The following is a 144,179-nucleotide window of genomic DNA, read 5'->3' as shown; positions in this document are numbered from 1 at the left end:
GATAAATCTGACTTCATATTTAGTCATATTAAAAGCCCCACAATTACTAAAAATATAGGTGTAAAATAAAGGTGCAGAGAATGAAAAACACATTAATATCCAACACAGGATATATAACTATAACAATACATACTATCATAGAATTAAAAACAGGCCAGATTCACATTTTGTAATTTATCTTTTTGCTTTTTACTTTCAGTTGAAAGTCAATCCTAGATGTACAAAGTTTCTTAGAATTGATGAATTAGTACTTCAATCAGTGATTTAAAAAAAAAAGTACAGAAATCCTATTAATCATAAAATAGTGCATACATGAGGCAATTTTGGCTTGTTTGAGTTTCCTTCGTGAGTGTAAAAAGTAACCGTGCTGTACATTTCTTTAGAAAAATTATAAAATTATCTCAGCTCCACCAATTATGTGCTTTGATTATTACCACTTTGTTTTTTACATACAATTGTAAACTTCCACTTAAACCACAGCCTGTTTTTTGCCATAGGTATCATTAAACCTTGATAACAGGTAATCCATTGAATTAACAGGAGGATATTTATCGGATCCATCGCAGCATGAAATCATGGCTTCATCATCAGGGTGTACAAAGAAAGCCAAAGACTGGCGTGTGCTGGAGTCTCCTGCAGGGGGCAGCAACACCCTGTGAGCCTGAGGGGTCAATAATAGAGAAGAGTTCAACAGTGCAATAGAGTGCATTAGTGCATGACCACTTTTTCAGCGGAGTTGGTTCCAGAATTAATTTTTTTTCCCATAGGGAAAGTCTTGAACCAAACCAACCTTCTTCTGCGGCAGACAATAACACATTATGGTAAATATCCTCTTAATTTTTTTCTATACTTTATCTTGTGGCTTATTGTCAAGGGGTATATTAAATTGCCCGTCAATTATGTTGGATACATTTATTATGGTTTTGATTTTATTTCAAATAAATATTACAATTTGAGATTAACCTGATAAAGAAAATAACATTTGTTTGGCCAGACAAGGCCTGCCGTTGAAATGATGAATTAAATATATATTGAGGGAGACTGACTCGATTCCTTTATTCATGGTGCTTCATGGGAGTGAACATTATCTTCTGCAGAGCTCTATTTGTGTCATTTTCTGTACAGCATCATGGGTAATGTAGTTTTCCACCAAGAATTCCACTGTTAAACAATTATTTTAGAAATAAGAAAGTGAATAAGGTAAAGATTGCTTCAACAAAAGCATAAACCATCAATTAACTCACAACAGGTCTGTCTTTAAAAGTAGGCTAGCCAATTTTTCATAGTTATACTGTTATACTGGTTAAAACCTGTACCTGTACCACAGGGCTCTGTATTAGGTCCCCTTTTATTCACTATTTATATAAACAGTATGGGTCAAAATGTGTTAAATGCTAATCTTCATTTTCATGCTGATGATACTGTCATATATTGCAGTGCGTCAACTCTTGTACAAGCAATTGAATATTTGCAAAATGCGTTTATTGAAGTCCAAAACACCCTTATGCAGCTGAAATTAGTTTTAAATGGAGATAAGACCAAACTTATGTTGTTTACTAAATCTAGGACCAGGCCACAAAGCCTCCCTCCGATTGTCACTATGGGGGGAAGTGAAATAGAGGTTGTTAACTCCTATAAATACCTGGGTCTTTTGATTGATGACTCCCTGACTTTTAAACCACATGGGTTTTTATTTTTGAAATAAGTTGTGTTTTTCTTTTAATGTAAAAAAATGAATTGTGGCCACCACTTTCTTATCTGTTCTGGACTATGGTGATCTTTTATATATGCATACTTCTGCACAGAATTTTCATATGATTGACACAGCTTACCATGCTTCGTTGAGGTTCATTACAAATTGCAAAGCGCTGACTCACCACTGTGAGCTATTCTCTCGGGTTGGATGGCCTCCTCTAGTCACCCGAAGGCTATGTCATTGGTACACTTTCATATATAAGGCAATTCTTGGTCTGCTGCCAAGCTATCTATGTGTTCATATCATACAGAAAAGCAATGGGCGACACTTTTTGCGTTCTCAGGACTTTGTTATGCTCTCTGTGCCAAAGACTCGTACCGAAATGGGAAAGAAGGCATTTCTGTATTCTGCACCTTCAGCATGGAATACGTTGCAAAGGGACTTGAAACTCACTGAATTAATCTCGATAAACGCATTTAAATCCAAAATGAAAGACGTAGAGGCAGATGCCTTAATATGTAAATGTTTTTAGATCGTAAAAATGATTTAAAATGATTTTATGAAGTGTTAGTTTTAGTTTTCTGTGTTATTTGTCTGTACCTATGTGTTTGTATTTTTTTTTTTATATGCTGCTGCCTGTCTTGGCCAGGTCACCCTTGCAAAAGAGATTCTTGATCAATATGGGATTCTCCTGGTTAAATAAAGGTTTAAATAAAAAAATAATTTTTTAAAACCTGATAGCAACCAATAGACTTGGTGCAAATATTCAAACATGTACATATATCTTCTGTGGAATTTTTTTTCGAATGCAGTGATAGGATGTCCTACCTGCTTGTCAACATGTATTTCCAAACCTCAGCACACCCTGCTCGTGCAGACATCACAGGTCACCAGCGCGTTTCATGAGGCTATTCAGAGTTGTAGACAGACACCGAGCCCCACAAACTAACAGAGTTTTTGGAGGAGGCGTGGCTTTGGAGAAAGGAAGGTGGGATCTCATGCTTTCAAAGCTAGCTTGCTATTGCTAGCCATTCTGAAGTTGCCTACCCTACCTTTAAAGGTTTATAGTAGGGATGGAGAAATGAAACCTCTTAAATCGTTGAAGCTTGACTATAATTGTTTCGGGAAAAGATTTGAAGCATCAAGAGTGATGAAAACAGTGCCATCTTGTGGTAGGTAAAATGTATGGCAGCCATGAGCCGAGCAGCCAGTAGTGCAGCTCCGTTGTTTTATCCATTAAAGGAACACTCCACCGTTTTTTGAAATAGGGCTTATTCACCGTCTTTCCTATATTTAGATAGGTGGGCAAACGCATTTTTGTCTCAGTGCATGGATTGTTTTAGTTTGGCAACGCCGCCGATAGCTTAGCTTAGCATAATGAATGGAATCCTTTGTTGCAGATATTGACTTGGGACTATATTGGGGGGAAGCACAGGCGAAGCACTGCTACTTGGGCGCAGAGATATCACACAACACCTGAAATCCCCCAACTTCCGTCAACATACCAGCGTGAATAGTAGCCGGCTATTTTTCCTACAGTAGACATAGTGAATGGCGATGAATTTTGTGAGAGACGAAGAGGGTGACTTCTCAGACAGTCAAGATCCAGAACCATACCTCTATGAACCAGAGTTTTCAGAAGACGAGTTGCGTGCTTTGGAAATAGAACGACAGGGGGAGGAGGTTGCGATCGCTCAACAGCCTGAGGACGTGAGGATGAGAGTCAACACGAACTGGTGGTGAGTGTGATATCTCTGCGCCCAAGTAGCAGTGCTTCGCCTGTGCTTCCCCCCAATATAGTCCCAAGTCAATATCTGCATAGGAAATCGCCTAGTCTTAATCTGCATTGCTATTTGTACTCATTGTGAATACGCAGGCCACAAGAAGTAATTGGTTTTTTTTATAAATTTTTTTTTATCACTTTTACTCATGACATGCTAGCTGGCAACAAAGGATTCCATTCATTATGTTAAGCTAAGCTAGCGGTGGCGCTTCCAAACTAAAACAATGCATGCACTGAGACAAAACTGCGTTTGCCCACCTATCTAAATGTAGGAAAGACGGTGAATAAGCCCTATTTCAAAAAACGGTGGAGTGTTCCTTTAAGCACAAATAAAAGCCTGACAATGCTAAAGTTTTCTGATAATATAATTCCCATATTAAAGTGTGGCAATAAATTAAAGGTAACAATAATTATAATGATACCAAGAGAGTTGTTTGATGCAAGTAAATGGCAGCCATGGCTGCTCTAATTATTTTATGGTTTTTATACTGTACTTTTTTATACAATAACATAGGGTATAGGCATATATATATATAAATGACTTACTTCCTGCTCAGCTACTGTTCGGACGCTCTTGCTTACTGCTCCGCGTTTTGCTCTATCGCTTTTACATTTTATCTCCTATTTTTTCTATATTTTATTTCCTTTATTTTATTTCCTTTTATCACCTAATTTTAACTTCAGCAAATCAGCACAGTGCTCATACGACAAAGTTTGGATTACTACAAAAACTGAGAATTCTTTTACCCGACCAGCTTACATACCGGGAAAGGAAAACACAACTGCCTACAAGGATAAGAGAGAAAATGCCTCTTCTGGAATCTACTTGCTGCACCAACTGCCACAGACTTTTACAAAGGATTGCAGTTCTAGAAACAAAGTTACTTACGGGACCACCAAACCAGACGGAGCACACAACAGAGCTTCGTCATGGACACCCTCAGCATACCGGTGAGTCCCATGAAACTAGTACTCCTCGACAGGTAGAGAAACAAGCCGATCGACTTACTAATCGATGGCACAAACAGGGAGCTAAACCCAAAGGCACTCGAGACATCAGATTGTCACGAGCATCACATATTACCGCAGTAGCATCCTCTACCCCAGATACAGCTCTGACTAGGATTGCAAACACTGGTCTGCTACCACTGCCTATACATCTTGAGAACAGATTTGAAGTACTAATGAATGTAAATGAGGAATCCACAAATGTGATGAATGTGATCGAACACAGACTGAATAGGCCAGTAGCTAACACTGATGCTAACTGGCGCTCAAGGTCGAGCAGACAGCGGCACTCAGCTCAGAGCACAGCCGAGCCCAGGACTCTGATAGTGGGGGACTCCATAATCAGAAACATTAGCAGCAGGGATACAACTACATGCTGCCTTCCACAAGCAACAACTTCTGATATAAACAGGGAACTTCAGAACATTCTGATGAAACATAAGACTGCTAATCGACTCATCATACATGTGGGGAAGAATGATATTCATAAAGAGCAGTCAGAACTCCTTAAGAAGGATTTCAATAAACTTTTTGAAACACTTAAAAGACTGAAAGTTCAAACATTCATCAGTGGACCACTACCAGCAAGAGGAACAAACAGGTTTTCACGGTTGCTTGGGCTAAATACATGGCTGCAAAAAACCTGCAATATAAAAGCAGTGAACTTCATTGACAATTTCAATCTTTTCTGGAGTCAACGACAACTGTTTCATCGGGATGGCCATCACCCAAACAAACTTGGTTCAAGAGTGTTAAAGGACAATATCTACTTCTCCCTAAATCATCCTTCTGCGGTTTGTGCCAATCCACTCAATCTGAACGGCACACACACACCTGGACACAGTATGAATGACCACGGGACTTCACTTCAGCAGCAAAATGGACATGATAACACCACTCCGCCACAACAACCTCTGCTCACGGACACAATCTCAGCTGAGCCCTGCACACAGAGCTCACCACAGATAGCCATATCAGAACTGCTTGAAGATTCAGCACCCAAGGACGACTTCCTGGAAAACAGCCAGGGAAGCCAGGACAGCATATTACAGCCTCCTATAACACCAGAGCAACAGCCCCTTTCACCAGACACTCTCTCCCTCTCCCCTGCAACGCCACTACTGTGCTTCTCACAGAGAATGGAAGAACTGGTGCATGCTGGAACCAGACTATCCCACTCTTTTGCTGCAAGCCCCCAGATACCAACTAAAAAAAGACAGGCACCACTACCACCAAAGCCTGCGGGCCCAGCTCGCCCTCCCCCTCCTCCTGTGAGAGCTCTTCGGCCTCTGCCACAACGCCAGGGCCCACACCCTCCTCCTTCTGCTCGAGGTGAACCAAAAACAACTGCTCAAAGCTCTCAGTGATATGTGTCGGGTCCCCGTTTTGATAACAGTAACTTTCTCAAATGTTTACAAAACAAGCGGGAACCCAGTGTGCCTGTATCTTTCTCTATTGCTGTTCTATTACATGATAGAAAGTCTAAGGCCTTCAATAGCCGTACAGCAAACCCAACTAATCTGGTGCCTATTACACGTCAAACTAATATTGCTGTGGGGAAAAGTAAGTCTGTTAAGTTAGCTCTTTTAAACATTCGCTCACTTAAAAATAAATCACTTCTAGTCAACGACTTAATAACCACAAACAACCTGGATTTTATGCTTCTAAATGAAACCTGGCTAGAAGCCAGCTGCAGTGCAACAATCCTCAATGAAACAGCCCCTCCTAACTTTACTTTTATGAGTGTCTGCAGAGCTGTTAAGAGAGGTGGGGGTCTAGCTGCTCTTTTTAAAGATATCTATCAATGTAAGCAAATATCATTTGGGAATTACTTGTCTTTCGAATATCTGGGTATTGTGTTAAAAGGTGCTCCACGCATTTTACTTTTCATTATTTACAGGCCTCCAAAATACTCTCCAGCCTTTGCTGAGGACTTTACAGAACTGTTATCAACAATTACCTCAGAGTTTGACTGTTTTGCCATTGCTGGAGATTTTAACATCCATATAGATAATGCAGAAAATAATATGGCAAAAGAAATCAAAACTGTTTTAAAAACTTTTGATCTGACTCAGCATGTACATGGACCCACACACAATCGTGGACACACTTTAGATTTACTTATCAGTAAGGGTCTAAACATTTCATCGATTGTTATTAAGGATGTAGCACTGTCTGATCATTTCTGTATTTTCTTTGATATATTGATCTCTCCTGCCACTGAAGCCAGATCTGTGTCTGTCAAGAAGAGATGCTTAAATGAGAACACTAGTGTACTATTTATGAAGGCTATATCTTTAACACCAAGCATATCTGCTGACTCTGTTGATTTTCTCCTTGATTCTTTTAACTCAAAAGTTAAAGGTGTAATTGATGATATTGCTCCTGTGAAAGTCAGGAAGAAGAGTGGCAGACAAAAGGCACCTTGGAGAAACTCAACAGCAGTGCAAAATATGAAAAGACAATGCAGAAAAGCAGAGCGCATGTGGCGGAAGACAAAACTTGTAGTCCATTATAACATCTACAAAGACAGCCTTCATGCTTTCAATATGGAACTAGGCAAAGCTAGACAGACTTTCTTCTCAAATATTATAAACAGTAATTTAAACAACACACGCACTCTTTTTGCTACTGTAGAGAGACTGACAAACCCCCCAAGCCAGATTCCCAGTGAAATGCTCTCAGACAGCAAGTGCAGTGAGTTTGCTTCCTTCTTCTCTGACAAAATCAATAATATCAGAAAGGTGATCAGCACATCCTTTAATTGCGCTGGGGTCAGACAGATCAAACCACCTGAGAAAGTAGTTACTATGTCTGATTTCAAAGAAATTGATGGCAAAATTTTGGAAGAAACCGTACAGCACCTTAAAACATCAACCTGCGCTCTTGACACACTTCCCACATCTTTTTTCAAAAGTGTGTTAAACAGTTTAGAAGCAGATCTTCTAGAAGTGGTAAATGCTTCACTTCTCTCTGGGAGTTTTCCAAACTCCCTAAAAACTGCAGTTGTCAAGCCCCTCCTGAAAAAGAGCAATCTGGATAAGACCATATTAAGCAACTATAGACCAATCTCAAATCTTCCTTTCATAGGTAAGATCATTGAAAAAGTTGTCTTCAATCAGCTGAACAAATTCTTATGCTCGAATGGATACTTTGACAATTTTCAATCTGGTTTCCGACCGCACCACAGCACAGAGACAGCGCTCATAAAGATAATAAACGATATTCGCTTAAATACTGACTCAGGCAAATTATCAGTGCTGGTACTACTCGACCTCAGTGCTGCATTTGACACTGTCGATCACAACATACTTCTGGACAGGCTGGAAAACTGGGTGGGGCTTTCTGGGATAGTCCTAAATTGGTTCAGGTCATACTTAGATGGGAGAGGTTATTATGTGAGTATAGGAGACCATAAGTCTGAGTGGACATCCATGACATGCGGAGTCCCTCAAGGCTCAATTCTTGCGCCACTCCTGTTCAACCTGTATATGCTCCCAATGAGCCAAATAATGAGAAATAACCAAATTGCTTACCACAGCTATGCAGACGACACACAGCTCTACTTAGCCCTATCGCCCAACGATTATAGCCCCATTGACTCCCTGTGCCAATGCATTGATGAAGTCAACAGTTGGATGTGTCAAAACTTTCTTCAGTTAAACAAAGACAAAACTGAAGTCATTGCGTTTGGAAACAAAGATGAAGTTCTCAAGGTGAACGCATACCTTCACTCTAGGGGTCAAACAACCAAAAATCAAGTCAGGAATCTTGGAGTGACACTAGAGTCAGAGCTTAGTTTCAGTAGTCATGTCAAAGCAATAACTAAATCAGCATACTATCATCTGAAAAATATTGCAAGAATTAGATGCTTTGTTTCCAGACAAGACTTAGAGAAACTTGTGCATGCTTTCATCACCAGCAGGGTGGATTATTGTAATGGACTCCTCACTGGCCTTCCCAAAAAGACCATCAGACAGTTGCAGCTCATACAGAACGCTGCCGCCAGGATTCTGAGCAGAACCAGAAAATATGAACATATCACACCAGTCCTCAGGTCTTTACACTGGCTCCCAGTTAAACTTAGGATTGATTTTAAAGTATTATTACTGGTATATAAATCATTCAATGGCCTAGGACCTCAATACATTGCAGATATGCTCACTGAATATAAACCCAACAGATCACTCAGATCATTAGGATCATATCAGCTTGAAATACCAAGGGTTCACTCTAAGCATGGCGAGTCTGCTTTTAGCTATTATGCCAGCCGCAGCTGGAACCAGCTTCCAGAGGAGATCAGATGTGCTCCTACTGTAGTCACATTCAAATCCAGACTCAAAACACATCTGTTTAACTATGCATTTACTGAATGAGCACTGTGCCAATGTTCGTCCGACTGTTTGTACTGTATTTTATTTTTTATTTTTCTAAACTGTTTTAATTATTCTTATTTCTTTTTATTATTTTAATTTCTTCTATGTAAAGCACTTTGAATTGCCATTGTGTATGAAATGTGCTATATAAATAAACTTGCCTTGCCTTGCCTTGCCTAAATGGACTTGAACTTCCATAAACCCTTTTAGAGTAGTCTGGGTTCAAACATTACGACCACGCAAAATGAAGTATTCACGTGACTGGAAAGAAAGCGGGGCTTCGTTTTTTTCATTGAACAAGTGTTTTTCTGAAAACAATACGCGGTCCGCCACGGAGCTTCATGAGAAATTGTGCTGTGAATGCGATACATGCTTTGAAGCTTCAGTGTCATATGTAACATCACTAGTTTATAAATTACAGTCAAAAATAAATTTCCCTATGGAGAAAATGAATGGAGTTTTTTACTTCCGGAACCCGACTGTTTGACTCTATTAAATGAATTGCCTTATAAAGTAAAGAAACGTACCGCAGACACGTACACATCGCTGGTCCACCTTTGCATCAGGTCTGCTATGTTAATCAGAACTGTCCCAGGAATGCTTGGGGCGGAAACGTATTCACCAGCCCTGTTCAGAACCTGGAGAAAACACAGACATGCAGAGCCAAACATACTGTCACATGCATCCGTAATGATAGAGGACAACATTAAACATGGTCAAAATTTTTTTTTTCTTTTGTCCTCTATTGGTATTCACCTGCAGTCCACTCTCTGGGCTTTGGAAGAGCAGAGTGATGCTCCCATAATCCGAGTGTTCACCACAGCGCAGCTGATTTTCCTTCACACATGTGCTGTTCACCGGAGGGTAGTACAGAGACCGGAGTGTGGTTGCATTCACAGCACCTTAAAACAAACCACAGCATAAAGGTGTTTATGAGCCATTGACTCACTGGGAGGAAGAAGTAGTGCATACTTGTACTTACTTCCAATATGCTTATGTGTGTTGAGGAAGACTTCTGGTTCCAGATCCAACCCAAGAGCCATCAGTCGGAGCACTCGGAGAGAGAGATCCTTACAGCGCAGGAAAAATGATACATGGACATCTCGAAAATCATCTACTCCTTCTGAAGGCCAATTCTGAGCACATTGAGAGTAGAGGATGTGATGGATTTTTTAATTAATCATAACTAACATTTATTTTTCTTGCAGGAACAGCATTCATATGCTTTTGAATTTTAAATGTATGTTTCCCCTTTGGCGAAAACTCGTGACTTTGACTGTGTGAGTGTAAAAATAACAAATATGGGAAATGAAACTAGTCCGATGTCTAGGTTTGAAACCTTGTGATTATGAAGTAATCATTAACAGAGTTTGCTTCTACCCAGTAACAGAAGGGTTTGTCTATGAAGAACCAATCAAATTGTAGGGAAATCATGTTATGTATCATGTCATTTTCACCATGCTCCTATTCTATAAAAACTGTTGTATTCCTGTTTGCTGGTGGGATTCTCTCTGAAATTTGTCTGAGATCCTCCGGCCGTGCTTCTTCTTGGGGGAGATTCTCTGGAGAACTGCTCGAGAACTCTCCCGGCCGTGATTAAAACATTTAAAGGACATTTGCTGAAGTCTGTCTGTTATTATTGCTGCGCAGCAAGTTAGTTAAGGGAACAAGTTAGAGATAGGGGACGTCGACTGTAGACAAGACCCAGAGAAACTAACGTCGACTGTAGACGTTCGGGGACGTCGATTGTAGACGAGACCCAGGTAGACTTAGGTCAGGTGCGAAATAGGGGAAAAATCTACCACAAGGACTATAAAGTTTACAATCACAAATGTTAGGGTTATATTTTCTTAATGTTAATGCTAAATATATGTTTTCCTCCTATTTCATTTTTAATTTTTTTACCATCATGCTGTCCCTTCAGGGGCTTCATATGAAACGAACATACAAAACCAAAGCACCATATAGTAGGTAAAAGATGGTAAAAGAGTAGGCAAAAGGTATCGGGATGAACCACTTCTTCTGGCGAGATTCTGAAGTGTGCATACGATGGACCCTTTACTATCCCATGAGGCCACAGGAGAGGATTAGTGAATAGTAGTAAAGCAACGCTAGTAGGTCACATGACAATGACAACATGGCAAATGTAATACGTTCGGGATTACATTCTAAGACACATTCAAATTATACAGAACATACATTTTTAGAGGTTGCAAAAAAAGTGCATACCAATCTGTGTACTTGTGCACTATTCAATGCCGTTTTGTAGTATAACTAGTGCGGGTAGTGTGTTCACACTGAAAATTCCAAAAAGAAACGGTGGACCTTAAATATCCCAATGATGCACTTAAAGGGATAGTTCACCCAAAAATGAAAATTAGCCCATGATTTACTCACCCTCAAGTCATCCTAGGTGTATATGACTTTCTTCTTTCAGACGAATACAATCGGAGTTATATTAAATAATATCCTGGCTCTTCCAAGCTTTATAATGGGAGTGAATGGCTGGTGAAAATTTGAAGCCCAAAAAAGTGCATCTATCCCTTATAAAAGTAAAGGCCTTCTGAAGCGAAGCATATGCGTTTGTGTCAGGAAAATACCCATATTTAAAACTTTATAAACTATAATGACTGGCTTTCGACAGACGGCCGTATGCATCGATTTACGGTGAAAGAGTGACCCGTGACCCGACGTACAACGTAATGACGAATGTGGAAGCTCAGAGGAAAGAGCAATACAAAACACAGCTCGCAAATTAAACATTTTGAAGAGAAATGTTGGAGGATTTCATAGAAGAGGAGCTTCAGTTTGTTGATCAGCCCTGTTTGTTAAAACCGTGAGAGGCGTCTAAGCTTACGATACTCCTACATCCTACGTCATACACACGTCACGGGTTACTCTTGTGGCGCAAGTCGACTTGTGTAGTATGAATACAGTCGTCTGGCGGAAGCTAGTTATTTTAAATTATGGAGGTTTAAATATGGGTGTTTTTCTAACAAAAACCCATGGCTTCGCTTCAATATTTTTATAATGGATGGATGCACTTTTTTGGGCTTCAAATTTTCACCAGCCTTTCACTCCCATTATAAATCTTGGATTAGCCAGGACATTTTTTAATATAACTCTTATTGTATTTGTCTGAAAGAAGAATGTCATATACACCTAGGATGACTTGAATGTAAATAAATCATGGGATAATTTTCATCTTTAGGTGAACTATCCCTTTAAGTACTTAAATAAGTGCCTACTCAAGAGACTATTTGATTTCAGACACATATCCCACTTCTAAAAACCACAGCTTTTGTTGAACTTTTGACTCGAAAAATGTATAATTATAACCCATAAATGTGCACGATTGTCAACGTCATGCTACTGTTAAATTTTTTGAGAGACAGAAAGAAGAAGAGATAAGAAGAAATGGGTATTTAGGCCTACGTTATCCCCACTCAAAGATGTTATATTATACGCCTCCTTCAGATCACCGGGACGGCGAGGATTCAGACTGTGAAATGACAGGATTTAGAACCGTTAAAATCATTCTTGAGTTTTACAGTAGGCCTAATGCTTCTGAATGTAGAGAATGACGTGCCTTTCAGTTTCTACCGAAACCCAGCCATGGTTTACATTACATGAGAAACTTCCCCTGCTGAAAGGCTTCTTCATGTCTTCTGGCAAATAGAAGAACTTCTTTGAAACATGCATGACTTTTTCCACCTAAAACAGTGAACAGAGAAATAATAAAACAAAATAGAACTTCTCTTAAGTAACAAGAATGTTTAAAAAAAATCACAAACCTCTTCCTGATTTATTCCCGTGTTTTTCAGATAAACAAATCCCACCTCCGTAAAGGCCTTTCTCAATTCTTTACTTAACTTTTCCAAGTTAGCAACTGATACATTGGCCTTTCCCAGTTCGTAGACACTGAAATCCAAGACAGGTATACCCATTCTTTCCCTTGAGACAACAAAACTTGTTTTTAATCCGGAAGAAAGCGTGCTAGGGTTATTTTCGCTTCTTTGATCAAGCGAAGTCCATAGTTCGTATTGAGCAATGCAGGGAAATACAAATCCATCATATGATATGACACAAACATAGGGGAACAAAGATTGCTGAATACTGTTTTGTAGTGAGTGTGGCCCATTTTACAGATGGCAAATTAAAATGTATAGTGTCAGGCTGAGATAAACTTTCAAGGAAAAACATGAGGTCTTAACCATGGAAATACTAAATGGTAACAAAAAAAAAAAAAAAGTACAACTTTACTGGATGAAAAGAAACAAATCTAACAAAATCGGTATTGACTCTAAAATCCTTTATTCAAACATATTTTCTCATTTGGACTCACGAGAAACTTAAAAGACAAGCACAACTACATTTCAAGGTTAGTACATTTTAAAGTCCATTTATTTTATGTTTTCTTTCCAAATATATTTATAATTATTTACAATATCATTCAAAAGTTTAGGGTCAGTAAGATTTTTTATAAAGACAATACTTTTTGAAGCAAGTATTACTGGCTGCTGCAAATTAAGCTTTGCCATTACATTAATATATTACATTGTCAAAATATCGCCTATTAAAACAGAAAAGCATTTTACTGTTACATCATCATTTTCATACTATTTCACAATATTACTTTATTTTTTATCAAATTGGGGAGCATTAGAATCTTCTTTCAAAAGCATAGGCTAAATCTTACTGACCCCAAACTTTTAAATGAGCGTCTAAAACCAGCCTGATCTCATGCAAATGCGTCTCTATAACACACATTGTGTTTATCATGCAATTTATACACGAAAATGAATTTTTATACGCGAGCATGCCATTTTATTGCGTGTATACAGGTTTCTACTATCATCACTTGGGAATAAGGTTTCTACTATCATCACTTGGGAATGGAAGTAAGATCTCTAGTGTGTAATCAGACAGACTCAGACAATGCCTTCGAAAATGCTTTAATCACGGCCGGAAGAATCTGAGATCAATTTCAGAGAAAATCCCCCCCGACAAAAAGAGTCAGAAACAGTTTTCATAGAATATAGGAACATGAAAAATCATTACATCATTGTCCTCCAATATGATTGGTTCTTCATTATGTTTAATTCTCAGTTACTAGGTAAAAGCAAATCTGGATTTCTTGATTACTTCAGCTTGTTACTCAAGTCATGAGGTTATATATTTAGGCAGTTGACGTTTAGTTTTCAAAAATATAAAAATGTTAATCCTGTAAGTAAAATAAATGTTAGTTATGATTCATTAAAAATTCCTTTGCAATATTAATCTTGAAATACATATGGAAACAGAGCTTCCAGTGGAGGCCAAATGTTGCACAAACATAACCTCAAAGGATAAATCTCTCTTCATATTTAGTCATATTAAACGCCCCACAATTCAGCATTCTGTATATGGCACTTTCAATAATAAAAACTAGGTTTAAAAACTTCAAATATAAAAACAAATACAAAAAGGTGCAGAGAATAAAAAAACAGATTAACATTCAACACAGTATATCAATAACAATACCACTGTTTCAAGCGAATAGTCTGCTTTTTTCGTCACTCTCATATTACAAATTACACAACAATGCCAATCTGTCCTGTATTTAATTAAATGATAGGATTTTCACTTTAGCTTCAGTCGAATGTCAGTCCTAGATGTATACAGTTTCTTAAAATTTGGTTGGATGAATAACTACTGCAAGACCAGTGATTTATTTCAAGCTGTTTAACATGATTCATTATAGTATCATGGTTTCCAATTAAAAATCTAATAAACATATTTATTAAAATATACAAAAATCCAATTTATCACAAAATAGTGCATATATGAGGCAACTTTGGCCTTTTTTGAATTTACTCTATGATTTAAAGAGTAAGTAAATGTGCTTTTTTACTTATTTCAAAATCAATTAAATTATCTCAGCTCCAGCAATTATGTACTATGATTATTATAAGCACAACTTTTTTTAGTTTTTGCTGTTGTTTTTTTTGTTGTTTTTTACATACAATTGTAAACTTCCACTTAAACCACAGCCTGTTTTTTGCCATAGGTATCATTAAACCTTGATAAAAGGTAATCCACTGAATTAATAGGAGGATATTTATCGGATCCATCGAAGCATGAAATCATGGCTTCATCATCAGGGTGTACAAAGAAAGCCAAAGACTGGCGTGTGCTGGAGTCTCCTGCAGGGGGCAGCAACACCCTGTGAGCCTGAGGGGTCAATAATAGAGAAGAGTTAAAGCTACACTGTGTAATTTTTTTAGTTGATTCTTAGCAAAAAACACTTAGTTCTTTCAAAAATATATGTGCTCATTAATGTATATTTACTTCTTTCAAGTAATAAAGTATTCTCGTAAGTTTATAATCTGCCATTGAAAGTACATACGGGTGAGGGGTTCGAATGCCGGTCGCCATGTTGCCCCTCCATCTTGAAACTACATTAGCCAAAGAGGGACATACCTGTAAATTCAAGCTTCGCCTTTCGCGCTTTACACTCAGTGACACAGAGACGAATGCGAGGGGGAGATTACTCGCGACTGCCGGCAGATTTGAAAGATTGCTGATGGAGGATCACGCCTATTCTCGAGGACATGTAGCAGAGTCGCCAAGGAAGCGAAAGAGAGAATTAAAACGTCAATGCGACAGGCAAATCAGCAAGACCAAAGTCAATACTGGAGTAACTTTTCCCAGATGGAAAGAGCTCATGAGGAGTAAAGATTTTAAAACGGACACCGAAGTTGCCTGCTTTCTTCTCAACAGGTAATTCAGCCTATTTGTGTAAATTCAAAGTTTTATAGTTGCTTGTCTAACCATAGCATGGTTGTGCATAACGCCAGAACGACCTCTAGTATAACTTGCGTTACTTTTCCTCACGTCAATGGTGAAAAAGTATTGTTTACCTTGTAACATAAATCTGTGCTGCGACGGATCACAGGTGATAGTTTTAAAGGCGCAATTGGACGAAGTCGAACTGGAAGCCATGTTAATCTTGGAATAATACGGCCACCGTAGGAGTTAAAACGCCCTCGAAATTGAAAGGAACAGAAACTAATATTCACTGGGTAATCATATACAATTTCACCGCTAGATGGGGGAAAATATCACACAGTGTAGCTTTAAACAAGCATTTGCCAGTGCAATAGACTGCATTAGTGCATGACCACTTTTTCAGCGGAGTTGGATCCGGAATTTTTTTTAGGTCTGATACCGATACTTTTATTTTTAGATTTTGCTGATACCTGTATTTTCATTGCATTTATTTTAAAAAAATATTGGGCAGAGAAACCAAAAGAATATGAATCAAATTATTTGGCTTATCAAATAGACATTTCCTTCCATTATTTCCATGCCTAATTATGCCTCTTCATTTTTTATCTTTAATTTCTTTGACACAAGCACTGTACTGTACACGCTACGTGGTATCGGTTGCAGAGGTGTAAAAAGTACAAAAAAAATTTCATGTCCAATTTCATGGAATGTGAAAACGAATCCCATTGGCAGAATAAATAACATTTAAATTAAACTGGGCATCAGCGCAATTCAATTGGTTTGGTAATAGCAAGGGAAAATAGAATGAAGTGATCTCCAAAAAAGAAGTACTTTTTGACTGTAAATAAAATTGTAAGGAGTAAAAAGTACTTTTTTTTTCTTAAAAAATGTAATTAAGTAAAAGTAAAAGTATTGATTTTTAATTGTACTCAAGTAAAGTAAAAATCCCCCAAAATAATACTTAAGTACAGTAATCAAGAAAATTACTCAAGTATTTTACACCTCTGATCGGTTGTTGCTATTGGAGCATTTTAATGAGTACGATATGAGCGCAGTTTCAGGCCCGATACTGGTATCACTGCATCCCTATTTTTATTTATTTTTTCATTCATTTTTCCAAATTAAGCCATGAACCAAACCAACCAGCAACAAGGCTATAAACACAACATTACAAACTTAGATTTGAAGCAAAAAAGTATTTGATTATCAGACAAAAAGACAAACGTACAAGATTATGTATTTAACGGCTTTACAGAGGAAAGAACTACAAAATGATGGTGAAATTAATTCATTTAAAGTTGTGGATTATACCTATATAAATAATATATTATAAATGTATTCCAAAATATGCATATAAATGTGTACGTTTGTGGGTGCGTGTGTGTAGGTTTATATTACATTGTGGGGACAAAAGGTTAGTAAAACCTGAGATCCCCTACATTGTGGGACCAGCCAGCTGTCCCCACGAGGGAAACTGAACATACTTGGTTAATAAACATACTAAATTATATATTTTTGAAAATGTAAAAACAGAAGGTTTTGTGTGATGGGTAGGTTTAGGGGTCGGGTTAGTGTAAGTAGACAGAATATACAGTTTGGACAGTAAAAAAAACATTACTCCTATGGATTGTCCCCACAAAGATAAACCAGTGATTTTTGTTTGTTCGTGTGTGTCTGTGTAACCCGACTGTTTCACTCTATTAAATGAAATGCCATATAAAGTACTTACCGCAGACATGAACACATCGCTGGTCCACCTTTGCATCAGGTCTGCTATGTTAACCAGAACTGTTCCAGGAATGCTTGGGGCCGAAACGTATTCACCAGCCCGGTTCAGAACCTGAAGAAAACACAGACATGCAGAGCCAAACATACTGTCACATGCATCCGTAATGATAGAGGACAACATTAAACATAGTCAAAATATTTTTTTTCTTTTGTCCTCTATTGGTATTCACCTGCAGTCCACTCTCTGGGCTTTGGAAGAGCAGAGTGATGCTCCCATAATCCGAGTGTTCACCACAGCGCACCTGATTTTCCTTCACACATGTGCTGTTCACCGGAGGGTAGTACAGAGACCGGAGTGTGGTTGCATTCACAGCACCTTAACCACAGCATAAAGGTGTTTATGAGCCATTGACTCACTGGGAGGAAGAAGTAGTGCATACTTGTACTTACTTCCAATATGCTTATGTGTGTTGAGGAAGACTTCTGGTTCCAGATCCAACCCAAGAGCCATCAGTCGGAGCACTCGGAGAGAGAGATCCTTACAGCGCAGGAAAAATGATACATGGACATCTCGAAAACCATCTACTCCTTCTGAAGGCCAATTCTGAGCACATGGAGAATGACCATGGATGCATCTGAAAATCGCATACTCCCCTACTATATAGTATAGTAAAAAACAGTAGCCTATGTGACAAGAGTAGCATGTCCGAATTCACAGTACTCATAAAAGAGTAAGCAAAAGGTATCCGGATGACCCACTTCGTCTGGCGAGATTCTGAAGTGTGCATACGATGGACCCTTTACCATCCCATGAGGCCACAGGAGAGGATTAGTGAATGGCAGTGATGCTATTAGGTCACATGACAATAGTACGTTCGGATTACATTCAACAACACACATACTATATAGAACGTACTTTTTTAGCGGTTGCAAAGTAAAGGTGCGTCCCAAATCGTGTACTTATGCACTATTCAATGGTGCGAGTTGTGTGTTCACAATGAAATCTCCTTAAAGAAGAAGTACACTTTAAATACCCAGATGATGCACTTAATTAACCAAAAAAATGAAGTGCGGAATGTTGAACACTTCATGCACTCAACTGTAACTGTCACAGCTTTAGTTATGTAGCGAAGGGGAAGAGGGGACTCCGCTGCTGAACGACAAAACCTTAAATTCATACACTACACGGCTGAATACGTAGTGTATAGTGCATCATTTGGGATACAACTTAAGTACTTAAATAAGTGCCTACTCAAGAGAGTATGTGATTTCAGACATAGCTCACTTCTAAAGAAATCCAAGATTTTGTTGCACTTTTGATAAAAAAAGAAAATAATATATATAATTATAACCCATAAATGTGCACTATTGTCAACGTCATGCTATTGTTAAAACTTTGAGAGACAGAAAGGAGAAGAGATAAGAAAGAAATGGGTATTTACGTTATCCCCACTCAAAGATGTTATATTATACGCCTCCTTCAGATCACCGGGACGGCTAGGATTCAGACTGTGAAATGACAGGATTTAGAACCGTTAAAATGTTTGTCCATCATTCGTGAGTTTTACAGTAATGCTTCTGAATGTAGAGAATGACGTGCCTTTCAGTTTCTAATGAAACCCAGCCATGGTTCACATTACATGAGAAACTCCCCCTGCTGAAAGGCTTCTTCATGTCTTCTGGCAAACAGAAGAACTTCTTTGAAACATGCATGACTTTTTCCACCTAAAACAGTGAACAGAGAAATAATCCGCCACAAACAAATATAGAACTTCTCTTAAAGGGATACTCCACTTTAAAATGAAAATTCTGTCATCATATACTTACCCTCATGTTGTTTCAATCCTTTATGAATTTCTTTCTTCTGCTGAACAGAAAGGAAGATATTTAGAAGAATATCAGTAATCAGACAGTTTCTGGTCTCATTGACTTCCATAGTATATATTTTATCCTACTATGGAAGTCAATGAGACCAGAAACTGTCTGGTTACTGATATTCTTCTAAATATCTTCCTTTCTGTTCAGCAGAAGAAAGAAATTCATAAAGGATTGAAACAACTTGAGGGTGAGTATATGATGACAGAATTTTCATTTTAAAGTGGAGTATTCCTTTAAGTAACAAACACCGGTTGCATAAATTGCTTAGACTAGTCTTACAAGTTAACGTATCATAATTTAAGTCAGTTATATAAAAGGAAGATTGGTCAAATTTCAATCTGAAAAGTAAGACTGATTATCCCTAACTAATTGCTAGTCAGACTAGGGGCGTTTCTCAATACAAAGTATGCAAAGTTCGGACTTGTCAAGTACGACTCAGGAGAACAAGCTCCCGAGGACGGTCACTGGAGGACGCAAATCCAGTAATTCTGTAAATGGAACAGGTCCCGGAACCACCAAGGTTCCCCCTTCATCACTATATAAAATAAACATTACAGTAATTTACCATAATGTGAATATTTACTTATAACAAGCAAATATATGTGCTGTGTCTAGGCTACTATATTTGTATGGAAGGCATTTTCTGCCAAATTTAAATAAATAAATTAAATGATTAAAATTAAAATTAAAACCAGATTAACGATTTCATTACAGAAAACAGTATGCAAAATATGTGACAAAATTGAGAATGAAATTAAATGATTTCATTTTCACAGCATTATCCCTGTCAAATTGAAAAATAAAATGCAATTGGTGATTTCACATTTCATTTTCACTACAGTCTCGAGGCAAGACTGCCAATATTAAAATGAAAAGCCAAACGTGAAAAAGAAACTACAAATACAGTTTTTACAATGCTCTTTAGTAATGCTCACGCAATAATAGTGACACAATTCAAATACAAATGTAAATTTTCGTTTTCATTTTAATTTAAAATAGTTCATTGTCACATTTTTTGCATACAGTTTTCTGTAATGAAATCGTTAATCTGGTTTTAATTTTAATCATTTAATTTATTTATTTAAATTTGGCAGAAAATGCCTTCCATATATTTGCGGTGTCATGTGGAAATATTTTTTAATGATGATTTATAGGCTACTTAAATATTTTATAAATAACTAGAAGAATAAAAAAGGCAGTAAACGGTCTAAAACTTTTTGTGCTACAAACCAGTTTGTTATTATTATAATGAAATTAAAATAATATGACTACAAAGATTATACTCCTCATTTAAAAAAAATATTTTATGGAAGCTTGTTTCCGCCACAGAATAAAACATTTTAAAAGATAATTGCGACTTTTTATCTCACAATTGCGAGTTTACATCTCGCAATTCTGACTTTATTTCTCAAAATTGCGAGATATAAAGTCAGAATTGCGTGAAATAAAGTCGCAATTGCGTGTTATAAAGTCAGAATTCTGACTTTTTTCTCGCAATTGCGACTTTATATTACGCAATTCTGACTTTATAACACACAATTGCGACTTTATATCACGTAATTCTGAGATAAAAAGTCAGAATTGTGAGATGTAAACTCGCAATTGTGGGGAAAAAAGTCAGAATTGTGAGATTAAAAAGTCGCAATTAACTTTTTTATTTTTCACTCTGTGGCGGAAACAAGCTTCCATATATTTCTCTTATTATCTATATTATGAAAATATATTAAGAAAATAACAGTAGCCTATAGGTTATCAGCACATGTTTAAATAGACTCGTGTCTGAGAGAATAGCCTATGTGCCGTTAATGCAGCGTCAAATGGCGGACGCTCGGCGAGTTTTTACTTTCACTCTCTGTCTCTGTAGTGAATAATTTAATGGGGTTGTTTGAAACTTCTTCACCGCGTCTGGAGCAAAGTTTGCGCATTGCTTCTGTGATAACCACTGACTCGCCTTTATGGTTTAAAACGGAAATATAGCCTAGCCAATATTGCAACCTGACAAGTTAAAAGAAAAGTAATACAAGATTACAAACCTCCTCCTGATTTATGCCCGTGTTTTTCAGATAAACAAATCCCACGTCGATAAAGCCCTTTCTCATGTCTTTGCTTAACTTTTCCAAGTTAGCAACTGATACATTGCACTTTCCCAGTTCGCAGACACTGAAATCCAACACAGGTATCTCCATTCTTTCCCTTGAGACAACAAAACTTGTTTTAAAATCAAGAAGAAAATAAGCCAAGGATCTTTTCGCGAGCAACGCAGCGCAGTCCGTTATGCCCTATCAGTATGGAATTAATTTTGTGCCAATAATAATGAACGTAGCTTTTCAAGAAACTAATGAAAATATAAATTGAAACTGAATAAAATATCTTTGAAACTGAAAAAGCAAATTTTTTTACTTCGTTTTTAATACACTGCATGTTTTGCTAACTATTTCTCATATTTCAATCGCTGATCTGAACTTACAAATGTGCTTCCAGAGTTTTCATTTGCGCTTCTGAAGTTTTCGTTCGCCGTTCTGACACATTTCTCTCGTGGGGGCGGGGCTAGTGGCAGTGTGTTCTCATTGGCTACTGAGTTTTTGATTGACAGCTTCTTCACCTGGAAGTGAAGACGTCAGTGTTGTGTTTACATGTGTGGATTTAAGCGTCTGTAATCGCAGCTTTCTATTTCATTTTAGTGATATTAAGTTTATATCTGTATTTATTTGCTGCTACACTATATTGTTGAGATGATTTCTTATAGAAGGAATAGTACAGACGAATGATATCATTATCATTAGTCATCGTCGCTATCAGGATACTGGATAGCCTACTCGTGGAAAGTGTGATTTTTTTTTAATACTATACTATTTATAATACAGTACTGGCTTTTTTCAGGTGGAGAGGCATTTTAGAGCTCAGTGAGAGCCCATAACATTATACAGCTGTGTTGTCTTGATTTGACTATTAGCCCAATCATTACATGACTTGTTTATCTACATTCGGTTACAGTCTTCGATTATCATATTTCCCCCCCCAGCCACCCCAAACAACATTGGGCTAGAGTACTGTACAGTATCTGTACTGTATCAGTCAATGACCGATGCCATAGGACCAGAGCGCTGTCAATCACTGCCTGATTCAACTTTGGCAATGTAAAGCCTTTTTTTACCATGCCGATAAAGCTATTTAAACCTGAATTTCTCAATTGCTGATTAATTTGCGATGCAGAGTTTTTGAAAGAGGAGAGACACGACTTGACCACAGACCACGCCTCTGTTCATAATATGTAAACACTCAATTATTTTGAAGTATCGCCCTGGTCGCAATATTTATTCTGATTACTTTAGTGTGATAAAGATGACTGATAAAGCTATTATATGTAGCTAGTATGAGTAACTAAATGCTTTTTCTGTGTCCATATTTGACTAATAATAATGCAAAAATTGCACTTCAAATGAACATTTCAGAGAAAAGGTTTAATCTTTAATAGTCTTTAATAATAAATATATGTCCAAATTAAAAACTTAATACATACAAGTAATTATGACTGAAAACATCCAGCAACTAGGGAATACACAGCCATGGATGTCTATATATAGGGCTATACAGCCATCTACTGGTTACACAACAGTATTACATATGAGAAATGCTGCATGACTCCGAGGTAAATATTTAGTACTGTAAAATCCCTTAAAACATTTATATAATTTGTTTGGAAATATATATTTTAAGTCTGCAACTTGTTACTGTATGTGGGAGTTCAAAGCAGTTTGTATTGTTAGATTATAATACATTTCCTCTCTCATTTTCCAGGGAGTGGAGCAACTTTTCCATAAAACAAAATTCTGATGCTGACACAGAGGATGGAGTGATAGTACCAGAGATCCACTGTCCCTATCAGACAATAATCTTACTTTGTTCAGACACATCACCTTTGAATGACTGGGATCTTGATCTTCAGACACCTGATTTATTTTATTTTAATATTATAAACTAAAATATTTAAATTTCCTCTAGATTAAAACAAACACAGTTCACAAGTACACAAGAGGTTGCACTTTATTCTTATTAGTCTATGCTGATCTTGGATTAGCATACCAACAGCATATGAATGTTAAGGGGATAGTTCACCCAAAAATAAAATTCTCACTCTCATGCTGTCCCAGATGCATTTTATTTTCTTTCTACAGATAAACACGAATTAAGATTGTAAAGAAAGTAATCCATCTCTGCGAGTCCTAAAGACGCTTTAAAAACACACACACAGTGAGCGTGACGGTATCAATGCATGGATCCTCAGTGGATGAATCAATGCCTTCTGAAGTCAAACAATAGGCTAGATAAAAGAAATACTAATATTGTAAACTGTTTTAACTATTAAAAATCACTTCCGACCAACTGTCTTACGTACATGGGTTACAATCCACTTGTTTTATGGACTCACAGAGATGGATTATTTCCTTAAAACTCTTTGTCTATGTTTATGTGAAGAAGAAAGTCATATACATCTGGGATGGCATGAAGGAGTAAATGATGAGAGAATGCTCATGTTTTGGGTGGACTATCCTTGTACTGCTTGTATCCAGTCACTGCTTTGTTATTTGTACTGCAACAGGAACTGTTCAAAGAATCATTGCATCATTTAAAATGTATATGAATTTTTTTTAATGTATTCTGTATTTGTAATTGTGCATTTTGTATAGTAATATATATCGTGAGAATACTTTGCATTACATGTGTAAGACTGAAAATACTGGTCTATGGGACAAAATGGCCCTGCTGGCTCATTAGCATTCGACCTCCCCATATCCAGCCTTTCTTCCTCTCAGAAACTAAGAACTCACACAAGAACATGGTTTAATGTGAATATTTAACATTGACTGTTATGTTTTTGGTGTCATTTGAAATGTCTCAAAGTGAGTGGTACAGATATCTCATATCCAGATAGATCAAATAAAAGGTAATAAGGTTTAGAGAAGTTTAGAGAAAACTGGTTTAGAGATAAGGCCAGATAAGGCAACCCCCCTTCTGTGGGATAGAAGCCATTTGAGGGTGGTGTCCCCCATCCCCCATATCACCTGGTCAAAGGAGGATAAAGGAAGGTGTTCTGGCGCTCTCAGGCGCTCTTCTTTGCTGGACACGAATGGAATAGGGGATTTCTCTCTCTCTCTCTCTCTCTCTCTCTCTCTCTCTCTCTCTCTCTCTCTCTCTCTATCTATCTCAGGTACAAGCTGGGTAAGATTCTTTGGTGTAACCAATGTATAACCATGTTCTAGATATTTGAATTGATTGTGGAATTGATCTCTGATATCTGAAATATTAAATTGCTACAATGTGATTATTCCAACTGATTTTGACATTGTTCATTTAATGGTTAAAAGGAATAGTCAAACATTCGCTCACTTTTAGTGAGGCACAGATATGATTAAAACCTTTCAGTTATGGAGTCAGATGAATTAGCGAGTAAATACATATGATTAATGTATTACAAATTTAACCAACCAATACTTTGCATGAGTGAGGACAGAACACGTGATACCTTCCCCGTGTATTGGCGAACCGGCAGATTGGACTAATATAGCGGGCCTTACACATGTATATTATGCAGTTAATGTTTTGTGGATTCTGGTCTTTCCTGTCACAACATAATTGCATCCAAGACTTTCACTCTGATACTTGTGTATATGCTTTAGTGACAATAAAGAATGAACATTTATTTGAATTCATATTTTCAATTACATTCATTTAACTGGTTGTAGAAGTCACAACTGAAACGGTTGATGATTGTTAAAATATATTTACAATTTTAAATGTTAGAAGATAGTATTAATTAAATGAAATAAATAAATACAATTATCAATAAAAAAAATGGCAACAAGAACATTCTTTGTGTGACATATGTAATGAAATGCCCTCTGAGGTCTGTATCATCTGACAGCAGGCCACGATTGTAATTTTCATATTGTTTAAATTCCTCTTATTTAAGTTATCATTCATTTTGATGGTGTAAATGTATATCATGCTAACAATGAGTAGTGTGATGGCCATGGTTACCAACCTTGATTACCTGAAGTGAAACTTTCTTGACGGCTGAATGTATCACACACGTTTGCTAGTATTCTCTTTAAATTGTGACAGCTCAACCTAATCAAAGCCTAACATGCAGAATAGTCATCAGGAATAAACAAATATTCTCTGAAAACATTGGACACTACAATATTTTAAGTATCATATACAGTACTTTAATGTACAAGTAGGCCTACACCTGAATAGACTGAATAGATATCGTGCTCCTAAAAGCACGTAGTAGTAGCAGCAGGTAAATACAGATAAAATTAAAAAACAAACCTAACTTGAACACTAAAATGAAATAGAAAGCTGCGATTACAGACGCTTAAATCCACACATGTAAACACAACACTGACGTCTTCACTTCCAGGTGAAGAAGCTGTCAATCAAAACCTCAGTAGCCAATCAAAACACACTGCCACTAGCCCCGCCCCCACGAGAGAAATGTGTCAGAACGGCGAACGAAAACTCCAGAAGCGCAAATGAAAACTCTGGAAGCGCATTTGTAAGTTCAGATCAGCGATTGAAATATGAGAAATAGTTAGCAAAACATGCAGTGTATTAAAAACAAAGTCAAAAAATGTGCCTGCGATTTATTCTTTTTCAGTTTCAAAGATATTTTATTCAGTTTCAATTTATATTTTCATTAGTTTCTTGAAAAGCTACGTTCATTATTATTGGCACAAGAATAATTCCATATATCAGGGCCGTCGCTAGTGTGGTGAAAGGTGGTGACAATTACAGGGCCCCCCACTGCCCAGGGGGCCCCACAAAATCCAGCAGTTAAAATATAGCCCCCTGTTGTATGAATAATTATAATATTTATTTAGTTGTATGCCTGAGATTTAAATGAAAACCACAAAAACATGCAATTTGGTTAAATATATATTTTTAACCAAATATCTGCTTCTCTTACCTCCCTAAAAGTGGTTTAGTCCGATCTAAAGTATTTATTCATTATTCAGTCAGTGACAAACATCAGACATCAGATGGACCCAATAAAATTGTAAGTCCCACCCCAGCTCGTGAACAGAACCAATCAGAGTTGAGGCGGCAGTGCCTGAAGTTAACGATGAACTTGGTGGAAGAGCAGGAGACTGACTGACTGAAAAATGTCGGGGAAAAGAAAACATAAAGTAGGATAGGCCTACTACAAACGAAAAGAAGGAGAGGGAGGCCAGGAGAGTTGTTGTATCCCAGTTGATCAAGACGTTCTTAAAGACAGGTTGTAGCCTATTGTTATTTCGCTGGGAATAAGAAAACTAGCCTACCGTCTACAGCCTGCCGGGTACTGTCACTTTTCATTATCGGTGCCGATAATTCATTATTACCCACAATCGACCGAATGAATAAGTGGTCAAAATTTTGTAAATCGAATTAAAAAATTGACACGAGTCACGACGCATTGCATTATGCTCCTGACCTGCCGGCTGATGATGTATTTATTACATCAAGAAAACAGGAATACAACTCACTGCACTTGGATGAATCCTTTTATTAGCTTTATTTAATAATATATTACCAATTCCATATTATCTTCATTAAAAAATAAGTCAATAAATTATTTTATTTTTTTAAATTTGACTGCATTCCTGTCGATTTCTACATGTTTACTTTTTGATTTATGAAAAAAACATTATTTTGCTGTTACTTTTTTAAAATTGGTATTATTATTTAACAATTTCTTGCTTTTTGTTAGATTTTATTAGTTGTAGTTTTGTATGTAAACATTTAACTTTTAAAATAAAGGTTTTACAACAACATCACCATCTTCTGTTATATGTGGGCCTCCATGCTCATCTATTTACAGTAGGCCTATATGATATTGGTGGAGGGTGGGGGGGCCCACATCAATATTTTTCAGAGGGCCCCGAATCCTCTAGCTACGGCCCTGTGCCCTATTCACATGACGTCACACAAGTATGCTATCTTAGTTCTAATGCAGGATCATCAAGTTCCACCAATGAAACCATCGGAGTACAAAGACTGCATTTCAGCGGCTTCAGCCTATTCAGCGTGCTACTGCAATACTGTTTAAACTTTGATATATGCAGTAGCTTACTGCACTTTAAACAGCCTACCTTTTCCAATGGGAAAAAAGATTCAAGAATGCTTTCTGAAAGCAATAGGCTATATGATATGTGCAGTGGTATTGATCGTATTTATTACATAGCTTATGTGGAGGTCTTGAGTACATTAGTTTACACTACTGAAAACAGAATGCAAACCATTTTGTCCCAACTTCCAAAATGTTATTTCAATTTCAATTAAATTTCCAAATTCTCAAATTTAGTAAGCCTATTTATACTCACTAAATTTAGTAAACATTGGAAACATGCAAGCTATGTACAATAAGATTATTATTTCTTTTACAGATGGCAAATTATACAATTTTATAGTGTCAGCTGAAATAAACTTTCAAGGAAAAACATGGTCTGAACAATGGAAATACTAATATTTGAAAAATTAAGAAAAAACAACAATGTACAACTTTATTGGGTAAAAAATAAAATAACTCGAATAAATCTATTGAGCAGAGAAACTTAAAGGACAACAAGCACAAATACATTTCAAGGCTTCATTCCATTCCAAATATATATATATTTATAATGATTTACAGTGTCATTCAAAAGTTTAGGGTCAGTAAGATTTTTTATAAATACTTTTATAAAGCAAAGTATTAGTGACTGCTGCAAATTCAACTTAGCCTATATTTGAAAATTTTAATTTATTAATGTAATGACAATTAAAACAGAAAAGTATTTTGTTACATAATATTTCACAGTATTTATTTTTGATCAAATTGGTGAGCATAAGAATCTTCTTTTAAAAGCATAGGCTAAATCTTACTGACCCCAAACTTTTAAATGAGTGTCTGATAAAACCAGCCTGATCTCATGCAAATGCATCTCTATAACACACATTGTGTTTATCATAATTTATACGCGAAAATGAGTTTATGTGCATATGATACGCATTTTATTGCGTGTAATACAAGTTTCTATCATCACTTGGAAATAAGGTTTCTACTATCATCACTTGGGAATAAGGTTTCTACTATCATCACTTGGGAATGGAAGTAAGATCTCTAGTGTGTAATCAGACAGACTCAGACAATGCCTTCGAAAATGCTTTAATCACGGCCGGAAGAATCTGAGATCAATTTCAGAGAAAATCCCCCCCGACAAAAAGAGTCAGAAACAGTTTTCATAGAATATAGGAACATGAAAAATCATTGTCCTCCAATATGATTGGTTCTTCATTATGTTTAATTCTCAGTTACTAGGTAAAAGCAAATCTGGATTTTTTTGATTACTTCAGCTTGTTACTCAAGTCATGAGGTTATATATTTAGGCAGTTGTCTAATCTTGTCCCTCTGCATCCGTTGTTTCGACACACAAAACTTCTCCCCAAGTGTAAAATATAAAAATGTTAATCCTGTAAGTAAAATAAATGTTAGTTATGATTCATTAAATTCCTTCACAATATTAATCTTGAAATACATATGGAAACAGATCTTCCAGTGGAGGCCAAATGTTGCACAAACATAACCTCAAAGGATAAATCTCTCTTCATATTTAGTCATATTAATTATAAAATATTCATACTTTATCCTCTACAGTAAAAGACCTGGGTGTTATACTCGATTGCAACCTGTCTTTTGAAAATCATATTTCATATGTTACAAAAACAGCCTTTTTCCACCTTAGAAACATTGCTAAGCTACGTAATATGCTATCAGTTTCTGATGCAGAAAAGTTAGTTCATGCATTCATGACCTCGAGACTGGATTACTGTAATGCTTTATTAGCTGGTTGTCCTGCATCTTCAATAAACAAGCTACAGTTAGTCCAAAATGCCGCCGCTAGAGTTCTTACGAGATCAAGAAAATATGATCATATAACACCGATTTTATCATCACTGCATTGGTTACCTATAAAGTTCCGTATTAATTATAAGGTATTGCTACTGACTTATAAAGCCCTAAACGGATCACTAAATTCAAGGCTTTTGGTCATACCTAGGATATCCAGAACCACCAAAGGAGGGAGAGCATTTTCACATTTGGCTCCAAAACTCTGGAATAGTCTTCCTGATACTGTTCGTTGCTCAGACTCGCTCTCCCAGTTTAAAACTAGATTAAAGTCGCATCTCTTCAGCCAGGCATTCATATAATCCTACAGTTCAAACTACAATCCGGCCTCTAGCTCATAAATGCCAGAGGAGAACTGGCCCCCGACTGAGCCTGGGTTCGCCCAAGGTTTTTTTTTTTCTCCATTAGGTCACCTGATGGAGTTTTAGGACACCATTAGGTCACTTGATGGAGTTTTTCGGTTCCTTGCCACTGTTGCCTTTGGCTTGCTCAGTTGGGGATATTTTGGGGATATTTAATTTAATTTTATCAATCAATAAATTCCTCTTGAAAAACTTTGTTGTATTATTTTAATTTAATACTGTGAAGCTGCTTGGATACAATTTGTATTGTGAAAAGCACTATACAAATAAACTTGACTTAATATAGTTAAATATTATAAAAATATATTTAGGCAGTTGTCTAATCTTGTCCATCTACATCCGTTGTTTCGACACACACACTTGTAATGAATAATCCACTGAGGCGAGTTGCAGTGAGAATCCATGTTCAGCTTTATTCAAATAAACATGCAAAAAAGGACTTTGCTAAACAGCTTGACTTAAAAATGACCATAAAGCATAACACTCACCAACAGTGGTTACAGGAAACAAAGCTAGAAATAGCTGGAAACGTGAGGGCTATTCATACACCAAAGCTAATGACTAACAAGGTACACCTGAGCACAATCAAACAATGAACCAAGTCACCTCTCGATGCATCCTCGATAAAAGGGGCGGATCAAGAACACATCCGGGGCTTTGAACTGTACTTGGCTAGATGTGAACTTTGAATTGGAACAGTACTTGGGCAGCGACTGATGACGTTTCACAAGTCCACAAGTACAGACAAGAATGCATATTGAGAAACGGCCATGGACAAGAGGAGCACTTGACAAACAGGAAAGGTGACTTAAAGCAAAATGACAAAATAAAAGACGTGAAATTATAAACATGAAACAAAACTCAAAACAACACTAACTTTTCCCCAAGTGTTGGGGACGTTTAATTTTCAATATAAATGTTAATCATGCAAGAAAAAGGAATAGTGGTTATGATTATTAAAAAAATTCCTTCACAATATTAATCTCATTCTATTGATGCCAAAGGTCATGCATTTTTGGGGTCAAACTGTCATATGCCCTCTCATAAGGAACAAAATATTGATTTTCAATCATAATTGTGCTTAGTTTTTTGGCAAATGCAGTACCTTCTGCTGTGGAGATACTGCCGCTCTCACATATCCGCTTACCATACAGCCAAATGCACTTAAACGGTCAAATAATACACAGAAAAATAATGTCACAATGTCTGTCTTGCTGAGTATTCACATAAACACAATCGACCTAAGTGAACGTCAACAGTTCAGAAAAATATTATCTGAATAGCCCTGCTACTCTTAGAGCTACTTTAAGCTTTAAACTTTAAGCAGTTCATTTAATTTGTATCTTTATTCTGTTGTATTTATTTGTTCTATCCATAGTAATTTGTTTATTTGTTCTTATTTTATTGCTGACTGTTAACTTGTCTTTTTTTTTATTAATTTAAAATCATACTATCTTGTGCAAACATTTAGGTGAGATAGTTGTAATAGTAATTGAGAAATGTTTATATATGAATAAATCCTACATTAAAATCATATAAAGAAATCTCTTCAGAAGAAATTATTAGTTGCCTAGGTTTTTAATGGAAGGACACAAATTAGATCATATTAAATAAGCAATATCACACGAGTAGAATGTAGAAATCTCTCTTCAAATTTAGTCAGATAAAAAAAACACAATTCAGCATTCTGTATAGGTGACTTCCAATTATAAAAATAGGCGTATATAAAGGTGCAGAGAATAAAAACAGATTAATATCCAATACTATCAATAACAATACATATCACTGTTTCAAGCGAATAGTCTGTCTGCGAATAGTCTCGAACCATTAGTCCGATGGATTTCAAACTTGACAGGTGTCTTGCTACGGGCACGAGTAAGTGCAGTGCCAAGTTTGACGTTGTTTGGATTAGAAATGCAAAAGATATCGGTAAGTATATCTGTAAAAGAAGCACACATTGGCTTTTGCCACTCTAGCCGCTGGCCACTCCCCCTCTCACAAGGCACACTGAAGCCACTCTCTCCCTCTCACACTGACACCGAGTGAGCACAGCGCAGGCCACTCCCCCTCTCACACTGCACACTGAAGACACTCCCCCTCTCACACTGCACACTGAAGACACTCCCCCTCTCACACTGCACACTGAAGTCACTCTCCCTCTCACACTGCAGACTGAAGACACTCTCCCTCTCACACTGCACACCGAAGACACTCCCCCTCTCACACTGCACACTGAAGACACTCTCCCTCTCACACTGCACACTGAAGACACTCTCCCTCTCACACTGCACACTGAAGACACTCCCCCTCTCACACTGCACACTGAAGACACTCCCCCTCTCACACTGCACACTGAAGACACTCCCTCTCACACTGCACACTGAAGACACTCCCCCTCTCACACTGCACACTAAAGCCACTCTCCCTCTCACACTGGGCACTGAAGCCACTCTCCCTCTCACACTGCGCACCGAAGCCACTCTCCCTCTCACACTGCACACTGAAGCCACTCTCCCTCTCACACTGCACACTGAAGACACTCCCCCTCTCACACTGCACACTGAAGACACTCCCCCTCTCACACTGCACACTGAAGACACTCCCCCTCTCACACTGCACACTGAAGACACTCTCCCTCTCACACTGGACACTGAAGCCACTCTCCCTCTCACACTGCGCACTGAAGCCACTCTCCCTCTCACACTGCGCACTGAAGCCACTCTCCCTCTCACACTGCACACTGAAGACACTCCCTCTCACACTGCACACTGAAGACACTCACACTGCACACTGAAGACACTCTCCCTCTCACACTGCACACTGAAGACACTCCCCCTCTCACACTGCACACCGAAGACACTGTCCCTCTCACACTGACACCGAGTGAGCACAGCGCTGGCCACTCTCCCTCTCACACTGCACACTGAAGACACTCCCCCTCTCACACTGCACACTGAAGACACTCTCCCTCTCACACTGGACACTGAAGCCACTCTCCCTCTCACACTGCGCACTGAAGCCACTCTCCCTCTCACACTGCACACTGAAGCCACTCTCCCTCTCACACTGCACACTGAAGACACTCCCTCTCACACTGCACACTGAAGACACTCACACTGCACACTGAAGACACTCTCCCTCTCACACTGCACACTGAAGACACTCCCCCTCTCACACTGCAAACCGAAGACACTCTCCCTCTCACACTGACACCGAGTGAGCACAGCGCTGGCCACTCTCCCTCTTACACTGCACACCGAAGACACTCCCCCTCTCACACTGCACACTGAAGACACTCCCCCTCTCACACTGCACACTGAAGACACTCTCCCTCTCACACTGCACACTGAAGACACTCCCCCTCTCACACTGCACACTGAAGACACTCTCCCGCTCACACTGCACACCGAAGACACTCCCCCTCTCACACTGCACACTGAAGACACTCCCCCTCTCACACTGCACACTGAAGACACTCCCCCTCTCACACTGCACACTGAAGACACTCCCCCTCTCACACTGCACACTGAAGTCACTCTCCCTCTCATACTGCACACTGAAGTCACTCCCCCTCTCACACTGACACCGAGTGAGCACAGCGCTGGCCACTCTCCCTCTCACACTGCACACTGAAGCCACTCTCCCTCTCACACTGCACACTGAAGCCACTCTCCCTCTCACACTGACACCAAGTGAGCACAGCACTGGCCACTCTCCCTCTCACACTGCACACTGAGTGAGCACAGCGCAGGACCAGAGACAGAGAGGGTTGAAGAAAGCAGTGTGGCTTAAGTAGCGTTTTCTCGGAGTTCACTGTGTAGCCTGCTCCCTGAATCGTCGTGCTTATTCATTTGTGGATGTTAACTGAATCTGTAAGTCAGCTACCCTGTTTACTTCTGAATATTATATTTTATTCTGGTGCGCTTAACGTTATCGCTACTGTGTAATAGTAGCCTATGCTATTCACCAACTAAACATATCCTATTCATGTGGTCTCTTTCACGGCCATCATTTGTAGTAGCCTATTCACGCACTGTTTGCTCAAGCGTAGCCTGGTCTCAATGCTAAGTTATTACTGGGTCATGCACGCTGAAGTTAGCCTGTAACTATGTAATGTTGAATATGCTATGTTAAATAGTTGCCCTGCCTATTCAACAGGATAGCTCATGTAGGCTATGCAGGTTTAAACAATACAATACAATGTTTATTTATAAAGCACAATTTAAAGACAACCCGAAGTGACCAAAGTGCTGTACACACACACACACACACACACACACACACACACACACACACACACACACAAATAATAGTAATAGTAAAAAATAGTAATGATAATAATCTAAGAATAAAACACAAGCTGTAAAATAGATGTAACACACGAAAGTAAAATCATAAAACAGCAAGTCAAGATATATTAAACGCCGAAGAAAATAAATGAGTCTTAAGAGTAGACTTAAAAGTAGATAAAATTGGGGCAGTTCTGATATGAACCGGGAGACTATTCCATAGTTTAGGGCCGATGACAGAAAAGGCACGATCACCTCTATTTTTTAGTCGAGGTTTATTTTTTAAACAAGGTTAACTCTTCTCTTACCGATCGTGACGGCAAATCCCCATATCCTTACTGTACACCATACAACTTCATTAACTGTATACTACTGTCTACACTGCACTATATGTCATATACTGTTTATACTGCACTACCTGTCTACTTTTCTGCATTTTTGCACTTCTGGTTAGCTGCTAACTGCCTGGGGCAGTCGTGGCCTAGTGGTTAGGGAGTTGAACTGGTAACCCAAAGGTTGCTGGTTCGATTCCAGAACCGGTGGGGAATGACTGAGGTGCCCTTGAGCAAGGCACCTAACCCCTTATCGCTCCCCGGGCGCCACACAAAGGCTGCCCGCTGCTCTGGGTGTGTGCTCCACGTTTGCATTGTGTGTGTGTGTGTGTGTGTGTGTGTGTGTGTGTGTGTGTGTGTGTGTGTGTGTTGTGTGTTTGTGTGTGTGTGTGTGTGTGTGTGTGTGTGTGTGTGTGTGTGTGTGTGTGTGTGTGTGTGTGTTAACTACTCACTACTCTGCTCCTAATGTGTGTGGATTAACTTGGATGGGTTAAATGCAGAGGTCAAATTCCGAGTATGGGTTACCATGCTTGGCCGTCACATGTCACTTTCATTGTCTCTATTACTGTAATCTGCACAATGACAACAAAGTTGAAACTAATGTTAATCTAATCTAAACTCCTGCTACCTGTACACAGATACCCAAATACACGTCACCTAATATCACCATTATAAATTGTTTTGCAACCATGTAGTTCAATTTTCCATATTTATTGTATGTCATTACGTCAGTATTTGCTTTCAAATAAAAATGTCACTGAACTTTTGCTGTGTAATTGTAACAATGAGCACTCAAACACACCGAACTAACAATTACTAAAAACACACACAAAAACTGATTTTGCACGGGCACTGCACTAGTTATATTAAATTATAGGATGTATACCTTTTCACTTTAGCTTCAGTCGAATGTCAGTCCTAGATGTATACAGTTTCTTAAAATTTGGTTGGATGAATAACTACTGCAAGACCAGTGATTTATTTCAAGCTGTTTAACATGATTCATTATAGTATCATGGTTTCCAATTAAAAATCTAATAAAAATATTTATTAAAATATACAAAAATCCAATTTATAACAAAATAGTGCATACTTTTGAGGCAACTTTGGCCTTTTTGAATTTACTCTATGTTTTCAAGAATAAGTAAATGTGCTTTTTTACTTATTTCAAAATCAATTAAATTATCTCAGCTCCACCAATTGTGTACTATGATTATTATAACCACAACTTTTTTTTAGTTTTTGCTGGGTTTTTTTGTTTTTTTTTCATACAATTGTAAACTTCCACTTAAACCACAGCCAGTTTTTTGCCATAGGTATCATTAAACCTTGATAAAAGGTAATCCACTGAATTAATAGGAGGATATTTATCGGATCCATCGAAGCATGAAATCATGGCTTCATCATCAGGGTGGACAAAGAAAGCCAAAGACTGGCGTGTGCTGGAGTCTCCTGCAGGGGGCAGCAACACCCTGTGAGCCTGAGGGGTCAATAATAGAGAAGAGTTAAACAAGCATTTGCCAGTGCAATAGACTGCATTAGTGCATGACCACTTTTTCAGCAGAGTTGGATCCGGAATTTTTTTGAGGTCTGATACCGATACTTTTATTTTTAGTATTTGCTGATACCTGTATTTTCATTGCATTTATAATTTGTAAAAATATTGGGCAGAGAAACCAAAAGAATATGAATCAAATTATTTGGCTTATCAAATAGACATTTCCTTCCATTATTTCCAAGCCTAATTATGGCTCTTAATTTTTTATCTTTAATTTCTTTGACACAAGCACTGTACTGTACACGCTACGTGGTATCGGTTGCAGAGGTGTAAAAAGTACTCAAAAATGTTACTCAAGTGAAAGTACAAGTACTGAGGGAAAATTTTACTCAATTAAAAGTAAAAGTATCTGGCCAGAATCGTACAGGAGTAAAAGTAAAAAAGTAACACATTAAAATTGTACTTGAGTATTAAAGAAGTAAAAGTAACAGCAAGAATGAAAACTATAGATTCTTGTTTAAGCTTTTAATCTCTAAAAACATGAAGTGAATGAACCACATACAAGGTTTTTATCCTGCTTTAGAACTGTTTGCGTTTAATAGTATTTAATTATCAAACTATAAGACTACTAACTAATGCCAGTATGCAACATGCTTTACACAATCCACTAAACATGCTTACCACTAAAAGAAAAGAATTCGCTAAGGTACGGCCACGGGTGCTCTTGATCCTGTGGCTGATTTTGGACTGTGTTCGCAGCTGAATCACGTTCTTCCTCCATTTTCTTCCACTGATTGACTGTTATAATTTCTCTAATTTCCAGGTCAATGTGCTGTGCATTGTGGTAATAGATGTGACATGACGTCACTTCCAAAGGACCAATGAACATGTCTAACCAATTTCATGGAATGTGAAAACGAATCCCATTGGCAGAATAAATAACACTTAAATTAAACTGGGCATCAGCGCAATTCAATTGGTTTGGTAATAGCAAGGGAAAATAGAATGAAGTGATGTCCAAAAAAGAAGTACTTTTTGACTGTAAATAAAATTGTAAGGAGTAAAAAGTACTTTTTTTTCTTAAAAAATGTAATTAAGTAAAAGTAAAAGTATTGATTTTTAATTGTACTCAAGTAAAGTAAAAATCCCCCAAAATAATACTTAAGTACAGTAATCAAGAAAATTACTCAAGTATTTTACACCTCTGATCGGTTGTTGCTATTGGAGCATTTTAATGAGTACGATATGAGCGCAGTTTCAGGCCCGATACTGGTATCACTGCATCCCTATTTTTATTTATTTTTTCATTCATTTTTCCAACTTCAAGTCTTTGTTAAAGCATTTTAAGCCATGAACCAAACCAACCAGCAACAAGGCTATAAACACAACATTACAAACTTAGATTTGAAGCAAAAAAGTATTTGATTATCAGACAAAAAGACAAACGTACAAGATTATGTATTTAACAGCTTTACAGAGGAAAGAACTACAAAATGATGGTGAAATTAATTCATTTAAAGTTGTGGATTATACCTATATAAACAATATATTATAAATGTATTCCAAAATATGCATATAAATATGTACGTTTGTGGGTACTGTAACGATGTGGTAGGAATGAAGCAGAGAGAGAATCCACATGCAAGCACTACTTTAATGAAACAAACAGGTAATCCAGGGCAAACAACAGAACATGGAACTCAGGACAGGAACAAGGAAAAGTTAACAGCAAACAGCTACAACGACCGACAAACAACAACTGAAGCACAGAGGTTTAAATACACAGGCAAACAAGCTAAACAAGATAACAAGGGGGCGGGGCTAATTAGAAACACCTGGAGAGACTAATAATAAACAAGAAAAACTACAAAGGACTACAAAACATGGCACAGAACAGGAAATAACAAAATTCCACACAAGACAGGAATCATGACAGATACGCGTGTGTGTAGGTTTATATTACATTGTGGGGACAAAAGGTTAGTAAAACTTGAGCCAGCTGTCCCCACGAAGGAAATTGAACATACTTGGTTAATAAACATACTAAATTATATATTTTTGAAAATGTAAAAACAGAAGGTTTTGTGTGATGGGTAGGTTTAGGGGTCGGGTTAGTGTAAGTAGACAGAATATACAGTTTGGACAGTAAAAAAAACATTACTCCTATGGAGTGTCCCCACAAAGATAAACCAGTGATTTTTGTTTGTTCGTGTGTGTCTGTGTAACCCGACTGTTTCACTCTATTAAATGAAATGCCACATAAAGTACTTACCGCAGACATGAACACATCGCTGGTCCACCTTTGCATCAGGTCTGCTATGTTAACCAGAACTGTCCCAGGAATGCTTGGGGCCGAAACGTATTCACCAGCCCTATTCCGAACCTGGAGAAAACACAGAGACATGCAGAGCCAAACATACTGTCACATGCATCCGTAATGATAGAGGACAACATAAAACATGGTAAAAATAAATTTTTTCTTTTGTCCTCTATTAGGGGTGGGCGATCGAGATATTTTTTAAACACGATATGGATTTTGACACATCGTATATCGATATATTGTTTATATTTAATTCTGATTTCGCCACTTTGCTTGTTTGCCTTCTCTGTGCTGTGTGTGCTCGCCCCCGCCTCCTTGCTTTTGTTCCCCCTCCCTTCGCGTGTTGTCTCATCATTCAACATCATGCAGGCGTGTTGCGTGTGGCAAGCGCGCTCAGCCTCATAATGTAAGAGACGCCGGCGCGACCACAACATCGCCCAACATCAAATGGCAAACGTAATGCAAGCGGAACAAAACTGCTCGTTATTGTGTGGTTAAAGGACCGTTTATCAGTTTGGACCAGTGCAGCGCGAGCCGATCTTGATCATGCGACACTGTTACTACACAGCGCTAATAAGAGATCCAGTATAGAAAGCATTTGAATTCGCCACAGAAGTAATAGCTAACATCGCTGCGAGATCTAGTGAGAAACATTCACATTTCTCCGTTATTAACGGATCAAACAGTGCTGACGTGGAAACCAGGAAGAAACATTGTGCCATGAATGAACTATCCAGTGTCCACAGATCTGCAACATTCACCATGGATTTACTGTAGTAACACTAAAGCCCTCATTATGCTTCTGCGTCAACTCCACGGCGTAGCTACGCCGTCACTCCAACGGCGTCGTGACCGTTTTATGGTTCTGCGTCGGGTTGCGTTGCATCGCGGTGCATTTCACCGCCAGAACGCTAGGGGGGTGGTGTGGTTCGCGAATCTCTTTCCTAGTTTGTTTTGGTTCCATGCGCCGGTTCCGCTTTTTCATTTCCGACAATGGCGAGCGAAAGAAAGAGAGTGTTGTCGCAGCTGGAGCTAATCAACGTTGAACAACAAATTATTTTATTGCAAATTTTTAATCGTAGAAGAAAAAGAAGACGTCAGCGAAGGTGGTCTGTACGACCAGTGCACGAAGACAGGGGAAGGATTGGCGAATTTGTTACGGTTGTTCGACCGCTGAGGGACTTGGACGAAGAAATGCACTTTAAGTATTTTCGGATGTCGAAAGGTCGATTTGACGATCTTGTTCATCGTTTAAAGCCGTTAATACAGCATCAGACTACACACAGTATGCCTATTGACCTCGCTCAGAGACTGGCAGTGACTTTAAAGATTTTATCTTCGGGTGCAAACCAACAGATCACCGGGTTGGGCTACAAAATGGGTTCGACCACGGTGCCATGGCAGGATAATGTAGTGTCCCGTGGCAGACTTGGTTAATTACTTGATATCCATGATGTACCCGCGAACATTGTATTGTAAATAAACAACAAACTTTTTTTCAAAACAAACATTGATTTGATTGATTGAAGTTTATTTCTAGCAACAACAAAAAAAGAAAAGAATATATATAAATATATACATATACACTACCGGTCAAAAGTTTTAGATCGGTAAGATTTTTAATGTTTTTAAAAGAAGTCTCTTCTGCTCACCAAGGCTGTGTTTAGTATATAAAAAACAATAAAACAAAACATATTTTATGACAATTTAAAATGACTGTTTTCTATTTTAATATATTTTACTCCGGAAATGATGTATAATCTGACCAATCACAGCCCCTGCGGTCTGCGTCACCGCGACGCGTAGTTACAATTTTTTGGAGGTGCACGTCAAGCTACGGCGGAGGGGTCGCGTCGAGGTTCGCGTCGACGCAGAGGGGTCCGCGGGGGTACGCCGTCGATTCGACGCAGAAGCATAAAACAGGCTTAACTGTCTGCAACCATGGAAGTTTGGCAGGAATAGTACGCTATAATGCCTTCAAGCAACATTTCGTCGGTTTTATTTTGACATTATGAATACAATTGCTGCCCTCAAATGTTAATCTGAACTAAAATAAACCTGTGTTTATAACTACTACAATATTACATTTCATTTTTTCCAAGGAGCTGTTTTGTTTTATATGCACCTAAGAAGAGTCAATTATAGCTCCAGAATTGCTCAAAGTAAAAAAAATCTTAAAAAAATGTAAAAAAATTAAATCAAGGAAATTGTCTCTGGCATTTCTTTCTTTTTGCTGTATCGAAAACGTACCGAACCGTGACACAAGTGTATCGTATCGAACCGAACCGTGAATTTTGTGAACTGTTACACCCCTAATGGAGATACTTCGGTTTTAAGGCGTCGGACGAACAGCAGACAGATGTCTACTGCCGTGAATGCCGAAAGTTGGTGCCAACCAAAGCTTCTAGCTAAAGAAGCTTGTTTTTTGGCTATTTGTTGATGGATACAACAGAGTTAATGCAAAGATGAGCTTGAGTTGAGTTGAGTTGTTTTATTTTTTAATGAAAAGGCAATATGTATTATTTCTTCTTTTATTTTACAGTTAAATTATTATTTTTGTTTACAGGGATTTTTATTTTTTTTTTTTTTTATGTCGCAGAAGCACTTTGTTCCTACATGAACTGCCTACCTCTTTGCACTTCAATAAAAAAGACTTTGTGGTATTTGGCATATTTGTTTTTTGCAGTCGTTTTTGGGGGGTTATTTTTCCTGTAAAGATATCGAGATATATATCGTATATCGAGATATAACAAAATACACTCACCTAAAGGATTATTAGGAACACCATACTAATACTGTGTTTGACCCCCCTTTCGCCTTCAGAACTGCCTTAATTCTACGTGGCATTGATTCAAAAAGGTGCTGAAAGCATTCTTTAGAAATGTTGGCCCATATTGATAGGATAGCATCTTGCAGTTGATGGAGATTTGTGGGATGCACATCCAGGGCACAAAGCTCCCGTTCCACCACATCCCAAAGATGCTCTATTGGGTTGAGATCTGGTGACTATGGGGGCCATTTTAGTACAGTGAACTTATTGTCATGTTCAAGAAACCAATTTGAAATGATTCGAGCTTTGTGACATGGTGCATTATCCTGCTGGAAGTAGCCATCAGAGGATGGGTACATGGTGGTCATAAAGGGATGGACATGGTCAGAAACAATGATCAGGTAGGCCGTGGCATTTAAACGATGCCCAATTGGCACTAAGGGGCCTAAAGTGTGCCAAGAAAACATCCCCCACACCATTACACCACCACCACCAGCCTGCACAGTGGTAACAAGGCATGATGGATCCATGTTCTCATTCTGTTTACGCCAAATTCTGACTCTACCATCTGAATGTCTCAACAGAAATCGAGACTCATCAGACCAGGCAACATTTTTCCAGTCTTCAACTGTCCAATTTTGGTGAGCTCGTGCAAATTGTAGCCTCTTTTTCCTATTTGTAGTGGAGATGAGTGGTACCCGGTGGGGTCTTCTGCTGTTGTAGCCCATCCGCCTCAAGGTTGTGCGTGTTGTGGCTTCACAAATGCTTTGCTGCATACCTTGGTTGTAACGAGTGGTTATTTCAGTCAAAGTTGCTCTTCTATCAGCTTGAATCAGTCGGCACATTCTCCTCTGACCTCTAGCATCAAGAAGGCATTTTCGCCCACAGGACTGCCGCATACTGGATGTTTTTCCCTTTTCACACCATTCTTTGTAAACCCTAGAAATGGTTGTGCGTGAAAATCCCAGTAACTGAGCAGATTGTGAAATACTCAGACCGGCCCGTCTGGCACCAACAACCATGCCACGCTCAAAATTGCTTAAATCACCTTTCTTTCCCATTCTGACATTCAGTTTGGAGTTCAGGAGATTGTCTTGACCAGGACCACACCCCTAAATGCATTGAGCCATGTGATTGGTTGATTAGATCATTTCATTAATGAGAAATTGAACAGGTGTTCCTAATAATCCTTTAGGTGAGTGTATATCGAGATATATTTTTTGCTCCATATCGCCCAGCCCTATCCTCTATTGGTATTCACCTGCAGTCCACTCTCTGGGCTTTGGAAGAGCAGAGTGATGCTCCCATAATCTGAGTGTTCACCACAGCGCACCTGATTTTCCTTCACACATGTGCTGTTCACCGGAGGGTAGTACAGAGACCGGAGTGTGGTTGCATTCACAGCACCTTAAAACAAACCACATCATAAAGGTGTTTATGAGCCATTGACTCACTGGGAGGAAGAAGTAGTGCATACTTGTACTTACTTCCAATATGCTTATGTGTGTTGAGGAAGACTTCTGGTTCCAGATCCAACCCAAGAGCCATCAGTCGGAGCACTCGGAGAGAGAGATCCTTACAGCGCAGGAAAAATGATACATGGACATCTCGAAAATCATCTACTCCTTCTGAAGGCCAATTCTGAGCACATTGAGAATGACCATGGATGCATCTGAAAATCGCATACTCCCCTACTATATAGTATAGTAAAAAACAGTATGTGACAAGAGTAGCATGTCCGAATTCACAGTACTCATAAAAGAGTAAGCAAAAGGTATCCGGATGACCCACTTCGTCTGGCGAGATTCTGAAGTGTGCATACGATGGACACTTTACTATCCCATGAGGCCACAGGAGAGGATTAGTGAATGGCAGTGATGCTGGTAGGTCACATGACAGTAGTACGTTCGGATTACATTCAACAACACACATACTATATAGAACGTACTTTTTTAGCGGTTGCAAAGTAAAATCCCAAATCGTGTACTTATGCACTATTCAATGGTGTGAGTTGTGTTCACAATGAAATCTCCTTAAAGAAGAAGTACACTTTAAATACCCAGATGATGCACTTAATTAACCAAAAAAATGAAGTGCGGAATGTTGAACACTTCATGTACTCAACTGTAACTGTCACAGCTTTAGTTATGTAGCGAAGGGGAAGGACTCCGCTGCTGAACGACAAAACCTTAAATTCATACACTACACGGCTGAATACGTAGTGTATAGTGCATCATTTGGGATACAACTTAAGTAGTTAAATAAGTGCCTATAAGAGAGTATGTGATTTCGGACATAGCCCACTTCTAAAGAAATCCAAGATTTTGTTGCACTTTTGATAAAAAGTATAATTATAACCCATAAATGTGCACGATTGTCAACGTCATGCTATTGTTAAATCTTTGAGAGACAGAAAGGAGAAGAGATAAGAAAGAAATGGGTATTTACGTTATCCCCACTCAAAGATGTTATATTATACGCCTCCTTCAGATCACCGGGACGGCTAGGATTCAGACTGTGAAATGACAGGATTTAGAACCGTTAAAATGTTTGTCCATCATTCGTGAGTTTTACAGTAATGCTTCTGAATGTAGAGAATGACGTGCCTTTCTGTTTCTAATGAAACCCAGCCATGATTTACATTACATGAGAAACTTCCCCTGCTGAAAGGCTTCTTCATGTCTTCTGGCAAACAGAAGAACTTCTTTGAAACATGCATGACTTTTTCCACCTAAAACAGTGAACAGAGAAATAGAGAAATAATCCGCTACAAACAACTATAGAACTGGGCATACACTGCGATTTTAAGCCGGTTTCTGAGTCGTACGACTCTTTTTTTTTTGTCGAGACGAATTTCAGCAGCGTTGTTTGTCAGGGGAAACTCTCTCCTCTCACCCTCCTTCCTTCCCTCTGAACGCGAGCTTTAAAAAAAAAGTGAAACCGAAAGTAAGCGAGCACGCATTCGAAATCGATAAAAATGCAATGCTCCCTGCAAAAAAGCGCGCGTATTTCACACGTATTCATGGGTTTCATCAGGTCCCTTTCCACAGGTGTATTAATCAAGCACAATGCAGTCTGCATTCATAATCTAGGTGCTTGATTTTATACACCTGTGGAAAGGGACCTGATGAAACCCATGAATAGTGTGAACAGTCAATTCGCAGCTCGACGATCGGAAAGTAGGCGTATATATTTTGAGCACATAGATTGTGAGCTTTGGCTCGCACAACGAGAGTTGGCATTTCACAAAAACATTGCTGAAATCGCAGTGCATGCCTGGCTTTAATAAACAAGTTAGTTTTTTTACAAAAATTAATAAATAAAAAATTCACAAACCTCTTGCTGATTTATGCCCGTGTTTTTCAGATAAACAAATCCCACCTCTATAAAGGCCTTTTTCAATTCTTGAATTAAGTTTTCCAAGTTATTTGCCAAATCCAAGATAGGTATCTCCATACTTTCCATTGAGAAAACACTTGTTATAAAACAAAATAACAACTTATTTTGAAATTCTTTCGAAAATCAAGAAAATAAGCCAAAGATCTCCAATAATATCTATCTGCAGAGCCGCAGTTTTACCCTAACGTAAGCAGTTTTGTGCCGTATGTGTCACGTATGTCTGTGTCGTTCATGAATGATTCGTTCATTTTGAACGAATCTTTAATATGACTCGGGACTACCGAGTTGTCTCAGAGAGTGATTCGTTCATTTTGTGTTGACCGCGCATGCGCCCAACATCCTATAGGTTCTGTACTAGAAACAGTCTTCGGGTTCGGCCAGGTCCGAGTCTTTCGTTCTTTCTGTCAGTCCCATATAGACTATGGGTGCTTCTCAATTCTTATTTGTGCATCCTCGTTTCCTTTCCTTGCTTCCTTTCCTCGCTTCCTTTCCTCGCGTCTCAGCTCCACCCCCTGTAGGATGCGAGGGAAGGCTCTTTTTTTTATTTTTTTTTATAGAAAATATCAAGATTTACAAGCAAACATAGCTGCATAAAATCCGTTTCTTCAGGTTTTGGAATTGAGATGATAACTCCATGTCTCATTGTTGGTGGAAGCACACGTTTCAAATATTTCGGTAAAGACTTGTAGCAGCAGGTCTCTTAAATCTACCCAAAAATGTCTGTCACCTGTGAGACCGTCGGATCCGGGGACTTTGTTAAGAGAGAGACGACCAATTACTTCGTCAAGTTCTGTAATTGTTATTTGATTATCACATGTTTGTTTGAGGCCATCCTCTATTTTTGGAATATGTTTTCTGACAGTCCATGCTAGAAAATGTAGAGCTATAGAGCTGGCTATAGAATTTCCAGATTTCTGAAGAGATCAATTTTTCATTTTTCTTATTTTTTCAAGGCCACAGAAATACACTGATGTCCAATTTGTTCAAGTAGGTTTCGGTTTTCTCTACTGATGTTATATCCATAAATGTTGACTAAGATGAATTTCAGACCATCTATGTTTATGATAAGAATCAGCCAGTGACCAAATTCATCTGCCATATGGGACACAATATGACTTTTGAAGTTATTTAGGAGGATGGCGACACCTGCTGACCTTGAAGTGCCATGGCTAAAGTAAGCTTCATCTCCCCGTTGTTTAGACCAAAATATAACATCATCAATCTTGGAATGTGTTTCCTGCAAAAAAAAAATATATATATTTGACTTCTTCCCTTTACAAAATAAGAAAAAAAAAATTCCCTTTGCCATGTCTCTTAAACCCCTTGCATTAACAGAAATTAGAGAAATGTTACTCTTTAAACTGAACATAGAACAAAGACAAATTAATAAACAATCAACAACAATGGATTGCTGAACTTACTTAAAACAACAGTAGAAGTTTCCTATCAGGAATATATACGGTAATAGTAGCAAAACCCCGAGAATACGTTTTCATTCAAACTCACTTGTTTTCGGGATTCAAAAACCCTGGATAGTTGTGTCTATGGTGAGACTCTTTGTCCATTAATGAAAGCATGGGGACCCCGGATCACTGTCTTTAGTCCTGCCTTCCTTGCTTGTTCAACTTTCGGCCACACAGCCCTCCGTGCCTCTCTGTCTTCCTTGGTGAGGTCTTCTGCGAAGCGGATGTTGAGAACCTTGCAGGCGGGGTGAAGTTTGGTGATCCGCCAGAGTGGTCCAGAAGGGAAATGATGATGATGTGACGATGATGTGACGAGGGCGGTTGGTGTTACTTGGCCCCAGTCGGTGCACCGAATCCAGGATGAAATCCATCTTCTCCCTCCAGTGTGGCACAATCTTTCCGATGATATCAGAGATGATTTGTCGTGTGTTTTCGTCTTTTCCCTCCTGTAAGCCATTTACTCGCAGGTTCCATCTTCTTTTATAACGCTCCAACTCTACAGCTCTTTTTTCCACTTCTGCTGCTCTTTTCCCCAGATCTGTGATCTCCTCTTTAAGTTGTTTCACCTCGACGTGCAGTTTTTGGCACTGTTCTTTACATTCTTTGATTTCAGCAGAGTTAAACTACCGCTTTCGCGATGTTGGCTATGGTCAGCGGGTTCTGCTTTAGCTCCGCTTTGAAGTCCTGCATCATGTTTTGAAGAGTGCCGATAGCAGCCAGGATCGCAGCGTTAGAGGCATCTTCAGCATGGGCTCCAGCAGTCACGACGTCATCTGGTTTTGACTTTTTCTGTGGTGCTGGTGGTTTGGAAGGAGATGCTAAGGTGTTTTTGGTTCCTCTGGTGTTAGTTTCCATCCTTTCTGGACCACCATAGTCGTGTTCTTGGAGAGCCTTCAATTTAGCATTAGCTTTTGTGTTAGCCATGTTATGGTCTGCAATATCGTACTCCAGGAGGTGCTCAGGGTCACTCACACGTTTCTGAATTATTATGATAAGTTCCCTACGGTTTTACATCTGATATTTCAGGGTTTTGTTGAGTTAAAAGTTCATTCCGTTGAAAGGCTTTGCTACTCTGAACTATTCACAATGCGTCTGCTATCTCCGCCATCTTGAGCGCCCTCACATCCTCGTTATCTTTCCCAGCTTCCTTCCTCGTGTCTCAGCTCCACCCCCTGTAGGATGCGAGGGAAGGCTGCAAGGAAAAGAAGCGAGAACGGAGGAATCGAAGGAAAGCTTATTTTATACATTGGAAAACTTGATCACTCGAGCTTCACTCCACAGCGTCATCAACTGCGCTCAAAGGATCTGCCCTTATGTTGTTAAAGTTTGGTTATTTAAGAAATTAATAATAAATAATAATAAAGCAAGATGTCCTGTTGAAATATGTGAGATGTGTGGTTTGCATAAACTGCAAAGGTAAAGTATAAATTAAAATGATTGTGACCGATGTGATGGGGGAGGAGAGTTTATATGTGCGTCACGTTTTAGTCGCTAAAACTCTTCCGCAAAGGATACACCTGTGTATCCTCACTCATGACTCCTCAGGAAGCCTCCTCACTCCTCGATCCTCGCGGTGTAATTAGAGAATTGAGATGTCCTTCAAGATGGCCGGGTCATAGGATGGAGGACGGAGGAGAGAGGAGACGAGGAGGGATATTGAGAAGCACCCTATGCTGTCAGTACCGGAAAGACAAATGATTAGTTCATCTCTCGAGTCTTTGGGTTCGGCCGGGTCGGGTCCGAGTCTTATGTTCTTCCTGTCAGTCCCATAGAGATGCTGTCACTATACCGGAAAGACAATGATTAGTTCATCTTTCGAGTCTTTTGGCTCTGAGTCCTTCGTTCTTTTGGCACGTGACTGCTGGTATCTCGCTAGAAATATAACATTAGATTCGTATTATTGACTGCGTCTGAATGTATATTGTTTTATTTATAGGAATTAACATAATTCCTATATATTATGTTTAGTGTAGCCTATATATATTATCTGAAGGGAAAAAAAAGTTCCATCTTGTTATTGTCCTTGTCCGTCTCTTTTTCATTGTTAAATATTTCTTGTGCATCTGTGGTGTGATTTTATTATTATTATTATTATCCGGACCGGTAGGTAGCCTACTCCAGTGCATTCAAATGCATATGGGGCTGTCACACGGCCCAAATCAGACACACTGACGAGTCGACTGAACTAACGTAACGTCTCGAAGTTTGAACCCGAAGACACGAGAGGCGGGGAACAGACGTGATAAATTTGAAGTCTTGGATCAGGAGGTGAGGTGAACTAACAGACTGCATTAGCCTGAACTTAAGACCCAATTAATTAAACATTTCGGTTTCTTTTAATTTGGCTTTGGCTGCAAGTTTAATTTAATTTTTCAAATGTAATCAACATTTTCGTAAGTAGTAGGCTACTAGATGTGTTGGGCTGTTTAACATTACATTAATTACATTCTGCTGAAATGAACGAAATGACTCGAAAAAAGATTCGTTCGTTTTGCTGAACGAGATTCAAAGATTCGAGTCAGTAAAATGATCCGAACTTCCCACTACTACCGCGTATGCGCAGTTTCAACACAGCAGTTTTGCCCGCGCATGCGCAGTTTCAACACAGCAGTTTTGCCCGCGCATGCGCAGTTTTGCCCTTGCATGCACTGTCACGTTTCATTTTAAATCTTAGCGACTGTTCTGTCCTAAAACGATCTATTGGTTATTGTTATTCCTGCTGTTATTTTTCGCTCCTGCTGTTGCTCGCAGTCCTCCAGCCTCCTTTTCTGAAATAAAACAATGCTTGTGTCATGAACACTTTAATCTTTTACGTTTTTCCTCCAAAAACGAACAGCCTATAATAAACACTTTATTTTTCAAAGCCTGAAAGGCTATAACAAACAAACTTTCGAATAGACATCCAAAGGGTAATTATTACAAATAAAACACAAATAAAACTTAATTTCAAACAGGCTGAAAGTGTGAGCAAATTATTAATTTGCTGGAGACATAAACAAGAATACAATTTAATTTACATTTACCATAGGCTTTTGGATTGTCGCAAAAAAAATAAAAATAATCGGTGTCCAACAAAAGTTTATGATACTTGCATGTTTTGTCCATCAAGATAATTTTTATTTTGAAACCTACCGTAAAACTTCAAATAATAGCCGAGTCCCAAATAGTCGCCTGTCTCTTTTACACGCCTGGTGTGGCTCAGGTTTGGAGAAATAAAGGCCGGTCTCAAATAGAGGCCTGGTCTGTTTTTTAGTTTCGGCATGTATTTAATCTTCTAAAACCCGTCAGATCGTCTGTTTAAGCCAGTTCTATGGAGCAGATTGCGCACGCAAGAGAGTCCTGCGCATCTGGGCGGGCGGGCGGCGATATTTTTTTCCCAGAATGGTAGGGGAAGACTCATGAATATTCATTAGGAAAGTCATCCCTGATTGGTCTGATGACCTACCCCTAGAGCCCTAACCCCACCCCTAAACCTACCCGTCACTGGGGGTCTTATGACCTCCCTAACCCCGCCCCTAAACCTACCCGTCACTGGGGTTAAGACCAATCAGGGATGACTTCCCTAATGAATATTCATGAGTCTTCCCCTACCATCCTGGGAAAAAAACTTTCGCGGGCGGGAGCTGTTAGCGCAAGCAAGGCAGGCAGAGGCCGGATAGGGAAGTGGAGGAGAGCGACGAGGAGGAGGAATTCGCCAATGAACTTGTAGTTGAGGATCGCGGTGATGATGATAGTGATGAATGGGGTCCTTTATCACATGATTGCAGTTGTTTTACAGGGTAGCCTTCATTCTTTCTTGTAAATGTCTTTCGGGCAACTAGTTCATATAGGCTCGATGGATATTACCGGTAACGTATTGTTCAGCCCATGGCTGTCACATCGTTTCGTTTTTTTATGCTGCCAATAATCTAAAGGCGGTCGCACACCGTAGGCTACGAGAAGCGCAGCGCCGCGTCGCATCTACAGGGCTGCCAACTCTCACGCATTGAGCTTGAGACTCACGCAATTGACACTTTTCACACGCTCTCACGCCACACATCCATTTTCTCACGCACAGAAAAATTGCGGAGCAAAGAGGTAATCTACTTTTAATATTAAACTAATTCTCAGCTCTTAGATTTCGTCAATTTTATTACGAAATTCAGACAAAAATACGTTTGGCGCTTGTAAATGTGACGTGACAGATCGCTGAGCGCCTCAGTCCAAGTGCACGTGAACCGATCATCTGTTACTTTTTTATTTAAAGATGCGAAAGTATACATAATATCGACCAATTAGTGTTTTTCAACCACGGAAAAAGGTCAATATAACAGCAGGAGAAAAATTATGTCACATAATGTTACATTTACCTCAGGAAAGCCATTTAATGACCATAGCATGTTAACTGAATAGAAAAAATAGCTAGAGAGGAGATTTTGCTGAGCAGTGAGCACTATATTACATATTTATTATATTTTTACTTATGTCATTAAATAATTGTTATTATAACAAAAACTGCATTATATTTAATTTAATTTGTTATTTTTAACCTTTAATAATACCATTGGGCCCTCTATGTGTACAGCATTAGGTGAGATTATTTTTTAAATAAAATTTAAAATAAATATGTATCCAAATTAGTCAATATTGAATCAAAATCGGAATCAAATCACAAGAATGGAATTGAAATCTTGAAATTTCTGTCAAGCAATAATAAAAACTGTATCCTACCAGTCATTGTACAATGTAAACATTGTAACATGTTGTCATATAAACTTCATAAAATTCTATTTAGTTACCAAATGTTTTGACAATTACATACATACTGATTTCTGTAAATGAATGTAAAACAGAATGTATATTGAAGCACAGGGTTAAGTCAGTATACAGTATATACGACGATTTGAGACAATGTAGGAATCGGATACACTCAGAGAATGTGTTCGAATTTTAAAGACGTGGCGCTGCGCTTCTCGTCTGGTGTGCGACCCCTTTTAGACATACAGAAATATAGTAGGCTAATTCTGACATGAACTGATTTGTTAAACACAAACACAGATATGGTAACCTCCTACTGTCATGCTCATCTCAACACTAAATTAAAGGCCAAGGCCTGTCTCATATAGAGACAGAGCGCAACGCGTCATAATCTGAAGACCACGCCCACCAAGGGGGAAAACAAACCAACTGCATCCATTGACTTTGCATTGCGAGAGGCTGCCTCCTTGTCATTTCTTGCTTCTAAGAAAAGACAGAATAATGCCTAAAAGCTGCTATGTGACAAGGTGTACAGCAAACAAGCTAAGAAACCCAGAAATAAGTTTTCATAAGCTGTCGACCCCAAAAAACGAGCGTTTGAGGACATAAAAGTGGATACAGGCTGGAACGAATGGGTAAATTGTGGGATCCTGACACTCAGTATGCACTAAAAATACACTACGTCACGTGTGCAGTAAGTTAAACATTTGGTCACTGGTGAGCCAAATATCCAAATGTCAGTTTTATATATTATATTTCTGTAAGATAAACTATCCTGTGTTGCCGATTACGGTCTCCTCCAGCGGACGTACGTTAGTTCTCAGAGTAATGAGACACGTGACGCTCTGTCTCAACTGCCTGTATCCACTTTGGTCCTAAACACTCGTTTTTTGGGGTCGAGAGCTATTAAAAACTTATTTCTGGGTTTTTTAGCTTCTTTGCTGTACACCTTGTCACACAGCAGTTTTTAGGCATTTTTCTGTCTTTTGTTAGAAGCAAGAAATGACAAGGAGGCAGCCTCTCGCAATGCAAAGTCAATGGAGACAGTTGGTTTATTTTCCCCCTGGGTGTGGGCGTGGCCTAAATACGCTCTGTCTCTATAGGCACATAGTGTTTCTTTATAAAGTGACGTCGCCATCTACTGGCCTGACAGCAGAATACAGCGCTTTCAGTCGTTTTAGCGGATCCGTGCGCACGGGGATCATTTTGACAATGTTGTTGCGCATATGCAAAACTTTTCCATCTGTAAGTATCATTGTTGTGTAAAAAACGTACCCTTAGAGATGTTGTTGCTATCTGACATGAGTACATTTCACAAATCCTGTCAAGAATATGTCTGGATTATATTTTACCCCAAAATAAAAAGACAAATACAAAATTGTATTTTACTTAAAGTAGATTGAGCTTATTTTTTAATTAAGCACCTCCACCTATTTAAAGAAACTTCATTACCTTAATGGGGGAAGAAAAGGTTTTATTTATTTTTTTACTTTATTGTATATAATATATTTATAATCGTTTACAATATCATTCAAAAGTTTAGGGACAGTAAAGGGACTGTTTATAAAGAAATTAATACTTTTATACTAATATACTTTTATACTAATATGCTTTTATACTAATACTAAAGCAAAGTATTAAGGCTGCTGCAAATTCAGCTTTGCCATTACAAGAATAAATTACATTTTTAAATATAAAAAAAAAATTCACAATACTATATATTTTTTATCAAATAAATGCAGCCTTGATGAGCATAATAATCTTCTTTAAAAAGCATAAATCTTACCGACCCCAAACATTTGATTGAGTGATAAAACCTTTTGTTGCACTGCATTTACCTGATGCTGACATTCTTCTCATTATAAACTATTCCCTTTTTAAAACATAACAGAAATGTCTTCAAGCTCGTACTGCCTCACCGCAAACATTTTTCTAACATATTAATCTCATTGTATTGATTACTCATTATTCAACCTCTTTGTTTCCTTTAGGCGGTTCAGCACATGGAGCGGTTGAAGAAAACAGAGACTCCAGTGCAGGCCAAAGGTCAGTGCAGTTCTTTTACATTTTGTGGTCCAAGTCCTTTGCCCTGTCACAAGGAACAACATATTGATTTTCTATCCAAATTTTTCTTTGTTTTTTGTCAAATGCAGTTCCTTCTGCTGTGGAGATGCTGCCTGGCGACACTCGGCCTATGTCACAAGGTCACCAGCAAGACCTTCCTGCACATTTTTAGCAGCTCAAGCTCTTCTCTGTGTCTGTATTGTGTATGTCTGTTGTATGTAATGTAAAATATTTCCATTCTCACATTCAAAAGAACCATTTACCGTCTCTTAACAAATACACTGGCATTCCTTATCAAACACAAAACAATATTCACCAAACTGTAATCAGACAATCACACTTTTGTCTACAGTTTGTGAGGACAGGGATTGTACTTGAAACGTGTGTTTAGAGAACTATTTTAATTTTCCATGTAAATGTCTGATTTGCACAAACCTCATAGGATAAATCTGTCTTCATATTTAGTCATATTAAAAGCCCCACAATTACAAAAAATATAGGTGTAAAATAAAGGTGCACAGAATGAAAAACACATTAATATCCAACACAGGATAGCGATAACAATATCATAGAATTAAAACAGGCCAGATTCGCACTTTGTAATTTATCTTTTTGCTTTTTACTTTCAGTTGAAAGTCAATCCTAGATGTACAAAGTTTCTTAGAATTGATGAATTAGTACTTCAATCAGTGATTTTAAAAAAAAAAAGTCCAGAAATCCTATTAATCATAAAATAGTGCATACATGAGGCAATTTTGGCTTGTTTGAGTTTCCTTTGTGAGAGTAAAAAGTAACCGTGCTGTACATTTCTTTAGAAAAATTATTAAATTATCTCAGCTCCACCAATTATGTGCTTTGATGATTATTACCACTTTGTTTTTTCATATACGATTGTAAACTTCCACTTAAACCAGAGCCTGTTTTTTGCCATAGGTATCATTAAACCTTGATAACAGGTAATCAAATGAATTAATAGGAGGATATTTATCGGATCCATCGAAGCATGAAATCATGGTTTCATCATCAGGGTGGACAAAGAAAGCCAAAGACTGGCGTGTGCTGGAGTCTCCTGCAGGGGGCAGCAACACCCTGTGAGCCTGAGGGGTCAATAATAGAGAAGAGTTCAACAGTGCAATAGAGTGCATTAGTGCCTGACCACTTTTCAGCGGAGTTGGTTCCGGAAATTTTTTTTTTCCCATAGGGAAAGTCTTGTGTTTTCCCATAGGGAAAATCTTCATTAAAGCCAAACCACAGCCAAGCCATGAACCAAACCACTATTCTTCTTTATCTTGTGGCTTATTGGCAAGGGGTTTATTAAATTGCCCATCAATTATGTTGGATACATTTATTATGGTTTGCAATATTTTATGGTTTTATTTCAAATAAATATAAAAAATTTAGATTAACCTGATAAAGAAAATATAATTTGTTGGGCCAGACAAGGCCTGCCGTTGAAATGATGAATCAAATATATAATGAGGGAGACTGACTCGATTCCTTTATTCATGGTGCTTCATGGGAGTGAACATTATCTTCTGCAGAGCTCTATTTGTGTAATTTTCTGCACAGCATCATGGGTAATGTAGTTTTCCACCAAAAATTCCACTGTCAATTTTTTTTTTAACTAATTATATTAGTTTTAGCAGTCAAAAATAAAAAGTAAACAAAAATATATTCTTTATGTCTTATATTAAGATTAAAAAAAGTGTGAGTTTTCCTACATCTTGAAACTTTTAGTTTTATAAATGAGTGTAATCTTTGAAGGATGAACAAATAATGTTTTGGCCATCACATTAAAATTAACATTTAAATATGATAATATTTGAGTTAAGTGCTGGAAAAAGATGTGCGACGCACTTGAAAGCATTTTACTATTCCTGCCAAACTTCCATGGTTACAGTTAGTGTTGCTACATTAAATCCATGGTGAATGCTGCTGATCTGTGGACTTGAAGCCTAGAAGCAGTTCATTCATGGCACAATGTTTCTCCTGGTTTTCACGTCAGCGCTGTTTGATGCGGGATCTCGTGCTTTCAAAGCTAGCTTGCTATTGCTAGCCGCTCTGAAATTGCCTACCCTACTTTTAAAGGTTTATACAGAAGGTTATCGTCAAAAATCAATTTCCCTTTGGAGAAAATGGGGAGTTTTTACTTCCGGAACCCAACTGTTTCACTCTATTAAATTACATGCTTATAAAGTAAAGAAACGTACCGCAGACACGTACACATCGCTGGTCCACCTTTGCATCAGGTCTGCTATGTTAATCAGAACTGTTCCAGGAATGCTTGGGGCCGAAACGTATTCACCATCCCTGTTCAGAACCTGAAGAAAACACAGAGACATGCAGAGCCAAACATACTGTCACATGCATCCGTAATGATAGAGGACAACATTAAACATGGTCAAAATTATTTTTTTCTTTTGTCCTCTATTGGTATTCACCTGCAGTCCAGTCTCTGGGCTTTGGAAGAGCAGAGTGATGCTCCCATAATCCGAGTGTTCACCACAGCGCAGCTGATTTTCCTTCACACATGTGCTGTTCACCGGAGGGTAGTACAGAGACCGGAGTGTGGTTGCATTCACAGCACCTTAACCACAGCATAAAGGTGTTTATGAGCCATTGACTCACTGGGAGGAAGAGGTAGTGCATACTTGTACTTACTTCCAATATGCTTATGTGTGTTGAGGAAGAATTCTGGTTCCAGATCCAACCCAAGAGCCATCAGTCGGAGCACTCGGAGAGAGAGATCCTTACAGCGCAGGAAAAATGATACATGGACATCTCGAAAACCATCTACTCCTTCTGAAGGCCAATCCTGAGCACATGGAGAATGGAGGATTATAAAGTTTACAATCACGAATATTAGGGATATATTTTCTTAATGTTAACGCTAAATATATTTGTCCCTCCCATTTCATTTCATTTTCTTTTTTTTTTACCATCATGTTGTCCCTTAGGGGATTAAAATGAAACGAACACAAAACCAAGGCTGCATCCGAAATTGCATACTCTCCTACTATATCATGACAAGAGTAGTATGTCCAAATTGACAGTAGGCTACTCATAAAAGAGTAAGCAAAAGGTACCTGGATGACATATGGACCCTTTACTATCTCATGAGGCCATTGGAGAGGATTAGTGAATGGTAGTAAAGCGACGTTGGTAGGTCACATGACAATGGCAAGATGGCGAATGTAATGTGTTCTGATTACATTCATACAACACACATTCAAACTATACAGATCATACATTTTTAAAGTTTGCAACAACAAAAAAGGTTCATCCCAATCCGTGTAGGCTACTTATGCTCTATTCAATGCTGTTTTGTTGTATAACTAGTGTGAGTAGTGTGTTCACACTTAATCTTTTTTTTTTTTTTTTAAATAACATACATATTTTAGAAGAAAATGCTCAAAAGACAGGTGCAAATTCCCTTGGTGGTATAGGAATATTATATTTTGGACATGAATTCCTTATAAGTAAAAAGAAGGCCATCTGAGTTAAACAACTGGTCTACCAAAACAATATTATTTCAAAACCAATTTTCAAAGAAAATAGTTTTTTGTTTAAAAAGAATGTCCTTATTATTCCTGATAAAGTATTGGTGTGGTGAAAAGTTGTGTTTGTAAATTAAACTCCATGCTAGAAAAGCTTGACGATAAAATGCATAAAGTTTCACAGGTATTTTGTTAATATCAAAATTGGAAACAAACAAGGAAGAAATTTATGCCACCCAGACTAGATAAAATACAGAGGGGAATATGTTGGACACTTCATGCACTCAACTGTCACAGCTTTAATTACACGGGGAAGGGGAGGGGCTATCAGACTCCACAGTAATTGACTAAACAACCTTATAAAATGTATATTACTCGGCTGAGTACATAGTGTGTAGTAGTGCATCATTTGGGACACAACTTAAAGTGATAGTTTGAGTAAATTATGAAAGAATTTTCATTTTTGGGCACTCTTAAAGGGATAGTTCACTCAAAAATGAAAATTGTGTCATCACTTACTCAACCTCGTGTTGTTCTAAACCTGTATGGGTTTCTCTGTTCTGTTGAACACAAAAGAAGATATTTTGAAGAATGTCGGTAACCAAACAGTTGATTGACCCATTGACTTCCATAGTATGGAAAAAATACTTTCCAGTGTAATGACAACATTTTCATAATTTTCATAATTTTTTGGGTGAACTATCCCTTTAAGTATAGGCTACTTAAATATGTGATTTCGGACACCGCCCACTTCTAAAGAAACACAGCTTTTGTTGAACTTTTGACTCGAAAAAATTATAATTATAACCCATAGATGAGTACTATTGTCAACGTCATGCTATTGTTAAATCTTTGGGAGACAGAAAGAAGAAGAGATGAGAAGAAATGTACGTCATCCGCGCTCAAAGATGTTATATTATACGCCTCCTTCAGATCACCGGGACGGCGAGGATTCAGACTGTGAAATGACAGGATTTAAAACCATTAAAATGTTTGTCCATCTTTTGTGAGTTATTCAGTAATGCTTCTGAATGTGAAGAATGACGTGCATTTCATTTTCTACCGAATCCCAGCCATGGTTCACATTACATGAGAAACTCCCCCGGCTGAAAGGCTTCTTCATGTCTTCTGGCAAACAGAAGAACTTCTTTGAAACATGCATGACTTTTTCCACCTAAAACAGTGAACAGAGAAATAATAGACAGACCATTAACAATAGCCCTATAGAACTTCTCTTAAGTAACAAGAAAGTAAAAAACAAAAAAACACAAACCTCTTCCTGATTTATGCCCGTGTTTTTCAGATAAACAAACCCCACCTCGGTAAAGGCCTTTCTCAATTCTTTACTTAACTTTTCCAAGTTAGAAACCGATACATTGGCCTTTCCCAGTTCGTAGACACTGAAATCCAATACAGGTATCCCCATTCTTTCCCTTGAGACAACAAACTTCTATTAAAATTCTTTCGAAAATCCGGAAGAAATGTGGCAAGGATCTTCGCTTCTTTGATCAATGCAGCGCAGTCCGTTATTGAACAGTTGTTGAGCAATGCAGCGAAATAAAGATCCACCAATGAATGACCAAACATCGGTGTACAAAGATCACTGAATATCAGCTTACTCTCAACGTGCTACTGTTTTTCAGTGAGTGTATAGTTTGAACTTTGTAGCATGCAGTGCAATGCACATTAAATAGCTTAGGGGAGAGTGGGGTGAGTTGTGCCAGTTTTTACTCAAAGTGACTTTAAAGTGAGGCCATGGCAGTAATGCCTTCAACTTAAGGATGTACATATATTTCAGGATGTTGTGCATCCCTGAGAACAATAACTTTGGATCTGAAATAAATTGTTTCAGAAATATAGCTCTTGGGAAAAAAGTGGCCTCATGGCACAACTTGCCCCTGGTGCGGGGGAAGTTGTGCCTTTGGGGGAATACATTGGGGGTAAATTGTGCCAGTGATTTCTGAAGTAAAACAGAACATTTTAATGTTATGAACCGTAATGCTATATGAAAGCAAGATAAATTCAATACAAAATTACTCATTTAAGGTTTATTTAGATATTGTCACCCTGGAATACCATAGCATGCGTTGTTCCTACTATGGTCAATTGCATAGGGATTTTGTATTGAACATAACTCTGGATCACAGTGTCATAGAGACAAGGGGGTGGGCTCATTTTACTCAGACGAACAATCAGTCTCTCAGGATCATTGTGAAGCTATCAACCTACGCCCTAGCAACCATTTAGAACTCCATAGCAACACAATATATGATATTTGTGAATCATTTCAGGCAAAAAGGCTTTGGCAATAGATGCCTGTTGACACAGCACTGTCTGTCAATTATGTAACATATAAGAATAAAGTGACTAGGCTAATTTCTAAACATACCATTGTGACATAGGCCACTTAAAAACGGAATAAAACTTCTCTTTAATAACATAGTGCAAACTCAAAACTGAAATCAGTGTTAGCTAAATTAAACAAATAGCAGGCAGGCCTAAGTCAAACAATGATGAGGCATGCCCATCTCCTCACTTCTCAAGATTATCCCCTGTGAGTATGTAGGTCTAGGTGGTCTGGATCTGGCACAACTTAACCCAGGCCCTTTGGCACAAATCACCCCAGACCCACAAGTTTGAAAAACTAGTATGATCCAGCAGTTAAGACCTAACATCATGCTAACTGTATAGACTCATTGTGTAGCCTACTAAAGCACTAAAACATGTGTGAAATGTTTTCAAACTTGTCTATAATTGTTCAGACACTACAATCAAAAAACCTTAATCATAGAAATTTTACTTGGAAAGGGAAAAAACAGTTTTTTGCACTAAAATGTGCTTAACTCTCATGCCATGTGTCTCTCTTCTTTGGAGGACGAATAAAAGTGATTGCTTTTCAAAATTATGTGGTCACATGACCAATTTCTTCTATGGTTTTCCAGAAACAAGGATGGAACTACTTCCCCCCCTGGCACAAATCACCCCACTCTCCCCTATCCAATGGGAAAAAGATTCAAGAATGATTTCTGAAAGATGTATGATCTAAAATAATTTATGCAATATTAATCATAATTGGTTACATACCCTATTTATGGCATTTTGCACTATTGAAAACAGAATGCTTCCAAAAAATTTTTCCTGTTGATGTTCGGTCTCAAATCTTATATTTTTACTCACTAAATTTAGCAAACAATGGAATCTTAATGATTTTGAATGCAAGCTATGCACAATAATAATATTATTTTACAGATGGCAAATTTAAATGTATAGTGTCAGGCTGAAATCAACTTTTAAGGAAAATATGAGGTCTAAACCATGGAAATACTAATATCTGAAAAATGGTAACAAGAAAAAATACCAATGTACAACTTTATTTTATAAAAAAAAAAAAAAAAAAAAGATAAAACAAATTGGTCTTGATTGTAAAATCCTTTATCCAAACATATTTTCTCATTTGGACTCACGACTCGAATAAATCTATTGACCAGAGATACTCGAAGGACAAGCACAAATACATTTCAAGATTTCATTTTAAAGTCTTTCATGTTTTCTTTCCAAATTTGCCCTTTTTGTCCTTATTTTTCTTCATCTTCTTGCCTTGCCATTGTTCTTTCTGGTTCAAGCCGCCTTCCAGTTTTCTTTTTTTGTCACTGAGGGGGAAAAAACAGAAAGATAAAGTTCATAGCAGTTCATGATCCCAGACAAAATCTCCTTAACCCCAGCTCCATATATATTTTCTTACCTTTTTATGCTCACAATAGCTGTATGTTCAGCTTTTTTCAACACTTGGTCCCATTCCTCGTCATCTCCTCGGATCATGTACCTTCATAAAAAAAATCAGATAGGAAAAGAGGGGTCAATGATGGGTCATATGAGCGGGAAAAATACATTTTCCATTTCCAAATTCAAAACCATTCCAGACTCTACTTTCCAAACCTCTGTCGATGTTTTAATCATTTCAACATAAGTGGTTCATACAGCATTATATTTGGTATATAGTACAGCCATCTGTTAATATTTTTATTCTGTTTTTTGTTTTTTTCGTTGGTTTTCTTAAAAATGATAACATGCAAAAGAACCTAAAACGCTTTATAACCTGCATATATTCACCTCTGACACATGATTGATGTTTGACAATCACTAAAGGATCACATGAAAACACTCTGCTTGTATGATACATTTATTTTTTAGAAATTCTTAATTTTATAGTTTAGAAAACTGAATAGGCGCAAAAGTCTGGAAACACTTTTTTCTCTCTCTAAACTCAGTTTTATTTTTTCCATATTTATCCAGACGTGGAAATGACTCAAATCAAATTCCATACTTTTCACACTGTGTAAGAACCCAAAATAAAAAGACCAGTTTAAATAAATATAGTTTGGACTGCATTAGAAGTACTCACTCTGAAAGATTAATGTCTTTAATCTTCTCCATGTCAGTTTTGTGTTTCTCCTGGAATTCTTTGACAGCCTCATTCTAAGGGACAAAATAATATTTTAATATGATAACTTGTTACAAAAAAATATTTTTTTCTAATAAATACTGTTCTTTTGAACTCGCTATTCCTCAAAGAATCCTGAGCACTGTTTTTAACAGAAAATAATAAGAAATGTTTCTTGAGCATCAAATCATCATATTAAAATGATTTCTGAAGGATCATGTGACTGAAGACTGGAGTAATGATGCTGAAAATTCAGCTTTGCGTCACATGTATACATTTTAAAATATATAAACATAGAAAAGGTATTTTAAATGGTAAAATATTTTGTTTTACTCAGCAAAAAAATAAGCATTTGCAAGCATAAGAGACTTCTTTCAAATACATTTTAAATAATCTTACGATTCTTATTTTTTAGATCATTAAATAATAATCTAGAGTCTCATACCAGATCTTCATTTAGCGTCTGCGCAGTTGGTTCCATGCTTATGTCTTTGGTGGCCACCATCTCTGCTTCAACTGCTTTCTCCTGAAGAGTGTTGAAGAACTGCAGAAAATATAGAATCAAACAATAACTACACACTGAAACATTACAGAAGAGTAGATCCATGCAGTTTATTTCTCTCTCTGAAAAGAAGGTTCGGTTCGAATTCTTCTACGCTGTTTCAGTCAGTGTGTGTGTGTGTGTGTGTAAGACTTGAGAAATTAGAAAATGCCGGGCAGTCTGGTTGAGGAACGACCACTCCCAGAGAAGACAAAGGACCTTTCGGGAAATTAACATTTGAACTCTCTCTTGTGAAGGTAGCATCACCATTTGAGACGCAAGTCTCACTTCAGAATACATCTCTTTCCCTCTTCCCCCACTCCCTCTCTCTCTCATTCTGAGATCAACTGAAATTCACCCAAAAATCTATATGGTTTAAATGTGAATTATTATCATATCGTTTTATACATGTTTGGTATCATTTGAAATGTCTCAGTGCGACTGGTACAAAGGTCTCATTCCCAAAGAAGTAAACCAAAAGGCAATAAGGTATTTAAGAGTTTAGAGATAACTCGCACACAGAGGAGGGTGTGTCTTCCAGGCAAACGGCATCCTGCTCTCAAAGGTGTAAACTCAATGCAAATTCAATGTAAATCAGCTTCTGTCCCCAGTACGTCTGGGACGGTGATTAATGCTAATTCCCACTGAGAACTCATGTTTACATTTGACAAGAGGTTTCTGCCTTGGTCTGTCTATATAAAGAAATGCAACAAGAGGCTCGTGGCGATTCTGTAACTCAGATCAGCCTGTGATGCTGAGAGTGGCCGAGACTCTCAGCGTCATTTATTTTCTAATGTCAGGTTCGCATCTTTTCTCTTTATTCCAGAGCATTTGATGTTTTGTATTTAGTATCTTTGAACTGATTGTGAAATTGGCATGATACATTTACCTGACATAATAAATTGTAACATCTGATTTTATTCTGACTGACTCTGTAATTGTTTTCCCAAGTAGATTAAACGGATTTGTATGTTCCCGCAAGTTTTGCGTCAGATTAGTGACTAATCTAAGTAAAAGCATCACTTTTAATGATGCTCAGATATCATTAAAACCTTTTTCCATTTATGGAGTCAGATGAAATAACGAGGTAATACATATGAGAAAATGTATTTCATTTAATCTTGTTGTGTTGCGGAAAAGAAAAGACAGTAACACGCCCTTTAGTCGGGCTTACATGAGTACGAGAGACAAGGAGAGAGGGCTTGTTTGGTCTCACCTGCACTATTTTACGGATGACCCGGTTGAACAGCCCCATAAGCTGAGAAGCGGGCAGATCAATCGCCTTCTCCAGCTCATCTACACTCTTGTGTTGAAGCCCAATTCCCAACAGTAGAGCCTGAAGAAAGCACACAAACATTATTTACATGATTATGTTATTTACATAATTTACATATACAGTAGTGGCCAAAAGTATGAAGCCACTAAAAGGACATGGTGATTGAAAAAAATATGAAATTGGAGAAAAATATATATTTCAATGCTTTTGCGTTCGCTCACAAAAGTCTTACATTCCCAGAGAAACTTTGCGTTTGCTCGCAAAACTTTTTTGTTCATTATGAGCGAAAGCAAAGTTTCTTGACATAATTTTTCCTTCCATCAAATTTTTTCCCCTTCATGTCCCTTAGGGGATCTGTACAAAAGTGATGTCTGGAAGGAATATTTGTTTTTAATGACCCTACAAGTTCGATTAAACCATCAAAATAAATATATATATAAATTATTTGGAAAACTACAGCTACAGGTTTTATTTTAATATGCAAAAAAAAAATACTGCATAGAAACAGAAAGTAGTACACACTGACTATAACATAATCAGTTATTAATATTTTGTTGGACAGCCTGGCCAAAAATTGTCTGCATAATTTGACATTTTTCAGTGCGTTATCACAAATAAAACAGCTGACTCCAAGCACAACTACGCAATATGCATATATAAATATATTATATATATAAAATATTATTATACTACTATTATTATTATTATTATTTAAAAAAAATGCATAAATCAAAATATATTTGTATCTTTAATACTTAGTAAAATCACATAGGCTATTCTTAAAGATGCATTTTGACTTAAATAAACTTCTTATACTTGGACATAAACCTTAAAAGCACACATGACTTACAGACTGGGCAACAGAAAGCCCAATGTTTCCCAACTGTTTGAGGAAATACATGCGTGCAATAACAGGGATCATGTCCATGATGAGGTGATAGTCCACCATGTTTCTTGAATACATCTCCAAACGCTTCAGGTCGTATGGAGTGAATGTGGCAGCGAGCTCAGCACTGCTGAGAGCTGAAAAGACACAGACACATGAAAGGTTATCTTTAACCAACACACACATGCAGCATTTAGTCTGATGAGGTGGCAGATGCGGGCCTGTACCTGGTGGGCTGTCATCCTTAGCGCTCTTGTTCTGCAGGATGTTGAGGGCCAGGGTCGGGTTAAATGTGCTGAACTGGAAGGACAGCAGGGAGAGGAACCTCCGCCGGAAATCTGTCCAACACAAGAAACGTTAGTCTTTGAAATCAGGAATAGTGAGACCTATATATATTATTACACAGCTTTATGGAATAATTGATTCTGATTGGTCAAATGCAGCATTATTCTGAGACACCTTTCCAGAAAGCAGAGAGCCACTGGTTCTGCTCTGTTGACTCCTCAGCGTTGAGCTCCTTCAGCATAATGCAGGAGTGCTCTCCCGTCAGGTCGTTCTACAGGCCACAGAATAAGAATACAAGTTACATAAAGAAAAACAGCCCTGACAATACAAAAACCAAAACAAAATTTGGCATGCTTACCGGAGTCTGTCTTAAATAAACAGGAACAAATCCGCCCTTCTTCCAAAATCTGGATGAGAAAGCAAGCAGAGAGATTAAGGAGTTAAGAACGTGTTTTGTAATAGTATAACAGTGCAAATATCACTGTAAAATCTGCTTGTATAAAGCGTCTCACTTGAGTAGTTGAGGAGTGAGACCGTAAGAGACTCCCAGGTAGTCCAGGCTCTCGGCTCTCCTCTCATTCAGCTTCAACAGCAGCGGCGGGAGGTCTTTCCTGGGAGACACCACTTCTTCCAGAAGACTGACAGCCTGAACATGGACATGAAGGAAAAATATACACATACTTGCATTAGGTGACGCATTATTTTAAGGTGAAGTTGCTATATGTACTTACTATAGTAATAACAGTAAATTATGCATAATTACAAGTAACTAACCCTAAACCAAGCCCTAACTCTATAATAAGTACATGTAGTTCATTAATATTACTCGGTACTTATCTGAGAAAGTACAATGTAACTACGTCACCTTAAAATAAAGTGTAACCTTACATTATTCTTATTTATCACAGCTTTGGGTCCAGATAATATGCTACTTTATCAGTGAAGTGACATTTATAACTACTGAATTACATAAAGGAAATCTTGAATTATAAATCTTATTGTACACATCACTGACACAGAGGACTAATTTAGTTCTGATTTTGTACAAAAGGTACAAAAAAAGAGCAAATTGTAATCAATTCTGCACAGAATAGATCAGAGCTGAGTGATAAACAGTAAGAAAAAAGAAAGAAAGAAAATGAATTCTAGCAAGGACACAAAAATGTATCTACAAATGACAGTAAATCCATTTATAATGTAACAAACAATTCTAAATTTGGTCACACTTTAGTTTAGGGTTCAATTCTCACTATTAACTGCAACTTTTGCCTCAATAAACTCCTAATTACTTCTTATTAATAGTAAGTAAGGTAGTTAAGTTTTGGTATTGGGTAGGATTAAGGGATGTAGAATATGGTCATGCAGAATAAGGCATTAATATGTGCTTTATAAGTACTAATAAACAGCCAATATCCTTGTAATATCCATGCTAATAAGCATTTAAAATTAAGTAAATTATTTTTTAACATCAGAAATGTTTCTTGAGCAGCAAATCAGCATATTAGAATGATTTCTGAAGGATCATGAGACAGTAATGATGATGCTGAAAATTCAGTTTTGTCATCAGGAATAAATTACAATTTTAAATATATCCAAACAGAAAACAGGTATTTTAACCAAACTTTTGAAAAGTGTCGTATTTTCTGAAATGGCTTCAAAATGTTTAATGTAAAAAGTAAAATACAAAACAAATCTAGTCAAATATGATCAAGTGATTTCTACACAGATTTTTACTATATGAACACAAGGGAAGTAGGGCTGCACGATATTGAAGAAAAATGCGATATGCGATAACTCATTAAATAATGCGATATTCGATATGCGATACGATAATGCTTAAAGTGTGTAAAATAAACTTAAATTATCTTTAAAATTATATAACTTACATATGTGTTTCACATTCTTTTTGTGACAAGAAAACATCCCTACAACTTCTGAAAGTGAACAGCAGTGTTTTACTGAAGCATAAGAAGTGTTATTTTAACATCAGTGTAAACCACTGGGTTCAGGTTATCCTACATTAGGTTTATTTAACAAAAGAAACTGAACAATCAAATGTAAAAATGAAACACTGCTTAGTTTTCACTGTATGAATTAAATATATACTGATACTTATTAAAGCTACAACAGTTATTCAGCCAAGAGCAGTGAGTGATTTTCTCTTTGTCTTTTGTTCATGACCCCAGTTATTGCAAGCTGTTGCGATATATACATTTGCGATATTTCGATAATTTCAATATATTGTGCAGCCCTACAAGGGAGAATTATTTTTATTTAATATTTTCCCCCTACATGGACCCTACATGGACCAACATATAACAATACAGCAATGTCCACTAAAACATGAAGTGCCACACAGACTTCATGAGTGATGCTGCAAACAGAGCATTACCTCACTGCTCAAAGATGTGATAGCGCTGGCCGGTGTCTGTTCTTGCTCCTCCAACAGAGGAAACTGGCCCTCATAATACTGTTCCAGAAGCTGGAGAGCACGGCTGCCGTAACCCATCTACAGACGGCACAATCACATAACTGCTCAAACAAGGCAATAATCAAGCAACTTCTATACGCAAGCTGTTCAATGAACATCACAGAGACTGAGGGGAAAAGAAAGTCATTTACCCCCTGATAATCAGGATTCACTGCAATACGGACAATCCTGCCTCCAGAGAGGCCTCCGAAATCAGGGTCTTGAAACTAAAAACACAAGAGCATCAGAATCATTCTCTGAGAGTCACAACATTTATTTGACAGTATGGCATAAATAATCAATATACACTATTTTTCATAAGTTTGGGGTCAGTAAGAATTTTTTATGTTAAATGTTTTAAAAAGAAGTCTCTTATGCTCACCAAGGCTGCATTTATTTGATCAAAATACAGTAAAAACAGTCAAATTCTCAAGTATTTTTACAATTTGAATAATGTAACTTATTCTTGTGAATTTTCAGCATCATTACTCCAGTCTTCAGTGTCACATGATCCTTCAGAAATCATTCTAATATGCTGATTCGCTGCTCAAGAAACATTTTCAATTATTATCAATGTTGAAAAAAAGTTGTGCTGCTTAATATTTTTGAGGAAACCATGATACTTTTTTAAAAACAGAAATCTTTTGTAACATAATAAATGTTTTTACTGTCACTTTTGATCAATTCAATGTGTCCTTGCTGAATAAAAGTATTTATTATACTAAATTAAGAATTGAAGTATTTAAAAAAATACCTTAATGGCCCCAAACTGGTGAATTGTAGTGTAGCTTCAATTTAAATTGGGATTTGTTACCTGTTCCGAAACAGTCCAGGGAATGAGATCACCTGAAGCTTTCTTCCCTCTGGACAAACTGCTGAGGATGGATTGGCGTGAGATCTCTCCTTCCAGACACACCTGAAATTACAGTTCTTTCATTAACAACATAATTCAACTCAGATTTAGCAGTCCTGGAATTAAGTAATTAAGTTTGGCCGTACCTGCACAACTGCTAAGACCTCTGGGAGTGAACTCTGTGTGGGAGGAACAGGGGGCAGCAGACAGAAGAGATGGTGAGCAGGAGCGTCCGAGAGCAACTGAAGGTCATTGGGTGAATTCTGAGGAGGGAGAGGAGATCGAGTTAGAGTTTGTGACATTATGTAATGCTCTAATTCAGTGGTTCTCAACCAAGATGACGAAAAAAATATTAAAGGGATCATGACATAAAAATTTGCCTTCATATTTTGACGTGTTTGTACCATTAAAACATCCTGCAAGTTTCATAGCTTAAAATATCCTGCTCATTTCCTATGCAATGACCTTAGCCAATCATAACAGTGGACATTTACTGACAAGCCTTAAAGGAGCAGCGCCTTAAAAACTGATTATTTCAGACAGAGTGAAAGTTGAAACGAATTTTTGTGTGTAAAAAAAACAAAACTTTATTAACAGTATAAGTTAACATCAAAGAACATAATAAAATGATAAAGGATCCATGTCATGACCCCTTTAATAAACTGTTATTTATTCATTTATTAATATTAATAATAAATTGTTAGTATCCAAATAGTATTTCATTCATTGTCAAATGCTTAAATAAAAAAAAGAATCAAATTGTAAATTGAAATGTAATTCTTATATAATGTTATAATACAATCAAATACTAAATAATAAAACAAAACTACAAAAAAATATCAGGGAGCCTTTAAAAATTGTGTTGGGAAGATGGTCAAAAAGATTGAGAACCACTGTCCTAATAACCAAGATATTAATTTACCTTGTAATGTGATGCTACGTAAAGTGCCATGAGGCGCTGAAGGAAAGTCTCAGAAGCTTTGTGATAACAAAACAACGTGTCTCGATTCACATAATAACTGAAATATGGGGTTAAAGAAATCGAATGTCTAGAGAGAGGAGTAAATCTAAGGTAGATGAGAGATGTTTACACACCGTTTTGTGTTATTTTGAGAAATCAGGCATGTTTTTACAAATCTGGTGATGATGATGATGGTAAATAAAATCATGTGTAAGACAGGCAGGCAGCCCACATAAGAGAACGATTAAAATACTGACAAAGCGTCAAAAAGATTTAAAAAAGTTATGACAGTCAAAACAATAAGATAAAAATTCATAATTATGACCACAAATTTAGATTTTTCATGTCATAATGACTTTTTTAAACTTTTTTTTTTTTGGCAGTAATGGGTTACCATACTAGTATGATGTTAGCATGAACATAAAAATCCAGAGCTGAATGTAGAAGTCTGGTTTGACTTTCAGAGGATACAGGTCGCACGTCTGGGGTAAAGGGCAGCCGGAAATGATGCGTGGCACACTCAGACAGTCCAAGCACAGCAGTTCATTCAGCCATTTCTCCACATGGTCCCCCTGGCCATAGCGGATAGACTCGTGGAGGGTGACCTCATGAAGGCTTCGTGCTGCAGAGCGTATGTACACATTAAACACATCATCAGTCGGGGGGGGGGGGGGAGTATCAGTATCTCTTCACTCTATATCTCAAGTGAAGAGATATAGAGTGCAACAGTGGGTGCCAGAAGTTAAACCTCCATTCATTTTCTCCATAGGGAAATTGCTTTTTAATGGTAACTTATAAACCTTAAAAGACAAATATACTGTGAGCTCTGAGGTTGTTAATCGACGATATTTGCTTCTGTTGAAGCCATCAGCCCGCATTCTCTCAAATAATCACGGTGAACATTGGAATTCATTGTGAGAAACTAAATTACCCATGATGCTGAAGAGAAAATTCCACCAATCAGAGTCGCGACAAAAAAAACGCACCAAAAGAGCTCTTTACATTTACATTTAAAAACATGGCAAAAAGAAGATTAGAAATAGATTAGAAAGTGATCGTATTAATGGGTGTTGGCGAAAAAGATACGTCTTTAGCTGTTTCTTAAAAACTGAAAAGCTCGAGTTGAGTTATGCAGGTCATTCCACCAACAGGAAACGGTCACGGTAAAGCTCCGCCCACTTTAGCTCTATTTAGCTCCCATTAAGCACTGTGAATGACCTAATCAAGTCGGTCTCCTACGCTCTCAAAATACTTAAATATTTGCATGTGTATAATCAACATTTTTAAACGTAGTAGTTTTATATTTCTGCATCATTTTTAATTTGGTTATGTTGTTCGCAATGCTTCATGGGATTGTAGTTATTTCCTAGACTGGGTAACTGGGTAAACCCAGCCTGATCTGCCGGCGATTTGATTTCACCCTGCAGCTCAGGCTGGAAACCTGTCCATTTATCTCTGCTGCTTCCTTTACAAATTTGCGGGAACCAATCACAAACTGGCTTATCCACCTGGTGCGCTATTGGCGGGTTTAATCCAATCCAATTCCCCAATTCCTTCTAACCTCTCGAGGATGCTCAATGGCTTCTTTTTAGCAAACAAATCGCTCGATTGAGTGTAAATACCACGAACTTTCATGTTTGTTTTTTTTGCATAACCTGCAAAAATCGCTCGATTCCATTGCTGCTTCTGCAAACCACTGATCAACACGTTTGGTTACACATTTCCTGCCTGGAGTTTTCGCGTAGCTCTGCAAAGTACGTCACCCGGATCGTTGGTCTGATTGGTTGAAGGACTATCCAATGGCGTACAGAGTCATTTGAACTATGCCCGTTGATCACGCCTCTTGTGCAGTAGAAAATACAGAGCAGACTCCCCAGACCAGTGTTCAATCTTAAAAGATTGAGTTTGGTCTGGTGATAGCCAGACTAGTTATTTCCCTCAATAAAGCCTTCAAAAATATTTTGTACCTAGATTTTCAATGACTTTTTTGCTTCAGATTAAAGTTTGTAACGTTATGAATCACCTCGTATGTGGTCGGCTTGGTTCACGGCTTTTTTAAATCCCTATAGGAGAAATGAATGGAGAAGATGCTTCCAAAACACAACACCGCTGAAAAAGCGGGCAGGCACTGTTTCACTCCATTACATTTTTAAAAGCAAAAGGACGTTAGCGGATACCTGCTGCCAGTCTGGCTGTGCTGGTGTTTCTGTTCTCAGCCAAGAGGTTCTGCTGGCTGTCTGCACTCTGCTGTCTCAACTGCTGAATCAGCTTCAGAGACAGAGAGCGACCCGTGCCCTCATAGCTGCATGTGGACATGACGATTACTGCATTGATAATATGGCATTGTAAAAAGAGGAAAATGTAGCAGCTCTTCATATACTGACCCATTGATGGTAGATGCCATAAACACGAGGTACGGCCCCAGTAGCTTCTTCACTAAAGGCAGTGGGATAGCGGCAGCCTCGTCGATGACTAGCAGCTCGGCCTGGCCTAACTTCACCGCATCAGCGGGGTGAATGTACTGCACATCAAAACATCAATGATTATTACAGTTGTGAATGATGCAAAATGCACCATGTGAACCTGTTGTTTCTTAACTTCCAAATATTCTAAAAACATACTAAAGGGGAATAAATTTATTCTAAGCAAAGTCAATACCTGAGACTCCACTATTTGACAAATATTTGCAAGAAAAAAAATGAAAATGATGGAAAGGAAATGCAGAGATGGAAGTCGGTATACCTGAATGGTCTGTCGATGTTCCCTGAAGATGTTCACACGAACCACAGCTTTGTTAAACTCTGGGTTCAAAGATTGGATTATTTCATAGTCCATATGTTCCTAAAATTAAAACAAACAAAAAATCTGGTTTGAAGTAGTTCCCTCAGATGTATGCATAAATGTCTGATTTATATTCTCCTACTAGTAGATACTTAGATTTATAACATATTTACCTGTAAGAATTTATTAAAAAAATTACACATTTTAGCAAATACTAAAGTAATGATCAGGGTTTAAATCGTTTAATTGATCCGGGTTATTATAGTTAAAAAACTATTACAAAAATGTTAATAAAAAAAAAGAAAAAAGTTGACAAATAAAATACAAAATTTTATATAAAAATAAAATTTAAAAACCAAGGCAACCTTTCTCATCTACATTTATTTTACTTCAACAACTAAAAATGAAATAAAAATGAATAAAAACTATATAGACATATTGAGAAAGTTACAAATTACCAAAAAATTGCTAAAACTTTATCTAAATCAAAATGAAAACATAACATATAAAAAAATAAAAAAAACATATCCACTGAATCGACATGACACAAGGAATCCACTGATATCAAGATCACAATTCTGACAAAATGTTCAAGTTATTGGCAAAAATTTGCACGTACAGGTCATTCTGAAAAACGGCTCTGTTCCTAAATTTGGCATAGACCCTCAGATCAAAGTTCTGACAAAGTTTTGCCGAGATACAGCCTCTGAACCAATGTAAGATATTGAATGTGATCAGCATGATGAGAGGAATCAGGTGTACTAAGATTCATTGTTTCATTTGTCACAGAATTTTTGAACTGGTGATGGCGCTATAGAGTTGTCCCAGAAACCCCAAAGTTGGTCATTTTCCTACTTAGGGTTCATAGGGCTGCCACAGGCTCCCATTCAGGAGGAATGATAATAAAGAAAACCAACAATTCCAATAGGGGCTACATTAAAGATACTGTACCAGTTATTTTTTCTTCTTCTATTCGGGCAAAATGGATAAACCCCAAATAATATATTTTAAAAGCAATCATCTGTGAAAAAAAACAGGCCTTATGATGCCATCTACTGTGTATTATAGAGGATTGTAATAGATGAGAAGCTCGTTCCAGGGACGGAAAGTCTTGGCCAATCACATGCTCAGGAAAAAGGGGGTTGCGCATATTGAACTCGGGGACAAAAATTATAAAATGAGTGAGTACATCTTGAATCCATTTTCCAATCCGTGTTTTTGTCTTATCCTGAATCACTACGGTCCACCTATAATAAGTGCTTATATTGGGACTATTTTAGACTGGTTCGGGTCGTACTGTAGTATATTACCGACCCTAAAGTACAACTTGTATTTCAACTTGTTACTCTGTTTATTAAAAAATTACAGTAGTGCTGCAAGGCACTGAAACAAAAATACCCATGTCTTGCCTCAGAATTGTATTACTGTAAATGTTTAATTAGTCTTACTTATAATAATACTCTATTTTAATACAGTCTGGGTCTGGCTGTGACTAGATCATATCTAATGATGTCGATTGATGATTACCTGATACTGGAGGGCATCAAAACCTTTAAATACGAACTCGAACAGCGTGTGCAGATTGTCTGGGCTGGGCGATGTGACAAAGATATTTGAATAGCTGAGAAGAGAACACAAAGTCAATTAGATATTCATATGTATAAAATCCAGTCAGGAGGCAAACATAACAACAAAACAAGAGCTTATTCATAATCATAACACTGTTCTACATACCCAAATGCAACAGCTGCGGCCATAGCCAATCCCAGCGCAGCAGATTTACCTCGCCCACGGGCAGCAGTGAGAGCCACCGTGCTGCGCAAGGTCTTCTCTGAAATAGCCTCAATGAACTTCAGCACTGCTTTGGCCTGAAGACATAAACACAGGCAAGATCAGGCCACACTGAACATATCAGCATCAAGATTTCTAGGAGTTCTTTTGATTTTACCTGGTCCATAGTTTTACAGCCGTCCACTAGAACGCCAACTGGCTGTGTGTCCTGTAAAGACTCCTTCAGGTCCTTCAGCTCTTGTTCCAGAGGAGAAAGTCCCTCATCCTGTTGGCAAAATCAAAAAGATTACATTTATGCATTTGGAAGACGCTTTTATCCAAAGCGACTTGCATTGCATTTCAAGGTACACATTTAATCAGTCCTTGCTTTCCCTGGGAATCGAACCCATGACCTTGGCGTTGCAAGCGCCAACGCTCTGCTGTTTGAGCTACAGGAAAGCCCACAGGAAACATTAATATAAACTAATTAGCAAACTAATTGGCTTACCTGTGTTTTTGGAGGGACAGGTTTGATGTTGTTAATGTGAGTGGAGACTGGCAGAATGTTGAGTTGGTCATCAATCACAACACATGTCTTGCAGGAGGAGAGAGACAGGATGAATCTGGGGAAAAATATGACAGGCATCATTTCTGCAGTTCTTTCTTTCTCTCAGGATAGTACAAGACTAGGTTATGTACTAGTAGGGATACACCAATACCACTTTTTCCAGAGTCTAACACCGATTACTTCATTTTTGGTACATACAGAGTACCGATACCTGTTTTTTTTATTGCATTTGTAATTTTTTTATATATTCAAAATATAATATTCAAATGCATTGGGTCAGAGGAAATAGACTTGCGTATGGCCTTTACTGGAAGCCAGTGATTATAGTTTATAAAGTAATAAATATGGATATTTTTCTTACAAAAACGCATCACTTCGCTTCAGAAGGCCTTTATTAACCCCCCAGAACCATACGGATGGATTTATGATGGATGGATGCGCTTTTTTGGGCTTCAAAATCTAAGGTACCATTCACTCCCATTATAAATTTTTAGGTGAACTATCCCTTTAAGGGATCCCTCCTGTTGTCCAACAAAATAAAAACTTGATGGCTGAATGTTTGAAAATCAAGAAATTAAGACATAAATATTGGTATTATAATTATTAAAATACTAGTAATATCTTATACGTTAATATTCTATGAGTGTTTTGTAATTAAATGTCATGCCTCAGAATTGCAGGACCGACCTTTCATTAAACCTTCCAACAACATCCTGGTGAGCCTCTGTCCTGTATCGAGAATGAACATCCTGAAAGAAAACACACATTTAAAAAAAATATATTCCCACGCAGATTACCAGCTTCATATACAAGCACTTCAGAGGACATCTACCATTGTCATTGTGTACAGCTGCTTCAGCGACTTCATAGTCCTCAGAAGAATGACCACAATGCCTCCTCCTTCTACAGTCTCAACAGTCCGAGCCAAGAGGTTGGGAGTGAGCGCTTCAAAGTCCTGGAACAGAAAGTCAGAGGAACTTAACCTTAAACTGTATCATATTTAATGCATATATTTCTAAGACCTCTAGATTATCAACATGATTAAAACTTTGCTGAAAAACCTCTTGTACACAATGTACTACACGCCTTCTGCTCTCTGATCATTTTTTTTTAGCAACAAACATCCTCCTTAAGGTCTTTTTGCTGTGTAATCTGATTTTGTTGTTTTTAAGTAAAGGTAAGAATAATTTGTATATTGTTAGTAATATTTCAAAATGAACACTTACTGAACTAACTTTTACTTGATAATTTATTTTTATTTAAAATCATGCTAAAATGTGAGTATCAAATATGATATATATTAGACATTACTGGAAAATATGGGGTGTGTTCACACTTGTAGTTCTGTTCTGATTGGTTCGTTTGGTCTGGACCAAACAAATAAACATTTAGTCCTGGTCCACTTAGCATTTTTAATACAGGGATGTGTTCTCAAACTGATTGGTCGGTTTTTATTACGTATATTTCGCGACGGAACTTACCGAACATACAAAACGATGCTGTACTCTGGGCTAAATGTGCTCGTTGTATGTGTGTAGCTACATAATGGTATTATGACCAGCTGAGAACTCGTGAAGAGCTTATAAAATGTGTAAAGGAGTTAAAACAGCATCAGGAATCCCTCCGTCACACACACAAACGAAGATCTGCTGTGAGGAGACGTGGTTCTGATGCCTGTACTGAACTGTGATGGGCACCATCACGAGAAAAAACAGATATGCTTGAGCATTCTGTGACATTGTGTCCCGTTTTTGGTTGGTTGACATGTCTTTGGTCCGTGTTGCATTCATATCTCATTCAAACCGCACCAGAGTTTGTTAGGAAGCGGACCAGCGGTCTCGGTGCGCACCAGGGTTCGGATGGCAGCGTTCACACTTATTCAAATGAACCGCATTAACAGAGCAACCACACCAGGGTTCGTTTTAATCCAACCAAACATGCCAAGTGTGAACACACCCATAGAGTGACGACTTATATTTATATGTTTTATATTTATATTTTTTATATGCTTTATGTTCCTATGCTTAGAATTTTTTTTAAATGTTCGGCATATAAATATCAGCATACTTTCCTCACTGAGTATGATCTCCATAATCTCAAACTATATGAGCCTTAAAAGCCTGGTGTATCAAATACAATACCAAACAAAAACATATACACAAAAAAATTATTTTGTCTAACTGTTCATTTCAAAAAATAATTAAGACTATTATTTCATAAGTAAGGCTTTACTGGGTTCCACAGTAATATAAAGGTCCTGTCTGAGATGTTTGCCACTGACATTACCTGTAGAACACACATGCCGTAAGTGTTTCCCAGGATCTTGTGAGTCTCGTTGTAGTAGCAGTAGCGGATGTTGGTTGCAGCGACGAAGAGCTCGAATGGATCGTCCTCTTTTAGATTCAGTGTGCCTGTCTTGATCTTCTTCTGCAGCTGTCGCATCCTCTTCTTTCGATTGCTGTAAAGCAACAGATGCATTTCTATCAGTGTTCCTGATAGCACACAATTTTAAACCAGTAGAAAGTCTAGTCAGATGAAAAAGGGTCTGGATATAATGGTTAATATTGTTTGGGGAGCTCAAATGTACTGATACAGTAATTTTGGAAACATACTATTTTTAATGTTTTTGAAAGAAGTGTCTTATGCTCATCAAGCCTGTATTTATTTGACAACAGTAATATTGTGAAATATTATTATTTCTTTTTTTAATGTACTTTGAAATATAATTTATTCCTGTAATGCAAAGCTGAATTTTCAGCATCATTACTCCGGTCTTCAGTGTCACATGATCCTTCAGAAATCATTCTAATATGATGATTTGATTTTGTCAATGATGATCAAACTTTTTTCATTGTTCATTGATGAATAAAATGTTAAAAAGAACAGCATTCATTCAAAAAAAGACGTATATAACAAAATAAATCTTTACTATCACTTTTTATCAATTTAATTTATTCTTCCTGAATAAAAGTATGAATTGCTTTTTAAAAAACGAAAGAAAAGAATTACTGACCCTAAACTTTTAAAACGGTAGTGTATATTGTTACAAAAGATTTCTATTGTAAATAAAATGTTGTATCCTGAAAAAAGTATTACAGAGGGGGTTATAAAAAATATTAAGCACGACAATTGTTTCCAACGTGGATAATAAATCATCATATTAGAATGATTTCTTTTAGGATCATGTGACACTGAAGAAAACATTCAGCTTTGCTTCACAGAAATAAATAACATTTTAAAGTATATTAAAATTCAAAACCCTTATTTAAATTTCACAATATTACATTTTCTTCTGTATTTGTGATCAATTAAATGCAGGCTTGTTGAGCATAAGAGACTTCTTTCAAAAACCTTTAACATAGTAATGTTTCCAAACTTTTGAACGGTACTGTACAGAATAAGAGCTTTGATCATAAAACCAAGCATTTAAAATACATTATTGTAAGTTATAGTGACAGCTGATATTTATTTGCATTTTATGCAAGTAGTCTGCTACACACTGTTATAAAGATCTCATTGATTTGATTTACATTGCAAGCTATCAGAATGTAATCTTTTAAGTACTTATGCTATATAAATAAGATATTTTGAACACAACAATGACTGAGGTGTTTTGTTTTTTGAGTAATCGTCATACCTGCTAAAGACAAGCTCCTTCTTATAGCACCATAACACTGACGGCCGGGCTTTGACTGTGGCTTTAGACAGCATGTGGTGGAGAATGACAACCTGGATGCAAAGTGCACAAATGAGCGAGGCTCTGCAAACGTCTCACATTAGTACAGTACCAGTATCATTACACACAGTCATGCCTCACCTGATCTTTTCCACGATCGCCAACTATAACGAACATCGAGCGATGATGTTGTGCGACGCCGTTTTCTATCTGGACACGAATGCGATTGTCCACCTTCTTTCGAAAAGTCGCCATTGTTTCGAAACTGCACCCTGTCACCACGAACACAATAAAGTCAGTTTTACATGATGAAACGAAGTAAACACTGTAACTGTTAGTTCGAGCAGAGACATTAAACACATTTTACAACGGGCACGGACAAAACTATGCTCTAAATGCTTATTCATATTATAGGGCATACCTTAAATGTTGTATCGATAAAGCAAAACAAACTGTTTGGATCCTAAATACAACTTTCTGGAAACAAAACTACGCCTCATTTACAGTAGACTTTCATGCTCGTGTATTCACGTGGGGAAGCTTCGGCGGAAGGACCCTGAAGTGATGGACCCCAAAACAGACATATAGCTGTCCGTGAAAGCGCCTGTTCAGAATGACAGAAAAGCGCGATTTGTATTTACTAAATTAAGGCTTGTTGTTGACATTACCTAAAGAGATTATCTAAATAGTCTATGCTTAAAACGTACATGTAACGTACTTAAAAAAATAAATAAAAAAGTAGGTTGCTACATTATACTGTCAGAATTGTCAAGCAAGTGATTTTGTGTCATTGTGGGAGTTGTAGTCTTTCTGTAGTAATTTCTTCAGAAAATTTCTGGAAATTTTGTTTTCATAAGTAATTTCTGGAAAATAATAAAACTTAAGATTTTTCTTTTTATATAGATTTGTGCCATGTTGTCCACATAGCGTGTACACATTTTGTTGCATTCATGTTTTTTAATGTACTGAATGTGTGTCATAAACGAAGTTCTACATAAGATGTCCTAATCTTCTTGAAAACACTCTGCAGAGTTTGACCATTAATAAGCAACAGAATGAAAATTTTACATTTTGTTATTAGAGTTCAATGCTAAAAAGAAAATAAGAGACACATTCAAAATGGTGGTGTATGATAAGTAAAAAAAAACAAAAAAACTATTCATTGTATGTAAATGCATCTCAAATATAGCTTGTGCTTCAAAAGTTAATTGTTCAGACTTGTGTCTTTTGAAGGATGTAACCAAAAGGTAGTTCTTCTAAGGTCTCTCAGGTTGGACAGCTGTCCAATAACTGCATTAGTATGAAACAATTCATTAGAATGCCTAATATACTGACATTAGCCAAATGTGTAACTTGACTATTTGTGATTTCGAAAAAGAAAAAAGAAAAACACCCAAATATAGAACAGGTAATGCAACATCTTTATTGAAACTCTTGAAGCAATATCACTTTACAAACTGAGAGTGTGGGAGCATCTTTAAAAAAAGTACCAAAAGAACAATTTTTTAGAACCAAAATGAATTAGTGTGAACAAAACAGTGGGACAGAAAGAGAACTCCCAATCTTGGACCAGCTGTGGCAGGGATTTGAGTTTTATTTCATAAAAAAAAGAAAATAAATTAAGTCTTTCAAGTTCACAGGTATCTGTTAGAAACATGGGGTAGCTTTAAAATCTTGACGGCAGCTTTTCAGCTTCCGTTCTGAATTATTTTCTCCATTTTAACATGTCAGAGTTGGCATTGTATGATCAATTCCAAGGAGGAGACAGAGAGGGGGGAACAAGGGGCGGGACATATGCACTTCAGTATCTGAATGTTCACTGTGGTCCAAATATAAGGTCAGTTTACAAGACTTAAGAGCGCATGGCTTGAGCGTTTCCTCGAGCGACCCCTCGAGTCCCTTGGCCAGCGCCACGTTTATAGTTCTGTTGGTAACCATCCTGTGGAGAGACAGACATAAGGATTAACAACACAAGACTTTGACAAGAAATCTCATACATCTCAACAGTATGGACCCTTTTCACGTTTCTAGGGACCTCAGAAGTGAAAGTCATCATAACTGGGTAAACTTATAATGGTGAAGGGAAATAATTTTGGCGTTTGCCCCAATAGCAAAAAATAAATACACCCACAATTGTGATTCTACGACCATCAAAAAGACGAAAAATAAATAAATACTGATTTGAGAAAGTGTAACTATGCAAAGATAAGAAAAAACAGTATCTCGTTAGAAAATGATATAGATATATAAAAAAAAAAACACATTTACTATATTTATAATGTTAACAACAGTAGAAACGTGTTCCAATCTGCGAAAAGGGTTCATTCTGAAGTTGAGTTGAGAATAAATCTCACTACAAAAACATCAAATATACATCATCTTACCCGCTGATAGCTGCCGTTGGAATAGTCGCGCGGCGAACTGAACTGGGTTTGTCCATATCCAGCGTTTGCAGCATTTGAGAAGGGTGGGCGATAACCATCATATCCCCCTGAAATTAATAGGAAACCTCTAATTACTCATCCATGATGATTTTAATGATCTTCCAATGAAACTGCAGTCACGACGATGTTCTGTACCTCTGAAACCATTGGATGGTCCTCTGTAGCCGTTGATCATGCCACGCGTGTTACGAGGACCGCCACGAGTCATCCCTCTGCTGTTGTAGAAGGACTGAGACTGGCGGCTGAAGCCGTTGCCCTGGACCTGGACACCGGGCTGCTGGGACATGGGCTGGTGGCCAGAGGGGTTTGGAAGTGACTGGTCTTGAGAATGGAAGGCACCGACCACTGTTAAGACACGGATAAAACCGATGAATCATACATGTTTATGCAAGCGTTTACATGTATTATCAGAGTTTCCGCTAGAAAAAAATGGTGCCGGTCAAAGTGACCGGCAGAGATTTCGTTTTCCGGACATTTTGATGATATGCCGGTCAAATATTGCCTCTTAATTAGTCAAGTTGAGGAAAACTGGAGGCAGGCTATGTAACTTAAAAAAATGACATAATCAGGCCGTATAGAATGCAACATGTTTATTAGCCTAACTTTCAAATAGACGAAAAAAAAAAACATGAACGTCCGATTGGCGTCAATCAACGCCAATTGTTTTTACTATGGTTTCACATTCATAGTTTAACAAACCAATCCCCCTTCCCCACATAAAATATCTGAATATCTCGCGGTGTAAATAGCCGCATTTCCATTTAAATATCGATAAAAAAACTATTGCGAAATGACGGCGTTTCCATTAACAGATGTTATATGCGACTAAACGTCCTTTTTTCTCTCACGATAAGTCATTTAAAAAATCACGGCAACGGACGTTGGTTTATATAATATCACTGCCACCGCATTAGACATTATTATTATGATTAATGGAAGGAGACGTGGCGTGTTATCCAAGCATTAATGGCAGGGAAAGACCCTTGTACTGCGAACGACACATAAGGAGTTTCTGGGTGTTTCGCCCTCATTTCTGCTCCGAGGTTTTGATTGTGGCATTTATTTGAGATTTAGAATCCAGTATTCCTATATAGGCTAATTATTGTTTCTTTTATGAATTTAATAAAGCACTCTGTCTCGTATTCTGTCCAAACGATCCATGTAGGCTACTTTTGTATCCATTCGTTTTTCCTTTTTTTACCCGTAATTGAAAAACGAAAAATGAACGGTTGTTGTCTTTTTAAAACGCAAAGTTGAACACCAAAATTTTAATTTGAACTGGCTACACAAACTGCTGCGCAAAAAAAGTAAATACCGACGCATTTTCTGATTTTTGTTTATGACTTTTTGCCCCTTTATTAAACATTTAACATATTCACAAATTAATATGGAAAACATGTAGATTTTACTGGTTTTCAAAGGCCAAATTAGAACCTGGAATTGATGTTTTTCCCGCAGTGCTGAATGAGAAGAGCCATTAATAGCCTATTATAAATAAACTATTGTTTTCTAAGTGTCGGCTAAAATCACATCTCCATCTCCGCTGTTAAGCAGATGCGCTTTTAGAGAGAAATGCACCTTTCATACAGATTAGGTACATAATCAGAAGGTATTAGCTTTCGATTCGAATTTGTTCGTTTTAAAGTGGACATTTCAAGCTTTAGCCTACATAGGCTATATTTTGTTTCAATTCTCACGCTCCAGTTTATGGAGATCATGAAAGTGCGTCTGATTTTTTATTTTTTATTTTACAAAAGCACAACGTTTTCTTGTTATTGTGAGTTTACACAAATAAAAGTAGTTGAGAATAATGTATTATTATTTTCTGTATGACCAGAAATGACAGAGTATTTTAAGTTGTTTCCACTGTTAATAGGAAAATGCAAGTGGTCACGCCCGCGCCTCCGTGCCATGCAGTGCGCGCTCCACACTTAGCTTTGTTCCTTTTTTGCATAAAAGCGTCTTCTAAATATAGCTTATTAAATGTTATAATATAATAAAATAATATAAAATGATTATTATTTGCGTAGCTATACATGGACCTCAAACACACCGCGTCTTCTAAGTCAGGTGACTGCAAATGCGCAAAAACTGTTTCCATTGCAGTTTTGCGAAATATTCCTTTTTCGAATTGCCTGAAAAACCACCTCATGCGAGCATAAAAACGTTCTTGCGATAAACGGGAGTTTTTGCGAAATTAACGTGTTTCCATTGTGCGTATTTTTAATTCGCTATTTCAATTTGAAGGGTAGCCTAATGGAAACGCGGCTAGTGTCTCTCCGCAACTTGCAATGCGCATAAGCCGCGTAACCTTGTTCTCCGCAAGGCGACTTCGCTGCTTCGTCTTGATCCGATTCTGCTTTTTCTCCGGTGGTGGTGGAGCTGTCTGGACATCTGAGGCTTCAGGCGTTCCTGATTCACCATCGTCCGTCGCGTCTGGCCTCTGAAAAAAGCTTTTACGGCTAGTCTGCCTGGGCCTGGCCATATTTGAAACGTCTCACTCATTCGTTCGTTGTCGTTGTTTAGGTCTATATTAGGCTACAGCCGTTTTAGGCGTGCGCTTTATTTGAAATGCAGCATGCGATGTTGTTTAATAACTTTCAAACGGTAGAGCCTGTTCCTTTATAACATAGCCAAAGGTCGGTGTATTTTTGTTTTATACATTTTAGGCTTATTCTCAAATTCAGATTGTGTTAGGGGGGCGGGATTATTAGGTCATTTTAATCGGACAATTTGACCGGAGAGATTTAATTTTGTCGGACATTTCATTTTTTTTTCGGCCAATGTCCGGTAATTACCGGACAACGGAAACCCTGGTATTATATTATAATAGACATGGATAAAAAGCTTAATCAAACATTAACGTGTACACATGAATATGAAGGTAAACCATTAGTAATTATTTTGTTAAAACAACAAAACAGCTAAATTAAACCGTTTATGAGGGTACATGTATATTGGTGGGTTATTAAATATAATATTAAATTATATAAAAATTAATATTAATAAATAATAACTGCTATTCTTATTACTAGTATTATAGACAAATAAAACAGCTTAAACAAGTTTATGTGTGTAAATGTACATTGGTGGGAGACATAGACTTGAACATCATGAATAGGGGGGTGGGGTGGGTATTAATAAAAATAACTTTTATTAATTTATTATTTACAGGGATAAAAGAGCTGAATGAAACATGTTATATATTGTAATTTGTTTTTGTTCATTACATCTACTATTACATTTAGTGTTGCCACAATGACATTATGCAGGCCTCAGGAAATAGTAAAAGTTCATATTACGGGCTCCAGGGCCGCTTGCTTTCATGGGCCACATGTGGAGTAGTGCCGATGTACAGGATTATACTGATCTGAGGGATTCTGGAGATTTTCCTCACCAGACTGGAGCGGCTCTGGCTGCATGTCGGTCTGCTCCACGGGGTGCTGCGTCTGGCCATTAAAGCCCTGGTTGTAGCTATTCTGGTATTGGCTGGCCAGCTTCATTGAGTCCGTATCATTAACTGGTGGGACAGGCGCATTAAGGTTGAACACCTGTCAGGAAGAACCAATCGAGTATTAGTGAACATGTAATGTTAGATTATTACCTGGTTTCACAGACAAGTGTGAATAAGCCTAAATGCATGTTTGCGCTGTTTTAACTGAAAAGCAACTTGCACTGACATATCTTAAAATAGGTCACTGCCATTGTTTTGTCAAGCTGCACACCAGTAAAGGGGTTTTTTCCATTTTTTTCTTCTAAGGCATGTTTATAAAAGCTACTTAAATGTTGTATTTGAACTAAGGCCTAGTCCTGGCTTAACCTAAGCCCTGTCTGTGAAACCAGGTCAAAGAGTATCTAACCTACAGAGTTTAAGTCTTACTGATATGACTAGTTTACAGTTGTCTTTACATCTAGTCACTTTCATTCAGGCATGTTACCGTTTGCATGGACTGGAACGGGGCTGCGTTGACATTGATGCCGCTGCTGTGTAAGGGTTTGGATCCAGGCTGGATCACCTGGGTCTGGGAGGCAGGAGGGAGCTGCTCTGTCAGGGGCATGGAGGCCTACAGAGGACAAGTCATGTTTAGATGCCAAAAATAACTTAATGCACACTTTGTGCAGTGAACAGTAGGTACATTAGAAAGCTCATATTGTAGCCACATAGTGCCACTTCAATTCAAGAAGCGATTGGAGGTTTGACAACTTGCCTGACTGGGATCCATGGAGTCGGTCTGTGGTCGTGGATCCGCTGTGTGAGAGGACTGATACATTGGGGGAGGTGTGGAAAAGGTTTCTGGTGGAGAAACCATGGAGATCTGCAGAGAAAGTAAACTGTCAAGCTTGTCTTTACACAAATATAAAGTCATTGATCTCATCTTGGATTTCCAGAGAGTTCAGCAAACTCCTTTTCATCCAGAAAAACTTGGCTATACTCACTTGTGTGGGTTCAGGCTGAATGCCAACAGCTGGAGGCTGTGCGAGACGAGACTCTGGGAGAGCTGTAAGAAACCAAAAGCCCAGTGTGTTAGGGTGATTAGAAACGCTTAACCCACACAGGCCCTGATATACTCCTGGCAAAGTTAGCATGGGGGAAAAAGTAGTTCTAGAAATACCTTTTCAGATTGTTCAAAAAGACGACAACAGTACAATATATCTGGACATTAATGCAAACTGTACAACCATGTGGTGCAAGTATTAACGTACCTGGTTGACACACTATCGGAGGCATCTCCATACTTGAGCCTGGTTTCATAGGTTGGGCCAATACAATAGCCGGGTCAAGAGACTGTCCGTCAAAATCAAGCATGGAGTCCTGGGAAACGAAGGGCTGTTTAGTATGCATACGAACATATGGCAAAAGAACCAACCTGCAAAAGAACCCACCTGCATGAAGTTGTATGGACCCTGCATCTGCGCCATGAGATCCTGAACCACCTGCTGTCTAACCACAGGGTCTGAAGGGGGAGTTGGAGTTACCGTGGTCAGTGGGTGGGGTTCTGGGACGACAGGGGAAGGGGTGGTTTGAACCGGCTGCGGCATGGAGTTATTCACCTGTGACAGACCCAAGAAATTAGACCAATTACGCACAAATCCAGTGTAGGGCTGCACACTGTATCGTTTTAGCATCGATGTGCACATCCGCGATAGTCACAAACAAGAAAACAGATGCATATCATGATTATATTGGTCCATGCATTCGTCTTAAAGTGACAGCAGCCTAATAAACCACAGATGTTTGTGTCACCAATGTTATATATACACGTTTCTTAAACTTCCCAATTTTCTGGAATTATACCAATAAGTTATTTTAATTAGAATTGTTTATTGCTTTAAACATTGTTGTGGACAGTGTGGAGCTTTGGACTTTGGAAGAAGGTTGAGAACCAATTATACACAAATCCATACCGAATATATTAAACAAGGGACAAGTCCATACAATGTCATTTCTAGAGCAGCTTACCTCGGTTTCCGCACTCCATTCCTCCCTTTGCTCCTTGTCGCCAGTACTGTACGTGCTCTCCGAAACAAACTGCCTATTTACAAACTAGGGAGAGAAAACAAAGGGTCAAGAAAATGATTGGTAATCAGGAAGAAATTGAACTTAAACTAATTTACAGTCTTTCTCTGAGGGGTACAGTTAAAAAGTTTTTCACAACTCGTTTGTCTAAACTCTGGTTTACTCTAGCATGAGAGCATGAAGATGAATTTGCAAAACAGTGTTATTTTATTATCTTTTAGATATTAGTTTAATATTTAGATTTTTTAAATATATATTTTCCATTTTTATTCTAAGAATTTGTTGCATTTTTTTCCTCATTTTTATTAGTTTGATTCACGTTTATAAAGTCATTCATTGCTTTTTCAGTTTTTCCTATATAAAGTAAACTAAAATGAGAAATGCTGCCTTGCCAACTATCTGAAACAATGTATTAAATATAACATTTTATTTGAGTTAAATGTTTATTTCATTTCAAATAATGTAAATGTTTTAATGTTTTAGTTTACTATAATCACACTAGTGCAAAATATGACTTCATCATAGCAGCTTTGTGGCAATGCACATTACCTTCCCAAGTGTCACGCCTGAGGACCGTTTACACCAAGACGAATGTTCGGAGTAAAAATAGTGCAATAAACATTATTTGAATGAACGAGTGTTACAGTGTCACTCGTTTTACGTAGAGGCCCTATAAACTTTCACTTAACTGCAAAGAAAATGGCCAACCAATAAGATTTGAGCTTTTGGACACATGCCCAGAGACGCTGATGATGGCTTGGTAGCACTCAGAAGTCATGAGACTCATGCTAAGTGACAGTGAATATCAGAGGAAGAATCCAAAACAGACTCTCTGTACTTTTGTATTTGGTGTCGTCTGATGAGCAATATAATAAATACTAAAATCTGAACAGCTGTTTTTGGGTCTTGGACTTCTTTTCTTCTACGTGACAAGCAGAGGTAAAAAAAGGAAAGTTGGGCAGTGTGGTTGTGTGTATGGGGTAATTGTGGTATTTCTATCAGCACAACCTACTGTCAGAGAAAATTAGCATTTTCATTCAGCCTGTTTTTCGCATCGGTCTGAAAAGTGCATTTCTGAACATTTGTGTTGACGTGAAAAGGGCTTCAGTTTCAATAAATGTGCTTTTTGGACTGGGGAGGAACATCTGAGTTCAATTACATTAACATTTTCATAATACAATAAGCATCTATGTCAGAATATGCAGTAAAATGATTCCTCAAATGTAGACCCCTCAAAGCTTGCATTTCACAGGGCCTGCATTTAAGTAAGTTCTCACCTCTGTCGCCTCGATTGGAATGGGTTCTGCATACTCTTCCGTCATTTCACCCTCTGTTAAGAGACATAAAGGTCAATCTCTTAGATCACTCTGGATTGCAGCAGTTTCAGAATGAGTCACTCGACTGAGCAACATGAAATGAGATTTACCCGCATCGGGAGGGTGCTCCTCCGCTTCAGACACTTCCACCGCAGCAGTCTGCTCCTCTTCCTCTGCGCAAACGCCGTTCTGATGAGACTGCGCTCTGTCAAAGTAGCCGCTCTGCAAAACCCGCTCCAACGTCTCATTCAGTGCTTTATCTGAGAGAAAATAAAAAAGCATTTACTCTACCGTTCAAAGTTTAGGGTCAGTAAGATTTAAATGTTTTCAAAGTCCAATGCTCACCAAGACTCTGCGCACTTGATTAAAAATACAGTAAAAACAGTAATAGTGAAATATTACGATTTAAAATAACTCTTCTAATTTTGAAAAAGTAATTAATTCCGAGCTAAAATTTACAGCAGCCATTACTCCAGTCTTCATTGTCACATGATCCTTCAGAAACCATTCTAATATTCTGATTTGCTGCTCAAGAATCTTTTATCATGCAGCTAAATTTCTGTGGAAACAGTAATACAACTTTTTTTTTTAGGATTCTTTGATGAATAGAAAGCATTACAGTCATTTTTGATCAATTTAATGCATCCTTGCTGAATAAAGATATTCAATTTCTTATGCCTGAAAAAGGGACTACATTTGAAAGCAGAGTTACTAAATCACCTAAATTAATGTAGAGGACTATCATACTGCATAGTAGCAGCCCAGCTGGTGCACAGCAAATGGATGTATTTATATGCCATGAGCCACATGATCTGCCACTGAATACCACGGACGGAAAGTGCTAGAAGCGGGAAGCTTTCTAAGGCAGGGCTTCTATAGGTGAAAGAAAATTTATGATACATTTACACCGGCTAAATTAAGCATCCCTGCGAGTATAGAAATATTGTGATGTGCTTTTTAACTAGCCATTCACATGTCACAAGCATTAAGCTATTCACCATATTGTGCAATGCGAAAGTAAGCTATTTTCCGCAAATGTGCAAGACAGATTCATTAGCCACTATAGGTAAATAACCAGAAGAATAACTGTACAGTGCGGTAAATGGTAAAACTATTGTTGCCCCAAACCAGTGCAAAAAGTTGTATTTTTTTTTATATGCTTAATACCAGTTTGCATGCAACATTAAGCAGTATAACAGACTTTAGTTTTTGTTCAGGTAAAATAGCTAGGAACAAATAAAACTGGTCTCAGACATACATGTTGTGCCAGCTACAGGCTTGTCCTTCCCCTCCAGAAGTTCCCATAAGTGCTGTGATGCTTCTTGATACTGGTCAGTCAACCTGTGTGAGAAAAGCAGTCCGTTATGAATATACTTTATCCAAGAGATGATCAAAAAAGAAACTCCAATGAAAAAAGCCAATATTTTGTGAGAATAATGACTGTTCACTTTTGGGTGAACAAACCAATAAAGCAATTATTCACCCAAAGATTATCCTTTCATCATCATTTACTCACCCTCATGTTGTTTTTCCAAACACATAAGACTTTTGTCCATCTTCAAAACAAGTTTTTAATAAAACCCGACAGAATTCTGTCCCTCCATTGAAGTGTTAAAGCTGGTGGTGTGGGGACTTTACCATATGAATCAAGCTTGCTTGACACAGAAACAAACTTCATCAGTTCTTGCATGATGTGCGAGAACAAACCGCATTGAGTCTGACACTCCACGTACGTGCGCTAATCTATATCTATACATTAATAAACACCTAAACGAAACCAGTTCACATAAAGTAATCACATCTCTTCATAAGACTAGGATTAAACTGCTCGATTCATATGGATTTCTTTTATAAATGGCTTTATGAACTTATTTTCAAAATGGTGAAATCTGGACTTTCAACATAGGGATAGAAATCTTTCATGTTTCATAGACAAACGAAAGTCTTTTGAGTTTGCAACGACATGAGGATGAGCAATTGATGACAATCTGTCCCTTTAAGCCAGTGTTTCTCAAATCCAGTCCTCGGGACCCAACCCCACAAGAATATTTTAAGATTTCTTCCTATTAAACACCTACAGCAGCTGAGGAGTACAATATGGTGTTTTAATTAGGGAGACATCTAAAATATTCTGGTGGGTTGGTCCGGGTTGCCTAGAGTTGAGAGAAACTTTTAAATCTTGCTGGACACACATTACAATTACCATTACAAAGACGCTGGCAAACTAGCAATGCTCCATGCAATGTCTAAAATTAGTGGTGCAACGGATCATCATTGATCCGTGATCCGTTCGGATCAATATCTTCGGTTCGGCACTCACGTGATCCGCGGATTGATTGATGAAAAAAAAGTTGTGCGCATGTTCAGTCCACACACAGCGTGGTCATGGCGAGCGTTATGAACCGCAGAGAGCGTGACGCCTCATTCGCGCCGCAAAACCTCCAGACGTGCGTAAACGCGTCTTTACATTGACTTCACATTGAAATCACTCGCGCCAGACGCTCTATTCGCGTTTGGTGTGAACGCAGCATGGGTGACGGCGAGAGAGAGAGAGAAAGAGTGCCTGCGAGTGCGAGCGAGCAAGGTAATACGTTGTCAAATATGTTTAAACTTAAATGAACTACACAAGTAGTTATGTCTCGTATTAATTTGTCCTGTTATTGACATAGGCCTAATGCGCGTCATTGACAAAATGCGCAACCAGATGTTCGAATAATTCGAATATGTGTTTTTTAGAGGGAATATTCGAACGTCATTTTTGAGCAATTTTGACAGCCCTATATGACAGTGGAAACACAAAGCATTGGTCCATGTTTAAAGGAAGGAGATGCCTTTTTATGTTGCACTTTAAGTTGTTTTTCATTAATTATGTTAAAAAGAAGATATTATGCCTTGTGCACTTTAAGTTGATTTTATATATTTTAATTTAACAATTTAAAAGTGTTAATTAAAAAATTAAATAAAATTTTGCTGATCCGAAAAATGATCCGATCCGTGACTCTGATCCGAGAAACGATCCGAACCGTGAGTTTTTTGATCCGTTGCACCCCTATCTAAAATGTGTTTCACGATGCATCTAAAACTCTCAATTCAAGGAAACACCAAGACTTTGTTTGCAGCATAGTTTTCATTGGTGGATTCTAGATTGAATTGACAGTCTATGACAGTCACCTGATGTTTTGGTCACGCTCGGGCCCCACAAGCTTGTAAAACTCATCCAGGGAAGTAAGGTCACTCTCAGTAAGCAGTGAAGGTCCTCCGGCTCCTTGCAGAAGCTCTTGTCGCACGCTTTCATCCCCGAGTCGATCAAGGAGGAACTGCAGCTCCAGAACCCGTTTCAGCCTTTTGTGTTCCACATCTTCACGCTGGAGCTGCTCGCGACGTGCCGCTTTCTTAACAGTCTTCTGGATCTATCCAAAGCAATGGAGCATGAGACATTCTCACCGATTCATATAAACCAGGGGTGTTCAATCCTGCTCCTGGAGGGTCATCACCCGGCAGAGTTTAGCTCCGACCCTAAACTAAACACACCTGATCCAGCTAATCAAGGTCTTGGTGTGTTGAGGCAAGTCGGAGCTAAACTTTGCAGGACAGTGGCCCTCCAGGACTAAGTTTGGATACCCCTGATATAAACCTTCCAGTTAAGGATGCACTGATACCATTAGCAGTATTGGGCCTGATATGTACTCGTACTCATTAAAATGCTCCGATATCAACAACCGATACAACGTAGCGTGTACAGTACAGTGCTTGTGTCCAGAAGGATGTCTATGAAGTAAATGTATCTAATTAACAGAATATTAAACAAATTAAATATTCATGCACGAGCCGATAGGCGAAACACACGGAGTGTATTGAGCACACAGCAGCACTAGCTTGTCGATTGCATTGCTAGAAAGTTTGTAGTTCGGTCGGATAAGGCGATAGCAAAGAAAGTAAAACGAAGAGCATACTAACGCTAACTGACGAGAGAGAGAGAGAGAGAGAGAGAGAGAGAGAGAGAGAGAGAGAGAGAGAGAGAGAGAGAGAGAGAGAGAGAGAGAGAGAGAGAGAGACTGTTGCATGCTCTTATTTGCTGATCATTCACTCTGCACACATGCGCCATTTGAATTAAAACTAAGTCGAATATGTATGTAACATGAACTGTTAGATGATTTACGTATAAGTGGCTCCTTACATTATTACAGGAAGGCAGTACAGTAATCACATGTCAATATTTCAATAAGTTTTCTGTGTGCAAATATCTGTGAGCAATAATATTAACAGTGAAAGTAACAGTATCTCCTACAATACATTTTAACAGGCACAATTAGGCATGAAAATAACTAAAGGAAATTTCTATTTGCTAAGCCAACTAATTTAATTCATATTCTTTTGGTTTCTCTGGCCAATATTTTTAAAAATGCAATGAAAATACAGGTATCAGCAAGTACTAAAAAAAACAAAGTATCAGTAACTGACTCGTTCTGAAAAAAGTGGTATCAGTGCATCCCTCATTCCAGTGAATAAACTGTGGTACCTCAGAATATGAAGAGAGCAAATTCAATTTTCATGTACTCACTTCTTGACCCAATGCCAAAAAGCTCTTCTGCAGCTCCCGTGCAAACTCAAGGTTATGGATTACCTCCTGGTACTTAGAAAGGGCTTCCTAAATTGATTAAGAAAAAGAACAGATTTGAGGAAATCTGAAAACCAACTGATGGGACAACAAAACATGCTTGCCTTGTTTACTTACCAGCTGGTCCTGGTTGAGACGTTCCCCTTTGCTGTTCCTGGCCTGATAATCATCAAGTTTGCTCTGCAAGACAAGTGAAAAGAAATTATAATAACACAATATAATTCACAAAATGACTGAATTGGTCATCACAAGAACACGACCGAGATAAACCATTTGATCAGGTCAGTCAAAAGGAGAACAGAGGTTTGTATATACTACCATTCAAAGTTTAGGGTCTGAAAGATATTTTGGCCTGGTTTCACAGACAGGGCTTAGATTAAGCCAGGAGTGTGTAGGAGTTTTTTTCTTTTATGAACATAAAAAAAAAAAAAACTTTACTGTTTTTGATCAATTTAATGCATCCTTGCAGAATAAAAGTTAATTTATAAAAAAATTAAATAAATTAGGAGCCCCAAACTTTTGAACAGTTGTGCACATACCATTTTTGCAATCACAATTATGAAATTTTCCATTTAACATGGATCAAGACAGGGGACTTTACTCCACAAAGCTGCAGCATGTGGTCGAGTTACGAGGAGATTAGCCCATTTCACCGGGTCCATGGGAGCGGTCAAGTTCACAAGTCCACAAATGCGCAATGTCAGAATCAGAACGGACAAATCACAACATCACAATATTTGGAATTAATTACTAAAATTACTAAAAAGCAATGACAGTCACAATTCACTTTAAGGCATGATGACAGTCACGAGTTTTGTTTTCCATAAAGGCCCACTGAAGTGCCTTGAAACGCGCAGCATTATTCAATGTGTTGACGTCATATCCGCTGAAACAGGAGGACAGTGCAGGACATTTCAAGCACCTCCTCCCTTTTTTTTAAATAGCAAATAGCGTTTTGTTTACATTACAACTCGGCCAGGGCTGTTGAGTTCAGTAAAGCTGCAGTTTCCTTCTAATCTCGAACTGTTCTCCTCCATATCGCATTCTGTGTAGAATTCAAATGGGTTTGGTACGTTTTGTGGTCTGAGCAGACTCACGTGTATGATCCGCTCTGTGCTATCGTGTCTCTGGACCGGAGCAGACTGTTGTTTGCATGACACTAACATGAAACCAGACTTCATTCTCCCCAATGAAAAAAATCATACCCTATCTAGTGCACTATGTACCATTCACCATGTAGAAAATAGTAATTGTGTGAACAAATGACCGATTTCGGCCGCAGCTTCAGCATCCATTTATAATGTAGGGGGCGGGACGCTTTTAGATTCTAGAGAGCATTTGATTGGACAGAAAATCTGATGAGAAGCTGAAGTGCAGAGTGATGTCATCAAAACCATTTAGGCTATTGATATTGGCGGAAGTTTTGAATGCTTATATCTTCTAAATGCGAATTGTGTCATGGTTTTAGAGCACGTTAGCTTATAGTAACAGTAAGGCAAACATATTCACATTAAAAGACACAAAAAAAAAAAACTTGCATTATGATTTCATGGGGACTTTAACATCTACTTTTGTGTTCCACTGAACAGGTTTGAAACAACATGAGGGTAAGTAAATTACATTTTCCCTCATTAACTAAACATCCCTTTCTATATAAGCAATAAGCTAACAAGTAAAGCAATATGCTGCACTGTCTCCCCGTTAAAAAAGTCTCTCCTGCGAAGCTCAGAAACCCGCAGGATCCAAAGGCGCTTACCGCATGTCCTGAGGACACACCTGTCTGTGTGACCCACTAATCTTCACAAACCCACGCCAACACAAACCTGAGACCATCCAAAACATCAACAACTTCACATGCGCCGACGATTTCCCCTTTTTTTTTTTGCACGCCGAACCCGTTTTAGGACGCCATGTTAGCTTTATCTCCATGTGCGTGCGAAACGCAGTGATCAGAACAACTGACAAAACCTGCAGGAAATAACTTTGCGTTGTATCACGGATTATATAGACAATGTAAACAAGTAATCATGTACATAACGTTTGTCGAGAGAACTGCAATAACGTTTGAGTGGCTAGCATGTGCTAAAACTACGAACACTAGCCGGTTAGCATCTGTGCTCGACGATACAAAGAACAGTGGAAGGGGCAACATCTTATAAACTTACCTTTACATTTAAGATATTGGTTCACACGAACGGTTTTAAACGCATACAAGTCAGTTAGCGTAATGCTTTCATAAACGTTCAATGGGCCTGGTTAACCGCGTTAGAGAAGGTTCTCTGTGGTTTAAACGGTTCATAATACATTATTGACATTGAAATACAACATATGAAAACCGAAACCCATTTATTGTCATTTAAGTTAGTAATAGTTCACACCATTGATGTATCATGCGTTTTATTAAGCATCCAATAATTGATATATATATATATATATATATAGCCTATGGGTATATGCTTGGGTGTACATGTCACAGACTTGTAAGGTAAACTGGTACCTTTTTCTTCTCCATATTGCGCACTTTCTTTTCGAGAACCACCAGCACCTGCTTCATGGCCTCGGACTGGGTTCCAGTCAGCTGGTTGCTGGCTGTGATTTGGTTCATTGTTCCGGGAGCGGATCCCAAGTCTGGGCTGGCAGACTTCACAGTCCTGGTGCCATTTGTTGCCGAGGGCATCTAATCATGGATAAAGGACAGGTTTCAAATTCTGAACAAACCAATAACAAAGCGGAAATTAAACTAAAATGCTGAAAACAGCCGTTTTGAATGGCAATGAGAGGATCATAATTCAAAGCAGAACATGTGTGATCGACGATCGTTTAATTTTCGATCATATCACATATCGCTCTTTTGATCAGACTGACCAAATTGTGATACCAAGTGTTAGACAGTAACACAATCATATATATTTAGGTATTCATATATTCAATTTATCCTCATAATTCCATTAGATAACGAAAATACAGAGATTTTTCAGCTGGTCATGACAGGGCAGTAGGATTAATAAAATCCTATCTAAATACCTTATATGTTTGTTTTTTATATAATAAATCAAGCTCGTTAAATGTAAACATAGAAGTAGACTGCTAAATTCCAACACATTGTCATAGCAACCCATTGTCCGCATTTCACACAGAAACTGTCCAACGGATCATCACAGATTGTATATAACGTCGTTCACGTCAGTGATTTAAGTCCATATATGTTCTCACCTTTATGCGCAATATGTCCACAAGGGAATAAAACAATAGTATGGAGTCAAATAAGCCGAAGCGTTGATTGTGTTGCTTTTATTTTCTCCTCTAATTTACTATGGGATCCGCCCCGCCGGCCTCACCGACAACTGAGAGCGACTGAAAGGCGAGGAAAAGGTTTATAATGAGGAAGGGCCCCGTTTAGAGGCGACCGCGATTTTGCCTGTAGCCAATTTACGTTTATATGCAGCTTAACATACCGATTACAGCGAGTAATCAATATACAACAACAACAAAATAAAGATGATTTATGGCACGTATAAGTAAGAGTCGCGAAATGGTAGAAAATACTAATAATTTATTCAGTTCAAAAGCAGGCACGCGCTGACCTCCTCAAATGGATTTGTCACTGAACGCGTGTGAAAACGAACTGCCTGACTTTATAAAAAAATAAAATAAAAGGAGAATAAAATAGATTGTTAAAAATGTGAAATAGTTTTATTTTGTTGTGGGGCTGTGTTTTATTTTATTTCGCTGATAAATAACAAGTATTTCTAACATCATGCTAAATCATCACCCCTTGGCTTCCGCAACTCTTTACTCGGTTACTGGGTTTAATCTCTTAAAATAACCAAAACAAACTCTACGTTACATCATTAGAAGAGCACATTTAAAGGGATAGTTCAAAAATGAAAATTCTGTCTTCATAACTCACCCTGAAGTTGTTCCAAACATGTATGAATTTCTTTCTCTGCAGAACCCAAAAGAAGGTATTTTTGAAAAATATTGGTAACCAGACAGTTGATGGACCCCATTGACTTCCATAGAATGGGAAAAAAATACTATGGAAGTCAATGGGGACCAATAACTGTTTGGTTACCGACATTTTTTTAAATAACTTCTTTTGTGTTCAGCAGAAGAAATGCAATCATACAGGTTTGGAACAACTTGAGGGTGAGTAGCTAAATTATGACAGAATTTTATTTTTTTTGAATTAACTGTCTCTTTAAACGACCAAAACCAATTCTGTTAAATCATTAGAACACGTTTAATTATTGTAAATCAAACGATCGGTCAGCAGATGGCACCAGATATATTCAGGTAAATGCAGTCACTCAAACTCGAAATTTCTTTTCAGCCACCATCTAAACAGAAAGACCAAACATGCAAAAAAAAATAAAATCAGGAGGTAAATGCAATAAATGATTTAAGAAAAATGAATCAGGGCATTAACATTTAATCATTCACATTTTCTCATTTATTTGTATTGGGTTAAGCATATAATTGCATAGTAAGGCTATTGATTCATGCAAAATATCTTTCCAAGCTTTAGAAGCATTTTTATTCCTTACAAGAATGGTTACAAATGGCTTTACACGAAATTCATATTGCAGAACTACGTATGTTTTCATCTGCCTTTTCCCAGTGCAATTTATTTAATAATTTGTAAGCCATCTTCGGTTTCTTTCTGTAAAACTTCTGCTTTCTGTTGCAAACTAAATCAATGTGAATGCAGTGGCATGAGGTTTTGTTTGGCAAATACAGGAAGCAGTTAACATGGTTGCTCTGCTCTTTGATAGCGCTGTTCTATTGAAAGGGTGTTTTCTTTCAGGAATAATACTGATTAGAGGAAGATCTCATGGGAGAATGAAGCTCCCTTTCAACGAGTGACTCATATCCGTTCTCTGTTGTGTTTAGTAACAGCAGCGGCAGTCCTCAACTTAAACATTTAAAGTCCTTTAATATCTCTTTCAATGTGGGCATCTCCTTTGATCACCGATCATCCTAAGTTTACAACAAGTAGAACTAATCACCAACTTGTAGTCACAGTCCAAATAAGAGTGTTCACACACAAGCTTCTCAAAAACAAGCCAACAATAGTTAAAGCTGAGATTGGACAGGAAGCAGTAGCCTGGCTATTGCTGTTCCAGAGTATACGCTATCAGAGAGTCAACAACACATCCAGGCTCTCTCCGTACAGGAAATACGCCGCATGTGATTACTCAGCCTGTGATGGATCATGTTCCCAGAATTCCAAAGGCAGCCTGGACTCTAATTAAAACAGAGCATGTCAAACACATACAGTAAGAGTTTTTTGTTACTGAGACAAGGCATAACATGGGAAGAATCAGTCAGTCCAATGGCATTTCCTATTAGGGCTGGACTTAAATAAATCAGTCAACTCTTTACAGGCACAAAGCACTTGGACTCTAAGAGGCTGATCTCTAATATTCTCAATTCTGGTTGATCATTATGAAGATTCTGTTGCTGGTTCCTAAAATTATCATCAATAGTTATTTGTGACCCTGGATCACAAAACCATGCAGTCATAAGTCGGACTGGTATTTGTGGCAATAGCCAACAATACATTGTATGGGTCAAAATGATCTATTTTACTTTTATGCCAAAAATCATTAGGATATTAAGTAAAGATCATGTTCCATGAAGATATTTTATAAATTTCCTACCGTAAATATATAAAACATTTATTTTTGTGAGTGAATGAAGCACAATCGCCAACATAAATGGACAACTTTAAAGGAGATTTTCTCAATGTTTACACTGTAAAAAAAGAATTACATCCGCAAGTCAAAAATTTCTAGTGACTGGTCACATCTAAATTTTTCAATTAGTCTGACGTATTATTTCTCATTGAGCCAATGTTAACAGACTATTTCAACAAGAATTACACTAGGGCCAATTAAAAAATTTAGATGTGACCAGTCACTAGAAAATTCTGACTTGGAAAGGTTAGAAATTTTTTACAGTGTAGATTTTTTTGCACCCTCAGATTCCAGATTTCAAATAGTTGTATCTCGGCCAAATATTGTCCTATCCTAACAAACCACACATCAATGGAAAGCTTATTTATTCAGCTTCCGTGTGATGTAGAAATCTCAATTTCAAAAAATTGACCCATGTGACTGGTTTTGTGATCCAGGGTCACATTTATCAATACTAACACTATAGCTACATTATTTCAACACTGTCACAGGAGGTTTGGAATTCATGTCAACATTTTAATAGATGACTAAGTGAATTCTGGTAACCCTCAGTGTGATTATTTGTAATAAAAGCAGATATTTCCTTGAAAAATGGAATAATCCATGATGAAATATCTTTTTCAAAACATGTCTTGTGCAACAACAAACTTTTGGGTTGAATGTTACAGGGACAAATCAAATCGAATGGTTGATATTCATTTGAAAAAAAATCATTTGTTTTTATTTCGACTGTTTTCTTCTCAGTCTTTTAATAAAACTTTAAATAAATCCAGGTTCAAAATACCACTGTTGGAGGCCACTAGGGTGTTAATGTCCCCTAATATTCAGGTTGCTAATCATAATCAGTTTGACATTTCTGTGGTCGATTCCTAATTTACTCCCAAACCTAAATATGTGGTTACAGTCTTGCAAAGTGTCTATTCGTAACATTATTTCAATACTGCACAACTGATAACATATCTACCAGATGCCATTATTAGCCATGTTGACATGTTCACTTCATCCCTAACCATTTTTGAAGGAAACCTACCCTGAGTTAAGAAAGCTTTTCCTGCCAAGTAGATGAGTTGACAGTCAGTGGTTTCCGAGGCGCTGTCTCAAAACCCCTTCCCCTATCAGGGGGGCCATCTGGAGTTATCCAACCAATCAGGGTCCAGCAGGGTGATCAAGTGAAACGAGTCATGGCTCATACACCCCTGCCATGCTTCATCTGTGCTCATTTCCTCTACATCCTCTGGGTTTGCTGTGTCCAATCCACAGGAAACTGTGGACGCCTTAAACACAATGTTTAACAGTTATTAAAAAAAAATAAAAAAACGAAAACTGTCATTTTAGTAAATGTTTCAAATATGGAAACATCTGCATTCTTGGTTAATGTGTTTCCCTATAAATTGTATAGTAACTATAATTATAATATAATGATATAGGCTAAGTAAGAAAAAAATGTAGGCTATATAGATATATATATGTGTGTGTGTGTGTGTGTGTGTACAATCTTAATATAAGGTTATTTATTTGCATATGGCTCCATGCAGCGCAGAACATAAGTTTCTTTATAGTGGAAAAAGATTTCTTAGACTTTTAAATGTTGTTCAGAATAAGAAAAAAAAAAGGTTTCTAAGAACTGATCATTGAAACTTTGGGGAACCTAAAATCATTTTTCACTGTGAAAAAAAAAAAACCTTTTTGGAAACTATATGTACAACATTTTTTTTTACATTGAACTTAAATGTGTAATGAACAAAAACTCATGAAAAAAAAGAGTTTGGACACTCAAATAAGTATTGTCTCCCACAATATTGTTACATATGATAAGATGAAATGAAGTTTGCTTAAGTTGTAAGTCAGAAGAGTAAAATCATAGCTAAAGGGCGATCACTGACCTCTCTTCAGGGCTGAACTGGCACATCTTTTGGCTGAGCTGCTGCCACTAATCACTGATGTTGTCTGGGACCCGTTCAGTGTCCCCCAACAGTGTTGTGCGGGGTGTTTTATCTCGTGGCCCAGTCCCACCGCTGACACTGCCCGAGCAGCTCTGGCAGGAGATAAGAGGAGTTTACCCCAACGACATCCAGCAGAGATGAGCCTGAGCCTGAGATACATCAGGAGTAAACGCTTCATGCCAATTACAGATGAACGTGTTTTCATACGATTATGACTTTATCAAGGTTGACATTGTGTAAATGTATTAATGAAAGTCAATTATTGTATTGGCTCGTATATTTTGCCTGCAAAAAATATTTTAAAGATTTGCTAAATTATTGGAAGCAATTTATTTTACAGTTCTGCTTCCCATGTACATATGTAGCCTACTTATTATTACAATAACTGGGTATAACCCTGAACATACTGCTAAACCTAACTTTAACCCATGCAGTTACATTATATTACCCAGTACTTTCTTAGGTAACACTGTAATTACTGTAAAATAAAGTGCAAACAAATTATTTTTTAATATGCTTTTCAGCTATAAAATAAATCAGTTACAATTGTAAACATATTTAAACAATCATGAAACAATTAAACAGCAAACACGTAAAAACATATGTAGAATATATGTAGAAAATATACAATAAATAAATGTAGAGGAGTAAATGTAGAGTTAAATAAATGTCTTTAACATTTGAAACATAACTCTCAAGCTTGAATGTGTGCTAATTATGGTAATATTAGATTATAATATAATAATTGAATTGAGCTCTGATCTTTTTAAACCAACATTGTTTACATCTGACTTGCATTTAATTATTGACGTGCAACCTTGTGACAACTAGCCCCGGATTCCCTTTATTAGCTAATTATGTTGCAGCTGTGTCCTTGGCATTTGGTCAACATTATCGCTCTGATGTTAATTATATAGAGATGTGTTTCCAGCTGAGCTGTTCCCAAATCTCTTAATTGTTTCGATCCCAGGTAGCCTGTGTTTGACGATGAGGAGTCTGCCTGTTTGAGCTCGTGACCCCTCCAGTCACGAGTCGGCGGGTTTATAATTGACTAGCGCATGTTGGAGCGCTATTTCCTCTCATTGTCGTGCCGTCGTGAGCAGGAAGTCGGAAAAGAAAGCAGAAACTGAGGGGGCAGGGCCATTTAAAAATACCTGCTCCTCTACAATAACGGGACCACAGACAGACAGCAGTCTTATGGGACAGCGCTGAGGACTTGCCGCGCAGAGGAGACACGCTTGACGTAAACGCGGTATTTATCACGCAGTTGCACTGGAGGAATTAACGCGTTTGAGGGACGTCTGCTTGTGACCACGGATTATTCTGAAACAACATACAGTATGATGATTGAATGCTTGGAGACTGGACTCTGATGTACAGCAGAAGAAGCTAGATTGGGTGCACGTAGGCTACATAATGTGTGTCGATCTGTAGTGCACTCAGAAGGCAGCAAGCAGGTGCATCTCTGAAGCGTTCATTCAGCACCGCAGACTGCGAGTGTGCGTGGGACATATTTGAGTGGAAAGCGCGCATATATTAAATGAACTGAATTATTCCTGAACCATATTTAATATGGCATCTACAATTGAACGGAAAACACTGGATGCTAATGAGTAAGTACGAAATTAATCTTATTGTTTAGGTTTCCATATATCATTAATTAGTTTGATTGTATGATATATATATATATATATATATAAACAATTAGACTACTAAATTAAGCGCACTACATTAGGGTAACATGGGGGAAGATGCCCCCCTTATAACATTACGATATAAGTTTAGCATGTGTAGGATGATGATGCATCAGCCAATGTGGTGTTATATGAAATAAATAGACACATTTGATAATATAGTTGTTATAGAACAAAATGTAAAATTATTCAAAGAGGCCCTGGGGTAAGAGAAGAAGCTCCCCTGGCTAAACTTTTACAGAATGTATAAATTACTTCTGATATACATTTTAACTATTCTAATTAAAATAAAATAAACCATAACTAACAATTTAATTTGGCCAATTTAGTTAATAACCAAGGTCAAAGCAGAATCTCAGTGTAAGATATTCATCTGAAAGGTAAAATTATTCTGTGACTTGTGCATTTGAATATTTACATATTTAATTACCCATATTTTAATTGGAGATGTGTCATCATAGCAACACTGTAAAATGCAAATTGAATGATTTCCCTCAACTAACCTATAGATTTGAATGAAAGCAGATGTCTGAAATGTACATAGTTCTTCATGAAAATATTTAATAATAACCCCATTACAATAAATATTACATTTAAAAATAATGACACTAACAACACGCCACTTGGGGCCTTCAATGACAAATCTGGGTGGCTCATCTTACCCCAAGGGTCAAATTTGATATTTTTTACTTCAAAACTAAATAAATAAAATAACTTTGACTCCACAAATCTAAAAACATCAATGTGTCCACAAATCCCTCATTAACAGACACAAAAACTTTGATATTTAACATAATAGTGTCATAGATCACTATTTTCCAGAGATACAAAATTAGATCAGTTAACCTCAACTGATTCAGCCTACTAAATCTCACAAATATTCAGATGAAATGGCAAAATTAAAATAGTGTAGTCATTCATCAAAAGTGCTGAGATGAGATCTTGTGTCATCTATGGTCAAAATAAAAACAAATTAAGGTGGGTGGCTCATCTTACCCCGACTTACCCTATTTGTTATTATGCGGACTGTAAATAGACACAGCACAATTTTGTGTGTGTGGCCTAGTAAACCCTACATTATGGGGACAGAATGTCCCAAAAAAGATGGCAATATTCAAAAATCCTTGTCCTTGTGGGTAAATGTTTTAGTCCTCATTAGGAAAACAGCTTATAAATCATAGGCTACTAAGTGAAGTTTTTTGAAAATGTAAAAATGCAGAAAGTGTTCTGTGATCTACAGCATATTCAGTTTGTACAGTATAAAAATCATTGTCTATGGAAAGTCCCCATAAAACATGAAAACACGTGTGGGTGTGTTTACATATTTTAATGATTTAAATCTTAATAATAGGCCTACATTTATGTCCTTTAAATATCATAAGCTACCAAATATGGCACTCATATCTGTATCATGAAGTGTTTTACTTGCTTCCTTTAATAAAGCTTTGACAGACACAGACGTCATCATCAAACGCCCCTGGTCATGTGACTAGTAAAAATGTTTGCACATTTTTCTGTAAAAAGTCTGCACTTTTGCTTATGCATGATAATTCTGTATAAAATACATCAGGAATTAATTTGAAACATTTAGTCACAAATGTTAACCAGGGGTAATGTGGGCTAATTTAAGTGTGCAGTGACCCAAAGCACCACATTTGCCTGCTGCGCTAAACACTTTTCTCCCTTGGGATCACGTGTCCGTGGTTACAGCTTAGGCAAACGGATATTTATAAAACAAAATGTAGGTACATCTAAAATTGAAAAAAAAGTAGAGCATATGCTTGCCATTTTTATCTGTATAGAACACACATAACTAACCGGTATGTTTTTGTAGTGTTTTCAAAAAAAGTAGTCTACACACTAGTGACATCTGGTGTTCATAATGGTGCATCGCATGTTTGATCCACAGGGAACCCGTGGATGAGGTGCTTCAGATGCCGCCGTCTCTGCTGACCTGTGGCGGCTGTCAGCAAAGCATCGGGGACCGGTTCTTCCTCAAGGCCATCGAGCAGTACTGGCACGAAGACTGCCTGAGCTGTGACCTCTGCGGCTGCCGCTTAGGGGAGGTGGGCCGCAGGCTTTACTACAAACTTGGCAGGAAGCTGTGTAGGAGAGACTACCTCAGGTAAGACGTGCAATGAGCATTTGAAGTCGGCAATGAAGTTGCGATATTTTCTTTCCTATTGTGACATGTATCAGGCTTCTCAAACAAGAAACAATCGATTGCATGATTGTGGTTTGCTGTTGGTTGATTTCATATGTGTGACTGGTTGCCCCGCCCTCACGCCAGTAAACACGTCATCAGAGAAGAGATGTTGTTGTAAGGAGGGGAAGTTATGTGGGCACATTCATTTGAAAATAATAGTGATGTGCACTTTATAACAAATACTGCAGTATTCCATAAAAAAACATTGTTCAGTTAAATTTCATAGCGATTGAAAGACATTATCAGCAAATCATAATTTACATGTAGCCTAATAAGTAAATAAATAAACATGAATTACACGCATATGTCTGTATTCCCTGGTGATAAAATGAATGTTCTTGTGAAGCATAAGTACTTAAAGGGATAGTTCACCCAAAAAATGAAAATTCTGTCATTTACTCATCCTCAAGATGTTACAAACCCGTATGAGTTCCTTTCTTCTGCTGAATACAAAAGACGATATTTTGAGGAATATGGGTAACCAAACAGTTGATGGACCCCATTGACTTCCATAATAGGGAAACATAAGTTTTATGATCGCTTTATGAATGCATGAAGCGTCAAAGGACAGAAAGCTCTCAAATTTCATCAAAAAGATCTTCATTTGTGTTCCGAAGATGAGCAAACATGGTTTGGAACGACATGAAGCTGAATAATTAATGACAGAATTTTTTTTATTTTTTTTGAGTGAACTAACCTTTTAATGTCAAGTTTTGGCTTACAACAAGGGTTGGGGCTGCAACACCATTCATATTCACCTATAATTTCCCAACTTATGGTAGGGTTAGGTTTAGGGATAGGGATAGGACTGTGCTTTTGGACAGGAATGTTGTTTCAGGATGAACAAAAGATGTTGTTCCAGAAACATGTTTTACTTGGCAAAATCACATTGATGGTGGAACTTTCGTGAATGTTGAAAAATGTGTGCAAAACAATCCCTCGCCCTGTTCAGGCCCTGTTATACACAAACAATTACTTTAATTTAACATGAATAGTTGGTACGTGACTACCTACTACCTTTCAAGTGTGTGAACAAGTATGTTTTCTTCTCTGCAGACTGTTTGGTCAGGACGGGCTCTGTGCTTCCTGTGAAAAGAGGATCCGGGCCTTTGAAATGACCATGCGTGTCCGTGACAAAGTCTATCACCTGGAATGCTTCAAATGCGCTGCCTGTCAGAAACACTTCTGCGTGGGAGATCGCTACTTGCTCATCAATTCGGACATTGTGTGTGAGCAGGACATTTTTGAGTGGACCAAACTTAATGGCAGCATGGTATAGTGTTCTGCTCAAATCATTAACAAAATGTAACATCTTGTCAACATTTGCAACAAACCCTTTACTTAAAAACTAGAAGGAAAAAGAAGGTGACTTATCTTTCTGGCTCCAGAAGCCACCCTTCATGTATATCATCTCTGTGTTTTTTTGTTTTTTTTTACTTGAGATAAATAACCACCAGCAACATAAACTTGTTTTTCTATTAGTGTATTTTTTAAAAACAGCATAAATACAGTTTTTAATGTTAATTGCAATAAAAGCTGATTCCCTTTGCTACTTTCACAGAAAGTTAAGATATGAATTATAGTGTTATTTGTAACACAACTGCCATAAAATGTGAAGACATCTTTCTTAGAGCCTGAATAAACAAAATTACTCATACTCTTGGATTTTTTTCCCCTTCAACCAAACGGATGTGAATCAGAATGGAACGACTGACTCTGTATTCACACTCACTTACCAATAACAACACATTAAAAGACCGCAATAAGTAATAAATTATAAAATACACACTACATGCAATACATTTTTAATATTTTAATGAATTGCTGCATGTATACTAGTGTTTGGTGTCTGTAGATTTTATTTCTTATTTTTTTATGATTTTGAAAGAATTAACGCTCACCAAGTCTGCATTTATTTAATCAAAAATACAGTAAAAACAGTAATATAGTGCAATATTATTACAATTTCATATAATGGTTCTCTATTTGAATTTAAGTAATTTATTCCTGTGATGCAAAGCAGAATTTTCTGCATCATCACATCTTTAGTGTCTCATGATCCTTTATCCATAATCATTCAAATATGCTGATTTAGTGCTAGAGAAACTATTATTATTATTATCAATGTTGAAAACAGTTAATATTTTTGTAGAAACTATGATACTTGTTTCGGGATGATTTGGTCAAAAGAAAAGTATTTATTTGAAATACAATTTTAATGTAAAATCTTTTACGGTCACATCTGATCAATTGAATGCATCATTGCTAAATAAAAATATTAATTTCCTTCAAAATAAATCTTGCAGACCCCAAACTTTTGAACCAGTTATTTTTGACATTATTTATTGTTTTATTTTATTTTTTTTACTAACTTTCTGGACTTTAAATTATGCATTTATGAAATGCATTTATCCCTGCTTAATTCTAGTGGTAAGTGGTAAATCCATGGGGGGAAAAAATGAGTCTGGGTAATCTCCAAAGCACATTTTCATGGTTCAAAACACTTTAAAGTGCGCTCCCGCCCCTTCCAAGCAAGCCATTGCCTTCGTCAGAGCTGGAGAGCAGCCAAGACCAGCTGCAAAAACATCTGCAGGCATCCTGGCCACTGCGTGGGACTGGCAGCTGTTGGTGAACTTGGAGCGGCAACTCAAGTTCCCCAACCACGTTGTGACCACCACCTTAAGACCAGATGTCGTTCTCTTGTCTGAGTTCACCAAACAAGTGGTTCGGTTGGCGCTTACAGTCCCTTGGGAAGACCGCCTGGAAGAGGCCTTTGAGAGGAAGCTCGCCAAGTACGAGGGACTGGTCAGCGAGTGTCGACAAGCCGGATGAAGAGCACGGTGTCTCCCGATAGAGGATGCAGGGGCTTTGTAGCCCGATCCCTGTCCAGAGCCTTCAGTCTGTTAGGCATTGATGGAGTGAGGAGTAGAAGAGCCATCCGCAATGCCACTGAAGCGGCAGAGAAAGCCTCAAGATGGTTATGGCTCAAGAGAGGAGATCCATGGTGGCAGGGTAGCTAGATTTGCCATCTGGACACAAGCTGGGGTCTGATCAGCCACAGCTGGGTCGCCTGGATGAGGGTGTATGATGCTGAATGACCCGAAACACCCAATGATTCCAGGAACATCACTGAAGGTATGTCCAGTAGCATTAGTAGATGTATTTGCACAGCCAAAGGATAATTTCTATATTTATATAATATATATATGGCTAATTCAAATGTATATTCAAATGTAAACAGTTCATAAAAATATTCACTCATACATGTCGGCAGGCAGACTAATTCAGGAGCAGTGCAAACATGACCGTTATTACCCTAAAAAGCTATTTATATACCTAATCTGTCCCCCTGAAAAAAAAACTTTTGTTTAGTAATTTAATGTAGGCTACTCAGGCCAATCCAGTCATGTTAGATAATATTTTTTATATCAATCCAGTTTAGTAAAATGCTCAGACTATGCAGTTCACTTAGTAAAACCACCAGTTCAAAGTGAGAAATGAGAACAACTGGTCAGATACTATCTAATCACATCAGCCACCTTTAGGTCTGGTGTTATAAAGAGAAGGTTCTCATTTACATACAGTCATGTAACAGTTTAAAAGACTTGAAGCAGTGACTAATCCACCATCAAACAACAACAACAAAACAAGCAACTGAGATCTCATATAATCTATGTAGGCCTATATTGCTTATTCTAATACCTTTCTGGAGGTCACAGGGTTCAGGAGACCTGTATGAGGGGGGAAAACGACCAGACTTCTCCAGGCAAAGGATCAAATGGAACTGAAAGCCAAAGGTTCAAAATGATGTGTTTTCAGCTTTAAAAGAGTTTCGATGCTGAGCTTTACCAGAAGCCAGTGTTGAGCCAGTCTTAACAGAGCATCAGTGAACCTGGCTGGGGTGATCAACAGACCACATCCACTCCACATGTAAGTAACAGAATTTTTTTTGTTAGTTGTAGCCTACCTCCTCTGCTATGTGCCTCCACTCATTCACAAATAAGAGTTAAACAGGCCACCATGCCACTGATGGAAGTTGTGAGAGAATCTATATGTATTGCAGCTGCTAGAAGTTGTGTTGTTCGGGAAGCTCTTGATCCTTGGCACTGGTGTTCTCGCTATAAACAGAGGGGGGCGACAAATATCCAAACAAATGGGCATTAACACAAAAAAGACAACGTGTAACCTATTGACATAACGTGAATGACATGTAGACTATGAATAACCTTTAGTTTTGTATCTGAGTTTACTAGAAATTACATAACCTTTGGTATAATGATTGAAGATGTAGGCCAACACATTTTTACCGATTTTTTTTTTAAGGGATTTTTTTTAAATTCTTAAATGTTAGTGCCTCAAGACAAAGTAAATGTTTTTTTCTATGTAAATCTACTGTAAATCATTGTTACTGTAAATCAAGAACCACTGAGGTTTGTTCTCGTGTGTCAAGCAGGTTCGGTTGAGCTTCTGTTTATGTTCGCTGCTCAAATGTCTAAATGTGAATAAAAGCCTAAATTAAATCTGTTTCATATAAAGTGTTCGAGTCTCTTCAGAATGTGGACTATACCGCTCAATTCATTTGGATTAGTTTTGACAGAATTTTCATTTTTGGGTGAACTATCCCTTTAAAGGGGCTATATTCAGAAAACATTTAACCCAGGGCGACAACTTATTGCTCGTGCTCGCGTAACACACAAGAGACCGTGATTCAAGGCCCCGATTCATTATCCTCATGGCGAAGTTCTTTTAGTTCAGTGCTTAATAGTTAAAAATGTTGGACATACCTTTGCAGCAATATAGGCTACTTTTTTTTAACGAACACGAACGTCCACGCTGCTGAGAGCGATGTTTAGATGAATATGTGCTGCATGTTTTCCTCAATAACACAAATACACAACAAAAATGACAGCGGTGAGAAAACAGCAGCTGATCATTGCGATGTGGATATGTTTGCACCAGCTCTACAATTCACTGGCATTTCGATCGATGAGGTAATTAAAATTACACTGTTATAATAGTTTGATTATAAAGTATAGCCTATAGGCCTATTTGAGACTATCTGGCTATATTGGGGACAATAGTTTGAATTAAACTAAATCCCTTATCTTTGCATTGACATTGCAGTACAGAATGGCTCTTTCGTCATCATCATGAACACTGTAGCCTATAAACAATTATTTCCATGTGTCATTGAACGAAAGAGAGGCTCTCGGGAGCGCGCATAAAGTCACATTTTGATTTTCCCGGCGAAACTGGGTCTATACAGGCTTTCATAGGAAGTCAGAGAGGGTCTTGTTTTTTAATTTTCGTTTCAATACATAAAAGCAATTCATACAGAAAATTCTTAGGCTACTACTGTACATAAGCCCCTTTAATTTAATCTTCATTTTATTTTTGTGTAGTTGTGCTATTTTCTTTTGTCCCTTTTGTTATTGAATTGTCATATTTTAATTCTGTTTTCAGCATTAAAACATGTCACATATTTGTTATTATTCATATAATAATTTATGTAGCCTACATTTATATTTATTATTTTAAAATATAGGCTACTTTTATGAATGATTTCAACATCTCTGTGTATCCTGCACTATTTAAAAAAAATATACAGTACATGGATATAGCCTAGCCCTAGATATTTACATTTAAAAGATGTATATAAACACTTTCTACATTTAATATTTTATTGTATTTCTTTTTTATTATTATTTTAATAGGCCTAGGTGCTTTCTGCCACACATTTAGTTTACTCGATATTTATCAGGGTGGATACATTTTATCCAAATAAAAGTATAAAAAGTCAATATATTTCCAACATTATGGCCCAGAAAATAAAATCGATATATTCAATACGTAGACTCATATTGTGACAACATGCCCCAATTGTTTCAGACATTGATATAGCCCTTGAGGGAACTTGTGAAAACTAACTCCGGTCTCTTATACTGTATCTTCACTGTTGTAAGATGTAAACCATGATCAAACTTATATTATTTTCTTTGACTATAACACAACAAAATAGTCTTCATTACTTTAAACCTCATCCACACATCCACAGTCTCTTTACATGAATCTACTGTATGAGAAATGATTAGCTGAGATGCTGATGCAGCTCTACTGTGGAACATAAATCTTCTTCCATTCCATCAGTGGCTTTTACACGTGTTTCTGGAGTTGTACGTTTTCCCGAAATGCTTCACATCTGTAAGTGTTTCTGGACTGACCCAACAACTGGAGCTTCTTCTGTAAGGCCCTGCCCAGGGCCTGATGGGGGAAGATTAGAGGTTTTAAAGGCCCACAGGAACATTTGAGCCACAGAATTCCTGTTGGACTTAACCTAAGAATTTGAATCTTGGGTGCATCATCTAAAAGGTTTACAATTTGTGTGATGGCAGATCAAAAAAATAATAACAATACAAGTAAAGACTGTTCCAATCTGACGAGGAACTTGAACCTAAAAGCATATCTGATCTCATACATGTGAGTGTGATGTGGATTTCCATAACATATAACATATTACAAAGCATGAATGTTCTTTTGACATTTCAAAACTGAGATCAAACCTCTAAAGGATCTATAAGATAGCATAAGGTTGCTCTGGTACTCTCTTTAAAAACCCACAAATCTGGAAATATAGAACATCCACATGTACATCTGCAGTTCATTATGATCTGATGCTTTGTTCAAAGGTGCTGTCATATCGTCTTTTGAAACTGCATATTGATGTGCACATTGTGCTCCATAGATTTGTTATTTGCAGCAGTTATTTTTGGCTGGCAACCTCTCGGGTATCATTTTTTTTACATGTGGATTAGGAAACAAAATAATTTTACGTGACTATGAAACAATTTGACAAAGCCTGTAATGACAGGGCAAATGTTCTGTGAGAAAACTGGCTCAGGAGGACAATAGAAGAATAAATGAAATAAACAGACGGGTGATAAAACATAACTAAACCAAAGCCCGTCCAAAAACAGGGAAGAAATGTTTTTCATTATCTAGTGAATTTTCTTCGATCTATTATTTATTCCATCTGCATCTTTCTCTCTAACTTTCTGACTCCACTTTATCTCCATAGTTCATTTCTGTGTGATAGCAGAATCTGCATGGACTGTGTTCTTCTGTGTTGTCTTCTATAAGCTGCCTTTTTGCACAATACGTAATTGTTTACAGAAACATGACTCTAAACTCTACAGCTTTCCCCCCCCCCCCCCCCACATCTATGATGATTTACAGTTAACAGACTAGCCCATAACATAAATCTAAACCAAGCGTTGAGAAGGATGTGCCATTTTCAGTGGTGGCTCCACATTGCAGTGGAAGAGTGAGATATAAGTGCTCCATTTTGCACTATATTTCAAATATTTAATTGATGCTTCAAAGGTTAAACATTTCATTATATATATATTACATTATCATATATGTGTGTATGTATGTACACTGATAAAAAATGATTTTGTGGTAAAGTAAATACTACAGAAAAAAACAATGTAATTTCCTTGAAAAAGTTAGTTCAGGCAAGAGCTAAAAAAAAATTAAGTAAATTCTATATTAGTACTCAATTCAAGCGTGTAGAAATGAAAGCGTAAATATCAACGTTATAAAATTAAGTAAAATTACTCAACTTTTCTGATACTGGTGTTCCCATCATGCACTGGGCCTTGAATAATTAATGAGGTTGATTTTTCACTGTTTTCAAACTGTATTTACACTGTTTCATCATTGCTTTTGTTGTTAGGATCAGTAACGTGCCATTTTGTGACATTTGGAGTTCATTTTCTACTCAAAATGACACATTCAAACACAAAAACGATCCATCAAATGTTACTGTCATTATGTATTGTCTACCAAGTATTGAGGTCTCTGCGTTCACATGATGCTTAACATCTGATGCTGTCTTACACAATATATATTGTATTATTATTTAAGTATTTTTAAGTAAAGCATATACTTAATTCAATATTGTATTGTTTGAGTGAAATGTATTGCAAAGGAATCTTCAACTAAATAAATATTACTCAACCTTTTACTAGCCAAGTTAAAATTACTTATTTTCTTTGTTACTTTCACTTAACTTAGTTAAGTAGAGTTTACTTAATTCCATATGTGAAATTGACTTAAAAAATATGCGTGTGAAATTGACTTAAAATATTTGTGCAAAAACTTGCCAAAGAAAAATTGAGTAAATTTTACTTATTGTTTTTTTCCAGTGTATGTATGTGTATATATATATATATATATATATATATATATATATATATATATATATATATATATATATATATATATATATATATATATATATATATAATTAATTAAAAAAAATGTACGGTAACACTTTACAATAAGGTCTCATTTGTTGATATTACTTAATGGATTAACCTAAACCCTTTTTTTTTACAGTATTTATTAGCCGTTGTTAATGTTAAACTGTCAAAAATAATTGTTGGTTTAACTTAAAAAAATAAGTAATCTGGTTGCTAATTAGTTACAGTTTTTTCATATCCCTTACACACAATTTCTGAAACTATGGCTCCATTTCTTGAAACTCTACACAGAAAACTGTGTTTAGAATTTTGCAAAAAGTTTGTTTTTCATTTGAAAACTGAGTGTAAAGTGTATAATGTGCTTGTAGTTTTGCAGACTTGGTCTGAATATTCGGTATATGAGTGAATGGTTTCACTGAGTGAGCCTCAAGTTCCACTTTTAGTGTCTAAGCAATTTGAAAAAACTGTAGTACAATGAAGGAGATTGGTTTAATCAACAGAAACTCAAAATAGTATTTTATCTGAACCATATTAATTATCTAAGTTGATTTGACAAAAGAAAATAAATTGTGATAAATCATGAAAATACATTTTTACAGTGTAGTTGATAAAACATTTTCATGTTAGTTCACAGTGAATTAACTAATGTTAACAGATACAACTTTTGATTTTATTTATACAACTTTTTACATTATAAAATATTAATCATTTTAGATTAAGAAGACTAAAATTTAAAACTTCAAAGTTTTGAACTGTGTGTGTGTGTGTGTGTGTGTGTGTGTGTGTGTGTGTGTGTGTGTGTGTGTGTGTGCGTGTGTGTGCGCGCGTGTGTGCGCGCGTGTGTGTGTGTGTGTGTGTGTGTGAAATAATCATGCTTCGACATGCAAATCCTATTCTAACATGATAGATTCCATCTCTGTCATTCCTTCAAATAAACCTGTTAGTATTCGTAATACAAGTTCCTGAAACAACACTGTGGTTTTGAAGCCTGATTTGAACAATAAGCGTTCATATTCCTCCCTCCACACAATACAAACCCAAATAGCTTTGTTAGCTTTTAGAAATACAAAGAGATATGCTGTACATGGTCTTATGGGTTCATGGTAACAAGTTTTGCTGCAATATCCCATAATACTTATCTCTGTTTAGTTGTACCACAGTAAAAACTTTTCTTTCTTTGGTAAAACAGACAGAACCTTCTTTAGACTCTACAGTAAAAGTATGTAGCTCAATTACAGCTCATATAACTACATATGATAATTACATTATTGAACTTCTCCCATATACAATAAGCCAGTCACTGTCCTGTACAGTCAAGGCCTGAGACTTCGCAGAACAGCTGGGAATCAAGACTAAAGTTCATTCTTATCATCTAAACTGAACTGAAGGCATTTGAGAGCCAGAGGGGCGACTAAAAAACGTCTGATATCCATGTGATATCAATTGAAATATTAGCTGTAATTCAATAAGCTATCAGTGGGCAGGGCGCGTGAGTCTAAGGCGTAAAGTTAAAAAGTGAATGAGAGGGTCTTTTGTCTGCAACACTTAGCTTTAACCAGTACCTAAAATCCTGACTTATGTGGATTTACGAGTCATTGGGCAAATTTTTTTTTTCGTTTTAATAATACAAAATATAAACTATCGGCCGATAATCGGTAAAAGCATTTATTTTCACTAGGCCATCAGCTGATTTTTTACAAAAATCAAAAGGGGGTAGAAAAATGTGTCAGACTTCAACTATGGGTGAAGAAAATGTCTTGTTGATTTTAGTGCCGTTGAAGTTAATGTGAAAATAACGCATTAACAGTTAAAAAATAGCGACGTTAAATCAGGCTCTATTTGACCCTGAATCACCCGTAGTTCAAGCCAGGGTTGCCAGGGTTTTCCCTACAACAAACTTTCATTTGGAAAATAAATATGATGGAAGTCAATTGGGACCATTGACATTCTTTTGTGTTCAAATGAAGAAAGAAATTCATACAGGTTTGGAAAAACTTGAGTAGGAGTAAATTATGACAAAAGCTTCATTTTTTGGGTGAATTATCCCTTTAAGAAAATCAAACTCTGTATTGGCAGATATACTGAATAATCTTTTATCGGTATCGGCTGAGAGATTTAGTATTGGTACATAAACACATCGGCCGTATACATACAATTCTTACAATCCAATCTTTTTTTTCATGGTATAATATATATATATATACACACACACAATAAAAACAATAAAAATCTGCATGAACGTGAAGATATTAATATAAAAATGTATATATTGAAAAGTTAATAAATAAATAAGTCATTAAATGTATAAATAAATTGGACATTTTTGAATATTAATAAAGCGAGAATGTTTCATAAGTGCTTATTAACAGCGAGAGATGGGTTGGAGGGTTGTCACCCTCACCATCTTACTCTCTACATCCTCGAATAGTCGAATGGAGACATGACACTAGTGTCCTTTACATTCTAAGACAGGGAGCATGACTTTCATTAGAGTATGAAAGAGCCTCAGTCTTGTCTCTGTCAGGACATTCCAGATAATTACTGGCTGAGAAGGTCCTCTGTTCCTGCTCCAGTGTGACCTCAGACCCAGCGGTCAGTGCTGCTGAACCACCTGTAGAAGTGCTGTGAGAAACACTGTGCTTAAAATATACACTCTATCAAATATATGCTTAGAGTCAAACCACGTCTAGAAGAACAACCCGGAAAAACTGCACTGGTTGTACTCGTGAAACTGAGCATTTTAGATTTTAAGGAACCCTGTGTTTTAATTTAATTGAATACATACAATAAATATAATATATTTTATTATAAAATATAAAGTTTAATAATATATTTTAGTTTATACTTATAGTCAATATATAATAATGTTGTTTCTCATTATGCAAATGTTTTTTAATCTATCCCCACACAAGTACACATTGTATTTTTAAATACATTTTGCCTCATATATGATGTTTCAATTTGATTAGTTTTGGAACTGATTTGGTTTGGTTCAGTGTTTAAACTTTAGACTTCTTTATTGCAGAATTTGTGAAATATTTATAAAGGACATTAATGGGAAATCCACTTGTAAAGTGAGTGTTCGCTGTTGCACTCTATATAATACTGATGCCTATATTGGCTATTTGATATGGACCGGATAGATAATTTAGTGCAAAGATTCATTCTCAGGAGTTTGAGAATTAAAATCTTTACATTAAATTAAAGCTAGGGTTGTCATGAAGATGAAGATGATGAAGACAAACGTACACAGGATCCAATACAGGATCCAGAAGTGATTTTAATAAAACAATAAATACAGGATCAGACAGAAGGTTTAACAGCACGTGTGTGTGAAACAGGGGTAGACACACACAACTTGCAAACATCGACCGACAACTGAAGACTGAACACAGAGGAACTAAAAAACACAGAGATCCAATCGACATCGCTGGCACATCAGGAGGACAGGGTGATGCTGCGGCGACGATCATCTGAGGTGGAGCCAGACTGCCTGAGGACTGAGGACTGAGGACTGAGGCGATGCTGGTGTGATGGAGGACCGAGGCGTACCCGAAGGGAAAGAGGAGCCCGCTGCAGCCGTAGGGATGAGGAACGGAGCGTAGCGGAAGATCCACAAGTCCGTGGTGGAGGTGGAGTGACGACTGACCAAGGGGGAGCCGGTGGGACGAGGGGAAGCCGGTGCAGCCATAAGGCAGAGGGTGTATGGTGGAGTCGAAGGTGGGAGGAGCCATGTGGAGCCAACAGGTTGTCGAGCAGAGATGGAGCAAGGTGATCTGAGGCTGGAGGCGGGGCCAAAACATCCACTCGCTCAGGCGCTGATGGTGGTTGCAGGACCTGAGGCTCGACGTGACTGCTTGGCATTACAGGAGATGGCGAAGGGCTGCAAAACTCCAGTAGAGGCGGGGCTGGAGGACTGGCTGAGCAGGGCGGTGACGGAGACAGATGGAGATTTGACAGGGTCGACGGTAACAATACATTGTTCATGCAGGTGTCTGCTGTCTAGAAACTGCAATGAAGGTTCAGATGAAACGGATAAAGAGTCCATTGTGCTGTCCAGAAACAGTGATAAAAAAACAGAAATGGGGTGGGAGATGATACCTCTGCGCTGAAGTCCATCAGCCAGTCCTCAGTCTCAATTTCCAGCAGTATACCCTCGGCAACTGCTGTCGTGGGCTCACACCCCTGGTCAGACTCACTGGGGGGCTCCTCTTCCAGTCCGCGCTGACCTCTCATCTTCAGGCACTGGCTGACCTGTTGCGGCGTAGCTCTCCATCAAGCTCACACGTTTCCTCCGTGATCGATGGTGGTGGAATGGACTCTGGATCCGTCTGTGTTCTGGACCGGGGGTAAACACTCTCCAGACACCGGATGATAGCATCCCTCCAGTTCAGTTCAGAGGTGTCTAGGAGGTCTACGGGCCGGTGATGGTAATTCCCTAGTCCAGAACAGTGACTTCAGGGTCTCGTCGTCAAAGGGGCTGGTGACGGCAAGACGGCAGAAGTTCTCAGGGAACATAAAAAAATCGTGGCTCTCCTGAGCCACAGCAGCAAACCTGGCTGCATATTCCATTTTGGGTTGGTTGATCTGTCATGAAGATAAAGATGATGAAGACGAAGGTACACAGGAAACAATATGAAGTGATTTTAATAAAACAATACAGGAAAAGTGTTTTTGATAAAGATGGATTCCAAAATCTATTTTAGGAAGCAGAACATTGAGGTTGAGGCACTTATTTGTTGCTGGGGAGGAATATCAGGCAAGCCTCCGTCAAACTCATCCTTAATTCCATAGTCAATCTTATTCATTTTCAAAATGTTCCACTTTTAACCCAGCTGAAACCTTATACACAGCTCATGTGAATAGATATTTTATTGAGGAATCTCTTGAAACGGACTAAGATCAATCTAAAGAGAGCAATCAGGGGCTCTTGAAACACACATCATGATGTCATCACTCCTGTTTCAGTCTGAAGATAAAGTTAACTAACCGATTCTTGCTGACAGACCCAGTCAGCACTATGTTTGAATCCATTTGTCTTGTCTGTGTCTTAGTAATTGAGATCTCCATGCAACATACAATGTAATTACATCATATACTTTTTTGATCAGCTATTTTGGTTCAGTTGTGTCATGGTTCTTGGTCTGTGAGGAAATTACCTAACCACAAATGTCTAAATGACAAATTACAATTTCAATCTATACGCCCATACATCAATCCATACTGTACATACATAAAGATTTTATTCAGTTTAACATGAATTTAAGAAAAGTACTAGATTCTAGTTTTTATTTTAGTGTTCTATAGTAAATAGATGTGTTCAACACTGTTATACATTATAGCAGATTCATAATTACTCCTGTAGTACTATAGGCTAAAACCTTTCAAAGCAAAGAAACCGATGTAATACCTTCAAGGGTTTGTGGTGGAATGTTTGGAGAGAGTGTTAGCATTTAGAACATGGAAGAATAGTACCCATTTTTGTCTCTTTTGGTGCTCTTATTCAATTAGAGATCAGTAGAACTGCTGGTTCTAGTGCTTAATTCAATCAGCTCATTAGACAACAGAGTCCCAACCCATCTCATGTGAATTCAATTACAGATTTATATGAGACTCCCTCTCAAGCACCTCCACACTCCTACAACATTAGAATGACAAGAATGTATTTTGTAATGTGGCCATTTGATTCCAGCATCATTATCATTCATGTGGATCACTTGCTGTTTAGTTCATATATATGCAAAGATATTAATTAAGAACATTTTGCAAAATCATTGTAACTCTTTTGACATTTTAATAGCATTAAATCTTTTTTTTTGTGTGTGTGTGTTACAGAAAGAAGTACAGAAGAGATTGTTCATATCCCTCCTTCCAAAAATGTGATTGGGAAATACTGAAAGATTTGGTTGAGGTGCCATCTTTGATATTAGCCCAAAATTGAGGTGTTTTTTTTTGCCCCCTGTTGCTTTCACATATTTGTAATGATTGGTTTAGGGTATATAGGCTGGACGGGCTTCGAGGGATGATATCTGGTCTTTTTAGGCTATATTCCCCCTGTCATTTCTTAAACTAGACAAGAAGGTCAAAGATGTAATACACAAAACAAACTTTTGTTGATGGATCTTTGGTCATCAAATTGTGACCACTAGGCTAACTTAGGCTGTTTTCAACGGGGAAGATTTGATAAGATAATATTTTTTGTTGTTGTGTAAACCTAACTTAAATATCTAATATTTTACTACTCCAATGGTAGAGCCACGGACCTTCATATCTTCCAATAATAAGACCATCTCTGCAAGAGGTACGAGCCTTCCCAGACAGCAACATTGTGTGGAATCCACGTGTACTAGATGTGGGCCGGATCTGGGCCGACACTTTGTTGCTGTTTAGGTTGACTCATTCCTGTTGCCAGATCTTGCTAGCGAACAGTGAACAAGAACAAGCTCATGGTAAACCGAGATGAGAATCCAAATGCTATTGAAAACAAGAGCAAAATAACGCACCCCACACCTACCCACTTTAATATCCCCATAAACTTGATCGCTTTATGAACCAAACCCAAACAACACTTATAATAAGTGGACATGGCAACACATTAAGAGCACACTCCGTGAAGCAGCCTTTTTACAAGCATAACATGACGCCTCTTGAATGGTTGTTTTAATTAAAATGGCAGAACATTACGAGTCTTTGTAATGTTACTTTTGTCAAAAATTGTGGATAACATATTGGAAACATAATTGATGTGTTTCTGTTCAAAAAGATGTAGGCCTATTTGGAGACACCACATGTAATTTATTCTACCTCTCATATATTATGTCACATATAGCCTATCCCTCATCTATACTTACAAATTATGTGTGACAAAATGGACGCGGAGTCCATTCCAGCTGTAGTGTCCGTCACTGCATGAAAGCTCAGCCGAGAGCCCGTACGTACAGCATACATAGCCAGTGGAAATTGTATTATTTGTATGAGAAAATGTGAAACTGTTGGATTGTTTTGCAGAAATAGCACAGCTCTGTATCATTAAACTATTCGCTGCTACAGTTTCGGTGAGATGAATGCCATTATTCAGCTGTAGCTGTCAGAGCTGCATGCATTCACTATTGTGTTAGATATTTGGAGGACTTGTGATATATGATTAAAACATATTGATTAAAATTTGCACATTTGATTAATACATATACAAACTTTAATAAAAACATGCAAACAAAAGACTCGAGACAGCTGTGACCTCAGGTGGTTAGTGGTCATGTATGACAGTGTTTTCACCCGTGTAACTCATTTGTAATTGGTTAAGCTGATGGTGTTACAACTCAGAATGCAACTGTTCAATCACACTACAACTAGCCCAGTGAACAGTAATTCATTGAAATAGTCAAGTCACCTTTATTTATACAGAGCTTTATACAATGCAGATACAAAGCAGTAATCCAATAAACCATCAAATATGAGAGACAAATTTAAATTCGGCTGTAAAGCAGCAGAAGACAATAGTGCTATTATTCAGCTCAGGTCAGTTCATGTTGATTCAGTTCAGTTCAATAACTGTGTAAAGTTCATCAATTATGAAATGAGTTCAATTTAGCTATAAGCAGTCATTATTTAGCTTGAGTCAGTTCAGTGTTGATTCAATTTCAATGACAAAGTCCATGATGGAAAATGCATAATGAAACGAATAAATATTAAATTTGAACAATTACAAAACATGTACAAATCACACTTTTTACTTTTATTTATTTTTAGGCACAATAATCAATGTTTTCAAAGGTTATTATTAACTAAACACTAATTTACACTAACATTGTTCAACATCCTTTAACAGAAAATTGAACCATTTGACTTAATAATGATTACTTTCTGAAATAGTTTCGTTTAAAATGATGCGTTTGTGTATTATATGAATGCCTATTATGTTTGCTTGCTCTATTTTCGCGCTATTCTGTCAGTTGCGTCTTAAATTAGGCTACATTAATGTCATGCGTTGTGTTTCTCACGTGTTAGTTCGAGGGAAAAGCTCCTGTGCCCCACGATCTGACCTCTTATCATGATGGGACCAGTGGACACCAGGACATCATCCTCCGTTCATGCATTTCTCTCTCTCTCTCCTCTTAACCTTAAAGACGCTTTAGCATTTGCTTTTGCCTAGTCTCTGGAAAACATCTGAATCATTTTAACCAACTCCAGCTGTCGCCCTGGTGTGTGTGTGTGTGTGTGTGAGAGAGAAAGTGCATGGCCGTATGTGAATGAGAGGAGACTCGAGCGAGGGTGACGTTTAGATTTACCCGAGAAAGTTAGGATATTTTGCGTCTGTTTTGTGTCGGTATGAACGCAGATGCGTGCGTCTCATACTGCGATATGACCTCCATGGATTCATATTATCCCCCATCGTCAGGGCAAGGGAGAGTCCAGCAGGCCAATCCTTACAGGACGTTCCAGCCGAGCGACTCCAAATACAGTCCCACTTTTCTGCCCGCCAAAGGTCAAGCTTACGGGGACAAGCCGAGGAGTCCCTTCCAGCAGGAGTGTCCTTCACTGGAGGAAAGCTCAGCAGAGAGCCCGTACAGCAAGTATCTGTTCATGCAGAGACCCACATGCAAAAGTCCCACAGAAGACAGCAAACTCCAGGACGGCGCGCTCATCTCTTGCTATGGTGAGTGGCATCATGTCGATTTCATTTATCATATCTCCAGAGGTGACATACAATTAGCATGATTACATTTCCACCTCATGTTTAGGATGTCAGTGTATTTTGATCATTGTATCAGAACATCTCCAGGTCGATAGTAAAAGGAGGCCTTTAATGAGTATGCTTTATAAGATTCAATTTGTTCTAGTTCATATGCACTTCTCGACGCGATAATTACTCGAATAACTTTATTTTAAGGTGACGTTTTACGTAGCCTAACAGTAAATGATGCGTAATTACAGGTAACTAACCCTAAACTAAACCCTGACCCTAACTGCATCTCTATAGTAAGTAGCCTACATGTAGATAATTAATATTAGTCATACTTATTTGAGTAATGTAACTACCTCACCTTAAAATAAAGTGTTAGCAAAATTACGTTTTACATGCTTTACATTTTTAAGGAGCCTAAAATCCAAGTCACAAGTTCTTTTTCCACTTATTCGACAAATTATTGATAAAGAAAGTTGAAACTTTGAACAATTATAATATTTTACTTAATTAGCCTATACGTTAGTTATTTAGCCAGAATGACTGTGAAATAAAATTGAAAGATCATAGCTAAAACTAAAAGTATCCGCAAAAAATATTATTTCGCAGCCGTCTAATGCAATCGTAAAAATGTGGAAGATTTTTGTAAATAATAATAATAAATAATAATCCACATTACATTTTTTTGCATTTATTAAATCGAATAAAAGATTTGTATTAAAATCACAATTTGTGTGTGTTTCAGGGTAATAGAATTATGACATTTCTTCTGCTTAATGCAATGAACTGCAAACGAGGAAGCGTAAATTCACTTAATAAATGTTCAACATAATTAGGCCTGGTTCATGTATTCATTCGTGGATATTACCAATAGACTTTGCCTTCGCCTATCATCAGAGTGATTTATCGGCTGGTCGTTCAGGCACTTTCTGAAGGCTGGAGCCTATATATCCACACTCATTCTCGCCTGTTATTTGTCACATCTAATACTTTTACGTTGACCATACGGACGTTGCCGAAAATTAAAATGTTCTTACTCATAAAAATCAAAGCAGAAGTCATGAACAGACCTACAGATGTTGCCATATGCACAAAACGAATAAAAATATAATCATCGTCTTCTGACTTTCAAACAGTGGCATGAAAATCCATCTTTGTGGTTGTAAATCAGGCAAGGGCTATTTACGATGCCTGATCGCAGGCCAGTGAAAACAGACACCGACTGTATCTTCAGGCTATATATATAAATATAACAATTTATGAACTGTCTGTTTATGACGACAACCAAAAACGAAGTTGTCAAAAAAAAAAAAAAAAAAAAAGATAAAAAAAAATGAATGGGCTGTTTTGACGTGATTTAATAAATAAATACAGAATTAGCCCAATAAAATGAAGTATCTAACTTTACCCGTTGTCTAAAAGGACCTTTAAAACGTAGCTTATATTTAATTACAATTTACAAATGCTTTAAAAATAATTACACTGTGATTAATTATAAGTCATTGGGAAATTAGCATGCACCCAGATTATTATTATTAGGAATCCCCTTTAAATAAATAAATAATACAAAAGAAAAAGAAACAAACAAAAAAGTCTATATTATACAGCCAAGCTTTCACTCTTATTATTATTCAAGATCTCTTTTTGCATATATCAAATGTTTATTGTCTTCTGCAGGGTGCGATTTGTGAAAAAAACAGAGGGGGGGATGTTTTGAAACATTTTTATTCATAAAAATAAATCATGAGAACAAGAACTTCATTCACTGCATTTGCTGCTCTGGACCCTTTTCATTGTTCCCAGCTAGCTAACAAGAGTTTTCGTGCTGAAAAATTACATACTATTACAAATATTTGTACTTGGTGACATTCTGAAAAGCCGTACATGGATCAAAGCTAATGGACAGGATCAGATAAATCAGAGTTTAGATTCTCTGCCCGAGCCCGAATTTGACCCGACCCGACCCGGGCCCTTGATCCAGCACTTGTGTTACAAAATGCAACACGTCACGTGTCATGCTCCTCCACTCGCACGCATCACACCGGCCCGGGATAATAATCTTTAAAAATATTTATTTTGTTTAAAAAATATTCTATATTCTAAAACCTTGTTGAATTAAATTAGAGTTGTAGCCTACTAGGGCTACTCCTCCTAGGCCATCCAAAGTTCATCCAAAGTTCATTTTCTGTGTTCATAATTTTTCACGTTTTATTTTTATTTTATTTTATTTATTTTTTACGTTTCTTCTTTCAGATCCATTTGCGATCCATTTCATTCTGAATAAACAAACAAGGCAGTTTACATGATTTGTCCTTGTTGCATTATTCATTATGATAATAATTAATAAATGCACGCACAATATCCGTGAACTTGATAAATGTTGCAGATATGTTTTACTATGCACAAACAAATGCCTTTCAACTTATGTGTGCAAAATTCAGAAGCAGTAAATGAATGTGCAGCAATTTGTACAAATAGAGTGTCTGTATAGGCCTACTATATGTGTTGTAGCCATTAAATAAGCTCATTTAGTTTCATATTTGTTAAAATATTATTGTTATTTTTTTCCATCTATGTTGATTTATGAAAAGTGAACAGCAGCACGAGTAAGATAGGATGTGCAGTATATATCGGGAGACTTGGAGTGGGTTAGACATGATTTTGACTATTTCATTAAGTTTTGTTTTGTAGAAAGCCTTTCTTTAAAGTGAATTTCGTTCTGTATAAATTGTATCTTAATTTTAATACATTTTTCATCAACGAATTGCGTGTATTTAATAAATAAGAAGCAAATATAGCAGACAAAGGCTATAATCAGAGGCGCCGCCGCGGTTACTTGCACTGCACGATAACTTAAGCGGATCTCATCATAAATTAACCGAAACTAAGTGTATGCCTCAAAGAGAATATTAAGAAATATATCTAAAGAACGCTTGAAATGTCTTTAAACGAAACAATTCAAAACAAAAAGAAATAGGCAACACTCTGATGTAATCCATGCATTTCTCCATATATGCGCATTCACTACGGAAATGGCGATCGTCAACTTCATCTTTGCTTCATCTCAACTTCCCTGGCGCCACCCCTGGGTTTAAATTGGGCTCGGGCTCATAACATACAGTTAATGTGTCGGGCCGGGCCGACAAAGTCAATTCGCCTCATTCGGGCTTCGCGTCTACCGCGCCGCGCGACACGCATCGCGCCGCAGGACCTCTAGACGCGCGTAAACGCGTCTTTACATTGACTTAACATTGAAATCACTCACGCCAGACACTCAAGAGTGAGTGAGTAATCAAAAAACCTTTGCTTAGCCTCAGTTGAGTAAAACACCGTATGTGCAACCTCAGCACTAACTCTGCTTGTCATCATAGAAACAGATAATCAGATTGTGATGTTTATTCCCGCTTCAGTAATATGCTGCATATGCAGCGTAAAAAAAGACCTGCAACCGTCTCGCAAGTGTTGATAGGCTATTACTCGTGAGGTGTAACCAATCATATAGCGCCGTGGGCGGGACATTGAGCAAGTCTGCAGAGTGGTGGTTACAGAGAGGCTGCGGAGCCAGTCAAAGTAGCGCATTTTAAAATAAAAAGGATTTTAATCAAACCACGGATCCGTGATAAGTTTTGTGATCCGCCTCGCCACTAGTGTAGTAGCACTGATCACTTTGAGGGGGGGATAAATTTATCCCCACCGGGGATAAAAATAATTAAGCAGAGGCAGGGATACATTGACCAGAAAGGGGGAAATCCCACGCATCCCCCCCGGCAAATCGCACCCTGGTCTTCTGTAATAATAATCAGATTTGAAAAAACAATAATATACATTGGACAGGCTAAAACAATTATCAGATCTTTCTTAAGCATACAGTTCACTGTATTTTGCAAGCATTGCTACTGGGTGTTTGAATAAATAGATTCATTAAAAATAAAAATAAAAGATTTTTGTATGAAAAAAAATCATTTGTTTTTAATTAATGCTCTAAATAATGATAATCTAATAATCTAATAATCTAAATGCTGATAATTAGGGCTATAAATGATCATTGCAGTCCAACTGGACATAATACTTTAATATTTTCAACAACAAAAAAATAGGTTGTCAAATAGTCAGCAGGCCTGAAGATACAGAATAATCACCAATAATTCCTTTCATGGGCATATTATGATGCACAGACACAGACAGTGCTACTTATAGAGCTTTTCTGTGGTTTGAGGAGAATGAACACTGGTTCCCACACCATGGTCAAGGGTAAGATCGAGCCTGACTGACCAGTCGGAGAACATCGGGAAGCCGAAAATCTCTTTTCATCCACTATTCAACACAGAGAGAAGTATGTGCTCTGACTCAAGTTAACACTTTTTGCAAGTGTGGGTTGTAAACTTGTTATGCGATTAGATCTAAAATATAAGAGGGTGGTTTGCTCTTTCCAGCCAGTCAGAAACCAGGAAAACGACAGAGTCAGTTACAAAGTGGGTTTGTCACGGGTGTGAACTGTTAAAAACAATAAGAGGGCAACATTTCTAATTAAACCTTGCACATGACTTGAGTATAGTTATTTAAACTCACCAGTCTAATTGCATTGATACAACTTAGGGTTAATCGTTAACAAATGCTGTAATCTCACAGTGCATTTAGAATCAGTTTTAATTTGGATACATTATTGGAAATATACCACAGTAAAGCATGAAATCAACAAACCTGAGTAATTCCTGACCTGCATGCAGCAGTCATTCAGAGGCAGATGTGTGGTATATGGAGTCCCAGAGATATCATTCCACTGGGAGGCCTAAAATGACAAACCCTGACTGGTTTACATAACCTTTCCTTACAAAATGACATTTGCAAATAAACCAGCATTCAACAATTGATGGGATATTAAGTCGGCTATTAAGTATCTAGCGAGACTTGAAGGTTTTACAAATACGATTACACATGGTTTGGTAGTTAATTGTGTGAATAACAGATTTCAGAGGTGTTGCATCATGGACAAAATATTTAATGTGAGAGAATAAAGTGTGTGCTGTTCGTCCTTGCCACCAAATGCTGCCATAATACTTGATACTGTGAAATAGCAATCAACAATCTGACTGATGCAGTCTGGAATTAAACCACACCATGTTGGTTCTTTTGGCCAAAGGAAAACTGGTCCTCTGACTGAGCCTGGTTTCTCTTTTTATCCATTTCTATCACCTTACCACTGTCGCCTTTTGGCTTGCTTATAGTTGGGGACACTTAATAAGTAGCAATATTATTGATATGACTGCACTGACACTATATTGGATGAGAACTAAACTGATCTGGATGATGGCCACTTTTTTTCTCTAGAGCTGCTTTATAGATGAATTGAACTCATAATTCATGAACTTCAACACTGAATCAACACTGAACATATCAACATGTACAAAAACCTATTAAAACCATAGAGAGATTTTTGTTAATACCATGGCCTAGACTGTACAGGTTGATGTAAAAATTCAGTAAAATATCTACTCTTCAATGCATGCCATGAGGAGAATGTTTACATCCTCGCCATGAGCTATTTTAAATTATAGTGAGCGTATGGGAGTGAAATCCTGGAGACAGAAAACTGGCTCAGTTCTTCAGTATGGAAGTCATGTGTGAGGTCATTTTTCAGGAGCTCAGATTTAACGGAAACACTGTCCTGGTTTCCCACAGAATCCACATTCCTGTGCGGCTTTTAGGCATTGATCTTCTCACAGGAACATCTTGAAAGTTTTGCTTCTGCACAGATACCTGTATCTTCAACACACAGTATAGAGTAAATTTTCCTCAGAATTAAAAGCTTAAATGCTCGATGAATTGCTTAACATTTTACAATTGGAGGCCAAATGCTAGAACTTAGATTAGAATATTTCATTATTAAAAATAAAGGGTCATTATTGGCATTTATATGCTTCCATGAAGAATATCCATGGAACATTTCCACTGCACAAAACACCTTTTATTGTGGAAAAAGTTTCTTTAGATTTTTAACATATTCTTCACAGGTTCATTGGGGGATCCAGAACGGTTCTTCCATGGCATCGCTGCAAACCCCACTTTTGGGACCTTTACTTTTAAGTGTAACTTGTTGGTTTTGCATCAGAGTATAACACCAAATTTGCTCTTTTGCTCATTTTCTCATGATAATCTTGAATTGAATGGCATTATTCAATGACATGAATGTCACTGGATGACACTGGATGATTTACAGTGTGATTTATCTGGAGCTGACCCAAACCATCAGATTCTGTAAAAGCAATGGGTGTCCTGCTGCTTTACAGCTAGTTCAGTTACACCTTGATGTTTTTCTCCTTGTTTCTTGCTGTGATTAAATTGCCGTTCCTAGTAAGAATCTGACCTCTGCTAATTCAAATCCTTCAGGATATAGTCAGTGTTCTCAGGGGAGGGTTTTGATTTTCAAAAGAGGTATTACTGTAAACACCGGTTTACAGAAAGGAGAATTCTGGTATATGTTTCTAGGCTGGAGGGCTTTTGCAATGCCAATATCAGTACTGAAGTAGTTGTGTAAAAGATGTGATTTTTACATTATTAGATTTGTTTCCAGAGGCAATTTGCTAGGATGTCCTCAGCAAAATAAGGTCCTTTACAAATTTAATTGTCTTTATTGGCATATTTGATTGCATGAAGAACTTTTAACTTTCATGGATTCTTTCCATTCCATTTTATAGTGGAAGAGGGTTCTTTAGATTTTTAAGAAAAAAATCTTTAAGAAAAGAAAAAAAGGTTATTTTAAAAACTTTTCACTGCAAGTTTTTATGGGGAAACAAAAATGGTTCTTCCATTGCATAAACACCCTTTTGGAACCGTAATATTTAAGAGTGTATGCTCTTAATAATAAAGATTCTTACTGGCATTGATGGTTCTGTGAAGAACCTTTAACAACCATGGACAAAAGGCTCTTCAAGAATAACCATTTTTTGTTAGCCATCAACGTTCTTGATGGAAATTCTCAACAAAAAAAAACTTTTTTAAGAACTGTTGAAAGAAAAGTTCTTTGAGGAACCCAAACTGTTAGAAAGCTCTTATATTGCATTGTTATGAAAACCCCATTTGGAACCTTTATTTTGAATGTATAGTTTGGATGTGAGCGTGAAGGTTTGATAGTAGTTATTCCTGTAGCTCAAATAGTAGAGCATGGTGCCAACAAAGCCATGCAAGATCATGGGTTTGATTCCCAGGGAATGCATGAACTTGATGAATTGTACTTCACCGCTGGCAAAATGGGCTTTCAATAAAACCTGTCTGCCTGTACAGTAGAAAGGCTAGCCGACTAGAGAAAACAGAGAAAAAAGGCTGATAGGAAAACTTCAACACCCATAATGCACTGGGCATGTTGCTGTCTAAGGCCACTCCCACCAGTCTGCTATGGATACGCTCACCAGAGTCAAATACCGCCTTGCTTTAGTAGGAAATACTTCTTAGCAAACTTTTAGTCATAATGCTGTTGACTTGTATTGTTCCCGGGTGCAAGAATTCAAAGAGTAAATTTTTAGCGGGAGTGAGGATTTCCAGTGAAGGATCACAGAATCGTGAACATGGAGTAAATAAATCTGAAAAACCTTTGTGTTTGTAGTTAACATTTCAAACTAGATGACCACGAGCTGTGTTTTAGTAGCCTGGTTCTACCAGACTCTCGTACATTTCATTTGTACAGAGAGTCTGGCCTCTCTCCATTGACAAGCGTTAACTTCCTTGTAGGCGGGTTTTCTGTTGAAGTTTTAAACTATTGGATCTGAGAGCCACTCTGGATCTTTCACCAATCGCTAATGTTTGGTCGTGACGTAACCCTACAACTCAAACTAGCGCACGACCTCAACGTCATCGTTCTCAGCCACTCCCTCTGTTCGCTGATTGGACCGGTAAAAAAATTATCGGAGAAAACCAAAGAATACACCATAATCCCAGACGTAGTACTGAAGGGAAATAAAATTGAGCGGAAGTACGCAGGAGGGCGGAGCCAGGCTAGTGTTTTAGGCCATACGGAGGGGGAAAACAAGCAAACTTTGTTCATTTACATTTACCACTGACATTGTAACAATACAAAGCGGGTTGCAAATCGGCGAAGTTACACTTTAAATGCAATATAAGTTGCTTTGGATAAAGCATCTGCTAAATGCATAAATGTAATGTAATGTTAAGTGGATCTGGGCGTGATGCCCTTCCCGGTTAGATCTTCACAGGAGGTGATCAGGAGCTGTAGTGAGCCCTTGAGCAAAATATAAAGTCTCTGACTGTGTGCTGTAAGTGACTGTGGCGAAAGGCATCTGGTAAATGACAATGAGTAATGTGCAATGAAGCCAAGTCAAGAGGTGGGGAATATTGCATCAAAAAGTGCTGTTATATATCAAGCGGAAATCTTTTATTTTTATTTTTATTAACAGCGCTTTCTTTTTAAGACCTGTATCTGATAAAATGTGTATCTCCATGCCATTGGTTAGATTCTGCGTTCTAAATGGCAAGCAGAAAAAACACAGAGCATTGCTTAAATCCCCAAACATTTGGACAGTGATCAACCCAGACTATTGCTGTCAATGCGAAAATTGCAGCCAAAACCAAGGAGCTTTGGCTTTAAAATGCTAAACATGCAATGGCACTGTTTAAAAAATGTGGTGGTACGCAGATTCAGCATAACACAGGGTTCAAAGCCAAGGAAAGACAGCAGGGTGGGACTGAAAGTGCTCACCACAGCAATTATGATTATATCTCTGCCAAACACAGAGACTGAGCAACAGTTATCGCAAAATATTAAAAATCTCTAATGTTATACAGATGGGAATAAACAAACTATTTGAAAAGTTTCAGAGTGAAAATTATTTATATATGTAGTTGTTACAAATGATGACTAGCCCTTAGTTGTAAGTTTTAGTTTAGAGTTAGACTGTAACAATACAGGCAACAGTGTGAGTGAGGAGCATGAGATGAAACATAAAGAAAAATCAAGATTAATATCACGTGTGAACAGAATATTTGATCTCAGATTATATCAGGTGTCTTTATGCACTTATTAAAAAAAAAATACTTATTTTGTTCATGATATATTGTAAAACACGTTTGAGATGGGATATAGGTAAGGGTTTAAAGAGTAGAAAAAGGGTCAATACTGTAATTATAGATGTAATTTCATAAATGAATTACATGCTGGTATTTTTTTTAAATACATACAATTTAAAAATATGTATGGACAAAATAAGTGCATTGTTAACTGAAACATTGTAACAACTGTTAATTTAAATGATACTACATAGAAAAAGAAATAGGCCTTTTAAATTTAAGATTTTTGTATTTGAATATAAAAGGTAAGATTTCCATCCATTTGGATTATACAGTTTTAACTTAAACTAATAAACTTAATGTTATGCAAATGTGTTAGTCGTACATAAATGAAACAGATCAATTTCTGTAATAGTACCACTGATCTATATAGAATGACTATCTATGTCACTATATAGATCAGTGAATAGTACTAATAAACTAATGTGTTTTAAATACACAATAACCAGGTTTATACATTTATCATAACAAAGTAAATCCAATTTTTTTTTTTTATCTCATACATTTGAACTGAACATTGCGTGTCTTACAACTATATCTTAACTATCGTCGTACTTTTTAACTGAATCAATTTGAATAATTTTCACAGGGACCAGATTTTAAGGAATAAAAAAAAATGCATTTTGAAAATACGATTATTTAAATAAAATAAAATGTATTTAATTATAAGCTCTGCCATTTTTTGAGTGCAGAAATCTTTTTTATGACTGACAAATATGCATCACATTAAGTTTGTTGTTGTTGTTGTTGTTGTTATTTTAAGACAGTAATCCAAATAAATGGAAATTTTATATGCAATTCAAATACATAATATTTAAATGTAGGCCTTTTTTGAGTGTATTAGTTAAAGACACTTAATGTAATTTTAATAGTTTTATTGTGCATCATTTCCAATCAAGCCTTAATTTGATCAAATTCTGCAAAAAGTGTGAAAACGAACTAATTGGGTTAATTTGAAATACATAAAATGCTATCTATGAAATTGGAGCAATAGGAGTCTGCCATTTTATAAAAAAAAAATAGAATGTCAATGTATACATAGGCCTAATACTATTAAACATGTGACTTATGAATGCATCCTGCAAAGTACATCAAGAGATCAAATGAACGGACAACACACTGCTTGTGTGGTTGATTGGCTCAAACATAAGCAGAAAAAAGTTTCTAAAACCAGACTATATCACCAGAATAACTCTGACAGCTGGAAAGATGGTGAACTGAGAACCTCAGTGCAGTGTGCATTGAACAGCCATGATTTGATTATTTACTTACAATCTGGGCATGTTTGTACTTTCACCAAGATACAGATTCAGGCATCCAACCAGAAAACGTATTTTCCTCTGAGATAAAGAAAGGCTTGTTGCACATTAGAGGGCTTTGAAATGTAGAACCGTCTTTATGATGAAATAAAGAATATTCGTATAGGAGTAGATGAGTGTAACGGTGATGTTCTCTCTGGGACTCGTGTTGTGTTTCATTTGTTCGATATTTTCCCGCTCATCATTTGTTGCCATGGTTTTTTGTTTGTTAGTTATTCACCTGTGTCCTGTTAATTATCTAATTTCACCTGTCTATTTAAGCCTGTGTTTTTTTCAGTTCAGTTTTGTCAGTCCTTGTCTGTGTGAAAGTTGGTTTGTTTAGCGGTTCTACTGTAGATTTCCAGTGTGTTGTTGTTATGTTAAGTAAAATAAAGACTGTTGAAATCAATATCATTGCTAAAATAATAAACGGTAAACTACTGGCAGCTGTGGTTGCCAGCATCATACCATAAAAATACGGCGTGTTACTGTTAATGTTTAAACATCTATATGCTGTTAAATTACAGTTTTATACTGCAGCTGACAAAACGGTATTTAGCTGTTAATCTCAAAAACAGTAATATACCGTATTTTTACAGTATGATGCTGGCAACCACAGCTACCAGTAGTTTACCGTTTTGTAACAGGATGAACTGTGAATATTGTGTTCTCATGTTCACTTCAGATTCGTTCCTTGTCTGTAATGGGTTGAGAAACATGTTAACGTAAACCCTCTTTCTCCTCAATATTTTACGCAAACACTAAAGCCACAATTAATCCATTGAAATATGTGTGTTTCCAGGTAAAGATGGCACTGGACTGACTGACACAGAGATGTCTCAATCTGCCGATCCTACAGGTATGGATGGTAGTTACATCAATCTGAAAGACACCGGGGTCAAAGGTCAAGCAGAACGCCCTGAGCTCGGCAGTCCTCTAGACAAGTGTGAGGCTGAGAGCAATAAAGGCAAGAAGAGACGGAACCGCACCACCTTCACGAGCTATCAGCTGGAGGAGCTGGAGAAGGTTTTCCAGAAGACACACTACCCAGATGTGTACGCCCGCGAACAGCTGGCCCTCAGGACGGATCTCACAGAGGCACGGGTGCAGGTACGCATGCTCGTCCCGTCTTTGCTTTGTGAATTACATTAGAATATATTTGAGATTCATACACGCTTCAGAAGAGCTGTGGTAGATAGAAATTAAATAACCTAGAATGTTCATTTTCAATATACAACATTTGCAGCTGGTTGTGAGGTACTACAAAAATAATGATTCAGGAGATGTTTACATGACACCGGTACTGAAAAAAAGATACTGATATTGTCTCAATGTAAACTACAAAACCGTGAATTTGTGAAAATGTGTCATGTGTTTCTGTACAAAGTGACATCGCCAACTACTGGCCTGACAGCAGAATACAGCGTTTAGTCATTTTTGCGGATCCATGTGAACGGGGCTGTACGTGAAAAACGCGAAGGAAAAACGTTTCCGTTTTTAGTGCATCGTTGTTGTGTAAACGTACCCCATTCTTCAGTTTGTAAAACTACTACTATGAATAATAAAACATGATCACTTTTATTAATATATGATTAATATATTTATTAATATATTATATAAAATGATACAATATTATATTCAAAATTAGCTCATATTGTGGCCCTGGATCACAAAACCAGTCACAAGTCGCACGGGTATATTTGTGGCAATAGCCAACAAAATATTCGATTATCGAATATCGGTCAAATCGGTCAAAATTATCGATTTTTCTTTTATGCCAAAAATAATTAGGATATTAAGTAAAGTTCATGTTCCATGAAGATATTTTGTAAATTTCCTACCGTAAATATATAAAACATTTATTTTTGTGAGTGAATACAGCACAATCGCGAACATAAATGTACAACTTTAAAGGTGATTTTTCTCAATGTTTAGATTTTTTTGCACCCTCAGATTCCAGATTTTCAAATAGTTGTATATCGGCCAAATATTGTCCTATCCTAACAAACCATACATCAATGGAAAGCGTATTTATTCAGCTGTCATGTGATGTATAAATCTCAAAAATTGTTTACCCATGTGACTGGTTTTGTGGTCCAGGGTCACAATTATGTTTAATAATATAATATTTGATTTGTTTTTATTATTATTATTATTTTCAAATATTACCACAATGATTAATATAGCCTATGACATTATATAAAATCATACAATGATATATTGAAATTATATTTTACACTTTTATTAATATTTTATAGGCTCCCTATGATCCTACAGAGGACAAACGGTTTGGAGAATGGTTGGATGGATAATACTTTATCATTTTTTTTTATTAGTAGTTGTAGTATTGGTGGTAGTAGTAAAATTAGAATTATTATTATTATAAATAATATAATTTGGTAATATTCTCTTTAAATCAATAGTGTGTATTTACTAGTAGCTCCATTTAAAGAGTTAGTTCACCCAAAAATTAAAATTCTGTTATTAATTACTCACCCTCATGTCGTTCTAAACACATAAGACTTTTGTTTATTTTCGGAACACAAATGAAGATCATCTTTGTACATTTTTTCCAAATTTTCTGGAGACACGATTGCTTTATGATGAACAGATTGAATTTAGGCTTTTATTCACACATATATATGATAATTTGAACTAGACATATGGATTATTTTTACGATCTCTTTATGAACTTTTTGAAGCGTTAAAGTGGTAGTTGTGTAGCTGTCAATGGAGGGACAGAAAGCTCTCAGATTTCATCAAAAAGATCTTCATTTGTGTTCCGAAAATGAACGAAAGTCTTGTGTTTGACATGAGGGTGAGTAATTAATGACAGAATTTTCATTTTTGGGTGAACTATCCATTTAATAAATTTCCTCAGAATTCCACAGGTTTCCTGCCCAAGTCAGTAGATTCTGCTCTGCTAAAAAGAACAATAGTCTCTGCTGCGCATAACACAGATCTCAATTCTCACATCATGACAGAGAAGTTGGACCCACATATTTTCTTAGAAACTTCTAGTCATGTTTAATGTACCTCTCTACACCACAGTGTTTAAAGATGTTAAGAAGAGTTAGGGAGAAAAAACACACACGTTCTCTGGCAGCTGAAGAAAACACAGTTTGAGATGCCATAATCAATTTCCACGCAGAGAATGAGGCGTCGTCAGGAACCTGGCCATGTTTTGAAGGTACAGTGGAGTAACTGCATTCGTTCTGAGTCACACACACACATGAGTCTAATTACCCCTAGGCTGACAACACAGTGCAGACTCTGTTGAGCGACTACAGGGTTCGACCCGTTTTTCAAAAACATACCTTCAGACATACGCAATTGTGATGATCGCTTTCCTCCCCAGCGCTGTATCAAACAGGACTTTTTCCCTCAACACACTGTAACAGAGGATGTTTTGGATGACATCATGTAAAGTTTTAGTCCTCGGGTCGGGACATACTTGGAACATGCATTTTTGGAATATATTTTGGTATCTTTTCATGCTCAAAACCTTATGTGAGCGCGTATGTGTAGTGACGCACTTCTGCACTATGAGTGTCCTTAGAGTGTGTGTGTGTGTGTGTGTGTCTGTGGATCTGCACAAAGGTCTCCTGCTCTCGTCTGTGGGTCTCTGAGAGGTCAGAGGGGGCAGCTCTGGAGAGCCGGGGGCTTAGGCGTCAGGAAATTAAACATGAAATGTAAACAAACTCCAGCCTGAACATTCTCCTCTTTCACTTTCTAACATCCTCCCTTCAGAATTTGAGTTTGCAGAAAAGAAAGAGCAAAGGAGAAAGTTTGCATCAGAGAATGATGAAAAAAAATGAAAAAAACCCAGAAAGATGCAGAAGACATAAACTCAGAATTCTGGGGGAAAAGTCAGAATTGTAAGATGTTAAATCAAAAGTGCTAAATATAAATCCACTTTTGTGGGAAATAAATGGGCAATTCTGAAAAAAAGTCAAAATTGTGAGATATAAACTCGGAATTGCGAAAAATAAAGTCTGAATTGTGAGATAAAATGTCGCAGGTCTTTACACTGGCTCCCAGTTAAACTTAGGATTGATTTTAAAGTATTATTACTGGTATATAAATCATTCAATGGCCTAGGACCTCAATACATTGCAGATATGCTCTCTGAATATAAACCCAACAGATCACTCAGATCATTAGGATCATATCAGCTAGAAATACCAAGGGTTCACTCTAAGCATGGCGAGTCTGCTTTTAGCTATTATGCCAGCCGCAGCTGGAACCAGCTTCCAGAAGAGATCAGATGTGCTCCTACTGTAGTCACATTCAAATCCAGACTCAAAACACATCTGTTTAACTGTGCATTTACTGAATGAGCACTGTGCCAATGTTCGTCCGACTGTTTGTACTGTATTTTATTTTTTATTTTTCTAAACTGTTTTAATTATTCTTATTTCTTTTTATTATTTTAATTTCTTCTATGTAAAGCACTTTGAATTGCCATTGTGTATGAAATGTGCTATATAAATAAACTTGCCTTGCCTTGCCTTGCCTTGCAATTACGTACGAAAACGTATGAATAAGATCGTTACATTTATATGAATTAGCCACCAATTCGCCAAAATGTAAAATTGTTACGAATACTTATTTTTGTCTATAATTTAATGCCTTGCTGTCTGCTCAGCTGGTTTAGATCAGTTATTAAACGTAGGGGTCTTCAACTAAAAATAAAAAAAAAATAAAAACTTTACAGGACAACAGTGTTTTTGGGGCCTGAAAAAGCTAACTTTCGAAAATGGGTTTCAAAGTGCACGTTTTTGAAACCAATACGGTTATCATCTCTGTGTAAACCACAAAAACGTGGATTTGTGAAAACTGTGACGTCATGCACATGCGTACATGTTCAGTCTGTTGGTGTCTAGTTTACAAAGTGACATCGCCAACTACTGGCCTGGCATGAATGATGCAGCGTTTTTAGTCTTTTTTGCAGACCGTGTGAACGGAGATTGCTTTGACAATGTTGTCTGTATGCGCAAAATGCAAAGAAAAAAACGTTCCTTTTTTAGTATATTGTTGTTGTGTAAACGTGCCCTAAATGTTGAACCCTTTCCCCACCATTGACAAAATGTTCCGGCTTTCAGTGTTTTCACTGTTATATGGTAGGGGGCGATATTACGCAAAGAGTTATTATGAAAGAGTACAGAATCTCCTGATCAAAACGCATGCAAAAAAGCAGAAACAAAGCTTTGCTTTCACACATGGTGGTTCATTTTCAAACTTCAAGTGTTTTTCAAAAAAAGAACGCATGAAGCAAGAATAAAACATTTTTGTTTTTTGTTTGTTTTTGTTTAAAAGAAGAGCCTCAGTTCTTTCTTTTGATATATTGCATGTTCAGATATTTATACAACAAAACATTCTGGGAACCATGAAAGTTTTGTGAAAATGCTAAAAATGATTAAAAAAATTATACGCTGGCGGCGAAAAAAGTTATTGTAAAATAGCATTTACCGTGTACATTGTCCTTTATTTATCTTCAAAACATTTCCACCCTTGTAGAGGAAAGAGGAACAACATAAACTAAGAATACAGATGCTGCTCGGCTCATTGATCATTGGTCGTTATCTCTGATTACTCTTAATTTCGTAAACCAAGGAAAAACAATATAAACGTCCAAAGAGAGGGATTAAATTACAAAGATTCTCAAAACAGATGACATGATCATAATGGCACTTGGAGGTCAGGAGCAGGCCATGACATCGGCCTGAACGATCAAATTACTTTGTATACAATTGGCCTCTATAGGACAACTGAAGCTAATTCAAGCAATATATTTTGTAACATAAGTTGAAATGCATTGTATCTTGTGTACCTTTTTAAGGTTCCCCATTCATGTGAACTCAGTGCTCCATATTCTGTTACCCTTCCATAATATGTCTTGGGCTCTTGGGGCTTATGGAAACTGTAATGTGATTGGACTGGGATACACCTCACAATGCAAGTTTACGTCAGTGGTAGGGACAGATTGACACTGCCCTTTGAAATAGTCAAAAACTGTTTAAACATGGGAGTCATCTTCCTTCCTAAATTACACACCAGAGACAAATCCATGAGTAGCCTATTTGTTTGGTCCAGTGGTGATTGTGGAGACCTGGGGCCTCATGTATCAATCTTGCGTACGCCCAAAAACTTTGCGTACGCCAGCTTTCACGCTCACGGTCGGATGTACTAACAGTGAAATGAACGCGAGAATGTGCGTTCCTCCACGCCAATTTCATGTCTGGCGTACGTACATTTCTCATTGTTTTTGTCCGTTGGCGACTCTTACAGGCAATGAAGTGAAGTTGCAAACATTACACAACGAATTGTTCTACAAGTCTATCGCACCACCACCTGTGGGAAGCATTGCTATTCATTTGCAGCTTATAAAATAAATGACATATATTGTCTCACGAGCCTTGTGGAAATATTCTATCAATTATGCAATTAAGTAAGAACATATAAAAGCATGATACAACCCTTGGTCTATGGCAATGACAGCTTTGGTTTAATGTCCACCTTTATATCAGACCATTTCTTTTTAAGGTCATTTAGGGTAGACTGTGCACAGTTGAGACACCTTAAATAACTTGCGGTCGCAGCAAGCACAAGTTGCGATTTTTGCTGTGCGTGCGTATTAGTGTCCTCTTTGATCGTGGGAAATTTGAAAAACGGACGCATCTCCGATCCGAAGAAATCGGGAAAAGGTTTTTTTTTTTTTCTAAGCTATGACGTTCACTTCACCATGCACTCTCCACAATGAATAGCTTATTATCCTTATGTGACTGTTAAACGTATCACCACAAACGTTATTCTGTGCCCTAAAAACTGGCATATTTCATGGTATGTGTCATGCAAGGTAATTGCAAAATCTAGCGAAATGTGCGAGGTGGCCAGCGGGGGATAGTTGAGACACATATCTACTGTACCCCCGATAGAGCTCTATTAGGAAACACACTGTTTAGTTGTTCAGCGTTATGATAACAGGTTAAATGTCATAATAAGCCAGCATAGGACGCAAATGAAAATAAAATTTGATATTTGTGATATTTAAACTGTGTATTATTAATAAATATTGTTACATATCTTGTTCCTGCTTTATACATTTTAACCAGTGCTAATTTAAATAAAATTAATGAATATAAATGGATGAATAAACAAAAATGTTGCCCAATTGTTATTTTCTTTATTTGTCTTTATTTTTTATATTTACAATGAATGGTTAGTTACCTTCACATTATTAGAAATGGGTGTCTCAACTGTACCACCTATTGGTACAGTTGAGACAAAGTTGAGAAAAAAGCACCTTATTTTTATGAGCTAATTGTGGAAAATAAAAACTACTTGTGGGTATTATTGATTGATAATATCTTAGTCTACAAGCTAATGAAATGTCATGTGGCGTGTCATGTGGAAATTCACTTCTTTTCAATGTCTATTTTTGTGTGAAAAATCAAATCTCAACTGTACTCAGTCTACTCTACAGTGCGACTTTCAGATCCCACCGCATTGACGGCATCAGCCAAACTCTCCCATTCATATTTTTTCCTTTTGTTATTAATTCCGGAGGACAAAGTTCCAAATATTTTTTTTTTTTCGTTTCTACCTCCGATAGTAGCACCTCCAATTCACTTTCTGTAAAGTTTCGTTTCTTGCCGACATTTTCTTACTGCTTTCTTTTGCCAAAGTGGACTCATTACCATATTTAAATTAATTTAATTAAGGGAGGAGACTGGGTGGGGCGTTGTGCTCGTGCATGTGCGCTCAATTTTACGTTAACTGGGATGTACAAAGAGAATATGCGTGGGATCCTTCGTACGCAGAGATTCATACATCTGGGTTTTTTTGTGCGTAGCCTACGCACATTTACAGCTTTGTCCGTACGCAATGTTTTAGTATGAATTCAACGCAAGTCTTTGTACATGAGGCCCCAGATCAAGAACAAATCTGAACATCTCAGAGCCAGACATTTAAAAAATGTGTGTTTTTTGTCATTTGTGTAGAAACATTCTCTGTCATATACTGTGAAGTGATGGGAATGTCTGAGGGAGAAACTTGACAGGATCATATTGGAAAAACAAAGATCTATAATGTAAATACTGAATGTCTCATTTGAACGTGTGCATGTCTGTTGCAGACTTTACAGATTACAAGTCAGTAACGCATGAGATGAGGTAAATGCAACAACAGAATAAATATTGTATCCGGTAAAATTTGAAAAAATAATCAAGCAACAAACTGCATTCTAAACCAATTACATGTATTTACACATCATAAAATATCAAAGCACATGTTGAGGTCTGCCAGCACGCAGCTGTGGTTTGGGGTTGTTGGTTTGTGTGGTGGTGCACTACCAGAAGATCAGAACTGGCCTCATTGTGATTGATGAGGTGGACCTGCTCCAGACATGAGCGAGGCTGAGAGGAGACAGACTGAGAAGTGCAGATCTCCAACCTGTGCTGGCAGGCGAGAGTTCAAATCCATACAGTGAGGACTGCACATTAAAGACTGAGGAACCGTGCAGTGCTTTCATGTGCCTCACGATTTATGCTTTGGCTTGGGCTCAGTTCAGTCACTACAGAGAGAAATACAGCTCTCAGTAATAATGGTCCGTGTATAAAGGGCATTGAGAATTTCTATTTATAGTACCAATTCAGAAATAGCATGAAGTCTGTACGTATTCACTCCAAATCTTGGGATTTTGCAGATAGATATTTCAAATAATCAGATATTTGGTTCGTTTCCTACAGGTGTGGTTTCAGAATCGCCGGGCCAAATGGAGGAAGAGAGAACGCTTTGGTCAGATGCAGCAGGTTCGGACGCACTTCTCAACGGCATATGAGCTTCCTCTTCTTACACGACCTGAAAATTACGCACAGGTAAAAGGAAAATCTGTACTACCAATCATACAGTAGATTTTTATTCATATACTAAGATGGTGTTTAACCAAAACACAGCTGTGCTAATCTTGCACCAACAACATGATTGAAATTGCAGTTTAATGAAGAAGAATTTTAAATTTGCTTCTTACATTGTAGACACAATATTTACAGTTACTTTGTTTTCGCACCAAAGAAAATCCAAACAAAGAAAAGCATTATCCAACACAATGAATCAATGTTTTTAAAATATCGGTGGAGTGAATGATTCAGTGAGTCAGTCATAAAGACAGTTGTTTCATTCCTGAATGATAAGCGTTTTTGAAAGAAATGGTTGAGTGAACAATTCAGTGACTCGCACATAAAGATGGAGGTTGCATCTGAAAATGCATTGTCTTTGAGGAGGTACTTCTGTTGAGGAATTACTTTGTGACCTGTTTTTTATATTTTTTTATATTAGTAGAGTGTAAAACATGTAGCCTACACAATAAGTGCATTGTATCAAATTATGTATTTAAATGTTACATAGTAGACACTTAAAGGGGTCATCGGGTGCCCAATTTCCACAAGTTGGTATGACTCTTTTGGGTGTTCATGTAAAGTTTGTAACATCATCGGATGCAAAATTCACTTTTATATGGTGTTTGCACATAAATTTGTCTTTGTAGTGTGTGGACACAATCACCATACAATGAAAAAAATCCATTCACTCCTTTTTTTTAATTCTTAAAAAGTCTAAACACTCTCAATAATTTTGGATTTCCTGAGCACTATGATGTCATAATGCTTATGCTCCGCCCACAGCCACTGACGGACTGTCCCGTATTTGCATATTTCCGCCCTCAGCCATTCGACACGCCCCATGGAAGAGAGGGGTGGGGTGAGCAGTTGCTCATTATCATTTAAAGAGACATGCACTGAAACAGGTCACTGTGAACAAAGCTGTTTTTGAGGAGGAAAAGGGGTGTTTTACACAACCATTGAGGAATTTTAACCAAAGTATTTTACAATCTTTACATGAACACCCAAAAGAGTCATACCAACTTGTGGAAAATGGGCACCCGATGACCCCTTTAAGTGTCTACAAATGTAGGACCGGGATTACATATGTGTTTTTCTTTTGTATTTTTCTTTAGATTCAGAACCCATCTTGGCTGAGTGGCAGCAGTGCAGCCTCTCCAGTGCCTGGCTGTGTGGTTCCTTGTGATTCGGTATCTTCCTGCATGAGCCCTCACCCTCACTCCGCTAGTGGCGTGACTGATTTCCTCGGGATGCCAAGCCCTGGTGGGAACATGGGACAGACACACATGGGCAGTCTTTTTGGCAACTCTGGAATGGGCGGAACCATGAATGGGTTTGATCTCAGCGTCGAACCAGATCGCAAATCCTCCAGCATCGCCAGCTTGCGCATGAAGGCGAAAGAGCACAGTGCCGCGATCACATGGGCCACATGATGCCTTCATCTGGGACACAGAAGACCAGACAACCTCAGCCCTAAGCTGTCAGCACTAATGAGGTGAAAGTAATGCCATCTGGAGCCAATATGAACATGAGAAATGGAGGCTCGAAGCTTTAAAACACTTGGAGATTTCATTTAGAAATTTTGGAGGAAGTGGATTTGCAGTGGGAGTTGTGTGGAAACCAATGGGCCAGTTTCAAAATAGAGACTGCATATACTGAAAAATATATAAGTATATACAAAATAAAACTGACTCCCCATGCATCGCCATTGAAAAAAAAATCAGTATGCACTATTTTAAAATGAAATGAAATTAAATTTAAATGAAAGAAGAAAGCATCAGTTCTTATGCACTAGGCTTAAACCATTCAGTCAGGATTGAGCAGAATACTGAACAAGTGCTTACCATCCAATAGATCCAATGAAGCCAATATAGCCATTAAAGTACCAGGTTTGGTCCTCTTCGTCTTTGCTGTGCCAAACAGGACGATTCTGTCCAGCTCAAGCTCCAGAAATACTCCCTTTTTATCACAGCCACATTCTCTAAACCAGAGGTAATAGGACATTGTTTCCAGATAAATGGTGGAATGTTGTGTTTGTTTTGGGTTAACGGGACGCCGCTCTATCGGTTGGAACATAAGCCTAACTTCATTAATTTCCTGGCTCCATCAGTTCCTTTGCACCAGCAAAAGATCTAGTTTCTCTCGCTGCAGGGAGGGTCATCGCCCCAAAACCTCTGCTTCTTTTCAACACGGAAACTCTGGTTATCATGAAATATGAAGAAGAGACTCTAGGTTTGGTGCCGTTAGGGTTCTTAGCCAGTAATGTGCTGCAAACACAATTATTTTTGTTGTTTTTGAGATAGGTAAATTCAATGACTGAATTGATCTCTTAAAGGGATAGTTCACCCAAAAATAAAAATTCTGTCATTAATTGCTCACCCTCAAGTTGATCGTAAAAACTAATGTGAATAAAATCCTTAAATTATTCTGTTCATCATATAAAACGATTGTGTCCCTTCAAAAAAATTGGACTAAACCGCTCAGTTCATATGGATTAGTTTTATGATCTCTTTATTAACTTTTTGATGCGTCAAAGTGGTAGTTGCGTAGCTGTCAATGGAGGGACAGAAAACTCTCAGATTTCTTAAAAAAGATCATTATTTGTGTACTGAAGATGAATGAAAGTCTTACAGGTCTGGAGCGACATGAGGGTGAGTAATTAATGACAGAATTCTCTTTTTTTTTTTGGGTGAACTATCCCTTTAAGGCCCGTTTGCCTCAAGGACGATAACTTTAACGACAACGAAAGATATTGTTCTGAAACTAAACATTGCAGAGTTTAGACCCCAACTATAACGACAACCACAACTACGATAACGGCACAGAGACCCGATAAGGTTAGAATCACTTTCAGAACAATTTCCCCCCCAGCTGATGAACGATAAAAACATTGACAGCCAATCATTGAAAGAGCTCGAGCATTTAAAGTGGCAGACGACAAAACCGCAGCACGCTTAGAATTAGCAGAACGCCATATCGTTATAGTTATAGGGCCTTTAGTCCCATTTTATGAGACCATGTTTAATATCTAAATGAAAACCGTCAGTTGACATAAGATAGCAGAGTATGTTAAATCAATTATGAAGAAATCTCATTCTGTAAATCAGTAAAATCTCATTTACAGACTTCCTGATTGAGATTAGCCAGAGCGTCGTTCAAAACTCAATGGGTCTTTCCACTTCTGAATGTTGGAGACAGAATGTAACGGAGGGAGGTCAGTGTGTGTGTGTGTGTGTGTTATATATTCAGAGAGGGCAGAACTGTTTTTTTCTTGCTCCTCTTACTTCCTCAGTTTAAATACTACTGAGACATGCAGTTAAAATATATTATCATCAGTTCTTTGCGTTTGTACAGCATGCACTTTTAATAATATGGTGATTTGCTTACTATGTGTGTTTGGATTTAATGAGTGATGTCGTTTTGCTGGTTTGATTGTTATTCTTGATAACATAACTAATTTTCTTTTGTAAAAATGATCATTAAATTCTGTGCTGAGAATACTGCGCAAGTTTATACTGTATGTGTCTCATGAAATTCAGGCAATAACAAGCTGTTGTAAAATACAAAGCATTTTATCCATGGTGTTTCTGTATAATAGTGCATAATAATGATTATGGGATCACTTGCAACCAACTAAACACATTTAAAGCTGTTACAAACACGCCTACTTTATTTTAGTCTTCTTTGAGAAGATAGTTTGCATTTTAAACTCAAAAAGTGTAATATTGTCATTTCAAATCATCCCTTTTCGAGCAGTGTGAGCTTTGTTTCTGTATAATATAGGCTAAAACCTAAAAATACAGTCTAGTTAATCATTGGAATGCATGGATTTCAATAAACGTTTCAGTTCCAGTCCTATTTTAATCCATTATATTTATAGCCATATAGAGGAATTCAACTGTGTGCCTGCATGTCAATAGGTCATCTATTGGCAAGGATGCCTATTGAAATTGAATAGACAGCCAGAAATGTGATAGATTGTAATAATTTTGTTTATTTGTCGTGTTTAAAGCATGAAAAGGGCAGTGGTCCCTCATTCCATTCTTAAAAGTTGTTGGATAAAATGGATGCACTATATAAAATGAGCATTTCACAGGCTGAGAGCCAGAGTTCAGCATATTTCACAGGAATAAGGAGCAAACTTTGTCTTCTTCTGCGTTGAGCAACAGTTTTGGTCTGCATCCAGAGCTGTAAGGAGACAGCCAACACAAAGCTTGTCACCCAATAAAACCTCCACTGGGACCTGACAGCCTTCCAGATGAGCCTGGATCTCTCCCAAATAAATCCATCAGGGAAGATGTCTGGCGCTCGCACAACCCATTTTACTTTCTCACTCGCTGAACGGTCCGATCCCCTCGCTCTTCTTACATTTCTGGCAGGATTTCAGTCCCTTGGGCTTTGCTAAACTCTCTCCATCTCACACGCACAAACACAAAACCAAACGCAGACAAAGATAAAGCAGTTTACGACTTAGAAAAAGTGGAGGTGATAGAATGGAGAAAATAGGAGAAAAGCACTGCATAAAAAAAATATATCAGGCAGGTTCTATACCTGGAAAACACACTTCATTGGCTGTTTAATCCATCAGATCACACATTTAAATCTTCCTTGCACATACATACTCTGTTCATAGTGTTTCATGGTCAAAGAACTGATGTTTATGAGATGATGATTATAAATATATGAAGCTTTTTTGTATGTATGTATATTTTAAAGCATGCTGTAAGAATCCTCAGACAAATAGAAAGAAACTTTCTATTAGGCCGTGAAAAGCTGCCAATTTCTTGCTTTCAAAAACTTTTCAAGATGTCGCAAAAGGTGTAACAAATCGTTTCTCTTTTTTAAGAAATACTATTAACATTTCTATGATCTGCCTACATTGTTTGTTTTTGTGTGTGTGTGTGTGTGTGTGTGGTCCTGGTAAACCCTACATTATAGGGACAAAATGTCCATCTTACATTAGCATCTTTGTCGGGACATTTTTTGGTCCCCATGAGGAAAACAGCTTATAAATCACACTAAGAGATGTTTTTTTGAAAATGTAGAAAGAAAGTTTTCTGTGACGGGTAGGTTTAAGGGTAGGGTTAGTGTAGTGTGTGTGTGTAAAAAATGTATTTACTTACCCTCACGTCATTGCAAACCTGTATGATTTCCAGTGGTCAGTGTTAATGATCACGACTTGGTGACTTCAGGGTGCAATGAGATATATTTTCATTTTGGGGTGAACTATCCCTTTAAGTTTCTATTTGTTTAGATGACTGGCTCAAGATATCTCACCATAATACGCCCACCAGGAGCATCTGATGTTTATGAGATGATGATTATAAATATATGAAGCTTTTTTTGTATGTATGTATATTTTAAAGCATGCTGTAAAAATTCCCATACAAACAGAAACCTTTTCTTTCAAGGAAAATGATGCCGAATCTTCTTCATGATCTATGATCTCTAAATAGAAATCCAAAAAGATCTATATTCCATTTGTAACAAGTATGATCATATTACAGGTTCTATATCCTTTATAATTTATTTTATTTTAAAGACTTTGCTGACCGTCAATTTAATTTACATGATTCTATTTAACGGTGGTGTGAAATAATTGTTTCATCTCACAGCCACACGAGGGCAGCAGACATCAACTCAGCAAATTTAATATTAAAAACAAAGTTAACTAAACGAGCAAACCTGTGCTGTATCTACACAGAATTTTATTACAATTCTATAGAAGTGTTAATCACGCGCTTTTAACCCGTTTGCCACAACCTAGCACAGAAGATATTATAATTGTTTTGTTTTTTCTGTCTCACTGGAAAAATCAGTCAGATTTCAAAACATGCACAGCACAACCCTAATGCAAGTAGCCTACAACGGCATGTTTTGAGTGACTGATTATCTGCAACAATTGCTATCAGTTTTATACATATTTAATGGCTGAAAACACTCCCGTCCCGCTCTCTAGGCTAAACACTGTCAATCATTCCAACACTGAAATACTAAAGACATTTGTCTTAATGTGGCCTGTTCACTTCACTGAAACAGGTAAGGGTTAAAGGGTTAGTTCACCCAAAAATGAAAATTCTGTCAGTTTTACTCACGCTCATGTTGTTCCAA

At 37.4% G+C, this 144,179-nt stretch overlaps 7 protein-coding genes and 2 long non-coding RNA genes across 10 annotated transcripts in view; 3 read left to right on the top strand and 6 right to left on the bottom strand.

Annotated features, from left to right (window-relative positions):
* The window catches only part of LOC309507348 (uncharacterized protein), a 22,694-nt gene extending 66 nt beyond the window's left edge, over positions 1–22,628 (bottom strand). The window contains exons 1-15 of the mRNA XM_082181516.1: positions 21,708–22,628; positions 21,274–21,433; positions 18,963–19,087; positions 18,805–18,871; positions 17,813–17,966; positions 17,593–17,738; positions 17,364–17,474; positions 14,886–15,076; positions 12,658–12,979; positions 12,453–12,577; positions 12,299–12,365; positions 9,846–9,999; positions 9,620–9,765; positions 9,391–9,501; positions 1–661 (exon numbers count right to left, since the gene is read on the bottom strand). The exon at positions 1–661 is cut by the window's left edge and continues 66 nt beyond it. Coding sequence (XP_082037642.1) covers positions 470–661; positions 9,391–9,501; positions 9,620–9,765; positions 9,846–9,999; positions 12,299–12,365; positions 12,453–12,577; positions 12,658–12,979; positions 14,886–15,076; positions 17,364–17,474; positions 17,593–17,738; positions 17,813–17,966; positions 18,805–18,871; positions 18,963–19,087; positions 21,274–21,433; positions 21,708–21,730 — 2,094 coding nt within the window. The 5' untranslated portion in view covers positions 21,731–22,628 and the 3' untranslated portion in view covers positions 1–469. The remainder of the gene's footprint in view (positions 662–9,390; positions 9,502–9,619; positions 9,766–9,845; positions 10,000–12,298; positions 12,366–12,452; positions 12,578–12,657; positions 12,980–14,885; positions 15,077–17,363; positions 17,475–17,592; positions 17,739–17,812; positions 17,967–18,804; positions 18,872–18,962; positions 19,088–21,273; positions 21,434–21,707) is intronic.
* A 12,576-nt stretch (positions 22,629–35,204) lies between these two features.
* On the bottom strand, positions 35,205–46,154 carry LOC309508050 (uncharacterized protein). 2 transcript variants are annotated; one of them, XM_082182602.1, is made up of 8 exons: positions 45,645–46,145; positions 44,076–45,375; positions 43,346–43,470; positions 43,188–43,254; positions 42,227–42,380; positions 42,001–42,146; positions 37,922–38,032; positions 35,205–35,631 (listed from the first exon to the last, which is right to left on the bottom strand). In XM_082182602.1, the coding sequence occupies exons 2-8, from the start codon at positions 44,202–44,204 to the stop codon at positions 35,440–35,442; spliced, it is 924 nt and encodes a 307-aa protein (XP_082038728.1). In that variant the 5' UTR covers positions 44,205–45,375; positions 45,645–46,145; the 3' UTR covers positions 35,205–35,439. The 2 variants fall into 2 exon arrangements, with proteins under 2 accessions (XP_082038728.1, XP_082038727.1); XM_082182601.1 differs by having other exon boundaries at positions 35,518–38,032; positions 45,645–46,154.
* Positions 46,155–52,102: 5,948 nt separating this feature from the next.
* LOC309508107 lies at positions 52,103–52,645 on the top strand. The gene is made up of 2 exons (XR_014209380.1): positions 52,103–52,384; positions 52,492–52,645. It is a non-coding gene; the product is annotated as an uncharacterized lncRNA (long non-coding RNA).
* A 353-nt stretch (positions 52,646–52,998) lies between these two features.
* LOC309508061 (uncharacterized protein) lies at positions 52,999–57,556 on the bottom strand. Its single transcript, XM_082182613.1, has 7 exons — positions 57,173–57,556; positions 56,949–57,073; positions 56,791–56,857; positions 55,064–55,217; positions 54,844–54,989; positions 54,613–54,723; positions 52,999–53,499 (listed from the first exon to the last, which is right to left on the bottom strand). The coding sequence occupies exons 1-7, from the start codon at positions 57,323–57,325 to the stop codon at positions 53,308–53,310; spliced, it is 948 nt and encodes a 315-aa protein (XP_082038739.1). The 5' UTR covers positions 57,326–57,556; the 3' UTR covers positions 52,999–53,307.
* Positions 57,557–59,254: 1,698 nt separating this feature from the next.
* On the bottom strand, positions 59,255–76,962 carry nat10 (N-acetyltransferase 10). Its single transcript, XM_082182482.1, has 29 exons — positions 76,829–76,962; positions 76,549–76,679; positions 76,369–76,460; positions 75,018–75,189; positions 73,564–73,686; positions 73,419–73,480; positions 72,672–72,786; positions 72,342–72,449; positions 72,128–72,261; positions 71,921–72,014; positions 70,355–70,453; positions 69,997–70,133; positions 69,790–69,914; positions 68,084–68,234; positions 67,574–67,670; positions 66,798–66,914; positions 66,613–66,714; positions 65,951–66,025; positions 65,721–65,837; positions 63,841–63,974; positions 63,687–63,735; positions 63,503–63,599; positions 63,271–63,381; positions 63,008–63,180; positions 62,098–62,217; positions 60,786–60,884; positions 60,302–60,375; positions 59,642–59,722; positions 59,255–59,549 (listed from the first exon to the last, which is right to left on the bottom strand). The coding sequence occupies exons 2-29, from the start codon at positions 76,660–76,662 to the stop codon at positions 59,441–59,443; spliced, it is 3,081 nt and encodes a 1,026-aa protein (XP_082038608.1). The 5' UTR covers positions 76,663–76,679; positions 76,829–76,962; the 3' UTR covers positions 59,255–59,440.
* An 843-nt stretch (positions 76,963–77,805) lies between these two features.
* caprin1b (cell cycle associated protein 1b) lies at positions 77,806–93,674 on the bottom strand. Its single transcript, XM_082182515.1, has 18 exons — positions 93,517–93,674; positions 92,801–92,980; positions 90,421–90,483; positions 90,247–90,333; positions 88,857–89,095; positions 86,944–87,026; positions 85,796–85,945; positions 85,647–85,699; positions 84,313–84,396; positions 83,736–83,903; positions 83,556–83,664; positions 83,289–83,350; positions 83,060–83,167; positions 82,790–82,915; positions 82,249–82,402; positions 78,987–79,196; positions 78,792–78,898; positions 77,806–78,346 (listed from the first exon to the last, which is right to left on the bottom strand). The coding sequence occupies exons 2-18, from the start codon at positions 92,978–92,980 to the stop codon at positions 78,260–78,262; spliced, it is 2,070 nt and encodes a 689-aa protein (XP_082038641.1). The 5' UTR covers positions 93,517–93,674; the 3' UTR covers positions 77,806–78,259.
* Positions 93,675–94,378: 704 nt separating this feature from the next.
* LOC309508112 lies at positions 94,379–98,491 on the bottom strand. Its single transcript, XR_014209385.1, has 3 exons — positions 97,886–98,491; positions 97,033–97,276; positions 94,379–95,550 (listed from the first exon to the last, which is right to left on the bottom strand). It is a non-coding gene; the product is annotated as an uncharacterized lncRNA (long non-coding RNA).
* A 422-nt stretch (positions 98,492–98,913) lies between these two features.
* Positions 98,914–103,502, top strand: lmo2 (LIM domain only 2 (rhombotin-like 1)). The gene is made up of 3 exons (XM_082182661.1): positions 98,914–99,558; positions 101,549–101,764; positions 102,902–103,502. Exons 1-3 carry the CDS (start codon positions 99,518–99,520, stop codon positions 103,122–103,124), a joined length of 480 nt encoding a protein of 159 aa, XP_082038787.1. The 5' UTR covers positions 98,914–99,517; the 3' UTR covers positions 103,125–103,502.
* Positions 103,503–117,585: 14,083 nt separating this feature from the next.
* alx4b (ALX homeobox 4b) lies at positions 117,586–141,915 on the top strand. The gene is made up of 4 exons (XM_082182595.1): positions 117,586–118,765; positions 129,971–130,278; positions 137,919–138,047; positions 139,184–141,915. The coding sequence occupies exons 1-4, from the start codon at positions 118,438–118,440 to the stop codon at positions 139,499–139,501; spliced, it is 1,083 nt and encodes a 360-aa protein (XP_082038721.1). The 5' UTR covers positions 117,586–118,437; the 3' UTR covers positions 139,502–141,915.
* The last annotated feature ends 2,264 nt before the right edge of the window (positions 141,916–144,179 follow it).

Source organism: Leuciscus leuciscus (genome assembly GCF_965113295.1).
Source record: "Leuciscus leuciscus genome assembly, chromosome: 10".
NCBI classification, from domain to species: Eukaryota; Metazoa; Chordata; class Actinopteri; order Cypriniformes; family Leuciscidae; genus Leuciscus; species Leuciscus leuciscus.
This window is presented reverse-complemented; position numbering and strand designations above follow the sequence as displayed.

Excerpts from the sequence above, each read along its gene's own strand:
- LOC309508050 (XM_082182601.1), bottom strand. The coding sequence starts at position 44,204 with ATGGAAAGTATGGAGATACCTATCTTGGATTTGGCAAATAACTTGGAA. Across the intron at positions 42,381-43,187 it reads CATCTTTGAGTGGGGATAAC|AATTGGCCTTCAGAAGGAGT; the intron begins GTAAATACCCAT and ends CAATGTGCTCAG. Across the intron at positions 38,033-42,000 it reads GCCCAGAGAGTGGACTGCAG|GTTCGGAATAGGGCTGGTGA; the intron begins GTGAATACCAAT and ends TGTTTTCTCCAG.
- LOC309508061 (XM_082182613.1), bottom strand. The coding sequence starts at position 57,325 with ATGGGGATACCTGTATTGGATTTCAGTGTCTACGAACTGGGAAAGGCC. Across the intron at positions 55,218-56,790 it reads CATCTTTGAGCGCGGATGAC|GATTGGCCTTCAGAAGGAGT; the intron begins GTACATTTCTTC and ends CCATGTGCTCAG. Across the intron at positions 53,500-54,612 it reads GCGATGTGTACGTGTCTGCG|GCTCACAGGGTGTTGCTGCC; the intron begins GTACGTTTCTTT and ends TTGACCCCTCAG.
- nat10 (XM_082182482.1), bottom strand. The coding sequence starts at position 76,662 with ATGGCGACTTTTCGAAAGAAGGTGGACAATCGCATTCGTGTCCAGATA. Across the intron at positions 63,736-63,840 it reads CTCACTCCTCAACTACTCAA|ATTTTGGAAGAAGGGCGGAT; the intron begins GTGAGACGCTTT and ends TTTCTCATCCAG. Across the intron at positions 63,600-63,686 it reads TTTATTTAAGACAGACTCCG|AACGACCTGACGGGAGAGCA; the intron begins GTAAGCATGCCA and ends TGTGGCCTGTAG.
- caprin1b (XM_082182515.1), bottom strand. The coding sequence starts at position 92,980 with ATGCCCTCGGCAACAAATGGCACCAGGACTGTGAAGTCTGCCAGCCCA. Across the intron at positions 82,403-82,789 it reads CGTTCCAGTCCATGCAAACG|GTGTTCAACCTTAATGCGCC; the intron begins GTAACATGCCTG and ends TCTTCCTGACAG. Across the intron at positions 78,347-78,791 it reads CCAACGGCAGCTATCAGCGG|GATGGTTACCAACAGAACTA; the intron begins GTAAGATGATGT and ends GTCTCTCCACAG.
- lmo2 (XM_082182661.1), top strand. The coding sequence starts at position 99,518 with ATGGCATCTACAATTGAACGGAAAACACTGGATGCTAATGA. Across the intron at positions 99,559-101,548 it reads AAAACACTGGATGCTAATGA|GGAACCCGTGGATGAGGTGC; the intron begins GTAAGTACGAAA and ends TTTGATCCACAG. Across the intron at positions 101,765-102,901 it reads TGTAGGAGAGACTACCTCAG|ACTGTTTGGTCAGGACGGGC; the intron begins GTAAGACGTGCA and ends TCTTCTCTGCAG.
- alx4b (XM_082182595.1), top strand. The coding sequence starts at position 118,438 with ATGAACGCAGATGCGTGCGTCTCATACTGCGATATGACCTCCATGGAT. Across the intron at positions 118,766-129,970 it reads CGCGCTCATCTCTTGCTATG|GTAAAGATGGCACTGGACTG; the intron begins GTGAGTGGCATC and ends GTGTGTTTCCAG. Across the intron at positions 130,279-137,918 it reads TCACAGAGGCACGGGTGCAG|GTGTGGTTTCAGAATCGCCG; the intron begins GTACGCATGCTC and ends CGTTTCCTACAG.